Genomic DNA, 139,925 nt, shown 5'->3' with positions numbered 1-139,925 from the left:
TCTTTTAGTGAAAATCATGCAAGAGGAGTTACACAGAGGTAATCTTGATGGAGTAGTGGTTATGAAATGGGACTCATTGTCAGAAGGTTGTTGGTTCAATCCCAGCAAGGATCCTTAATTTAATTTTACCTGGCTTCAGGATGTTTGCTGGCTCTAGTAACTTAATCTTTCTTTAAAAACTGCAAAATTTAACTCATCACATGTTAAATTCAGTAGACTAGTGGTTAAGCTGCAGTCCTTACATGTATAGGGTTATGGGTTCAAAACCAGCATGGAATTTTCTCCATCTTTATCTAGTTATTCTACCTTTATCTAAACTTGAAAGAGAACACATTAATAATTCCAGTGGTGCAGTGGTAAGATCCCTGACTGGCAACCCATAGGGTTCTGGTTCAACTCCAGCAAAGGATTTTGTAGCTTTTATCTCACTCTTGCACCTTTATCTGATCTTTTACTGAAAATGTGTAATAGAATAGAACCTGTGCAAATCTTCATGGAGTAGTGGTTAAGGTGAACGCCTTATAGCCTGAAGGTTACTAGTTCAAATCCCGCAAGGATGTTGCTCAAAGTTTTAGCCGGCTCCTATGCCTTCAACTAATCTTCACTTAAAATAGTGCAAGAGAACCATAGCTGTATGAGCCATGGTGGTGCAGTGGAGTAGACACAGTACTGTCAAGCCAAATGTTCCTGGTTCAAACCCAGTATAGGGATTTTTCAAAGTTTTACCTGGCTCTTGTACCTTTACCTCTGATCTTTCACTTAAGAGCGTGCAAGAAAACAGATAAAGTAAGAACCACAGTGGCACAGTGGTTAAGAAAATGCCTCACAGTTCCAAGACTGTCAGTTCAAACCTCACCAGTGGTAAAGGTAAAGTCGAAAGATGACAGTTCCAAGACTGCGAGTTCAAACCTCACCAGTGGTGAAGGTAAAGTTCGAAAGATGGTCCAAGGGAAAATCCCGAAAGATGAAACAAGGCAAAATCGTGTAAAGAAAACCCCGAAAGATGTTATGGAAAAACCCGAAAGATGGTTCAAGGGAGAATTGTGAAATGAAAAATCGCGAAAGATGGTCCAATGCAAACCCCTGAAAGATTGTAAACATCAGAATGTACCATGTGCGACACTAACGAGATTCTGAAAGCAACTACTCAAGTTGAGTAGGCGGAGACAGAGAAGAAGGGGAAAAGCAAACGAAACAAATATTTATTTTTAATTCTTAAAATGTTAAGCCCCTCTGAGGGAGGCGGGCTAGACTCTCTTCCTATGGACAAAAGTTAAAGCTGCTACTGCCTGGATTCAAACCCCCAACATTCTGCTTACAAGTCCTGTGCTTTACCACTACACCACCTGGTCTTTCACACTGAAATAATATTTGAGGTCATATTTAAAGTCGAAGCAAGAGAAACATAAAAATATTCACATATTTAATGTTGTGTTCTGTTTTTTTCCATCATAAAGCTCATTGGAGAAAGGTGCTATATAAATGCACCTTTTACCCTTTATATATAAATAACTTGATAAGTTACCAAAAATAGAAAAGTTATTTTCTAATCAAACAGATTAGCTCTTGGGTTTTTACATACATTTTGTTGAATGCAGTTCGTCCATCACATGGCATGCATCTCCTTCCATTTGTAGCTACTTACAGGAGTTTGGAGTGGTTGTGCTCCATCACACCAGAAATAATTCTCAATCTCATCCATTCGTTTTTACATCGTAATGTGTTTCACATGATGACTCTCCCACCAAATGGTTCATGAAGATTTTGTCTCTGATTGTATCGACTTGCTTGCAGGGGAAATAATTAGAGCAACTTGCTTGCTGGGGAAATAATTAGAGCAACACAAACATGCAATGTTTCTGTCGTTTATTTTGTGTTTCTTTCATTTTACAAAAGGCAACAGTCCATGTCATTAATAATATTCTCATAGAAAAGCTATAGTAAGCAATGTCATACCATGGACAAGGTTTTACAATGCTTGGTGAGGTTTGGGTGGCTCAGTAGTACAATAATTCCTATTATGAGGCAGGTTGTGTATCTAGACAGGCAGAGGAGAGGGTGTATGCACTATATAGTGTTTGACCATGCACTCCTCACTGCAGGGAAACTACACTAAACCGGCGGCTCTCACTGAAAGCCACCGTTTCTGTGAAGCAGCTACACTCAAGCCTGATTCATACTTACAACAAAAATAGCCAATCTACAAGCTTAGAACTTCCTAGCTTGTAGGTCATCTGTTTTGGCTGTTTTCCAGCTCGCAAAAAAGTATGAATCAGGTCGAAATCCTGGGTGTCTCTCCTGGTATTCTCCTGGTATGGTGTGTGACTGTCAGCCTAGAGTGGCCCGCGCTGTCAAGTGTCTTCGTAGGTGCCTGGTGAAGTCCAGCTGAGCTCGAGGCAAGGCCTGGTTCACTATGGATTTAGGCAGCCAACCCTGAAAAAAAAAAAAAAGTCTTTTTTTGGACACCAGGAACATTTGTCTTCTTTCTTTCCTTCTCTTAGATGTGTTGTTTTCTATGTTCTTATAAAATAAAATAGAAAATATTTCTATTATTCTCCACGACTACTGCTATCCTTCATCTTCATTACTCCTACTGTGAAGGATGGAGTTGTATTTTGCTTTCGCCTGTCAGCATCCTGCAGGTAGTACTAGTATTATGTCTTACTGAGCTGTACTTCAAAGAAAATGTCATAAAATAAAAATGTGAGGGGGAAAGATAAGACGACGCCGGGAACTTTATTTATGCAAATGGTGTGACTAAATGGCACAACGTGAAAATGAATGTCAGATAGCTTCAGGCGGCCCAGCAAGCCTTTCGTGTGGAGGTTCCCTAAGAGAATAACATCCATAGACCTGCTTTGTATGAATAGAATAGCTTCACAACAGCCTTACTCTCTGTGTGTCATAATGTAATAGTTTAAAATACGTGTACATCCCTCAAGACCCACGATTTAATCGTTTTAACCTCATCTGAACCACTTTAAAGGGATAGTTCACCCAAAGACGTACTCATTTTCTATCAATTGCACACCCTACTGTATGAAGCCTTGAATGCATGGAGATTTTTAGTTTTTGTCACATTACTAAGCCAATATTTTGATAACTTATAGTCTCCGGGTGGAGACTCGATTGAGTCTCCTACTGAGTCTCCTATTGACCGATGACCCCGGTCATCATTGGCTTAGGAATGTGACAAAAACTAAAAAAGTGTAATTGATAATTGATAAGTATGTTTTTGCGTGAACTATTCTAAAGATAGTTCACTGCCAAGGAAGAAATGCCACTTCACCTTTTTTAAATCAGCCTCATGGTGGCGCTATAACAGGCAGATTCATGTTTTTACCTAGGCCTATTCACGATATTCCTGGCCATTCTATGGAGGCTGCCATTTTCTTTTACAGAGGGTGTGTGCTTAAAAAAACATCTTTTCACTTCCTCCCAAGTAAGGAAGTGACACGGAATTGTCTGTTGCCAGATTTTGCCAAAGAAATAAGCCCAACAGAAGCAACTAGGCTATACTACTTTACATTTACAATTGAAAATAGCAGATCAGCAAGCGCACAAATTGTGAGCTTGTATATTTGCTATTTAAAAAAATATTGAGGGGAAAAAAAGAAATTTGAATATTTTTGAAAGATTTTAACAACATAAATCTGTGTGGAGGTCCCTGGCACCACATATTTTCAGATGGGGGTCTGCAACTGTGGACAAATATGTTACACTGGGGTCCTTGATATGAAAAGATTTGGGAACCACTGGTTTAAAAAATATTAGAAAGTAAGCCCAATAAACAACTACACAAATTGCTTATTATAAGCAGACATGGCAACACCGGTTCATTCAGAGCCAAGAGCCCAGAGCGCCTCTACTGACACTTTAATGCAAGGACACAGGAAACCAAATGATGTTTTTTATTTTCTTTCAGGATGTGAACAGGAAGCCGGGGGCGGGGCCAGGAATAACGTGAATAACTATATCTGACCTGGCAGACACCTGTTCTCGGAAGAGTTTTCTATCGATTACTCACCTCATGGAGACTTGAATTCATGGATTTCTTTAGTTTTTAGTTTTTTGTTTTTGTCGCATTCCTCATAATAATCATTTTGATGCCCCACAGCAGTTCCCTATGGAGACACAAAGTGTTTCCTTCGTGTCTCCATAGGGAACTGCTGTTGGTCATGAAATTACTGTCTTGGGGATGCGACAAAAACTAAAAAAACTAAATCTCTGTGGGGTGAGTATCCCTTTAAGCCCTTTTTATACTCTAGTACATTGTCCCATTGTGAGGCGTTGTGAGTTTGTAGATCTGCTATTTTAAAAATATCATAAAGAAGTTCTAAGCATTTTCAAAATGGTGTGTGTTTTACTATCTGTTCAGGAAAAGAAAAAAATGCTACAGTGTGAAGAAAGAGCCCCACCTTCACATCCATGTTGAGGAGCCACGTGATTCGACTCCTGCCAGGATCCTCTGCCACGGGCTGTATAACAATGCATGTGGGCCCGTCCTCCGCTCTGTTGACACACAAGCACATTGTTTGTCATGCACACACAAGTCAAATCAATAAGCAGACGGTACAGTGGATCCTTGGAATGCTCAAATGGATTCTAGAACATTGCACAGAACACAGCACTCGTTAATACCACCAGTGTTGGGAAGAGTACTGGTGGGGTGTGTAATTGATAGAAAATAGGTAATCTTCTGCGTGAGCTAAGTGTGGGGAATGTGGGGATGGCAGATTTAGCTGTCCAAATGATGACATCCACAATGTATAACATTTATTGTTTATGAGAATGCCAAATTATAACATACCGTATAGGTACCATTTTTCACACGGGAATTGGAAAATGTGTTGCCCTGCTGTCTTTTGAAGCAGTGCTTCTCAAACTGGGGTCCGGGGACCCTGCAGGGATCCTTGAGGCATTATGGGGCCGTAACTATGAGAAGGTAGGGATGGAACCACTGGATAATTTGTCCCAGTTCCATTCTTATACAAGTGAATGATCAGGTCGGGGACCCACAAGCCCAAAAGCTCAAGGAATAAAGTTGAACCTGTGATGTTCTGCCGCACTTTTTATTTCTGTTTTATCTATTAGTTTGGTCATTAAGGTCCACACTCCACAGAATGAGAGGCCTGCTCTGCCGGAAACATCGCGAAAAGAATTATGACCATTTGCATATTCACTAGCCCAAGGAATGTTTTTCATGCAAAACAAATGCTTGCAATGGATTCAGAATCATGAAAACCCTGCAGTTTGGACCTTCACAAGCTACTTAAAGCAGATTTTTTTCTTTTTTTAAATATATTTCTTTTCCTGTGTAATGGAGTCAATGGGACAGTGAATATACAAATGGCCATAACTTTTTTTCGCGATGTTTCCGGCAGAGCAGGCCTCTCATTCTGTGGACCTTAATGACCAAACTAATAGAAAAATCACACCCGTGTGAACTGAGCGGTGGTCGTGGAGGCTGCGCAACAGCAAAACAAATATATATATATTATGTGTGTGTGTGTGTGTGTGTGTGTGTGTGTGTGTGTGGGTGGGTGTCTGGCCTGGCCTGGCCTGAACAACAGCGCCCCTCCCTTAACATGTGTGGTCACAAAAGGTACTACATACAGGCTACATACACCATACAGACAGACACGCATACAGACAGACAGACAGACAGACCCACACACACGGCCACGTATAGGAGCGTTGTGACCACCGCTCAAAAACATAAATATAAAGTGCGGCAGAACATCACAGATCCTCTACCATTTTGAGGGACTGGGTCCCCGGCTAATCTCTCATATGCCAGTGTACATGTACAAATAGCTTGTGGCTAGATTCACTACTTTCAACATAGCTTTCAAGTAGTTCATTCAGCTACCTTTTTTCACCTCGGCAGGGTACATTTTCAATGACACATTTGAATTTTGAATGCAGTCTGTTCGTCCATTACATGTCACCTCCTTCCATTTGTAGCTACTTACATCTGAGTTTGGAGTGGTTTTGCTCCATCACACCAAACGTTTTTACATCGTAATGTGTTTCACACAATGACTCAATGTCGTGATGCACTAATTCCCAACTAATGGTTCAGGAAACCAGGGACGTGCTGGGCCCCTGATTCAGCCCGGGAAAAGGAGTTGGAGAGGCCCTCATTGCGCGCTATAGAGAGAGAGATCTCTCTATAGCGCTGCTGTTACTCAAAGATTTGCCATTTCAGATCATGACAAGTGACAAGCCAGTGGGCCAATTACATGAATTAGGCCTATATTTTGTTGTTGTTGGGTGGAAACCTTGTATGTCCAAAACCGTTTGTTTTGTATTTATCATTTAAAAAATGATTTAAACTAGTGAAAACAGCCGATCTACAAGCACACAACGCCTCGCGGTGCGAGGCGTTGTGTGCTTGTAGATCTGCTGTTTTCACTACTTTTGTGCAAACAGTTTTATTTTTTCCTAATGGCCCGGCCTGGACCGTCCGAGAATGAACCGGCCGTTCGGGAGTTGTCCCGCTTTTCCCAATGGCCAGCACGTCCCTGCAGGAAACACATCATAATATCCTGTGCCCTTATCAGCCAGGTACTCAAATATAAGTGCTTTCGTTCATACAAACATAAAAACACAGAACGGATTGAAATGCATTCCTATTTTCTCAAATTCAAAATCAAAGCCTGTGCACTAAATGGACCCCCTCTCAGAGTCAGGATTTTATAGTGTAGTTATTTATGCAAATGTGTGAATGAATGTCAGATAGCTCCAGGCTAAGCTCTTTCATGTGGAGGTCCCCGAAGAGAATAACATCCAGACACGTGCTTTGTGTGAACAGCTTTATACTCGCTGTGTCATAATGTAATAGTATAAAGACATGTACATTCTTCAAGACCCACGATGTAATTGTTTTAACCTCATCTCAACCCCATTGGAGTCCCTCAGGGCTATGTATCATTTCTGTTTCTTTCAGACTATAGGGTCCCAGAGATAGAACATTATGCAGAATAGGGGTAATTTGGCCTCTCATGCATATCAAACTGAGGGTCTTTGAAAATAAAACATTTGAGAACCCCAGTTTTAAAGCCTAATTTATTCGGGTTAGGGTTAGGATGACTTTATTGCACTCTGCAAATAGCAGAGCTACAAGCACTGCTACTTTCAAGTATGCATGGGGCTTAAAGGAGTAGTTTGCCCCCAAAAACGTACTTATTTTCTATCAATTACACACCCCATGAAGCCTTGAATTCATGGAGATTTTTCTGTTTTTGTCGCATTCCTGAGCCAATACTTTGATGAACATGGCGGGTCATCGAATTGTGGATTAGGAATGCGACAAAAGCTAAACAAATGTTTAATAAAAAGAAAATACGTTTTTGGGGGGTGAACTAGGGGTGCCTTTAAGAGGCAGCTGAAAGCCTTGGATGAAGACTATTTCATACATGCGTGTTTTACAGAGTCTGACTTTTACTTTCATATCGGACTCTATAAAATACGTCTACGTTTTCTTTCACTTCAATTCGCTTTTGACAGCCAGTGGCCGTGAATGAATGTTCACGGCCACAGATGTTCAGCTTCATCTTGAAACCTGAACAGCACAATCTATTACTACTAAAGCCATGAAGATGTTCTCACCTAACGAAGCCCTTCTGAAGTGGGAAGGATTCCAGCTGTGTCGCTGCTCCTCCGAGGTATATGCAGGATTGGTGCTTGCAGCTGTGTCTGACGCTCAAGAAGTCCCTCTGGCCAATCAGATTGCCCGCCGTCTCGGCGGACACCTCGTGTGTGACAATGGTTTCTGGTCCGACGTGCTTGAGCACCTGCAAGGAAAACCGAAAGGCAGGATCCCATTTAGAGGCTGAGAGGCCATCATTGTGAGCTGCAGCAACATATGTCCTATATGGCATTATGATATGCATCTGCACGCAGGCACATGCACACATAGACATCAAAGGGGACTTGAGCACCTGCCCCTTTCCGTTACCGTCTGTAAAAAGTGCCCTCTCCAGACCATGAATGCAGTTTTTACTATGGTGAAAGACATGCAAATGCCCTCTCTCCATGCCATACCTGAAGGCAGCATTCAAAATAATTGCCTTGTCCAAACTCTCCTGATCTTGAATGCAGCATCTTATGTTGAAAGAATTGCCCTCTCTGTGTAGAAATCCATGCCGTTATGCCACATCTCCAGTATTGACTTGATTATGCTTAGTTCAGTGTGGTATCAAGCCCCGAAAATAGCCAACCTCAAAGCTCACAACGCGTCGCAGCGCGACACGTTGTGAGCTTGGAGGTCTGCTATTTTCAATATTTTCACCAAAAGGCCCTTTTAGAGAATTCAGCCCTTGCCTCTCTAACATTCTCTGCACTACCCTGCTATCAGGATCAGGATCCCATTTGATGCTGAGAGTCTAAGGCTATCAGTGTGAGCTGCAGCAATATATGTCCTTTATGGGATTATGTTATGCATCTGCACGTGCTGGGATTTTTCATCGCTGGTTGTATTTTGTGCAGGAAGAGTGGATTGTGAGCCATGCATCCAAACACACTTTGAAGCAGTTGAAGCAGTTAATATCCTTTGTTCATCTCAGCCGTGTCATTTTAGATTTTAATGTTGGCTATTCAAAAATATCAGGTGTACAAGCTCACATATTTGCTATTTTTGAACATTTTAGATTTAAAAAAAATATAATTTAGCTTCTTTTTTTTTTTTTTTACACAAATATTCTCTTCCGGGGGTCCTTCATCACACAAAACATTTTCAGATTGGTTGTCTGCGATCTTTTAAAAAAAAATTGTATATCTGCTATGTTTTGAATAGCTAAAATCTAAAATGACACAAAGATGCTTTCCCGGTTTGAATGGGTAGTAATGGGTAGAACAAAGGTGGTGTTTATGTTTCTGACATTGTAGACACACCCATGTAGTGGAGGAGAAAAAGAAACGCTTTGAGGAAAAGTGTTAGTGTGAATGCATTAGAGTTCCTCATCAACCATGTGCAGGGGCGTCACAAGGGGGAGGAAAGTGGCTCAACAGGAACACAAGTTGACTCTAAGGTCCAAGGCCACGGGATGGGGGTCCACGGCCAAATACATGTAATTTTGGGGGTCCTTGACATTACAAGCTTTGAGAACCCCTGATTTGTAAGAAGGATTTAGAAGACATTTATAGAATCAACATATTCAAAGAAGATTTTTTTCAAAAATAGCAGATCTACAAGCACTGTGATCTTGTATATCTGCGTTCCAGGTCCTAAAGCAGTGGTAGAGTGACGTACGGTGACCAGGGCATGCAGGGTTAATGGACTAAAAGCAGAGGGACGTACGGTGACCAGGGCATGCAGGGTTAATGGACTAAAAGCAGAGTGACGTACGGTGACCAGGGCATGCAGGGTTAATGGACTAAAAGCAGAGTGACGTACGGTGACCAGGGCATGCAGGGTTAATGGACTAAAAGCAGTGGTAGAGTGACGTACGGTGACCAGGGCATGCAGGGTTAATGGACTAAAAGCAGAGTGACGTACGGTGACCAGGGCATGCAGGGTTAATGGACTAAAAGCAGAGTGAAAATATTTTAAGCCAACATTTGCAACTCAAATTTTGCTTCTGGGGGGGTCCCTGGAACTAAATATTTTGAGATGGGGGTCCGTGGCCAAATACACATGAAAATGTTTGAGCACCACTGACATAGAAACATATTTTTTTTCAAAAAACCTTAGAGGGATTTGAAATATTCAAAGATTTTCAAGATTTTTCAAAAATAGCAGATCTACAAGCTCGCAGCGCGGCACTCGGTGGAGGGTTTTTCAATTGTTAAAAAGCACAGGGGCCCCACAGTGAATCCTTGTACCCAGGGCCCAGAATTTGGTGTGACGCCCCTGAGCATGTGCATGCAGCAAGTGCACTCAGCAAGAATCTGAGTGGACTTATGGACATGTTGGGATGCTGCCAGACAACCTTTTCAGGCTGCGAGTGACCCTCCAAAAATAATCATATTTAAACCGAGGTATTAAAAAGGTCTTAGAAGTCCTTGAATTCACTTCACTGTCAACACACTGAAGACCCCCCCACCCCCCCCCCCCCAGGCTGCTCCACCACTGGTCTTACTTTGATACGGTGGATGCTGGGGTTCCACGTGTGCATGTCCTCCACCCTGAGCCAGAGGGCGCCGTAGAGCTCCTCGGGACTGGCGTCGAGCACAGCCTCCAGCCGGAAGACCTTCTTGGATCCTTGCATCACTTTGCTGCGGATGACGTCACCGTTGTCCTGAAAGACCGGATGGAGAAGCAGAGGTTGGTTTGCAGCAAAAATGGTCTCTATAGGTACAAACTGAACGACGAACGGTTTATTAGCATAGATATTGCAAGTGGGCCCCCAAAATAACTGACAAAACACTACGATTTTATTGATAATATAGCTTAACGTAACTAGAAAAAGTGCTCCTCAGAGCACAGGTCTCGGCCAGGTCAGGTAGGTTATTGTGGGCCATCAATGTTCGGAATTCGCCAATCAGGATGGAATATGAAAAATCACTACTGTGGACAAAATGTCTGGTGAAAATGCAGGGCAAAGGTTTTTCCTTGGCCTCTAGGGAGTGTGCATACAATGGGTGCAGTTATAGGTAAAAACACAAATCGGCATGTTATAGCGCCACCATGAGGCTGATTTGAAAAGAATGGTTTCATTTAATGACTATAGAGATGCTGTGTACCGATTTGCGTGATATTTGGACAAAATCTGTCTAGAGTACTGTCAAAAAAATTGTTTTACAAAAATCGGGTTCCTGGTGGCGCTATAACAGGTCCATCTGAAAGATTAGGGACAGAGGTTCTGCTCTGGCATTCAGGGAGTGTGTGTGCACAGTTTCGCTGCAAACGGCCAAACGATGCGGGAGATTATCTGTTTACAGACAGACACACGGATGGACGGACAGACAGACAGGGTGCAAAACTTAATCTCGGCCATGCCTTTCGGCCTGGCGGAGACAAAAATTACAAAGTTACATACTATGCCTTTAAACACTGTGAGCAATCACAAGACAGTTACCTCTACGACTTCGGTCTTCCATCCACTGTCATCACTCAAGATATCCAGGGCTTTCCTCATTGCTTCTTGGCCTTGATTTACGTAGAACAGGTCTTTGTCCTTCAGAGGAACGGGTGTTGCATCCTCTTTTCTGGCTTCTGCGTCAGTATTTATATACAGTATATATTTTATTTAAATACAGTATCAATCATTCAGCAATCAAACCCTCAATAAATGTATATTATTAGACAGTGGTTATCAATGAATAGTTAGGAACCAAATGGACTCTTATAGGCTAGCTCTGTAGCTCAGAGAGTGTGCTAATTAATGGAACCAAATGGACCCATTTGGTAAGGGTCCAACCAAATGGGTCCATTTGGTTCCATTTGCACACTCTCTGTGTCATGGCCATGGGGGTCCGTGGCCTTACTGCATGTAATGCATGAAACGAGGTCTTTACCAGCAGTGTTTGAACGAGGTTGCAGACCCATCATGAACCGCATCCACTCTGCTGAAACCTGCCTGCGTGCCCATGGCTGCCCGTGCGATGATATCTCCTGGCCAATCACAACCACGGCTGTGCGCTGCAGTCCTGTGTGAGAGTGAACCACAAAGGACTTCAATGAGACATGAGTTAAATGAGTCGCCCTTTAAATGAGTCACACTTTAAATGAGTCACACTTTACCTGAACCTGATAACATGTGGTCCCTGTCAAGTGGAAACCTTGTATGTTATTTTAAAAAACATTCTTTTGAGTGAAAATAGCCGATCTACAAGCTCACAGCACGTAGATCTGCTGCTTTCACTATACTTTTGCGCAACACTCTTGTAAGATGAAGAAGGGTGTTCATTTACGGGAAGAAAAATTAAAACATACACAATTGAAACACGGAGTTATGAGGTTTCAATGAACAGCGACAATGTCCAATAACTCTTAGTTACGGTGCATCTAAAATGAGACGAGACATCAATTCCACCTCCAAAGTAGAGGTTATCATCAGTGCAGCTCAACATGATCTACTCACCCCAATGTTTGTTTGTTTTTTACCTGAGGGAGCTTTGGAATAGTGGCACTGGCGTTACATATAAGACAAACACACTTGGAATGGCAAGTAGTGGGGGGAAAAAGTCTTCATCCCATTCTGTATGGAAGTGGTAGGATCTTGGGTACTTTGTAATGCTACTGGTTCTTCAAAACAAAGCATTGCATTGTGGGCGTTGCCTACTTTAGAAGCCAGGAAGGCTCCCCTCATGACAGGCCCTTCTTGATGTCAATCAATCAAGTCACCTTGATTCAAGTGACAGAGCCATGTCGTCTACCTGAACAGATCTAACTTTTGGGCACCCCTGACTTACACAATCGGGGTGGTGGTTATATTTGGTCTCCATGATCTTCTATTTGAGACCCTTAGATCAGGGGTCTTCAAAGTTTTTCAGGCCCAAGGACCCCTTAGCAGAGATAGATATATATACATATTGTATAAAAGCTTTCACATATAGATTTCATAGATTGCTTTATAGACTTCATTGATGGTTTATTCATCCCAATGTATGAATGAATGAACCATTGTAAGCGCTTTGAGTTCGCAACTTGCTTAGAAAAGCGCTATAAAAATGCAATTCATTATTATTATTCTATTAATATGTTGGAATCATGTTAATGTGTGTTTTCAGACAGTTCACCTTTCAAACCCTCAGCTCAATACATAGTCAACTTGACCGTTGGCTCCTTACTTGGTCTACTCTTTTCCCCCTCTATGCCAATCCTCAGAAAATAGCCGATCTACAACCTCACAATACCTTGCGCTGCAAGGCGTTGTGAGCTTGTGGATCTGCTATTTTTGGCAAATGTTCCCCATCACAAACCGATTTGGCGGACCCCCTGTAACTATGAAGGACCTGAGGATCCCCTGACCTTGAGGACCCCCTAAGGGTCCTGGACCCCCTGTTAAAGACCCCTGCCTGAGATCTTATGTCTAGGTTAGACACAACCTTTGACACGATCATGTTTCTGGTTTGACAAAATTCAATTTCTCCCCAGAGCCAGCAGGCAGGCTCTATTGGTAAAAATAGAGCCTCTGTGGTAAATAAAACTCTAAATAAATGTCAGCACTTGTGCTGGAGATCTGGGGTACAACAGGAAAGTTACATAGTGTGGGTTTAAATAAATTATCAATAGGAACAATATAAAATAGATTGCATTAAAAAATTGACTTGAGTAAAAGTATTGGCATCAGAATCTACAAGCACAATGCGTCTTGTTGGCTCAAGTGGTTAATCGTTATCATTATGGTTATTATAACTATTATTAATGCATGTTTTGTATTAGTAATCTACAGTATTAGTATATCTATTGTAGATCTGCAATTTCCTACAGATTTTATACATTTGGAAACATGAAATGGGACATTTCTGCATAATGAGTTTCTACGTAAAATAAATTAATACATTTTGAATTCCAGACTTTTACTTGTAACAATCAAGCCTATTTCTACACTGCAGTATTGATACTTTTACTTAGGCTAAGTAAAACAAATTGAGTAATTCTCCCACCACTGTCTACATCAGTGGTTCTCAAAGAGGATTACAGGGACTCAGTGGGTTCCTTTTGGGGGGGTCTAAATTGACCCAGCTGTAACTCTGACAGCGTACAAATGGAACCAAATGAACCCTTCAGAGGGTTCATCTGGTTCCATTTTGTACACAGTCAGAGTTAAGGGGAGACATTGCAATTTGAAAGTTTGAGAAACACTGGTCTGCATGTTTGTCAATTACCTGTCATGCTCCTCAGGTGTGGGTAGGCTATTCCACAGCAGAGCTTCACAACAGCAGGCAGCATGTTGTCTGACTCTCGGCACACGACAGCAGCCTCTTGGAGCGCAGCGCTCCGCTTTATAAAAGGCCTGTGAAGGACGTCCTGAAAGATAAGAGCCTGGCAGAAAAGATAGCATCTATATTCTGAATTCTTTTCCCCCCTCAGGGCCACTTGTATAAAGCATCACATAAAACAGTGGTTGTGATTGATTGATTGAAGAATTTATTAGAAGTTTGCAATAGAAAAAAGTACAGTTTCATGACAGTACAAATCACTGGTACAAGGTCAACTAAAAGGAGATCCTAGAAAGCCGAGGCTTATTTCCACAGGAACCACACTTTAAGTATCTCATATAACATTGAAAGACAGACGGATAGAACATAGTACTTTATCTAGGATAATATCAGTTTCAAAAGCATAACATCAAATACAAAAGGCAGAATACAAAGAAAAAGGGGGGGGGAGCATGGGGGCTTAGTCTATTTACAAGTCACGGGTAGCTGCTGTCTGAAGGTGACTTTTCATACCAATTTTGAAGGAGGCTAGGGATTTGCTCTCCTTTAGGGCTTGTGGAAGGGCGTTCCACATGTTGATGGTATAGCAGGAGAACGAGTTAGCGCCTTGTTTAGTGTTAAATCTACGCTGATGATGATTAGTGGAGCTGCCTCTGGTGTTATGATCGTGAACATCCTTGACCTTTAAGAAGTAGTTTGTCAGGTACATGGGAATCAAACTTTTTATATATATCTTTTTTTGTTTTATATTCATTATGCCATGGATGGACTCCCATAACTCTGCAAGGGTCCATTTGGTTCCATTTGTACACTCTCAGAGTTAGTCCTTTTTTCTTTTTTTTCCTTTCAACAAGCATAATACAAAACAAAGATGCACATTTAAGTCAAAAGGATGTCACAAGAAAACCCAGAAGCTTATTTCCATTGTGGTCCCATAAATACAGTGCAAAATAAATGTCATGTGGTATTTAGAAAACTCTTCAGGGAGAAAACTTGTACACTGTCTAGAGTTACTGACCTGTAAGGGTCCATTTGGTTCCTTTTGAAGACTCTCAGAGATATTGTCCTGCAAGGGTCCAATGTAGTAGAAATGTATATGACAATGTCAATATGTGCTATTGTGTATCTGTCACTCTTTTCTAATGTTTAAGTTACTTTCCACAAAAAAAGACTGACTCGACAGCAGCAATCCATCCGGACAACTGCCCCATGCTTACTCCTACGTCACCAGTCCATATATGGAAGACTTCTGTAAGAATAGACACTGTCTAGTAGACTCACAGTCAGCTATTCTTGTGACACTATAAGAGGGGACTGCCCTTACAGTACAGGAGGGACACTATGCATGCGTGTCACTCGAGAGCTCTCATTCTGTTGTTAAATAAATATATTGTGTAAATATTCACTCTACCTTGTGGAAATTCAATTTTATACTATAGTGAGGTTTAAATTAATCTATTTGGTTCCTTTAGCCTACCCTAAGAGTTACGACCTGTAAGAGTACATTTGGTTCCTAACTATCAATCATTTCGCTGGGGACACCCTGGAACGCCCAGGGGAACGGTGGACATAAAAGAGAACAGATGATAGGATGGAGAAAAGGGACTAATTGAAAGTGAACGTGATGGTTTTACCCATGTGCAGGTGTAATTAAAACAGCATAGCCTATAGGATCAATCAAACTTTCGTAACTTTTGATGTAAATGCCATCGCACGAGAACAAGAACATAAAAAAATCGAACCTCTGTTCGAAGTGGAGCTGTGTGTGTGTGTGTGTGTGTGTGTGTGTGTGTGTGTGTGTGTGTGTGTGTGTGTGTGTGTGTGTATTGCAGTTGAAAACAGCGCCCCTCCCTTAACATGTGTGGTCATAAAAGGTACTTCACCACATTCTTGAGGCTACATACGGACCCACATAGACGGGGCTACATACGGACCCACATAGACGGATACACACACTGCCACGTATAGGGAGCTCCACACAGCTCCAAAAATAATGAGACACTCAGGAAAAGCATGTTTGATCTAAATGTATCATCCGAGAGAATGTTCTTGTGCCCCTGGGCAGGGGGGGAAAGGGGGGGGGGGGGGGAAAGGGGGGGGGGGGTGTCATGGGGGGGGGGGGGGGGGGGGGTGTCATGTGATGAGGAGCGTGTAACAGTTTACAGCATTCCAGACTGTTTGTCTGCTATCGTCTCTGTAACTGTTATTGTTTTTATGTGACGCTTTAGTTTACATTAGGCCTATTCCAGACTGTTTGTCTGTAACCATCTCTGTGCATAACTGCACTTCCAGTGTTCAGAAGGTGGCATACAGTAATCAGTTTCCTGTTCCAGTTCATTTTAACATCATTTCATTTGATCGGTGTGGGAGCAGTAAACACTCATGATGACACTTTCACAGACAAGTTTCCAGTTAAAACAGGAAATGGGGATGCCTCTGTTTGCCACCTTCTGGAAACTGGAACTGCAGTTATGCATGGAGCTTCCAGAATTTGCAGGAGCGGCCTCTCATGAAACGCCATATCTCAATGTCCAATCAAGCCCAAAATGTATCACATGCTGAGGGCCTCTCTATAGAGCACACTTCCAAAAGGGCTTTCACCTCTAACCATATAGGGGTCCTGGGTGCTTTCTTGAGTTTTGGCGGCTGGTAAATGGTAAATGGTGCATTTATATAACGCCTTTATCCAAGGCTCTTTACATAGATTGTGCATTACATTCACCCATGCACACACATTCATACACCGATGGCAGAGGAAACCATGCAGGGCAGGGTTAGCTCACCGGGAGCAACTAGGGGTTCAGAGTCTTGATCAAGGACTCTTCGATACTAACTCTGGGGGAGCCCGGATTCGAACTGGGAACCCTTCAGGAACAATCTGTGTTCTAACGACGGTTTCTCTACCCCTGAGCCACTGCCGCCGCGAAACCACGTCTTAAGTTGCAAAACCATGCTCTAAACCACAACTTGAAGTCGGGGCAACCACACACTTTACAATTTCTCAAAATGTTATATTTTTTGTTACTTTCATATACTGACTGATCAGATAGGCTGCTGTGCTTTGTCTGAATGCTCCGACTACTTTATTATTATTGTTTTTATTTGGACAGACATGCGTGTGACATTGTCATCTTTGGCATTCCTGGCCTGATTTGTGGTCCCAGTCTGGCCTTGTAACAAACATGATTGACGCAAGCCATATTAACAATCAGCACGCTTTTATCGTGGTTCGTCCGGGGGCCCCACGGCCCACGAGCCGCCCCGTGTGCATTTGCATACACACACGTACGCACACACACGACGCAGGGGTTGAGGCAACCGAGGGCATTCCACAGATTTCTGGCCATTTCTGCCTCGCTGGTCAGAACCCTGAAATGTGACCGTGAGGCAGAGAAAGATGACGCCAGTTTTCACTCTAGAGGGCGGCCCTGGGGGCCCTCACACCGATAGAGATAAGCCAGGTGGAGATAATGTACAGCTAGCTGGACCGCTTGCAGAGTGTGGATCACAGACCTTTTTCTTTAACCCATTAAGGCTAAAGAATTGTTTTATGCTTTAGCTATTGAAAAATAGCAGATATACAAGCTCTCAGCGTGGCACCGAGTGCCGCGCTGCGAGCTTGTAGATCTGCTATTTTTGAAAAGTCGCGAAAATGTGTGCAAATCTTTGAATATAATGCATTTTTAAAGCGAACATTTGTAACTAACATTTTGCTTCTGGTGGTCCCTGGAACTAAATATTTTGAGATGGGGGTCCGTGGCCAAATACATATCATTTTGGGGGTCCTTCACCATGAAAAGGTTTGAGCACCACTGACATAGAAACATAGTTTTTTTCAGAAACACCTAGGATTTAGGAGACATTTTGTAGAGTGAAATTTGTACAATATTGCTTATTAAGTGAATTGACAGATGACTTATTTTGCCAAGTGTACTTCAAGGACTTCTTGCCAATCTAATCCTCTCTGTAACAAAAGCCAAGTGAGTTTCCAGTTGCATAGCTATGGTCTCTGTCACGTGGAAACCTCATGTCCAAAACTGTCACTTTTCAGATAAGAGGTTTCTGCCCGACTGCAGCGCCAAAAAAAAACCTGTTGAAAAGGTACCCCAAGTTGCTTTACATAAAAAGACTAATGAGCCGTCATTGTGTTTGAAAAAAGGTCTCGGGCAATCAGAATGATCCTCCTGCTCAGCTTTCCACTTAACCCCCCATAGTGCCCTTGTTCCTGACCACGTGTGCGTACCTACTGTACCTACTGTAGCCTAGGGTGGAATTCTGTAAGGTCAAGGTGTGATGATTATGTTTCCTATGATTGCATCTCACAGTAGGCTATACGTCTCTCCCACTGTATATGTACCGTGACTACCATGCTGCCTCTGGCAACTGAATTTCCCCCGTTAAGAATGTTCTTTCTTTCTATCCATCCATCATCCATCCATCCATGGCATGTCATTACAGACGAACATTCTGCAAAAATAGGCAAACATCTGGCAAAAATACCAGATCTACGCAGTGCATTGTGAACTTGAGGATTGGCTATTTTCGTTTGACTGTTTTCGGTCATTCTGCCTATGCTATACAATGAGACAGTGAAGGATTTGTGCCGGTTTCTCTCTAAAAGACAGCACTTACATTGATAGAGATAATGTAAGGTTAGTGGGAGGTGCAGAATGGAGGTGCAGGTGGATTCATCACACAATAAATCAATTTTCATGCCACTCATGTGCCAAGTGCACTCCAAGGACTTCTGCCAATCAAGTCCTCTCTGCAAAAGAACATGGATCTTATAATTTCATTAGGTAACTTGAAAGTGACTTTCAAGTTGGGTAAGAAAAAAAAGACAGCTGTCTTCCATAAACACACATACTATGTAGCAGACTGCATTTCTGTAATAACAGCTAAATACTAATCTCTACTGTATTTCGACTATAGCAGCCAGCAAGGTAACATACAGCTATAACTGCAGGGATATTTCACTTTCAAATAAAACAAATATTAAAACAATGAAAAAATCACAGCCCCCTCAAGCATTAGAATGTCCTTCTAGGGAGCCGTGATTTTGGCATACCTTTGGGTCGTTGTCGACGCACATGCCGAGGTTGAAGTCGGCCGGTGGCGGTTGGAGGGTTCTCAAGATACAGTAGCACAGGCCTGGACTGACAGAGATTTCACACATTTATAGTTGTATTATTATTACCCTTTGTTTACCGAAGATAGGTTTGCTGCATGAGCATAAATGATCTTTTTCTGCGATTCAGTAGCCTACTTCCTACATTCGGTACATTTTGATGACACTTTACTCAAGTAAGTTTTGATTACCGGACTGGTAGGCTACTTGTAAGTTGTGACAGTGTCAGTGTCAGTTGTGTGACTTGTGACAGACTTGTGACAGTGACAGAGTCAGTTGCGGTACACCACCACTGCAGAGTTTAGAATACGATTGCCGTTCCAGACGAAATCGACTTTTGACTCCTTTCTCAACCCCCCAACAGGCTAAGAGCTAAGACACAAGGAGCTGTCGATATCTTTAAAGGTCAGTCATAATGAATGTCAGGTATTATAGGCCTAATCTTGTTCGGCTCTATACTTAACTACCCAGGCGTCCCCTATAATCTGCCCATGTCATTTCTTGTACTGAATTTTCGGATCAACAGCAGAGCTCACAACGCACCCGTTGTGAGATTGTAGATCAGAATTTATTTGCCAACTAGATTTGATGTAGAGCGTTGTTTTTCAACCCTACCCTCCTTTTCTCGATCAGGGCTCACTTGGCAGCTTACCCTCCTTTTCTCGATCAGGGCTCAGCTTACCCTCCTTTTCTCGATCAGGGCTCACTTGGCAGAGCATGTTATGATCAGATCAGATCGGGTGAGCATTTTCACTATCGATTGTGTTCCCCAGGTTTGAACCCTTTTTGTGCTTATCCCGAACAAGTTCGGCTTTTTTTCAATCCAAAACAATATTTTTTTTGCTATTTTACTTACCCTGAGCTGCTTGTAGAGATGTGGGTGGTCCTGGCTCGTCCTACGCTTTCCAACGAGTGATTCTAGATGGTCCGACGATTTATTCTATTGAAAATGGTTAAGAATAAAGTTTAGAGCCCCCCCAAAAAAACTCAATCTATACTGTCGGCGGCGCGACGTATTCCGGGGTGCCTATCCCGATCTAGTCCGGGATATTTAATAAAATGAATTAATTAATCGGAGGCCTCAACGAAGCCCCGGTCTAATTTTCCATCCATGCCCGGGGCCGCGATTCTGTTTACATCGGCCCGCAATCGGGCAACGCCGCCGCACCGCGCCGCCCACTCCAATACAAACTCACATCTTTAGAGACCTTTTTCTCTGAACTGTGTTCCCAGTGCAGCGACAAAGTTTTTTTGCGGCTAAAATAGCTTCAGATCGGACTTCTAAAAAATAAAGAAGCTAATAGCTAACTGTTAGCTAACTTCCTCCGGTCTTCATCCATAACAGTGGTTGCAGTGAAATCCCAAGCCACTACTGCCTGTGTCGACGGAAGTTAGAGCGAAGGCCTATACAGAAATGTCTGGCACTCTAGCGGCACCTTGTGGCACCTGGCATTAAATCAGTTAAAAGAATATGTCACCATGACTGTATTTTTGTTTTAAAATACAGTCATTAGAAAATAATATATTAACATTATCAATAAAGTCCAGGTGTGTTGAGATCGATATTCCATCCTGATTGGCTAAGATTGGCTTCTAAAGTTTGCTCTGTTTTGAACAAAATGCCTCAAATCATGAATGCAGCGTCCGGTTGCCGTGAAAGACCAAAGAAGACATAACACCCTTTTCACATTGGCCTAGTATAGCGCCATCAGGAGGCCAAGGAAGAGCACTGCTTCTATTTTATTATTCTTTTACTCCACTACAATTATTTGACAACTTGAATTACTATACTTTATAGATATTGATTATTATTTATGAAACGGGACATTCTGTATAACGAGTAGGACTAGCCTTTCTACACTTGGTACTTTAAGTACATTTTCCAAACAATACTTTTGTACTTTTACTAAAGTAAATTTAGAATTCTGGACCTTTACTTTTAACTTAACGACTTTTACTCAAGTCAAGAATGTGAGTAGGCCTACTACTTTTTCCACCACTGCTGTACAGAGCCCTTTGGGACCCTGGTCAAGGAAATGATAAGTGTGCATTATGTAATCTCGGGGGTCAATTCGCTGCATTTGACATTGGTGATAATATCAGCTTTGGTTGTGTGTGGTTTGACTCGCTGTGCTAAGAGTTTCTGTTTTCAGTACTGTTATTCTTTCAGAAGTATTACAACCAGGGGCGTCACAAGGGGTAGGAAAGTGGGACTGGGTTACTAGGGCCCAGGGTGGTGGAGGGGCCTTAATTATTTTATACTTTAGCTATTGAAAAATAGCAGATATACAAGCTCACAGCGCGGCACCGAGTGCCGCGCTGCGAGCTTGTAGATCTGCTATTTTTGAAAAGTTGTGAAAATGTGTGCAAATCTTTGAATATATGTATTTTTTAAGCGAACATTTGTAAGTCAAATTTTGCTTCTGGGGGGGTCCCTGGAACTAAATATTTTGAGATGGGGGTCCGTGGCCAAATACATATCATTTGGGGGTCCTTCACATGAAAAGGTTTGAGCTCCACTGACATCGAAACATAGATTTTTCAAAAAAAAACCTTAGAAGGATTTGAAATATTCAAAGATTTTCATGATAGCTTGTATATCTGCTATTTTTCAATAGTTAAAGCACAGGGGCCCCGCAGTGAATCCTTGTACCCGGGGCCCAGAATTTGGTGCGACACCCCTGATTACAACAAAAATGAAAGAGCGTAATCTAAAAGCAGGCCTATACGTGCTGCTGCAGGCATGCAGCACATTTCAGCGTGGAATTCCATGTTACCTCGTCGTTATCTCGTTAACGTTCTAATTCACATAAATACAAACAATAATATGCATGCTGCCGCGTAAGCAGAATGATAAGGCTCTCTCTCTTTCTTTTCGTTTTGAGACAACTTCCAAAACTCCCAAACTTTTAATTACTAGAACACTTTCAAAGCAACCTGATCGACCGCGAGTGCTGTGCAGAATAATTAAACGACAGTGCAAACTAAAATGGAATACAAAAAGAAAAGAAAACAGCGATACATAGAAATATAGCCAGCCACAGACATGCACTCAGAGTTGAAGGCCAATGAGTCTTAAATGATTAAATGATTTAAATGCCTCCAGTGACTGTGCACGACAAATATGAAGGGGGGGAGCTGTTCCGTAGCCTGGGGGCAGTCGCAGCAAACGGCTCATCACATAATTTTTCATTATTTATATATTTTTTATCTGACAGCAGCCTGTGCCTCCTCCAGCCTCCCTCGCGGTGCCTCTCGGCTAGCAGCGCTGGCTGACATCCAGACAACAACTGCCTCTTATCAACATGAAGCAACAGGTGGCCTCGGGAGGGGGGTTAAGGGCACGAGCATCTTCACCTGTTGACCATGCCGTTGCTTTTTATTGGGCGCTGCTATCCGCTCCAATACTCGACTTAGTTTGTAAAAGTGGGACTGAGTTACCAGGGCCCAAGGTTATTTTATGCTAGCTATTTTTGAAAAGTCGAGAAAATTAATGTGTGCAAATCTTTGAATATATGTATTTTTTAAGCGAACATTTGTACTCAAATTTTGCTTCTGGGGGGTCCCTGGAATTCAATATTTTGAGAATTTTGGGGGTCCTTCACATGAAGAAGTATGAGCACCACTGACATAGAAACTTAGGTTTTTCAAAAAACCTTAGGATTTGAAATATTCAAAGACTTGCACAAAAATAGCAGATCTACAAGCTTGCAGCCTGTGAGCTTGTACATCTGCTATTTTTCAATTGTCTAAATTGGTTAAACCCCCTCCCCCTATGAAGAACATTCATGGGAGGCCCGCAGTGAATCCTTGTACCCAGGGCCCAGAATTTGGTGCGACGCCCCTGTGTATGTCCATGTGGATAGGGGCAACAGTGCTGGAGATAAGAGTAGGGCCAAAAGTGTGAGGTGACGTGACGAACAGATGGAGGGACAGACAGCTGGTGGAGGTTTTTATAGTAACTGCGACCTGACGGTCGCAATAATACATGTTATTGGACTTTATTACCCGGCTTGTTTGAATGCTTGATTCTGATTGGTCAATCGCTGAAATCAGAGGTCTGATATTCCCTGATAACAGACCGCTCTGCTCTATAACAGACCGCTGCTAACCAAAGACTCAGAACACCTGCTGCAGTCAAGCTACACTGCGTGAATCTTGTGCTGTATCCAACATGTCAGCCATGTAAACAAACACACAGCGACATTTAGAACTAAACGTTGCTCTCAAGAATGTTTTTAAAAATATTTTAAGTGAGAAATAGACAATATAGTATCAGAAAAGGGATTCTATTTGATCAGCACTTTGTTTTCCAAGGCGACCGTGTTGCGCTGGGGGGACGCCCAGCGCAACACTTGTGGAATACATTCAGCCATCTGTAAACAAGGAAATACTTTGTTTTGTTTTTGGTTTTGAGTCAAATTATTAATTTTATTTAGTAGCCGGGGTAATAAGTGATTGTCGATACATAACATCCCTTCAGCCTGATAACTCCCCTCGGCTGTGCCTCGGGGAGTTATCAGGCAGTCGGTCTGTTATGTATCGACAATCACTGCGGAGCCATTCATTATCCCTTACCTATTGCACGGCTTGGTTGAATGCTTCAGTTGTTATTTCTTGATAATGACTGCTCAGCTCAATAACAGTCTAATCAATTAAAGGTTCCCTGAGCCCCTGGCTGCGCTGCTTGCTTGAATTTTATGCTGTATCCAACATGACAGCCATGTAAACAAACACACAATGTCATTGACAACTAAACGTTGCTCTCAAGAATGTTTTTGAAAACATTCGAAGCAAGAACTAGACGATAAAGTAACTGAAAATTGATTTCATTGTTAACATAACTGTTTTCCGAGGCGAACGTGCTGCGCTGGGCAGACGGCCAGTTCAACATTTTGACTTGGACTAATCTTTTATGATTAATGAATCAATGTTTTCGGATTTGGCACTGATATTAAGATTATTTTATGCAAACACTGCATTTAGTGCATTTTGTTTTGATGTATAATGTGTATTGTTTTGCCTCATCATCACAAAGCTTAGATCTGAACAAGAAAGATAAGGAGTCATCTCCCGTCTTATTGCTATCTGTATCTGAACTGATTTTGATATGGCTATAGGCTATACATACAGTAACAACCTTTTTTTCCTTCTTCTTCTTTAGAAATATTTTCCAATATGTAATAATTAGACTCAGAGCAATAACCCACCTATTGTATCTCCCAGGCACCCTCCCCAGTCAGAGTTAGGAGTTTGAATGAATGTAAAATTATGTGAAGGATGTAATTTGCATATAGATGTGAGTGGACTTAATTTAACTGACAAAAAAAGAAAGAAACGTGTGCCAGTGTGCCAGTGATCACCCTCACCTGTGCCAATGTTGGCTCCTGTGCCTAAGGTAAGCTTGCCCTACCCCTGTGTTACAGTATTATGCAATCGCTGAGAATCAGCTAAATCATTTTTTTAAAGAAGTGATACACTTTTGCCCAGCTTAAGGACATCTGTTAAATAAGGTTAAATACTGTCAATGGTCACAAAGTTATGGCCAGTGTAGCGCCCCTGTGTTTGCAATTCATGGACCCTCTCACAGCACAGCAGGAAAGGGCCCTGGATGGATGGAGTCTACACAAGAACATTACGAATGGCACAAGGTGTCACATGGATGGATCACATCAGAAAGATGGTCATCCACGGGTCACAGGGCAGGGCACTGTGTCAGCCACTCGGAACTAGAGGCAAGAAAACTGACACTGTGGGAACCCAGGGCAAAGCCAGGAAAAAGCAAAACGCGCACTACATACGTAGACGCACTGCGGCGCGACAGATTAGCGAACAACACTGTAGAGCTCAAGACCCTGATGTTCGATAGGAGAGTGTGGAGGGCAGCGATTCAGCAGTTAGACCAACTTGCATCGCATTCCTGCATTTTATTTTTATCTTGGAGATACTATTCTCATTGCCAGACCCCTGAACAAGTTTGGTGTGGATTGGAGCAAAGGTGCGCCTCAACAACAACCGATCTACAAGCTCCTAGCGCGTGGCATTGCAACGTGTTAGGAGCTTGTAGATCAGCTATTTTCACTAAACTTCTCTTTTGGGTCTTGAGCTAAAAGGTTTGGAAACCACTGATCTAATAGGCAAATATTTCAGATTTTATTTGCTTATTTTATTTGTAGGACAAGTGTGGCTCAATGTTTATTTGAGTGCATGCCCTCGTCAAAACAATCTAGTGACACAGACACTAAATGTAGCTCAAATAATGACGTCTAAATAATGACAGAAACCCTTTTAGATCACCTGATAGCATCTGTTTATGTCAATCAACAGCTACAAAAACAAACTCAAGAGCATGCATGTGGAAAACCACCAATTGAAGTATTAAAAGGACTACACCATGATTTCTTTTTCCTGTTTTTTGGTCTTCCCAGTGTCTCTTCCAGCCCAAGAAAATTAAAACCCAATTCATTAACTCTAAACCTTTTTTTTGCCTGATTTTCTGAATGGGAGTGTCTAAACGGTACTCTTTTGAAATTCTGCCCCATTCTATGTCACAGGGGGCTCATTTTCTATTGGGCCCACTCAAGAAGGAGGCGGTACTTTTTGGGAGGCTGTATTCTATTGAGACTATATATGAGGTGGAACCATGAGGTAAAGTGGTGCTAAAATTGGAACGATACAGAGAAGATTGCGATTGACTCTACATGGTTCTCATTGTGGTTCTCTAATATTCTCTGTATCGTTCCAATTTTAACCCAAAGACAGCGCCCCGTTGCCAACAGAGGGAATTTTGGTATTGCATCTGAAACAGCTTGGAATTAGAGACAGACAGAACATGAAATGTCATTATGCGAGTGGTTGTTTAGGCTAAAATCTGTATAAAACCGTATAATGGACCAATATTTGTATAAAATATATATTTTGAAAAGCATGGTGTGGCCCCTTTAATCACACGCCGTACACATGCTGTAATAAGGGAGTGTAAATACTGCAGCACGGCGATAAGGAGGCCTAGGGGGAACTGTCATCCCGCTGGAGGGGAACATCTTGTGGGTGATGAGGAGCTTGGGGAAGGACTTTAAGGACTTCAGCCTCTCCAATCCTCTCTGCAAGAGAAGGCTCGCGTCAGAAGTGCACACAGAACATTGTATAACACACTTATACAAAGGGACTCGGGCAGGGGCATCACAAGGGGGGAGAAAAGTGGGACTGGGTTACTAGGGCCCAAGGTGGAGAGGCCTTAAAGTTATACCATGTAACTTTTTTTATAAAACAAATCTTAAAATTGTCCTAACTGTTAAATCGCTAAAGTTTTAGAACCCCCACTCCGTTATTTTCAGCTTCTGAAGCCTTCTCTTTATATGTTTTCTACTTAGCTGTGACAGGGGCGGGATTTCCCGGCAAAATTACGTCATCACACTACCGGCCAATCACAGCGAGGGTTATAAACTGCCGGCCAATCACAGCGCATCTTGAAGTGGGGTCGCCATATTTGTAGTCGCCCGTGTGTCTATACTCAAAAGGTAATCTCGCCTACCAGGCAGGGTGAAATAGTCCGTTTCTCCGGAATGCCTGAACGCACAGGAACCAGGGACCCCTCTAAAGATAGCTCTCGGCGAGGTGGAGGCAGACGCGGGGGTGTGAAGGTACGAAAAACGTCCGAAAGACGCGGACGCGACCGCGGTTTGCTAACTGTGGTGGTGTGTGGTAGTTGAGCATCTTACACAGTATAGCTTTAATTATTTTATACTTTAGCTATTGAAAAATAGCAGATGTACTGTACAAGCTCACAGCGCGGCGCCGAGTGCTCGTAGATCTGCTATTTTTGAAAAGTCATGAAAATATATGTATTTTTTAAGAGAACATTTGACATAGAAACAGTTTTTTTTTTTCAAAAAATCTCACAAGGATTTGAAATATTCAAAGAATTTTCATGTTTTTTTCAAAAATAGCAGATCTACAAGCTCGCAGAGAACTTGTATATCTGCAATTTTTCAATAGTTACAAAATAATGCGTAATAATGCGTTCCCAGTCTAAATGGGTTAAACCCCCTCCCCCTATGAAGAACATTCATGGGGGGCCCACAGTGAATCCTTGTACCCAGGGCCCAGAATTTGGTGCGACACCCCTGGACTCAGGATCGGTTCTGGTAACAACTCTTCCTATCATTTGTATCCCTACTTAAAACCTATAAAAATCGAGCCAGTCTTCTTTAACAGTATATGCCCGTACACTACTGAAGATACATTGATTGTTCATGTGCATAGACTGGGCTCAGAGAACCAATAAACATAAATAAACCAGGGGTCTTCAACAGGGGGTCTGGGACCGCTAAGGAGGGGGGGGGGGGGGGGGGGGGGCGCCAAATCTTTGTTTGATAGTTGTTGTTTTTTTTGTTTTGTTTTTTTACATTAACCACTAGAATCCCTATTCTGAGGGGAACATTAGCCGAAAATAGCAGATCTACAAGCTTGTAGACTGTCTATTTTCTGCAAAGAGGTCTGGTGAAACGTAAATAAAGAGCAAACCAGTTCCATGTTTAATGCATACTGAGGTGGTGCAAGTGAATTTCCCTCATAATCAATAAATGCCTATTTATCCATCTATGTCCTGTCTTTTTCTTTCCGTCTTCATAGTAAAGAATTACATATAATAGCCCACATTGACAACCCATAAGGCATGCACTACTGACAGTCAAGGGGGAAAACATGAATCAATACAGTAAATGTCCTTTCACTGATTTGTTTGCCTCACCCAGAAAAGCAACGTTAAAAAAGGTCCTTTTCAAAGGGCATTGATCCCTGTCAGAGCAAGACTGTTTCATCTGAGTGCCTTTATGTTGTTAAACAAACGTGAGAGGACATAAGTGTGTGGAATAGAAGGACAAAGAACAAATAAAGATGACCTAACTTGTGCTTCTCAAAGTGGGGTCCAGGGCAGGGGTGTCGCACCAAATTCTGGGCCCTGGGTACAAGGATTCACTGCAGGCCCCCATGAATGTTCTTCATAGGGGGAGGGGGTTTAACCCATTTAGACTGGGAACGCATCATCACGCATTATTTTGTGCTTTAACTGTTGAAAAATAGCAGATATACTGTACAATCTCAAAGCGTGGCACCAAGTGCCGTGCTGCGATATTCAGTTCCAGGTACCTCCAGAAGCAAAATTTGAGTTACAAATGTCCGCTTAAAAAAGACATATACCTATTCAAAGATTTGCACACATTTTCACGACTTTTCAAAAGTAGCAGATATACAATCTCACAGCGCGGCACTCGGTGCTGCACTGTGAGCTTGCATATCTGCTATTTTTCAATAGCTAAAGTATAAAATAATTAAGGTCCCTCCACCTTGGGCCCTAGTAACTCACTTTTACCCGCCCCTGGTCCAGGGACCTTCAGATTCCTTGCGGGGGTTCTAAATGGACCCTTACAGGTCGGTAACTTTGAGAGTGTATAAATGGAACCAAATGGATATATAAGGGTAAATTTGTTTCCATGTATAAACTCTCAGAGTTCTGGGAGTCCTTGGAATTAGAAAGTTTGAGAACCACTGCATTAGAGAGTTGAAAGAAAACAGAGAGTCTTTGATGTCCAATAGCACCACCTGCCTGGGCTTCATTAGAGACTAATGAGCATGCATCAAAGCCCAATGTACCTGAATGAAATAACTTGGGTGAAATAAACAAAACTAAAGTTAATTCATGTGCAACAAGCATTAGAGAATTTCAGTACCTGGTTTGTCTTCGCAGGAAGACTTGTGCGTTCTGCCAGAGCTGTAATAAAGTAAGCAAAGCGGGTGAGAGAATGTTAGAGAGGCAGGAGTGAAACTTCTAAAAGGGCCTTTGGGGTGAATATTTACCTTCCTGAAGGATCCCTGAGGAAGTTTTGTGACCGAAACGTTGCATAACCAGTAAGACTCCCTAATCGGGAGATAAGCGACCGTGGCCAAAAGTTTGTTTTACCAATTATCAAGACATACGGGCAGTTGACCGTTTGCCATGGTTACTCATTGAAGTTGAATCTCCATATATGGAGATAACCTACGCATCACACTAAATCTGACCTCACCAGCCCATATTTGGGCATGAGCAACTTATGTCTCCATATATGGAGATATGATGACATCACACAGTCCTCAGCCGATGATGTGGCGTGATGTCATACAATACACAAACGAGCCCTACAGTATGGGGCTGTTAAGTATGACATCATTTTGTAGGCAGAGGAGAATTTCTGCCCCCAGTTTCCGTGAATCCTTTTACTATTTTTACTATTTACACATTTTTCTTCTCTTTGTTGTTGAAAGGAAAGTGTTAGAATTATACTTTAGTCGTTATTTTTGTCTCGGATCTGTTGAAATAGCGAGGGACAGAAAATGCTCTGGGGGCAGAGTTCTCCTCTGCCTACAAAATGATGTCACAGCTTAAAAGCCCCATAAAGGGGCAATTCTTGCCAGGAAAGAAGCATTTCTTCGACTCAGACCTTATCGCCAGGGTTGGCTTATAGCAGCTGTCGGTAGGACCATATATGGATTCTGTTAGTGTGGATCTCCTAACAGGGCATCATCTGGGATACCATCCCTTTTATGCCCATATATGGAGATCCCTAACAGAATCCCTTTCATGCCCATATATGGAGATCCCTAACAGAATCCCTTTTATGCCCATATATGGAGATCCCTAACAGCATCCCTTTTATGCCCATATATGGAGATCACTAACAGTTAACAGAATCCCTTTTATGCCCATATATGGAGATCCCTAACAGAATCCCTTTTATGCCCATATATGGAGATCCCTAACAGAATCCCTTTTATGCCCATATATGGAGATCCCTAACAGAATCCCTTTTATGCCCATATATGGAGATCCCTAACAGAGAATCCCTTTTATGCCCATATATGGAGATCCCTAACAGAATCCCTTGTATGCCCATATATGGAGATCCCTAACAGAATCCCTTTTATGCCCATATATGGAGATCCCTAACAGAATCCCTTTTATGCCCATATATTATGGAGAAATCCCTGCTCTGAGTATCTGACATCAGTGTGATGTCACCTGTTTATGCCCATATATGGAGATCCCTGCTCTGCGTATCTGGTTGCTATGGTAAACAGTTGGTTGCTAGGGTAAAAAAAACATGGTTGCTATGGTAAACAGTTGGTTGCTAGGGTAAACAGTTGGTTGCTAGGGTAAAACCATGGTTGCTAAGGTGGTTGCTAACGTACACTAACAAACCAGCAACAACAGACTGTTGCCACAGCAACGTACACAAAGGTTTGTGTACACATGTGGTGTGATGTCATACTGATGCGGAGATATGAGCAGGGCAAAGGTGTGACGTGTGACGTGTGACGTGTGACGGACGGACGGACGGCCGGTGGAGGTTTTCATAGTAAACTGCTCCCTAACGGTCGCAATAACAAATGTGTTCTTTTTGTGAGTGTAGATATGGTGTGCGGGTCATTATGTACATTCTGTGCATTTTTTTGAATTGTTATTATTTCAAAACGTTAAAAAAAGAGGGGAAAAATCCCCAAGATTTTCATGAATAAAATAAAATGTACAGATGTTTTTAAGTTAATTTCATTAAAGAAAAATCAAAAGAAATCCCTAAATTAGAAAACAAATGATTAAGAATTAGGCCTAGTGAAAACAGCCGATCGACAAACTCACAACGCGGTGCAAAGCAACGCGTTGTGTGCTCGCAGATTTGCTGTTTTCACTAAGTTTGGGGCCTGGGCAAACGTCTAATTTCTCTTTTTGGTCTCGAGCTGAAAAGTTTTAGGAACCACTGCTCTACTACTCTCTGACCTTGTGCTCTGTGCTTTCCTCCATGGCCGCTGACCACACGCAGGACCCCGCGCCAGCAGAGATGACGTGCACGGATGGAACGCTTGAAGATCCCCAAAGTCCTGCTCGTGGCCTGAGGCCTTGATGTCCTCCACAGCCTGCTGGATCATCCCCATCACCAGCTCTTTCTCTACGGAGGAGGAGTACGCCGTGGAAGGAGAATTCATCTCGTGAAGGTTGCTACTGTATAATTCAGTCTGTTTATGTAAGCATGGTACGTTGTATGCCATGTGACATGTAGCATGGCTTATTATGGCAGTGGTTCTCAACCTGTGGGTCAAATGTGTGTGTGTGTGTGTGTGTGTGTGTGTGTGTGTGTGTGTGTGTACAGTATGTGCCTGTCTGTCTGTCTGTCTGTCTGTCTGTCTGTCTATCTTTCTTGTAGTATTTTACCTCTTGGTCCTGAAAGTAGAAGCCAGCGCTGGACCAGAGACAAAGAATCTGTCTGCAGGATCTGACACAGCAGCTCCAGTACCTGACAGGGAAAACAGGGAAACCACATCAACTCTGTATCCTTGTTATCGGGTAGAAAGGCTTGTATGATGATGATGATGATGATGATGATGATGATGATGATGATAGACCCACATGAGGTCACAGGAGGTCAAATACTGATGACATGATATGGGAAAACACTTGGAAAACTTACGTCATCAGTATTTGATACCATGGAAAGACACACGGTCATAGACACAAAGCCACATATTGAAGCGGTTACGTGTCGTTCTATCGATCTGCGTGAGCTTGCAGATCTGCTATTTTCACTACTTTCGTGGAAGTAGGTGTCGCATTGAAGTAGGGATTTATGAAAAACATAAAAGGTTGAAATATGGAGACGGCTATGAGCCTTCTGCCCGACAGCGATGATATGCACGACACACAGGTAAATAGAGGGTATGCGCATGACATCATCATCATACCTGGAAGTTATGCGGGAACACCTAAAGTAAGTAGTAAAAAAAAACTACTTTCTGGCCTTGACAGCCCATACATCCAAACAGAAATGTCCTCGATTTGCCATTCACTTTACAGTATGTACTGTACTCTATTCCACACTGACTGCAGGAGGATCAGCAAGCCTCCATTAATACTTTATTTGTTTTTAAATCAATTGTTCTGTCCTTTAACCACATTTTGGACACCTGCAGCCATTGTTGAAGAATCTTTGAAAAGTTTCACATACCATCATGCTCAAAGCAGGCATGTCAGGCTGGGGCAATGTGGTGAAATACTTATCACAATATATAACGTACAAATACTGTAGTAGCAAACCTTTAAAACCCCATCTAAACCAGCCCTCAGACCTGTACCGATAGAATAAAAACACATACAGTACATAAACAAAATGAAAAGACAAAAACAAAGGGCGGAGGAGGAAATACTAAGGAGAAATATTATGGGGGTTACATTATCGCCTTGCATATTTTTCACGGCTGTAAGGCAAGGCTGTCAGATTGTATACAATGTCCTTATAGAATATCTTATGTCATCTTATTTGAAAGCATAATTATCCTCTTTGATCCACTTCAAAAGAATCTGTTGGCCATGGCGACTGATTCTCGATGCATCCAGAGGCCTCGATCTCGATGTATTCAAAAGACATCCATTACTTTGTTCAAAAGGGCCTCACATCACTTTAATTAACTCTGAAATTGATCAGTGTGTTTGGACTGGAGAGGTTGTTGGAGATTTCTTTTTGATATTCCATTTGGCTGACGTAATTCGAGAGATGCATTTTGATTTATTAAGAGACTTGACTTCATCTAGAAATGTTATTTCAACCCTGAATTAACATGGAAACATCAATTAGTTGAGTCAAAAATGGCAGTTCCGTGACCACGAGAGCAAAGGTCCGTTTCTCAATGGATTTGTCATCTGGGAGGGTTATTAAACAAATTTGGCCGGGGTGTCTTTTTTAAAATGGCGGGGAAAATGTAATTTTCAGTCTCATTCACTTACTATACACTACACTATAAAGGAAAAAATGACTCCCAAAATATCTGCTTTAAGTGGGATGTGAGGGGTCAAACTAGGGGTTTTTAATTATTCTGAATCCATTGCAAGCATTTGTTTTGCACGAAAAATATTCCTTGGGCAAGAAATGGACACACAAAACGATGGTTTAGTGATGAGTCATCAATTTTCACAGTCTTTTGGGGTCCGTTTTTAGCCCAAGGAATGTTTTTCATGCAAAACAAATGCTTGCAATGGATTCAGAATAATTAAAAACCCATAGTTTGACCTCTCACATCCCACTTAAAGCAGATTTTTTTGTTACGGTGTAGTGTATAGCAATTAAGTGAATGAGACTGAAAATTACCCTAGCTGTCAAACATTTTCCCCGCCATTTAAAAAAATACACCCCGGCCAGATTTGTTTAATAACCCACCTAGATGACAAATCCATTGAGAAACGGACCTTTGCTCTCCACGGTCACGGAACTGCCATTTTTGACCCAACTTTCACAAGGGACTGAAGAGGAAAGGGAGCCTAAGATCTTTTTGACAAAGATACCCAGAGACAATTCCATAACCTGAAACTTTCCACAACCCGTCAAGTTCTGTGTTGTCGTTTATGCTTCAACCAGAACCAGGGAGGGGGTGCGTGTTATTGTTCCGACACGCATTACTCCGACGGTGCGTTCGTCCGACCGTCCCCAATACTAACCCTATCTCTAACCCTAACCGCACGCGTAGCAACGTAGTCAGAGTAATGAGACATCGGACGGATGTGTGCCACTGCCCCCCCCCCCCCCAGGGAGTACTAAAAACAAGTGAAAAATAGCTGATTTCTCTGTAAAATGTTCACAGCGCGTTGCATTGTATCATTAGTCAGACTATTGTTCTTGTCCATTTTTATTCCACCTAGAGTAACCCTTTGTTCTGTAACCTTTTCTGTAACCCCAAAAGTCCATTGAGTTCAGTGGACGTTTTCTGTAACCTTTTCTGTAACCCCAAAACCCCATTGAGATCAATGTCTGCTTTTCTGATTGGACAATGACACAGGATTGGTCAAGCTTCACGTGACATCGCAATATGTAATATAAATGGTAAGCACAGCCAAGCCCCCAGAACGGCTTGTAAAATGTAAATATTGAAGCTACCAAAATACCAAAGCTGGAACTGCAGGCGGGGTGAAAAATACATGCACGAGCAAAAGAGCGCACCGCTGGGGTCTACCATGGGATTCAATGGACGTTGTTCGACGTTCGTGACGTAACAAAATTTGGCACATCCAGATGTGCCAAATTCCCCCACAATGCACCTGGATTCTGCTACTTCCGCATGCTTCAAAACGCCACTGAGCAACTTGCATTGAAATAAATAGCTGGGGCAAGGCTATCCGCTCTCTATTATATATATAATATAATATATATATATATATATAATAGTAATACTGTATATACTCTATGAGCACAGCGGATTCCTCGTGACTCGAGTCAGTGCAACTACTTGCAATTTCCCAGAATTACACCTTTCTAGTTTACCATGAGTTCCTGGTCGTAGAGGGGTTGTGGATAACACAGTATAATTTACCATGAGTTCCTGGTCGTAGAGGGGTTGTGGATAACCCAGGCGCTGAGAGTGAGATGGCCTCTGGTAAGCCTTGGTAGACGGAGGGAGGATTCGTCCAGTCTGAGTCGAGTACTGGGTCTTTCTCTGAGCACCAAGTCCTTCCTCGGGCTGCTCCTCCTGCAGGCAACATGCACAGAGGTACACACGTGTTACAATATTATGGCCTGAAGCGCATGCTATGGAATAATTCTTTGTTGAAAACAGAACTTCAATTCTACTGTGTGAAGGAGAAATATCTGGGGGTGAGATTTTGAGATGGTGGTTTTTCCTTGAAAAAGTTTGAGAACTACAGTACTGATATGGCCTCAGGTCAAGAAAACAACTTAAAAGTGGCCCTTTAATGGGTTGAGACGTACTCTAGGAACATGGACAAAGTTTGAATGTACTGGTGCTTCAGTGAAATAGAAGAAAAGAATAGATTTTTCTGTAAAATGTTCTGTAACCCCAAAGGTCCAGAGATTCTTGCCTACATACAGTAACTTACCGGTACACATTTTATGAATTTAAAACACTTACACATTTTCTGTCCTTCTTCGCTTGAGAAGACAGGCTGACTTTTGCAGCTAGTTCTTTCAGCTCGTCCTTCCAGGCTTCTGAGAGAAGAACTATCGAAAGAAAATGTGAAGAATAATTCAAATTCTTTTGCAGCTACAATAGTTCATTTAGAGGTTACTATTTCAGCTTGTCCTTCCAGGCATGTGACTGAGAGAAGGAGTATTGAATAAATGTGAAAAATAAGTAAAGTTTTTCAGTATTGTATTTGCCACTGGGACGTACGTATACCTGAAGTACCAACCTAAACTATACCTGATCTATACTCAGTAGTAGACATAGCCGAGTAATAGCCGATCTTGTATAGCTACTACGCTTGTTATTTTCAAATAAAAGAGTATATCTAAATCTATTGAACGAAGGAAATAAAGTTTAGTGGAGTAAGAAGTACAATCTTTGCAATATTGAAAATATGGGTCCTTGTGGGGGTTCCAGGGGGTCCCCAGCCAAATGTGTTAATACAGTATCACTTCACAATCATTTACACTTTGGCTATATAAAAAATAGCAGATATACAAGCTCACAGCGTGTCACTTTGTGCCACGCTGTGAGCTTGCACATCTGGCATTTTTTTACATTTTTGAAAAAGTATTGGAAAATTTGAATAATTATTATTTTAGAAAAAAAAAATTACACAAATCTTCTCTTCTGGGGGGTCTGTGGCACAAAACCAGGTGTGGACTGGGCATCTGGCATACCGGGTATATGCCCGGTGGGCTGACTATACAAGTGGGCCTGTGATTATGTATTCTTTTATTTTTTTGCCACCATGTTAGGATAGTTACAATAATGTTTGGGCGGGACTAAGTGGAGACGCCGGCCAATCCTTCAGTAGCACCGGCCCACAGATCAGAGAGACATCACATGATTGGCCCACTGGCTTGTCTATCATCTGAATACTGGCCTAGTAGCCCAATCACAGGCTACTATGTGGCCCAGGAGTTTCCCCTGAACATATAAGCCTAAAACGCGTTTTGGGTTTGTAGATTTTCTACAGTATGTCGGTTGGGTTTGCGCCAGTTGTGGTGGGCCAGTCTGGGCCAAGATGCCAGAGACAAATTTGTGTCCCAGTCCAGCCCTGCCCACAAATGGGTCCCGACCTTCTTATAACTCTATGGTCCAGACATTCGTCACAGGAGGGAGGGGAAGTGGGACTGAGTTACTAGGGCCCAAGGTGGAGGGGCCTTAATTATTTTATACTTTAGCTATTGAAAGATAGCAGATATTCAAGCTTGCAGCGCAACGAAGCTTGCAGCGCAACACTCGGTATGCTATTTTTCAATAGTTAAAGCACAAAATAATGCGTAATAATGTGTTCCCAGTCTAAATGGGTTAAACCCCTTCCACCTATGAAGAACATTCATGGGGGGCCCGCAGTGAATCCTTGTACCCCGGCCCAGAATGTGGTGCGACACCCCTGGTGGTACCGTACTGTACCTGCTCTGTCGTTACGGTCTCTTGCCAGTGGAAGAGCAGGAGGCGCGGCCGCGGCTGTGCTGAACACTTGGCTCCTGATGAGAGGATGAGGAAACAGGGCTGAGGTGACGCACCAGTCATCCTTCACCATGCACACCGGACTGCCATTGAGACCTGCAACACAATAAATTGGAGTTTTCAGATATTTAACCACTTGAACCGTCAATACATAATAAACTTGACCTTTCCGCTATGTACTTAGTGAAAGACGAGCACTAAGAGTTGAGACATTACATTTTTTATAACACAGTTCTATTGTGAAAATAGCTCACAACTGTGAGCATGTAGATCGTCTATTTTTTACAATTTGACCAATATTTAATTTGTCATTTCAGAGGTATTAAAAAGTCCTCAAATTGTCCACGTTAGAAATGTGCAGATACCCTTTAAATCTACACTTAAACTTGTTTACTATTGAGTGAGAAAACAATGTTGCACATTAAGTTAATCATCTGGGGACTACTGCACACACCCACGCTCTACCATGTGTTGTTGTTGTATCTCAGCTAGATCAGCAAGGTCGACAACTTCACAAAGTGGGCAACAACATACATAATATGTTGTTTGTGTAAGAAAATACAAAATTACCTATTTGGGTTGCATCCTAGAGGCTAATCTTTCCAGTGAAAAAATAACTACTAAGGTAATCAAAAAAATCAACCAACAAACTTGTTTCTTACAGCGGATGACCCCGCTGGTTGGGAAAAATACATTGAGGACTAACAGGAGCACTCAATGATCCCCACTTTGGGCTAAGTACGCCCAGGTCCCGAAGATGTGGGACCTCAGTTGCCTCCGGAGCCCGAGGGCTCTGGAGTTCAGGGGTGTTGGCAAGTAGTACACCCACGTCCCGAAGATGTGGGACCTCAGTTGCCTCCGGAGCCCGAGGGCTCTGGAGGTCAGTGGCATCGGCTAGTAGTACGCCCAGGTCCCGAAGATGTGGGACCTCAGTTGCCTCTGGAGCCCGGGGACTCTGGAGGTCAGAGGTGTCGGCAAGCAGTACACCCAGGTCCCGAAGATGTGGGATCTCAGTTCCCTTAGGAGCCCGAGGGCTCTGGAGGTCAGTGGCGTCGGCTAGTAGTAGCAGAGGCAAATATTGTGCTTTAACTCAACTAAAATTATTTGAAAACTTGAGTTACTAGTTACTTTGTTGATTTTGATTAGTATTACAAAACACACCTTAACCACTTCAAACCTATACATTGCTTGCGGCCATTTGAAAATAGCCCATCTACAATGCGTTGATGATTTGCATACAATTTGAAAACTTGTTAAATGGGACATTCTCTGCATATCGAGTACTTTCTACTTTTGTTACTTTAAGTACGTTTTGGTACCAGTACCAATAATAAAGTTTGAATTCCGGACTTTTGGGTAAAAACAACTAAAAAATGTTGCCAGCCTGATGCTGCGTCTGATTGGTCAGAAGTTAAATGTGATATATTTTCCACCCGATTCTGCCTGCAGCGAACACAATGAGTACGGTTTGTAAGAGCCTGCTAGCTGAGGAGGTTGGACGTATGCCTTCGCCTTGTACGGAACACGATGTGTTCATGGTCCTTAGGAGGATTAGAGTAATCCTCCTAAGGACCATGTGTTCATGAAGAATGTAGGAGGGTTAGGAAGAAAACATGTGAATATCCAGGTAATACTGCCAGATATTGATTTTTTTCACTGTGTAACAGGGAAAAAACAGCACACCACCAAGTGCCAACTCAGGTCCATTTTACTAAGTATAGAGGGTCTAAGTGGATTAGTTATCTGAGAGATGCTTCTGTTTTAGACTTGGTGGTGACTCTGCATTGTCTAATGTGCCATTAGCTTGTGCTGTTCCCCATATGTACTATCAAGGGACAGGGATCTCCATATATGGGCATAAAACGGACAAGGACGTAATTCATTTGCAAGTGTGATGCGAATGCCCATATATGGGCATGTTCTGACATCACATTGTCGACTCTATATGGGCATAAAATATATGGGCATAAAAGGGACATCAAGCCAGAGCTTGATCTATCTATTTCTCATGGTATACTGGTACCTTCGGTCGCAATGAAAGTGCCACGCTGTTCTCCTACAAGCCTACCTATACATGCATGACTCCCAAATCTGCTGAATGATCACACATGACAGCGTGTCTGGCCACTCTCCACTGGCTCCCTGTCTGTTTTACAATTAATTTTAAGATTTCATGGTTTGTTTTTCAAATCGTTAAATGGTTTGCCGTCTCATTACCTCCCCCATGTTTACACACACACACACACACACACACACACGCAGGACATTGTTATGACGATCATTAGACTCAGAGCAATAATCCTCCCTTCTCCCAGACTCCCTCCCCAGTCAGAGTTCAGAATTTTAATGAATGTTGAATTATGTGCAGGATGTAATTTGCTGTAAATTATGCGACTTCATTTAATTGACCACGTTTAAAACAATATTTGGTTTTAAAATACAAATCCTCTGTGTCGCACTTCTGCCAGTGTGCCAGCCCATCACCCTCCCCTGTGCCAAAGTTGGGACCCGTGCCTAAGGTTGTCTACGCCTGCTCTATGCCTTTATATTGCCTGTTGTTACGTCTTGTGTGTGTGTGTGTGCGTGCGTGTGTGCGTGCGTGCGTGCGTGCGTGTGTGTGTGCACACACGTGTGCGCGCGTGTGTGTGTGTGTTTTCTCTCCTCAGTTCCTGCTGCCCCCCCCCCCTCCTGTGAGAGAGCTGCAGAGTTGATTGAGCACAGCAGTGTTCAGTGCAGTGAACTCATCAGGACCGGAAGAGGAGAACAGAGAAAAGGATCGTAGAGACAGCTATTTGTGGGCGATACTTCTATTAATCTATTTGCAAAGAAAATGTGTTTATAGTATCTATGTTTGGCACAACCGAGTTTGATCTCAAATAGTAGTGTTTGTTGTGTGTGTGCATCGCATCGGTATTCGGTGAACTAGCTGTCTCTTTTCAAGGGATTGTGTTGTGTGTGTTTTATGAATACATTATTTATTTTGCAAATGTTGTCTTGAATCCAGTCCTTTCAACATGATAACGGACGAAGGTCATCGGCATCGACCCAATAAATAGATGGTCAGACAGACAGAAAAGTACAACCAAGTACATTCACATACATTCTTTTTGGTAGGATCCTATTTAAGCAATTTTATAAACTTTGCTTTATACAAAAAAAAAATATCTCCCTTTCAGAACATAACCGAGGACACAAAATGTAAATTTTGTTTTTGTTACAATTTGTGAGAGCTGTGAGGTTTAGAAATGAAAGCTATCCCTCTGGCTACTGTCACCAGTGCTCGGACTGGCTTTAATTTTTCTATGGCTCTAAGCTGATAAATATTGCCCGTCACAACAATACAGTCTTGTTTGTTATGATTCAAAGTAGTGTCCAAGATAACGGTCCCCTTTGAGTAAACAATGAACAGTTTCTAAAATAAATACAATATTTAAGGTGCTTTTAATTATTATTCTTTTAGTTATAGAGGGCAATTAATAACATAATGCTTTAAGGCGTATTAACCAAGGTCTCAAACCATGCTCACATTAAGTTGCTGCCCATTGTGGCCCAGTATTGCAAGTAAAACGATATCATTTTGTCAAAGTTGTATTATTGTTGTTACATTGTTGCATTGTAATGCATTTGAAAGTGAAAGTGAAGACTGATTTGAAAATAGTCCCTGTTATAAGCCTATATGATTATAGTAAATTTACCCCCATTGATTCTGAATGGGGACCCAAATGCATGGGCCTGGATGGGGACCCAAATAAAAGGCCCTGGATGGGGACCCAAATGCATTTGGGTGAGAATCAAATTTACTTAAATTTGATTCTGACCTGGGGGGTCAATGGGGGTCAATGGGGGTAGATTTACTATAATCAATTTTTTGTCTTAGGAATGCGACGAATACAAAAACATATTATTGAACTCAAGTCTCCATGGCATAATCAATAGAAAAAATGTTCCCAAAACTTCTACAGCTATAGAAAGAAGTGTGGTATAAGTGCGCCATTTCCTCCCATTTTTAGACACCTGACCTGAAATTTTCTGTTGTCTATTCCTGCCTCAGTCAAAAGTGTCATGTTTCAAATTCGCATAAAATAGTAAAGTTGGGATAGTTACTGAAACAAGATATAGCCCTGATTTTAGCAACCGTTCATTGGACAGGCAGTTAATTTCACAACCGAATTGAAGGTTTTGCAGTTCACTTAAGGGCATAGGGTCTATGCGTAGCATAATACTGAGGACTTTAGTGTGCATAGACTGATTAGGATTGTAGGGCGTGTTTGAAAGGTGAAACATTCACTGCAATCCTTGAATCCCAATCAGTCTATGCACTGTAAAATCTTCAGTATTAATGCAATGCAGGGAGTAAATGGTTGCACTCTCACACAGAGGCTTTTACTGTGGTCTTAAGGCGAGTCCCTATTGCCATGTAAGGTGACCCTTTGATTAGGCTCTCCTAGACTCTAGTAATAGTGAGCTACATGATTGAAACTTGACCATCCATCAGCAATAATTGTAAAATAACGTCACATAGCGGTTCTGGCTACTGGATCTTGGCAATCATGAGTCAGTCAAGGAGCAAAAAAAACATGAACATCTCAGCAGGCTTAATCACTCAAGACATCTTTTTCACTGAATGGTTTCCAAGATTGCTTCAGTCTGAATGGACAGGCGTAAGAAATGATTGTCTGAAGAATGAGAGGGGTTATTTCAGGCAATTCCCATTTAACAGACAATACTGCGTGACATTCAACAAGTCTCTTATATATTTTTTTCACTGCTAAACCCGCTAAACCCCTACTGTTTGGTCCTTGTGAAGGGTGTAGACAACCACGAGTCACCAGTCACTCCTTTTCACCTGACATGTGCAGAAGAACTAAGCTCTACTCTCTGCCTAGCTCTACTCTCCTAACACTGCTGCATCAGTACATCAGTGTGCCTATTGCCTACTGTATGTCCTAGGAATGCTTTTTACATTCCAAAATAACTTTTTTAGATTTTTGATTTTAACAAGCATTCTGATAAGCACACAACACCTCGCGGTGCGAGGCGTTGTGTGCTTGTAGATCGGCTATTTTCACTAGTTTCAATCATTGTTAAAATGATGAATACAAAACGGTTTTGGACATACAAGGTTTCCACCCGACAACAATGATATGTAAAGTGTCGTAAGACAAATTGTTTTGATTTGGCACTATAATAAAAATGTTATTGAAATTTAATTCATTGGCATAAGCGGTCAATAGAGGCATCGTGGAGGAATCAAACCCGTCTCTATGGTGGGCAGAAACCTGACCAGTGTGCCACCCATACACCCCCTATCACACAGCTATGACCGACTACTGGCAAAAAAAGGCCCTGGCAAATGGCAGTCATGATGAGTCAAGGAGTCAAAACAAAACTTGACATCTCTGCTGTCCCAATGGACAGACAAGGAGTGTCTAAAACAATACAGACAAACCAATGTCTGACCCTGAACAATGAGAGAAAGAGAGAGATAAAGAGAGGTCAATTGAAGCCATTGTCATTCAGCAGGCAATTATATTGCAGAACTTTATTCAACATGTCTCTTACAGTAAAAACAATAAGAAAGCCAGGTGCTCACCGGAGATTACAATAGTAAAAAAAAGGTTGTAAGTGGTGCTCTTGGATCAACGGGATCAATGCATAAAAAAGAGAAAGAGCCGATCCAGGCACTCAGGGTTAAAAGGAGGAATAAGCCTTTATTGCATTAAAAAGGCAAATGCCAATATGTTTCGAGATAAACGGTCATCATCAGGGCAAGGAACAAAAAATGTCTCTTACAGTATTTCATTTTGTACTCACTCACAGCGTCATTATTAATATTAACCCATTAAGACCTGAGGCCGATTGTATGTATGTCTTCTTAATCCTAACAGTTTTCTGAAAAATGTTAATCTTATTGGTGTTGCTCTAACTTTTTCATGTCAAGGACCCTAATAATTTATATAGAATGTAGCTATATATACTGTATATGCTTTCCCGGTTTTAACAGGTTCAATGCATGACCACAGGTCATCTTACCTTGGAAGTGTCTGACTCTGTGGGGATGAGGGTTGTGCCGAGAGAAGAAGGAGTGGTGGCTGAGGGCACCGAAGCGGGCACTGCTTCTGCTCATCATCCTGGTCATTTCACTGGTGAATGGCACTGGACTGCCATGGCTGGCCGTGGTGCCCTTCTCTCTGGTGGTCCTTTGAGAATCTGGGCCATGTGCCGACACTGTCCACATGTCAGGGCAGGAAAACAAGTGTCCAGAATTAATCTGAAAGGGTGAAACACGTTGTGAATAATGCAACCAGATGTCCCTTTTTGACTTTGTATCACAGAATGGCAATTTGGGATGGGAATGGAATGGAAAATCGACAAGTTTAGTAGCCTATAATCCTGTAGAATCAACAAGAAAAAGCAAGACGTCCGGGAAAGACAAGTACTAGATACTGGTACAAAGTTACTTTTTCAGTACACAAGTATATTTATAAAAGTTGATGAACAGGATTGGCAGGGTGAAAGCTAATCTATAAAGAAAACAATTTAAAGAAACACTTTAAAGAGCCACTGTACCTCAGTCAACAGCCTCCTGCTTAAACCTGCCCGTGCCTATATGTAGTGTTTCCCATGTTGCTAAGGAACCTGCACTCAACAAGACAAAAATACAATCCCCTCACAATGGACGACTTTACAAGTTAATTTCTATGCTGCTTCCCTCCGTCAATACCAATTACACACTGGGCTGTGAATAGTGTGTCTTATATAAATGTATTGGCAGGCATCTGTGTATATTGTACATAATTGGCCACCTGGTGCCAAAAGCACAATTTTAGCTTGTTTACCATTGAATATCTTAATATGTTGGAGTGGCCTACAAAGCTAAAGTGCAGTACAGTTACTGTAGCTACGTTTTTAATTTGGACCCAGTGATACTGTATACAGTACCATTAGTGAAATATCTGCCGCTAACCTGTTTGACTTCCCAAATGAAACACTTTTATCAGTTCAATTACCGTATTTTCCGGACTATAAGGCGCACTTAAAAGCCTTTCATTTTCTCAAAAAACTACAGTGCGCCTTATAGTCCAGTGCGCCTTATATATGGATCATTCATTGACATTGACATTCCCTTTAGCACAGCTCCATCTGTTGGATGCATAACGCAACGGTAGCGTCTATTATGTGCGCCTTATAGTCAGGTGCGCCTTATATATGAAAACAGTTTCAAAATAGACCATTCATTGACAGTGCGCCTTATAGTCAGGTGCGCCTTATAGTCCAGAAAATACTGTACATTCGCGTAGTTACTGCAGGTTTGACTTTGTAGGACATTTTAATTTCAAGGACCCCCAGTTTGATATGCATTAAGGCTACGGACCCCTATAGCTCTGAGAGTGTATACATGGACCTGTAAGGGTCAATTTATGTTGGTTCCATTTGTACACTCTCTGAGTTACAGACATGCAAGCTGAGGGGACTCCCAGCAACCCTTTGAGACCACTTAATTTTCAATTCAAAGGAGCTTTATTGGCATGAGAAAACATGCGTTTGCCTTGCCAAAGCAAGTGTTGAAATATAATAAAAAATAAACTGTTGAAAATGGGGAATATACATACAGTTGGAGGGGGTACAGCATTGTGTAAACAGAGCTATGTCACATTGCGTCGTTATATACATGTTGTATATACAGGGTAGGCCTATAAGGTTTTTAGAGTCACGTTGGGACAAATAGCCTTTTTCTCTCCAAACAATTTAAATAGTATACTAAAAGGTCTACTCAGTACAGATAGTGCAGGACACTCAAAGGTTTGTAGTCCTTCACAATAGATTACAATCTGTGTATGGATATGGCTGCGTGGGTTTGCTAGTGGGAGCACAGCACAGCACATGACAGCTGCTAATGCAGTGATACTGTATCTAGAGCTATAACACAACAACACATACAGTATGTGTTGTCACGCTTGCTAATTCATGCTAAGTAAGCCTGCTCTAGTCTCTTGCATGTGACACTGATTTGCGACATCTTCATCTCAGCTTGAAAACCAGTGTTGCCAGATTTTGTAAGATAAAAAAGAAAAAAAAAAAGCTGCCAGGTCTAGTAGGAAAACAAGCCCAAAAGAAGCGACGGTCGCACTTTCAACCTACTGTATGTGTTTACACACATCTGCTTTTTAAAAATAGCAGATCTACAAGCTCACAACGTGTCATCTGCTTTTCAAAGAAATCTTGAGGAAAAAAAAAGTGGAATATTTCCACACAAATCGGGTACAGGGGTCGCTGGCACAAAACATTTCCAGATGGGGGTTATGGGGACTAATATTATACATATTAATTTGGGGGTCCATGACATTGAAAATATTTGATAAAGGACCTCAATGTACAACAACAGGAGGCACTGCTCTGAAGGAAGTCAAGGACTTCAACTACTTGGGTTCATGGGTCAACTCAACAGAGCAAGTTCTTAAAGTGAGGAAGGCACTTGCATGGAACTCCAACCTCCCCCTACAAATCAATCTCAGCTTCTTCTATGCAACGGTAGACGGAGTCTGCAGTGAATGCTGGACCCTGAAGCCAACTCTGCAGAACTCTCTAGACAGATGCTACACCAGAATGTTACGTGTAGTGCTCAACATCAGCAAGAGTACACATGTTACCAACAAGAATCTGTATGCTCTGCTGGAATATTAAGGGTGAGCGATAAAATAGCAGCCAGGAGAATGAGACTTGCAGGACACTGCCAAAGACACCAGGAGCTGCCAGCCAGCAAACTGGCGTTGCATGTGGGAACCAACCAACATGGGCACCGGTCACGAGGATGTCCCACACTAACATCTGTGGATGTACTCAAGAGAGACGCAGGAGCGTAAAGCACCAATGAGCTGGCCAGGTGTATGGCCAGGATGACTGGAAGCGACGATCGTCTGAGGACGAGTGGCGACCAAGTGAAAGACTGGTCACTTATAATAACCGGATATGGCAACTCTGCATACACGCATGCATGCCTGCGAATATGTGCTTGCACTGCAGATGCAGAATCATAATCAACATTATTACACTGAGCGGAACAGAACTCATATCTAATCAAAGGCACAGCGTGGGATTTTATGTTTACCCAACTTAACAGCCACGGAAGGCTTCGCCTTAGTGATTAAACAGCCTGTCAGGGGGTTATTGTTCAACAACAATCGTCCCTTGCTTATTGTCACACGCACCACAGGTTTACAGGTGATGTAAAGGGGGAACATATGTGCAAAGTTCCTTCAAGGTCAAAGGGCCTGATATACTAATCAGTTTCTGTATCAATATCAACAAGCAACGTCAATAGTCAATATTGGTCTTTCACTTTTCTATTCAATTCAATTGTTTCACTTCTTTCACGGTCTTGATAAATGGTATGGAAAAAAAACAGCCTTCAACAAGACTGCACTCTGACGAGGAGCGAACTTGTCTGAAAAAATGTTCTATTGATTACTCACGCCATGGAGACTTAAGTTCAATAATATCCTTTTTGTATTTGTCACATTCCTAAGACAATAATTTGATTACAATAAATGTACCGCCATTGAATCCGGATGGGGACCCGAATGCATTTGGGTCTCCATCCAGAATCAATGGGGGTAAATGTATCACATTTTTGTCTTAGGAATGCGACAAATACCAAAAAATATTATTGAACTCAATTCTCCATGGCTTGAGTAATCAATAGAAATATTTTCATTTTGGGGGTGAACTACTCCTTTAAGTGTGTCTTTCTGTAAACCGTCTACCATAGGTGGTTTCACAATGTTTCAAAATCCTATTCTCCTCAATGCTATACTGGACACTTTCACAGACTGATTCACAAGCTAATCAACTTGCGGAGACTCCAGGCAAGGAGTGTTTGAAGCTCTATACAATAGGGATTCCTCTTTGGGTTACCTAACCCTAACCCTTACAGACATGCAGAACATTGTGAACCGCTTCTATGGTACATCCAGCTATGTTGATCTCACCAAGGTCTTTATCAAAGCTTTTATGTAAACTGTGAAACATTCTTTGTTGATGTAACCAGCAGTTTGTATCTCATTGGCTGTTGATGTATATATTGTGAAATGAAAAGCGTTGGGAATCACTGATCTATATTATAACATTTATTACAGGTATGGTAAGTGATTTTCTTTGATTCAAATAAGTGTTAAATAGCTCTATATTCTGATAGTATTCATTGCTACTGTATCTACTAGTGTTTGTAACAGGAGTCTCTCCAGCTCTTTATCAGACAAACTGAAAATGTAGTCTATTTTCTGTTGTTTACAGAGTTGGACAAATGTTTACAGAGTTGGATGGGGAGACCAGACCAGTGTTACTGAACAAACACTCCATCACGGCAATGATTACTATCTGAATATAGTGCTTCAATCTTTTAACCCATTTAGGTCTGACCTAAGTTTTCTGAAAAACAATATTTGCGACCGTCAGGTCGCAGTTTAGTATCAAAACCTCCACCGGCCGTCCGTCCGTCCGTCCGTCGGTCACACGTCACACCTTTGCCCTGCTCATATCTCCGCATCAGTATGACATCACACTGCTGACATCAGTATGACATCACACCGTACACAAATGACCGCAATCAGTATGACATCACACCGTACACAAATGACCCTTATATAAGACCGGCATTATCTACCGACAGATTAGTAACAAGATGTCAAAATCGATTTGTGTACGGTGTGATGTCATACTGATGTCAGCAGTGTGATGTCATACTGATGTCAGCAGCTATGTCTCTATATATGGAGTTATATGTTGTTTGTGTCCAAATATGGGGCTTGTGAGGTCAGACTTAGTGAGATTCGTCGGTTATCTCCATATATGGAGGGAGAACCAGCTTATGAGCCGATGAGTTGTGTCAGAGTCGAGATCCTGCTTGCATCTAATCTGTCGGTAGATAATGCCGGTCTTATATAAGGGTCATTTGTGTACGGTGTGATGTCATACTGATGTCAGCAGTGTGATGTCATACTGATGTCAGCAGCTATGTCTCTATATATGGAGTTATATGTTGTTCGTGTCCAAATATGGGGCTTGTGAGGTCAGACTTAGTGAGATTCGTCGGTTATCTCCATATATGGAGGGATGTGTTGGTTATCTCCATATTGTGGAGATAAGCGACCAACGGTCGCTTATCTCCCGATTAGGGAGTCTTACTGGTATTAAAAAATATATATATATATGTTGCTACATACTGTACATGTACTGTCTGTAATACACTTAGGGCTCTATTGTGATCCAGGTCTTATGCCTTAACTTCTTTGCCTTTTTTTTACTATTTTGAAAAACATTTTTAAATACTTCAAATGCTGATCTACATCTGCACGTTGTGAGCTTGCAGATCAGCTATTTGAAATATTTAAAAAAAATATGTCTATAGTAAAAAAAAAGGCAAAGAAGTTAAGGCATAAGGCATAAGACCTGGATCATAATAGAGCCCTAAAAAACACTTTTTGTCTGGACAAAAGAAAATCACTTATTTACCCTATCTTACCTTTAATTTACAAAAACGTGTCCATGATTTGTCTCACCGTTATTTTGGAAACCTGTGGCTGTGACAGGAGCCAAATGCCTTTGCTCGCTTGTCTTGACGCTGACGCAGGCTTCCATCCCTTTGTGCGCTCACTTGACAGACAGACAGACAGACAGACAGACAGACAGACAGACAGACAGACAGAGGTGTAAAGTAAGTAACTAGTACACACTTTTTAGGTATTTGTACTTTACTTAAGTATTTCCAATACTTTTACTTCTACTCCACTACATCTCAGATCCAAATATTGTACTTTGACTCCACTACATTTATTTGAAAACATTAGTTAGCTACTTTGTAGATAGAAATTATGATATTATAATATCTCACACACACACACACACACACACACACACACACACACACACACACACACACACACACACACACACACACACACACACACACACCAACAGCCAATGAGATACAAAGACTGCTGGTTACATCAGCAAAGAATGTTTCACAGTTTACATATTCAATTATTGTACTTTTGGTATTTACATTTTGATGCCAACACTTTAGTACATTTTGAATTACAGACTTGTAGCCTACTTGTAACGGAGTACGTCTTCTACATTGCAGCATTGATACATTTACTCAAGTAAAGAAATTGATTACTTTCCACCACTGCACACGGGTAGCCTACACTCTTCTTGACTGCTTGGATGGATAAAGCCAAGGAGCCGGAGCGCAGTCAGCGCACAGAACAGACGCACGGCACCACACACAGCACAGCAGCAGACGACGCGCATGTAAATGGAGAGTGGAGAGACGCACACTACTGGAGTGGAAAGCTGAAAGCACCCTCACCCTTGAGATGTGGATGTACAGACCAACACCAACCATCGATCTTGTGTTTTTAACCTGACCGAAGAAAGAAAGAAAGAGAAAGAACCATGGCAACAACAAACTCGACAGAGTCCGGCCAGGGCATCACCAAGATCACCCCGGAGATGCTGAAGGAGATGCTCCAGCTCTACAACCTGACGCGCCAGCAGTTCATCGAGTCCTACAAGATCCGTCCGCTCGTCTACATCCCCGAGCTGCCGTACAGCGCCAAGACCACCTTCGTGGTGGTCTACGCGATCATCTTTGTGCTGGCGCTGGTGGGCAACAGCCTGGTGGTCTACGTGGTGGTGAAGAAGCGCGCCATGCAGACGGCCACCAACATCTTCATCTGCTCGCTGGCCGTCAGCGACCTGCTCATCACCTTCTTCTGCGTGCCCTTCACCCTGCTGCAGAACATCTCCAAGGAGTGGCTGGGAGGTACGTTCATTTTCTTTATTAAAATACTAATAATAATACTAATAATAATACAATAATAGTAATAATAGTTTATACCAGTGTTTCTCAAACTTTCAAATTTCAATGTCTCCCTTAACTCTGACAGTGTACAAAATGGAACCAAATGAACCCTAAAGGGTCCCATTTGGTTCCATTTGTATACTGTCAGAGTTACAGACTTTATGGGTCAATTTAGACCCCCTAAAGGAAACCACATGCAGAGTCCCTGGAATCCACTTTGAGAACCACTGGTCTACACACAGCCTAAATGAGGCTGTGGTTCTTTGTAAATCAATTAAAACCCAGCAGTAGTAGTAGGCCTAGCTAATTGTTAATTATTGACCATCTGAGATGACAGATTGTTTTGGGATGGATACCCGTCCACTACCAGCAAACGATTTTAATTGTCAATTGTTTTGGGGGAAATTATTGGAAAGCAATATGCCCTATTTGAGTAGCTGACATTGTTTAAATATAGGCTATATCATATTTTCTTTGCTGTATTTTTAGCCTGAAAACATCTGCGATATGAAGTATAGCCTAATGAATGGGAGGGAAGTGACAAAACCAGTGGATATGGCAACAGGTGGCCAGCCCCAAGCATCTTAATGAGCTCATAATTAGTTCATTATACTTGGCAATGGGAACTGATCAGCAGGCCAAGTTTAAGGGTATATTTAAACACTTCTGGGGTCATTTACCCATTAAGAGCCAAGGTCGATTAAATGCCTTCTAATCAGTAGTTCTCATAAAAGAAAATAAAAAATTGCTACATCGAAAATGACACTGCTTTTATTAGTGTATACCTTTGTGTGCACCCCAGTCCCCAGACAGTTTTTAAAGTTGCTTGATTCAATATTTAGATATTCATTTTATCAGACACGCCCCCTTCCTATACAATCCCATTGTAACTTCAAACTCAACATTTCAACCATGTTATGATTCATTGAAAACACACTGGTTCTGGTGGCTGCTTGGTGACTCCCTGTCCTTCTAATGCTGTTTTTTCCTCATTTTTTTTTATAATAAAAAAAAGAAGAAAAAACACAACCCCTCACACATAGAAGAACAAGAACGTTAACTACATTGACATCTACCCTAGAGGCTCCCTATATTCTGGGGCCATCTAAAAAATAGCAGATCTACAAGCTCACGATGTGTTGCGCTGCGACATTGTGAGCTTGCATATTGGTTATTCGCGGCAAGGAGATTTGGTGTTGATGGAAAAAGGGAGCCTGCCTAGTACAGACCCATTTCCCAGAGAAGCAATCATAACGTGTCAAGCAGCACCACTTCACACTGACACCGCAGCTACACGACAGCGCTCTGTGGATTCTATAAACCGGAAGACGTGGTTTATGAGACTAGGATCCTGCCAGAGCTCTATAGATTCTATAGAGTTCTGAGACCCTAGCCTCGTAAACCACCTCTTCCGGAAACGCGATTTCCGGAAGTGGTGGTTTATGAGTCTAGGGAGACCCCGGTCAGCTATATTGCAGAGTTTAAATGGTCAATGAATTCCATTGTACAATGAACTCTCGAACCAAGGACCCCAATGTCGGTTCTGGGGATCTGGGGAAATCAGTGGTTTAACATTTTTCATAAGGTCGGCATTTGAGGCACGGACCACCATTTGATGAGATTTAGCCTCTCAGACCCAAATGTAGTATATTTTTTGTTCCATGCTGTATTGTTGTGGTACCATAGGAGAGAGAGAGAGAGCAGCAACAACAGAGCTTCCAAATACGGCACACACACACAGACCCAATCAGCGACGCGGCACATCCCCTGCAGCCTTCACTAGGCCATGTGAGTGAGTGAGTCAGTCAGTGACACAGCGTATTAGCGTGACTCATGTGTGTGACTCACGGACATGTGCTGGACGTTTTCATACTAACTGCGACCTAACGGTCGCAACTAGGAAGAATTCGCTTTTGTTGAGCTGCAAATTCAGTACCACTTAAACCCTGCAATGATTGATATAACTGACCTGTAAAGAGTGCATTTTCACACGCTCTTATTTATTTCACTCTACTCAAATCAGTCTACTCAACACACAGCTTGTAGATCTGCTATTTCTGCAGAACGTTCCCACCAGAATAGGGATGCTGGGGGTTCAAGTGGTTAAACAAAAGTGGCATTTTAAGGTTTAAGCATAATGATTATCACGGTAATATCGTCGATCGCATTAATTTTTTTTCACCACAATAATGTCATTTTCATATCGTCCAATCCACAAAACTCACTTCAAAAGGAACGGCACGCTCAATTCAAAAGATCCAACTCGAGGTGTTTTGTTGGTCCTTGAAATGAAAAAGTAAGTGAGTAAGAACTGACCCAGACAGCCTGAAGCCTGAAAGCCGTCTGGGCATTATGAGAACCTTGGAGGATAAGGATGAATGCTTCCTGTTGCCACAGACACCGGCGTTGTTGGTACTGTTAATTAACCTGTGTGCTCTCCTTTCTCCTTCAGGTGTCTTGGTGTGCAAGACGGTCCCCTTTGTGCAGACCACCGCCATTGTGACGGGCATCCTTACCATGACCTGCATTGCCATTGAGAGGTACCAGGGCATTGTCTACCCTCTGAAAATGAGACGGCAGTACACATCTAAAAGAGCTTACAAGATGCTAGGTACTGAGTGCTTTGCTTTGAATGGATGCTCGCCATAATGCATGCCTTGTATTGTATGATGAGTGGATACATCCTCACATTATGTGTAGTGCATTTGATATATATTATACAGTACTGTCTGTATGGTTGCTGTCGGGTGAAACCTGATATGTCTGACACTCTTGTATGAGTGCAAACATTGTGTAGTGAGTGCATCTGATATAAGGTAAATGGTGCATTTGTATAGCGCCTTTATCCAGGGCGCATTACATACATGGGTGAATGTAATGCACATTCACCCATTCACACACACACACATTCATACACCGATTGCGGAGGACCATGCAAGGCACCAACCAACACACCGGGAGCAACTAGGGGTTCAGAGTCTTGCTCAAGGACTCTTCGGCATGTTGACAGGAGGACCCGGGATTTGAACCGCCGACCCACAGATCATTGGCCAACCATAATATATATTATACAGTACTGTTATATGGTGGCTGTCGGGTGGAAACCTTGTATGTCCAAAACCGTGTTTTGTGCGACACTCTTGTATGATGACAAGGGAGTGAATTTATGGAGAAAAAATACATAAATAAACATAAAAAGTTGAAATGGGGCTACAAAGTTGCTGCCAGTCGGGTAGAAACATATGTTAAAAACGATTTTTTTTCTGGATTCAAATTCAGTAACAACTAAATGAGGCCATCCGCACGGTGCGGACGCGTTGGACCCGCAATATCCACTACTTTTGTGGGACTCTATAATTATGACAAAGTAGGGCATTCATTTACAAAAAAAAAAAAACTGTAACAGCAAAAATATGGAGATAAAAAGGGTTCTGCCCGACAGCACAATGAGTGAAATAACCACTGTAACATTGTATGAATGTGAAAGGGAATGGGACACATTGTGACTGGGTCTGTGTGTGTGTGTGTGTGTGTGTGTGTGTTGCATTGTGCAGGGTTGGTGTGGATTGCATCTGTGATGGTGGGATCCCCGATGCTGTTTGTTCAGCAACTGCAGGTAAGCACTGTGCTAGTGCAGCACCCGGCTGTTAATGTGTCAATGTGTTTCCAGATAAAAGCCTCGGTTTGTGTTCTCCAGCTGTCTGGGTATATGGAGTTCAGTTTATCTCCTGCAGGAATCAAATCAATTCGAGCCACAACTATCAGCTTCACTGAAATCCTGACCTGAAAAACAAACCAATTGAACGCCGCCACTTGCTCCCGGTTTGTCTCAGAAACATCCAACATCTAAGGGCCAATGCATACTCCACTTTTAGAGACACATTTATTTCGGGACGGTCGGGGAATCACAAAATCTCAGCAGCACAGAACAGCCGAATTAATGACTGTTCCCGCCCCCTGAACATCTCAATAACGTCATGTTGTAGTTTAGACAGAGCCGAACCGGAATAAATTCGGCTCCAAAAGGGGAGTAGGCCTATGCACCGGCCTTTAGAATAGCGGGATTATCAAACATTTCCATGTCAAAGACACCAAAATCGTATAAGGCTGCGTACCTCCATTTGAAAATAGTCTGTACTAATTCTGTTACCGTTGTTCCCTATTGAGCTTGGCACATTTCCTGGGGCAAGCTGCCCAGATCACACATGTCACATGTCTTCTTATTTTTTCACTCTCAAAAAGCGCCAGCAATGTAGTGCATGTAAAACTACATTGCAGTGCACATCATGGGGTGATCACTGCTTGCCTCCTGTGAATTGTTTTATTTTTGTTTATTTTCTGTTTATTTTGTTGCTGAGTGAGGTCAGCAGACAAAGTGACGTGAGTGAGATGAAAAAAACCTAATCTCAATAGGAAACAACGGTAGATTGCTAACTTTCTACTGTAGGTGGGAAGATAACAGTGGGGATCTTGAAACCTATTGAAAATCATTCCGAGCCTGGGGTCCATAGAGCCTCCCATCTAATTCTATGCTGGCAATCAATTGCTTTCTTTTATACCCTGAAACTCCTCCTCCTCCTCCGCTGCTCATGATTGTCGCCTGTGGTTCTGGGCACATTTTGGGCTCAGCATGACTGTGTGTGTGTGTGTGTGTGTGTGTGTGTGTGTGTGTATGATCACCCCCTGCCTGTGTGTGTGTGTGTGTATATTTGATCCCATGTTGCCAGATTTTGCGACAGAAATAAGCAACCAGGTCTACTAAAACTACTATATGTCACATGAGCACTTAAAACCTAGCCTACATGCATCTCATATTTGAAAATAGCCGATCTACAAGCTTAACGTGTCGCATTGTTATGTGTGGTTAGCTTGTAGATCTGCCTTTTTTGTGTGAAGAAAGGGACACATTTAGAATATTTGAACACAAATCCGGGTCTCGGGGCTCCCTAGCACTAAATATTTCGGGGTGGTCCGTGGACAAATACATATTAATTTGGGCGTCCTTGACATGAAAATGTTTGAAAACCACTGGTTTAAACAGCATGTATTGCAAGCAAGCCCAAATAAGCAGCTACACTTTAAAAACAAGACCCCCTCCAAAAAACTGCAACCGTCAACTCAATATATAAAAGCAACTTTACATAAAAACAAGCCCAAGGTCGCTTATAATAAGCAGACATGGCAACACTGATTTGACCCTCTGTTATGTCTGCCCCCCTCGTTGCAGTCGTTGCAGTCTGACCAGCATTTTAGACACATCATCAAAACAAATCCTGCTGATCAGCAGGGGAGGTGATGACTACAAATGTGGTGATTAGCTCCCCCTGTGTCTTGAATGTGAACAGCAGGTCAGTTATAGATGACTACATGCAGCAATATCCAGCAGTGGAAAGTACATTTACTCAAGTAAAACAAGTCACAGTCCAGTACTTGAGTATTTCCATTTTTCAGTACTTTATACTTTTTCACTAGAGGAAGATATGTTACTTAATTCTCCACTACACTCATTTGAAAACCCCACTACAGTCCTTTGAAAACTTACGTTACTTTGTAGAATTTGATTATTTATTACAAAACATACATGCATCACACACAGACTTATAGTACATGAGGTTAACAAACAATGCAAATTTGGTATTATATATAGTAATTGCAACTTTCAATAAAATTCCAATGTGTTCCTCACCAGTACATACACAGGAAAGGGTCCAGATATGTCTTGTCTCTCTCTCGTTGCCCAGTTTTCTGTCTTTTCAGTTCACTCTGTTTTCTGTCTTTTCAGTTCAGAACAGTGAGCTCCCTTTCACTCTGTGCCCACACTAATGTATGCACCTGTGTTAGTGTGTACCTGTGCTTTCCTATATCCTGTGCATGTCTATCAAATGCCTGCCACCCAGTGTCTGGGCATAACACTGCAAATTAACCAAAATAACACGCCAACACCAAAACATAATAGTATAGATACAGTAGATAGATATCAACGTTCTGAAATGTAACTTCGGTCGATTATTTCTCCCATAATAATACCAATTGCTATTGTATTTTATATTAAACGTTTTCCAAAATCCCTATAGGCTTCTGTTGGTAATCACACTTGTTTTGAGCAACCTGCCAGCACACACCACAGTATAGGTGTGTGACTGGCACCTGAGCATTTGTGCCACTCTCTCTCTCTCTCTCTCTGCCAGTCTCTGTCTCTGTGCACATTAAAGTTCTCATGCAGTCGCCATTTGGATACCACAGAAGCCAGCATGTCTTCTATGACAGCATGTTGTGCAGTGAAAATAGCCAATAGGCTATTTGGCTATTATTCTAAGATTATAGCAATTATGTTCAGAAGCATCTTCCATAAACCCATAACGATGTCGGATATGTCATATAAAAGCAAAGGTTAAAGCCTCCTAGCCTAGTAAACTGACTCCTCCCATCTTCTTCGAATCTGATGAGAATGAAGGCAAGAGGAAGAGTCTGGTTTACTAAAAGCCTCTATCTGTGATTTTCGTCCCCCTGGCTGGCAGTGTGATGAACAGTAGGAACAATTACTAAAACACCATCATTTTACATATCATGTTTAGGAAACCAGGGACGTGCTGGCCATTGGGAAAAGCGGGACAACTCCCGAACGGTCGGTTCATTCCAGGCCGGCCATTAGGGAAAAAAATAAATGTCGGCCTTCGTTCCATTTTGGGGGCTGGGCGGCCAACAAAGTAAATCGTCACAGAAACCTTGTATCTTCAAGTTTCAAATATGTTGTTTTCGCAGAGTAAAGCCCTGCTTCATCATACAAGGCCATCGCGGTTTTGGACATACAAGGTTTCCACCCGACAACGACAAAATATAACTCATGTAATTGGTCCACTGGCTTGTCACTTGTCATGATCTGAAATGGCAAAGTAGCAGCACCGCTATAGAGAGAGATCTCTCTCTATAGCGCGCAATGAGGGCCTCTCCAACTCTTTTCCCCGGGCTGAATCAGGGGCCAAGCATGTCCCTGTAGGAAACAACACTAGTGTGGGTGGCTCCTTTCAACTCTGTTTCACAAATCGCACATAACGAGCTGTGAGGTTTTATACAGCATTTAATCCATGTGTGTCTTCTTTATACAGGTGAAATATGACTTCTTGTACGACCACTACCACGTGTGCTGCCAGGAGAGCTGGCGCTCCCTGGGCCACCGGCAGCTGTACGCCACCTTCATCATGGTGGCGCTGTTCCTGCTGCCGCTGACCGCCATGCTCTTCCTCTACACCTGGATCGCCATCGAGCTGTGGATCCGCCGGAGGGTGGGCGACTCCTCCGTCCTCGACACCATGAACCACCGGGAGGTCAGCAAGATGTCCAGGTATAACGCTCAGAACCGCTTGTTTACTTAAAGTATCAATACTGCAATAATAGAAATACAAGTAAAAGTCTGGAATTCAAAACGAGTAAAAGTACAAAAGTGTCAGCATCAAAATGTACTTAACACTTGGGATGCCATTATTTTTGTAAGTATTTGGCTACAGAGTGCCACCATTCACTGCGCTTTATTTTGAAGAGCCCCGAAGCCACGATCGGGCCGTTTGCCGTTTTCAAATGGCTGAAATGTATATAGGACTGAAGTGGTTGATGTACAGTATGTGTTGTAATCAGGGCAGGAATTTCAGGGAGGCCATGAAGGCCATGGCCGCCATTGCCCCTCGGTTTGGCCTTGTGCCCCTCAAAACAATGGCATGACCTGAGGCCACAGTGGCCTTAAAGGACCTACACCATGCTTTTAAAACTCAATTTTTTGTATAAATATATGCTCAAAATTGAGTCTTAGACAGGTTTTAACCCTCAACAAACACTCTGACCATTCCTTTTGTTTCTTCTAGCTCTGCTATAATGATGCTCTCCAGCTGCAATACCAAAACGGCCTCTGTTTGCTCAGGGGCGCATCTAGTGGGGTTTTTCCACCCCTCCCCCTCCACCCTCCCCTCCTCTCCACTCCTCCCCGGACCCCACGTTGACAACAAATAATGTTAATATTGGGCCAATACAAAAATAGGATAATGTTGCAGCTCTGATTATAGCCTACTGTAGGCCTATGTTGTATGTTATAGGCCTACTGTCAAATGACACAGGGCGACCGTTGCTAGACCAGACATTACAGAAAGTTAATCTACATTAGACAATCAACCCCACCGCATTGTATTTATGTATAATGTATAAAAATGTATGAAATATAACAGCCCATAAACCATAAAACTGTCTCCGCGACTCACAAATGGGTCCCAACCCAGTGTTTGGGAAACAGAGGGAAGCATCCATTTCATAGTAAAGTCGACGTTCAGAATCGCTGATTGGTAGGCTATATTCTTCACTGCATACTACGTATCACTCACGGTAGAACAATGTTTATTTTGCCGATAATGAACCAAGGACATCATAGCCTAGTATAGAACAGTGGTTCCCAAAGTTTTTGACCGCGAGCTCCGGGGGCTCCGCAGCCCGAGACGGTGCACCTCCGTCGGGCTCGGAGCTCCGCACCCACCCGGCCCGCGAGCCCTGGAGCTCCGGGGCGCTCGGGGCTGGTTTGTGGTTTGTGGCAAAGGCAAAGCCAAGTTTGATCTGGGCTAGGGTTTCGTAACTGTCCAAAATTAAATGGTAGGGTTTTCTTCACAGCCACAGGACCATCGCCATTAAAAATAGTCTTTTGTTTCCTTGATAGAAGGGACGAAGCTTGGGTCCTCGCAGTCTATAACGTCACATTTATAGTGTGATCCAGGAACGTTAGACTTCTCCTTGGACATGTTGATAGCAAAAATGTTGATAGAATAAAAGAAGGAAATGACTCTGTCTACTATACAGGGTGAGCAGTAATGGCGGCCCCAGAACAGTAAGCCAGCTGCAGATGGAGGTGGAGGCTAAGCAAATTAGAAACAAATGAGGGGCTGGGTTTACAACAGTAGCTCGTCGCCCGTCGGGTTTTTACCCGACGGGCGGGGGGGACGACGACGACGCGTGTGACGCCACATGCTTCAACTCTCAGAAAACCCGTGGAAAGCTTTTCAACTCTGCCTTCCCAAAAACAGAGAAAGACACAATGTTCAGAAATAGGACTTTGTGAGGATAGAAGGTGCCAGTGGGACCCCCAAAAAAGGTTTTAAAATAGAAAAAGTGAAAATTCATGGTGTAGGTCCTTTAATGCCCCAGCTGACTGTACCACTTTCTCCTCCATCTCTTTCTTGTCAATATGTAGACACCAGTGTCTCTTTCTTGTCATGTAGACAACGGTGTCTTTTGTTGAGATTCTCAGCTATATCTTTATCCATGCATTACCCCTTATCGCTATAAACTTCTTTGCCTTTTTTCTTTTTACTATTTTGAAAAACATTTTAAATATTCAAATAGCCGATGTACATCGGCACGTTGTGAGCTTGTAGATCAGCTTTTTTAAATATAAAAAATAAATTAAATAAAATCTAGTTAAAAATGTCAAAAAGGTTTAGGGATAAGGGGTATTTCTGGAGCTCATTGGAATGATCTCCATAATGTGATTTTAACTTAACAGTTTGGTTTCTCAAATGCCCTTTGACATAGAGTAACAAAGTCATGACATCACTCACTCATCCCCTAGTTCACGGAAATAATTTCTCTATGGAGAATAACATTGAGTCATCTTAAAATCGTCTCATATAAGCATTGTGGTCCAAAAATAAACAAACTGTCTCCACGATATTGTTGGGGAGGTGGCTCTGTAGTCAGTCACTAATATGTGATACAGTCTATCTCTGGCAAAAATGTAACTAATTCAGCAACAGTAACATTAGCGTTTTCTCACCATCAGTTGTTTCTTCATATCCATATGAGTCAAACCGCTGAGATAATTTGTTTATGTTTGGAACACAGTTCTTATATGACGCGATATGAAACAAGTATATGGGAATTCAGAACGAGGGGAAAAAAACAGGAACCAGGTAGGATGTGTAAATGACGTCAAACTTCGCAGCTCTATTAACACTGACATTAACACTCTTAATAAAGAGCCCAGGTTTTTAAGCAAATTAATACTGACCGGTGGATGATGTCAATGTGACAATTCTTCTCACAGTCTCTAATTATCTTTTGTGCTTTGTAAAGTTCAAAGCCATCATTTGGAAAAAGTTCAGATGGCCATGGAAATAATAACAATAATTACACGTGACTTTTAAAGCAATTTTGGAAAATGGGTTATAAATTGCTCCATCTACGCCTTCCCTCTCAACTTTCGTACTTACTAACTATAAGTTTGATTTGTGCAGGGCTGAGATTCTTTTCACTTTAGTTAGTCTACATTTCAAAATCATCCTTCACCCTTAAATTCAATTAATTCTTCAATGAACTTTGTTTTATTTGATGGCCTTCCTGCCCTAGCATTTGGCCTTTGTGCCCTAAAGAAATTGACACCACCAAAGGCCAAATGGCCGCGCCCCTAAAACGATGAAATTCTAGGCCTGGTTGTAATAATAATCAAAATATACAAAGTAACTAGTAACTAAAGTTCTCAAATTAATGTAGTTCAGTAAAAATATAATATGTGGATCTGAGATATAGTGGAGTAGAAGTAAAATACATTTTCAAGTACTGCAAGTACAAATACTTGTACTTTACAGTACTTCAGTAAATGTACTTAGTTACTTTACACCACTGCTCAGAACCAATACCGGATGGACTTTGTTTGGATTTGTAAATGCTCTCCATTGTGTGTGGTTTTTAGGAAAGGGAGGAAGATAGAGATGGAGGAATAGCAAGGATAAAACACAGCATAGAAACGGGTCAAAGATACAGTACAGTATATGGATCCATTGTGTTGTCACCTCACTGCTTCACAGATACAAAGAAGCGGGTGAAATTAGTTTTCGCGTAAGCTCCATCATTTCTATTGTTTCCCAGAAAGAGAGAAGAAATGAAAAACGCAATAAAGCCAAATGGCTTATTTCAATTGCAGAGAGACCGAGAGAGAGAGGGAGAAAGAGAGGCATTCTCTCTCTCACACACACGCACACAATATTCCCTGCCCTGTGATAAGACGCCTTTGCTTCGCGTATTCAGATCTTATCACTGTGTCTGGGTTATATTCCTCAACAATGAGCTGCTCCCCATTCATTATCCCTTGCCTATTGTCGCCTTTTCAGTAGCGCAGCAACCACACTTGGTACATTCACACTGGAGTGTGAAATAGAACCACGCACTGTTATTACAACAGAACAATGTCAACCTGTACTGTATGTCTGGCTTGATATGTCTGGGTTGTTGTGAGCTGCTTCTCATGCTGATTGATGGGCATATGAATTTGGAGACCTCTTTCACTTAATTTGAGTCCTGCGCGTGTTTTTAGGCATAGGCCTACTGCAGTATAACATTTTAGATGTTTTATTTGTATTTAATTGTATTTGGTTATGTACTGTACTTGTTGCACACTTCTGTTATTGTCCTGTCCCTTGTTTTGCTGTTTGTATGCTGCTTTGGCCTCGTCTTGGACAGGTCTTTCAAGTCAAAGTTAAAGTTCTCAAAGCTGAATTATGTGACTCTCCTGGTTAATTATCTGACCCGAGCCATTATCGTAAATTATCGGCCTCATTATACAAGCCCATGCTCACCGGACACACCGTGGAGTCCATTTGGGTCTTATCAAGTGCCGGCTGAAACCGAACAGCCTCCACACCAGAAGGAAAGCTGTTAGATTGGCCTTTATTTCCTTTCAGAAACCATAACCTGCCTGTTTGGTGTCTTTTCACAGGAAGAAGAAAAGAGCTGTTAAAATGATGATCACTGTTGTGCTGCTCTTTACCGTCTGCTGGGCTCCGTTCCACACAGTGCACATGCTGTTTGAGTACAGTAAGTATTCTGGATACACATGCTGTTTGAGTACAGTACAGTACAGTACAGTAAGTATCAGATAAGCCAGTGAGATTCCCTGGAAATAGAAATTATTCCTATTATACAGTTGTTCTCAAAGTGGGTTCCAACCATACACAAAACATTTAAGACTGATAGTTACAGAAAACAAAGTCATCATGGTTGTGGAATCATAAACTGTAGCATGTATTAGTGTGTTGACAAGACCATCAACTCATAAACAAAACAATAGCAAACACATGAAAAGGCAGCTCATATGAAAACAAATCTCTAAAGTAGTACGACTCACTTTTAACCATTTATTTTGTTCCTCCAGCTTTAACTGTAATTATTCATAACAAGTCTCCTAGAAAACTAATTTCCTTTTCAGACAGGCTTAAAGTAAATGAGAGGAAACAGACAATGCAAATTTGATAGTGTACCAAATTAATCCTCCATATCTGAAGGAATAAAATTCACTTGTCTTGCAACTTTGATGTGGAGTTACATGAGGTGACAACAACAAAAGCATGGCATACTGAACATGTATTTGTAAGCTACAGGAACAAAAGGTTCTAAAAGATCCTAACATTCTGTTCCACCATTGGCTTGGCAAAATATTGCCTGGCTCCAGCCAATAGACCCGCCCACTCTCTGAGTGGACTGCTTCTCTTGGTCTGGAATTAGCATATGACGCGTGTCTTTCTGTCGGTGTCCTCACTGTCCTGGCCGATCTGGCGCACCAAACAATGAAATCAATGCAAGACAGAGGAGGGGTGGGTCTAACTTTTGAAAATCAACAGAAACAGCGGAGGGAGGGGTGGCTCACCAGAGTTCTTAATTGATCCCTTTGAACTTCAAAAGGGTTCTGAACTGCAGTCAGTGATTGAGCCATACAAGCTCGTTAGTGATTCTCTCTAATCAATGAAACATCAAAGACAATGCCTGTCATAGAGGGGAGGGGGAGGGGAGAATGTTTTGTGTACACAAGTCAAACACAACCCCTCCCACCAGATGTCTTGTGATTGGGAATTTCAAATTTTAAATCCCCTCCCCAATGAAATCTCTTACAATGGGGACAATGTCAGACTCAAGCTCCAGCGCAGAGTCTGAAATCAGGCTAGGCAAAATACACCTGTCTCTTTACTTCCAGGCTGTAAACCTAGATGTACAGTAGATCTTTTTATATAGTAAAAGTAGAAAACGGGTAAAATTCTGGTAATCCAAGGACTTGCTTCCACTACTCAAACGTTAGCCAGAGCATACTGCTTCACACAAACCCATACAGGTACAGAGGGAGGTTCAAAATGGACCCATATTTGTCTGTAACTCTCAGACTGGTTCCATTAGTACACCCACAGTTATGGAGGTCCTTGAAATTAACAATTTGGTAACCAGTTCTATAATAGCCATATTAACGTTATTATTCTTTTCTTTTTTTCCCTCTCACAATTGCCGCCTGCGTGCATAACACCCAGACGACCTGGAGAAGAAATACGACGAGGTCACCATCAACATGATCATCGCCGTGGTGCAGGCCATCGGCTTCTCCAACAGCTTCAACAACCCCATTGTGTACGCCTTCATGAACGAGAACTTCAAGAAGAGCTGCATGTCCACCCTCTCCCACTGCGTCAGGAAGCCCAGCCAGCGGAGGGGCGGTGCCGCCGCCGCCGCGGCGCCTCGTCTCAGCGTGCAGTTCATCAAGCCGCTGAACCGCGAGGCCTTCCTGGAGCCCCGTGAGCAGTCCGGTGCCAAGCTCCACCACGCGGCAGAGAAAGGCCCCTCGGCTTCCGGAGGAACCTCCTCCTCAGAATTCCTGGACGAGAAGATCTCCACCGTCCAAACAGAGCTCCCTGTGAGCAGCTCCTCGTGTAGGAAATGAGTCCGGAACTGGAGGAGCTGCAGGAAACGGATCCGACATTGAGGAACCCATAAGAATCGGTTGCATCACATTTTGGAACCATTTACGGAACCAGGTTTTATCACACTGACAGAGATGGTTATGTGGGCTTCACGTCTGTTGTACACTTACAATGCTGGTGTTTTTGAAACTTTCACATTTCAAGGACCACTATAATTCTGAGAGTGTACCAATGGAACCAAATGGACAGTTTTTTACAGTCTCAGAGTTACAGACCTGTATTTCGAACCCCCTATAGGAATCATACCGTTTAGAGGGAATCATCAATGTGGGGCGGCATAGCTCAGGGGTAGAGAAACCGTTATTAGAGCACGAAGGGTTCCCGAAGGGTTCCCAGTTCGAATCCGGGCTCCCCCTGAGTTAATGTCGAAGGGTCCTTGGGCAAGACTCTGAACCCCACATTGCTCCCGGTGAGCAGGTTGGTGCCTTGCATGGTTTCCTCCGCCACCAGTGTATGAATGTGTGCGTGAATGGGTGAATGTAATGCACAATCTCTGTAAAGCGCTTTGGATAAAAGCGCTATATAAATGCACCATTTACCATTTACCACTAAGGAACCGGAAACGTTAAAATCGTAAAGGATTGCTACTCTAGAAATGAGAAGGAGCCGGTTCATACAATGCTTGACTGTTGGAACTTGTGCCACTGCCACCATATTTGCAGAAGTCTCCTTGCTTAAGACACTGGGGAATTTAAGGAGCCCGTTTCTACTATCGGTCCAAATCATTAAGAAAACAGCCGTCGGCGACGGGGTCCCACCCCTTTCGCTGAACTCGTCTACGCAGCAGCCGTTGTAGACGCTAGGTGGAAAGCTAGCTCCTGCCGTAGTAGAGATGGCCGCGACGGCGGCAGGTTTATCTATCGAGCGCTGATCATTTCCGGCAACCGCTGTCATCTGCCGTAGCCGTACAAAGCTTAAATTGGCTACTGAACCCCTAACGGCTACCGATGAAGCAGGTTGGTGCCTTGCATGGCTGCCTCTAGCGCATTAAATAGCTGAGCCTGTAAATCGTCTATTTTCACAAAACGTTTGCCTATGTTATGAAGCGATTTGCAAAGCGCTTTGGTTAAGGGGTGGGTGGACATTATAGAAGATTATTTACCAGATGACTTACAGCCAACGCTGCCTCTTTCCAAGTGACTCCTGGAGTTTGTGTAAAAGTGATGGATTCCAGGGCTCCAAAGTAAAGACCAAGAAATGTATTTTTTACAACTTCAAGAACTTGAAAAAGAGGACAGCACTGATGCTCTCAAAGCTACCATTGGGAGCAATAAATAACTGTCGGACTTCAGACTTGTTACTGGTAGTGACAGTAGAGACTGAAAAAATTGCATCTTAACAGTCAGTCTATGTGGCAGCTGTCTAGAGCTTGTTTTATTTATTATTTTATGTTTACATACTGTAGAACTTTCAACATATCAGAGAACGGTAAATCAAGCAAGTAAAATGGTTCTCACTCATGACAGGAAATCATGGGCCATAATTAATAAAGCATGTTAACAGTGAAATCATCCAGGAAAGATAATGGTAACCTTAAAGGAGTAGTTCACCACTTTTCAACCTGTCTTCATATAATAGGTCCTCACTAATGTTCATGATAAAATATCACATTTTTTCCCTACTCAGTCCAAGTCTCCTAGGAGAGCTGTGGGAAGTTCAGAATCCATCGTCTTGTGACATCATTCCCCCCCCCCCCCCCCCCCCCAAAAAAAAAACAATATTTTTGAAAAAAATATTTAGATTTTTATTATCGCGAGAACAATGGCTTCCACTTTAAAATTGCAACTTTTCAGGAATAGAAAGCCTGCAGTTTCTATAAGCTGGATTGGCAATCGATGATGTCACAAGACGATGGGTTTCTGACCTGCCCACAGCCCTCCTCTGAGGAAAAAAAAAAAAAAGAAAAAAGCTATTTTTGAGTGAGGACCAATTATATGAACATAGGTTGAAAAGTGGTGGAGTGCTCCTTTAACTCATCTCCTGAAGGTTGTTGATTTCAGTTCAAGTCAACACCTATGTTGACAGGCTGAATCACTGAGAGCAAGCTTTCCAAGTTGAATGGGCTTATTATCATCACCATGGCAGCCTTGAAAACGAGGATCCGTTCTCATCCATTCATTTGCTCCCTTTTTGAGCTAGCTGAACTAGGTCCAATATCTAATTATCTAAATATTGAATCAACTGGAAAACTGTCATGGGAGCACACACAAATCTGAGTAGATGTGACAATGAACCTGGAAGTGTTTAAAGTGATAAACAGTCTAAGCCCTATATAGGCTACTGATCCATACGCTTGTAGTCACTAAAATGTCTATTCGCCATATTCTGACATGCCTAAAATAGGCACACTAGGCTTAAGAAAGTGGCTAATATATGTGTGCATGTGTTGCACTTCTGGGGTTTATTCTAACCCCAGATGCTAGAATATTTTTATGTGTTGGGTTAATTCACTGTCAACACACTTATCCAGGAATCACTTGTATCCAGGAAAATGGCCAAAACCTGATTTCTGACCGAATATTCATGCTGGTGGAGTCAACATTCCAGATGTTTTGCTGAAGCACATACTGTAGTGGGTTGTTGTTAGGACATACAATAACAATCATTTTGTGGGAACAGCTGTAAACCTTGTAATGCATATTAGGCCTGTAACACACCTTTTATAGACCTCAAACCTGTTCAAACATACTATAGCACAAATCAGTCTAAACTTAAGTAGAAGGCATTTCAATCTTTTTGTCAATGATCAATGACAATGATAAACCATTGTGGCAATGATGATTAGTTTATTTCTTGACAGCTACTGTAGTCTAACATGCACCTGTCCTGGCATATACAGTATTAAATCATGGCTGTATAGTTGAGCTTGCTTCATATACTGTAGCCTATCTTGTGGTATTAGAAGTTCAAATGCTTTTTTGTAAGTGAAAAGTGTAAAGATTCTTGGCATCGTTTACAATAAGTGACATGTTTTGTTAGTGAATACAGCAGGGAATTAATTATGTGTACAGTATGTATATCAGTTGTCTTAAAAGTTGTTGCAGTGATAATGCATTTTTAATTACCAATTACATTATATCAAGGTTGTTTGGATATTGAGATAACCCTTTTCCCCCTTCCTTTGTCTCTCACAGTAATAAAAGGTAAAGATTTACACATCTGTATGTTATACAAGAGGAATGTGAAAGTAAGGCGAGTCAAAGAGCAGAGGCCTCTCGGGTGGAGATGTGTCCTTTTAATATAGCTGTCTAAGGGAATGTTGTATCAAAACATTTCAAATAGCACAATTAAAATGCATGAATGTTTTAAGCTACAGTGCGGGACTTATTTCAATTAATAACATGTTATATTAAACAATCTGTATGGTACAACCAGCACATAGTTATATATATGAACTCTGTCAGTAAAGAGACAAAGAAAAAACAAACAAAGAATCTACAAAGAATGTAGATAAACTAATCAGCATCATGTGTATCCAAAGATACACTTGTCATCCTCCACATTAGAAAGTCACACACACACGCACGCACGCACGCACACACACACACACACACACACACACACACACACACGCACACACACACACAGCTAAGGTGTTCAATTAATACCAGTAACACTCCCTAATCGGGAGATAAGCGACCGTAGGTCCCTTATCTCCACAAATAGGGCAAAAATGTGTTTTGCCAAAATCTTCCTGATCCATGTTGATGACATGAGTGTAGACATACTGTGTAGTGATTTTCGTGATTTTAGGGCAAAATCTGTAGGAGCAGTGTCCAAAAATGTGTTTTTAAAAATCGGCCTGGAGGTGGCGCTATATGGGAGAGATTCATGTTGATGGGATGAGTGTAGACATACTGTGTACCGATTTGCGTGATTTTAGGGCAAAAATGGTAGGAGCAGTGTCCAAAAATGTGTTTTGCAAGAATCAGCCTCATGGTGGCGCTAGAAGAGGGCCATGTGAGAAATGAGGGGTGGGGTCTCCGCGCCGGCAAGGCGGACGAATAGGTACCGGCCCCGGCTGTCCCGGTCGCTCCTAGCCGGAGTTACGGCATTTTATGTGAGCTGCAGTGTAGGGGGTCCTCCACTGGGGGCGCCACCACTTTTGCATCCGTTCTGGAGCACCAGGAGTGGGTGGTCCCCGGGAATTCCCCGTGAGCAGCCCCGTGGGGGTGGTCATTTGGTCAGTTTAGCACATTTGGTCATTTTTTACATCTGGGGGTCCCCCAGGGACCTGGGGGTCCCTGGAGCTCCAGGGGTCCTTGGAGGTTGTAGTTTGGCAGGTAAGGAACGTGTGTGCAAAATTTGGCATGGATCGGGGCAACGGTTGCGGAGATATGAGCAGGGCAAGAGTGTGACATGTGAGGTGTGACAGACAGACTGACGGACTTACACTTTGTGCAGGGTTTGATAGTAAATGCGACCTACGGTCGCAACTATTCTCACCTTTAAGAGCTTCTCTGTCTCGGCTCTGGTGTGCGGTTCCTTCTCATTCTGAACCAACGTCCAGAACGCTGTGTTGTTTAGGTTATTGACCTCACCTGGAACAACACAAGCACTGTGTGAAAACAAATACATATAAAAACAAGGTTCAGTTCATTCATATCACAGTTTTGCTGTGAGTTTGGTTAAATGTATATTCAGCACATTAGGAGGGCAAATTCTAAATCGCAGCTGCAGTGTTTCACTGGCAGATTCTGAGAAAGCATTGATGTTCAATGCATTGTCTGAACTTTCCCCACATCGACAGGAGGCGCAGACAGCAAAATGTGGAGCAGCAAAGAAACGTCAGCACTGCTTACGGAAGAGTGAAAATAGTTAAATGTGCTTCATAAATAAATGGACCTGACTTACCATCTTCTTGCCTCAAGCTGACATAGTCTTTGAGGGTTTGGTTGGTGGGATAGAGGACCTCCCGTCCATCGAAGCTTGGGGGTGTAGCGAAACCCTGGTGTCCAACTGATGATTTTAGACTCTTTATTAAATCATCAGGGTAAGAGGATATTATTTGACACGCTGTCATCCTCCATATCAGAAAGTCACAGATGAACTGATTTTCTCCCCCTGGTGCGTGTCACCTCCTTCTCCTCTTTTTAAAGATTTTTAAAAATGTAATTGAGGTAATTAAAATAAGTCCTGGGCCATAGCTTTGGCCTTTGGTGTTGTCCATTTTTTGAGGGCATAAATGCCAAATGGCAGGGCAGGAAGGCCATCAAATAAAACAACGATTTTAGTCCGTTTAAATAATTAATGTAATTTAATTTAAATGTTACATTTAATATGTAGAATATCTGCTGTGAAATAAATAAATGGGTACCGGTATTTACAATCTGATACTCAAGATACTGGATTGGTTTAAAAATGGGAACTCAACAAGACACTGGTGTCTACATGACAAGAAAGACACCGGTGTCTACATGTTGGCAAGACAGAGACGGAGGAGAAAGTGGTAGTCAGCTGGGGCATTAAGGCCACTGTGGCCTCAGGGCATGCCATATTTTGGAGGGGCAACAACGGCCATGGCCTTCATGGCCTCCCTGAAATTCCTGCCCAGCCTGTATGTATTAACACTTTGACCGCCACGGAGGTCATATGACGTCACGTTTTTACCCCCCCCGCGCTGCCACCGGCGTCAGTTGACGCCGGAATGTCTTTCTTTTAATTAACACAAGATTAGGAGCATATGTATCACTGACGCTTGGATTCAGCCGTCCTGGGCCCTGGAATGACTAAAATCACCATGGTTACCATTGTGTGGCCAATCAGCTTGTGTTACCTTGTGTTACCATGGTGATTTGGTACATGACCGTCCTCCCCAGGCCTGGGATTGCTGGATGGACGGCATTCACGGCAAGGAGCAGCAGCCATGTGTTTGGGGGGGGGTTTAGTTTAGTGCTTTACTATACTACTGAGGACTACTTCTACAGCCGTTACATGTGATCTGAAAAGTTTTACTGGATCGTCATGGTTCATCGACCAGGCCACCAGGGACCACCGAGCCGCGGCGTCGCAGCGAAAAGAACTGCTATATAAAGTAAGTGGTTGTTGCTAGATTGATTGATTGATACATACAGTGGTGTATTGGCGTGTTTGGGGGGTCGCCGACGTTGCTCCGAGAGCAAGCATGAGATGAGAGATGATTATGCTCATCTCGGATCACAACAGGTGGTCCGCGCGCGGACCACCGATCGAGCAGGGCGTTTAGCTCAGCGGCGTCAGTTCAGAAAAAGCTAAGTTATGGCAACATGACTGGTGTCTTTCACGCGCGCGAGGCTCGCGTGCAAGACACCAGTCATGTTACCATACCTTTACAACAGGCACGATTACAGTACATTTTATTATATTCCCCCTGTAGCCAAGGTATGGCAGCTGCCATAGCTTGCCATACCCAATTGACGCCTCTTTAGCTTAGCTTGGTGAGAAAGGAGGACAGATGCTCCATTTAGTGCAAAACAAACACATCCCAGCAAAACAACCACTATAAGTCACTCGCAAACGTCGCAGTCTGACCAATCCAGCGAGATGGAGATCGAAAAAGAATCCCAGTGGTAATCCTCATTGTAGTTTTAAAGTTTTATCGTGTTTTATTCTAAAAGTAACCAATCGAAGTGGTGACAACGTTGTTTGCTAAGCCTGCTCAGATTTCCTCTCTCTCTTTCTCTCTCTCTCTCTCTCTCTCTCTCTCTCTCTTTTTTTTTCCGCTAGAGAACCAACCTTACAGCCATGATACAAGAGAGAAAGTTGGGGAGAGAGAGATTGATTGATTGATTGATTGATTGATTGAAGACTTTATTAGAAGTTTGCATAGGAAAGGGTACAGTTTCATGACGGTACAGTTCACTGGTACAAGGTCTACTAAAAGGAGATCATGAGATCCATGAAAAGACTAGGCTTATTTCCATAGTAAACCATTGCAGTATCTCATATAACATTGAATGACAGACGGATAGAACACAGTACTATGCAGTAGATCATAGTCAGGAAAAAAGGGGGAAATAAAAAACAGTATAAAAACATACAGTAGGTAAATACAAAGAAGGGATTGATTGATTGATTGAAGACTTTATTAGAAGTTTGCATAGGAAAAGGTACAGTTTCATGACGGTACAGTTCACTGGTACAAGGTCTACTAAAAGGAGAGCCATGAAAATACTAAGCTCATAGTGCCTTGCTGGGCTATGAGCTTGTAGATCGGCTATTAGGCATCATATGTAAATGGCAGATCTACAAGCTCATAGCGCGGTGCCGGGCTATGAGCTTGTAGATCTGCTATTTTGGAAATATATGTACCTGTGTATATAAAATGTATAGCAAATAATTATATATACCTTATGGTAATTATGTTTTTTTTTTCATAATTACTCTTACTTGCAGTTGCCTGGTCTGGATTCTAACATGGTGAAGTTTGTCGCAGTTGGCTTGACTTTGTCAATACAAACATTTCCATATGAATGTACATCAATTTTTATTGAATTTTATGTATTATGACTTTGAATTGCTCAGGGTAGTTTGACCGTTTTAGTTTGAAGTGACTAAAATGATGATTGCAATGGAACACATCTACAACTATACTGAAGTGAAACAGCAATGTAAAGTTTTTTTTTAATCTTTATCAGAGTTTTTATCTTTATTTTTGAGATGTCTGATGTCTAACTGAAGGCTTGAATAAAAAATCCCAGGTCAAAACACAGTGGATTCTACTCTGTCTCTCCTTCATCCTGGGAAGATGAAAAAAGAGCCTCTGTCAGTCTCCTGGCTTCTTCCACTTTCCTGCCTTATAACTAGACCACGGTACAACTTTTTTTAACTTTTTTTTTTACAGCATTATGGCCGGCACCCTGTTCTTCATTTAGAGGTACTGTGTGTTCTTGTACCATTTACCAATTTGTTTCTAGGGCTTCTGAAAGTTTTTTTCCTTTGACCTCAATTATCTCAGAAAGTAAATTTCTGATGCTCCTTTTTCATCTGTACAGCTTTCGCTCTCCCTCAGGTTTCTCCACAGCAGAACACCACAGCAGGACGAAATTTTTATGGTGAAAGCTAAGGTTCCGACTCTATATTCTCTGAGCTTGTAGATCGGCTATTAGGCATCATATGTAAATGGCAGATCTACAAGCTCATAGCGCGGTGCCGGGCTATGAGCTTGTAGATCTGCTATTTTGGAAATATATGTACCTGTGTATATAAAATGTATAGCAAATAATTATATATACCTTATGGTAATTATGTTTTTTTTTTTCATAATTACTCTTACTTGCAGTTGCCTGGTCTGGATTCTAACATGGTGAAGTTTGTCGCAGTTGGCTTGACTTTGTCAATACAAACATTTCCATATGAATGTACATCAATTTTTATTGAATTTTATGTATTATGACTTTGAATTGCTCAGGGTAGTTTGACCGTTTTAGTTTGAAGTGACTAAAATGATGATTGCAATGGAACACATCTACAACTATACTGAAGTGAAACAGCAATGTAAAGTTTTTTTTAAATCTTTATCAGAGTTTTTATCTTTATTTTTGAGATGTCTGATGTCTAACTGAAGGCTTGAATAAAAAATCCCAGGTCAAAACACAGTGGATTCTACTCTGTCTCTCCTTCATCCTGGGAAGATGAAAAAAGAGCCTCTGTCAGTCTCCTGGCTTCTTCCACTTTCCTGCCTTATAACTAGACCACGGTACAACTTTTTTTAACTTTTTTTTTTACAGCATTATGGCCGGCACCCTGTTCTTCATTTAGAGGTACTGTGTGTTCTTGTACCATTTACCAATTTGTTTCTAGGGCTTCTGAAAGTTTTTTTCCTTTGACCTCAATTATCTCAGAAAGTAAATTTCTGATGCTCCTTTTTCATCTGTACAGCTTTCGCTCTCCCTCAGGTTTCTCCACAGCAGAACACCACAGCAGGACGAAATTTTTATGGTGAAAGCTAAGGTTCCGACTCTATATTCTCTGAAATTTTTGTCAATTTTCGTACATCCTACCATTTTCAATTTATTCCGTCAAAAATGAATGGCCGTCTATGGTGGCAAGGGTTTTACCCTTAAAACCCTTAACATTGTGGCAGTCAAAGTGTTAACATACTCTGCCATAAAGAGTTTTTTTTTTATATATAATTGAGGTAATTAAAATAAGTCCTGGGCCATAGCTTTAAATGAACTGAAGTCAATTATGTCCCAGCTTCACTCTGCCTGTACCTTGCTCTCCTATTGAAGAGGGTGGTGCTCCTCCTGAATACAAAGCTATATTCATCACTTTGGCCGTACGCCAAGACAACGTCCTCCAGACCCTCCATGACAGATCAAGCACTCCGGCTCATGAGGCCAAAAGCCCGGTCATCATTGGGCCATTTAAAGTGCTGCTCTGCAAACCTGAACACAAGTTTCAATAACATGTATCATTAATGGTCATATTGAATAACATTTTCATATATAAATTACATTCACATGCATTTAAAAATGGACAGAATAAAAAACTCACTTGCTAAAATGGCTCCCATTTACTCACACAACAATGTAGCAATTTGGTATGCAGGGCATCTCTCTCAAACTGTTGGACGTAATCAAGCTTCCTCTTGGGCATGGTTCTGGACTGTTGCTGTTAATACCTTGCTCTCCTATTGAAGAAGGTGGTTCTCCTCCTGAATACAAAACTGTGCTCGTCACTTTGGCCGTACGCCAGGACAATGTACAAGGTTACTTTGAGAACAATTTGACCTTTCACTGCTTTCACGCCGCCTTATTTTGTGTGGTCCTGGTGTTCCATTTATTTTTATAATATTCCTGAATAGTGTGATTAGGACGGTTATTTTGATCGCTGCAAAGGAGAGTTCTCTGCGAGGAGGATTCCTGTCGACTCTACCGGTTATAGCCAATGCTTGGTGGGGCTCGTGTACAGAATTTCTTTGGACCAAAAAAACGAATATTCTAATATCAACTTTGAAAAACTTAAATAATTGCTTATCATTGAGGGTTTTGTTTTTTGCAAATACAAATGAAATCGCAAACGCACGCAGACACACAAACACCCACACACACACACACAGAAAGGCATCCGTTTTCACATATCCAGTGACTCGAAATATATTTTATTCACAGGCAAAATATACACATTAATATACATTCACACACAAAACTTGCTGCTCCATACGGTGTAGGAACTAATGAGAACGTCTTCATTTAACCATTCAAATGAAGTGCTATATGAAATCAAACATATTTCAGAAACAGAGATTTACACTTAAATGCACTGTTAAGATCTCCGAAATAAAAAAAAACTACCGTCAATCCTTTTCTTTCTTTTTGGCAATGGCAACATGCCTAGCTAGTGAACAAGCTAACCAGAAAACAAGTCTTTTGTCTGTAGATTCAGAGGCATTTTAGTGTTGTATGTTTTATACATCACCATGGACAAAGAGCCATATAAACACCATTACATCTGTTGAAAATGAAAGAAGGCATATCTTATAAGAAAAACAAACAAACAAATTAACCACAACTACTGTCTTTGCACTTACAGTACGGTCAAATCAAAAAGGCCCTACACATTTTTACGACTTTTCCAAAAATAGCAGATCTACAAGCTTGCAGCGCGGCACTCGGTGCAGCGCTGTGAGCTTGTGTATCTGCTATTTTTCAATGGCTAAAGCAGGGTTAAGGCAGATGGGGGACAGGTGAAGGAGGGTAGTTAGAGGGCTAGAGGGATGTGGAAGTCAGGCGAGTCAAAGAGAAGAGGCCTCTCGGGTGGAGAGGGGTCCTTGTCAGCCTTGTGCAGCAGCTTGAACAGACCCGTGCCGATGTTCATGGGAATGCCCATGATGATGCACTCCGACACACCTGGAACGAATGAACAAGAGGACGTGATCACTTCATATCAAGTTATGTAAATATTACATGTTACTTTCATAATGCAGCAGGGACGTGCAGAGAATGTTAGAGAGGCAGGGGCTGACATTTCTAAAAGGGCCTTCTGGTGAACATATTGAAAAAAGCAGACCTCCAAGCTCACAACGCGATGCAGCGAGCTTGGAGGTCGGCTATTTTTGGTGCTTGATATACGCCTGAACGAAGCATAATCAAGTTAAAGTTGTACTATGTAACTTTTTTTATAAAACAAATCTTAAAATTCTCCTAACTATTAAATCACAAAAGTTTTAGAAGATCCGCGCCGTGAATTTCAGCCTGTAAAGCCTTCTCTATATGTAAACTGAGATCCTTGCCGTGGACCGGATCTCGCGCCAAAATTGCGTCATCACACTACCGGCCAATCACAGCGAGGGTTATACAACTGCCGGCCAATCACAGCGCATCTTGAAGTGGGGTCGCTATGGCAGCCATATTTGTTGTCGCCCGTTTGTACCATCCCTTCTCTAGGTAATTTCGCCTACCAGGCAGGGTGAAGGAGTCCGTATCTCTGGAATTACTGAACGCACAGGAACAAGGGACCCCTTAAAAGATAGATCTCAGCGAGGTGGAGGCAGACGCGGGGGTCTGAAGGTACGAAAAACGGACGAAAGACGCGGACGCGACCGCGGTTTGCTATAGGGCTAATGACCACTAGTTGGGCAACTTACACAGTATGGCTTTAAGTCAATACTGGAGATGTGGCATAACAGCATGGATTTCTACACAGAGAGGGCAATTCTTTCAACATAAGATACTGCATTCAAGTTCAGGAGAGTTTGGATAAGGCAATTCTCTTGAATGCTGCCTTCAGGTATGGCATGGAAAGAAGGCATTTGCATTTCTTTCACCATAGTAAAAACTGCATTCATGGTCTGGAGAGGGCACATTTTACAGATGGATAAAGGGGCAGGGGCTCAAGGGGTGCATCTCTCCATTCCGACATGTCTCCTTTCCGACAGACACTAACCCTATCTCTTACCCTTACCCTGACCTTAACCTCTATGGAAGTGTTGCCACTCCGACAATAAGATGTCACTGTCGGAGTGGCGACATGTCGGAATGGAGAGAGTTGCGGCCCGGTCGGTGATTTAGCGACCCGATCGGTAGATTTAGCGACCCGGTCGCTGAAAACTACCGACCAGGTCGCAACCCGGTTGGAGGTCGCTAAATGATCTCGCCCTCTCTCCCCCCGGGCACAAGCCCCCTCTACGTGTGCACGTGCCTGTAATGCAGAATGTATATCCATCTATATATCGACTATACACACAGTATATTGTTGTTGTCGGGTAGAAACCTTGTACGTCCCAAACTTTCCTTTGTTAAAATTATTTTTAACACAAATTAAATTTGTGAAAATAGCCAATATACAAGGACACAACGTCTCGCATCTCGAGGCGTTGTGTGCTTGTAGATCTGCTATTTGCACTACTTTTGTATGATGAAGTAGGGCTTTAATTTACCAAAAAACATACACATTTGAAACTTGGAGATATAAGGTTTCTGCCACACAAAAAATGATGCTGAATTAATGTACCACAAACAGAGTCCTTCTGTCCAAAGTAAGCAGCATCAAACAGGTGATCTGCTGTTTTCTCAAAGGAGGCCAGCATGAGTACACTCTCCTTCATCTTGGCCAGGCCAAATCTGGTGATGCCCAGAATCTCCCCCTGTTGACACACAACACGTACATAAAGATAATAGAACCTACTGTAGAATACTGTAGAATCGCCTAGTGGCACACGTACAGTACATGAAGATAATAGAACCTAGAAGTGACACATGTACATGTAGATACTTAGAAGCCAATCTGGGTTTCTTCACTGTATAAAGCACTATGTAAGGATATAGAACCAAGAATCTCCTATTGATACATTAGCATAAAGATAAAGACCAAATATTTGTGACCAGGGCACAAAAAGGGCAGGTCAAAAAGTCAATGCACAGTGCGCACCTATATTCATGGCGAATATAGCTTATAGATAAAAAATAAAATAAATACATTTGTATAATATTGTTTTCGTTTTAATAAATGTAGTGTATATGGAACTGTCCTCTGTTGAAATGAATTTAATAACTTTCTGTTTAGTTTGTTTTTGTATATCTGCATACATTTCAATGATGAGTGGTTGTCATAAGATCCCAAGGCACACTTGGATTATCACAGGCAGACACACTTTGTAATTATCCTATTAATTACTGTACTACTGAACTTTTTTGATTTATCACATAATCCAGAAGCACGTTTTAATTTAGATTTCATCAAACAACACTGATCAATTTTTCACTTTTTTATTTTATTTATCTAAACCTTTGGCCTATGATGTCCTGACAGTACCTTGTAGGACATGAGGTCTCCCAGCAGCATGACATGGCGGCGGTCCACGCTCATGCCGTGGCTGCTCATGGTGTACTGGATCTCATTGATGATGGTGGTCCTGGCTGCTTCAATGCCCAGCGTCTTCTCCACCTGGAAGCACAAGGGGGGACGGTTAGCGTTCAACTGGGCTGCTTCCCATAACCCAGGGGTCTTCAACGTTTTCAGGCCAAGGACCCCTTAGTTGAGAGAGAGTCCCACAACCTTTTCATAGATTCCATATAGTTTCATCGTTTGACAGCACAATCATCTGTGTATTTTGGATTCATGTCAATGTGTGTTTTCAGATATTTAACCACTTGAACCGTCAATATTTAATAAACTTGACCTTTCATTCTGTACTTAGTCTGCTCTTTTCCCCCTCTACGCCAAACCTCTTTGCCGGAAATTAGCAGATCTACAAGCTCACAACACCTCGCGCTCGCACTGCTTGTAGATGTGCTATTTTGGGCTAAAGTTCTCAGAATATGGACGCTAGAGTTCAAGTGGTTCATATAGAAAAGGAGAGAAAAGGCTTCTATCACACAAGGATTTGGAGGACCCCCTGTAGTAACTCTGAGGACCCCCTGTTGAAGATCCTTGCAATAAATCAATGTGCCTCAGTTCAAGGAAAACTTTCAAAGGTTGACTGAAAACAACCATGAATTATTGAATGTTGAACACAAATCCCAGACACTGCTCTTGCTCAACAGAGTGTCTTGCAGACTCTTGATGAAGGTGCAGGATTTTCATTCACAAATCTTTGTTCACGATCGTTTCATTTGTCACCGTCCAACGCAGCTGCATCCGAATTAAGTGGAAGTGCAAATACTTTCTTTGTCCAGGTGTTCCACCCTCCTGATACAGTGCCAATTCTGAAGTGCCACACACAACTCCCGTCTCCCACCCACTGTCGGTGTGGACGGCACTCTCCTCTCGGCCGTTGCGTGATCTAACCTACTAGGGCTGCAACAGACTGTTGCCCAGTGGTTTGTTTTATGTTTTATATTTGTTTCAGTTTGTAATTGTTTGGCGCCACTGGGCATCTCTAGCCTGCCCTCTGTCCATCCAATGCCCATCACCCTGACTACTGCAAAGAATAACGGTTTTACTACATTCTATTGATGTACTTGGTTTAGCTTATTGTACTCTAACAGGTTAAATACTGAGAGTTCTCTGTTGGGATGTGGTGGCGGCCACCCAGGGTATAATGGTAACCCCCCTTTTCGGTATTTTGGTTTTGCTTTATTCATTTGTTATTTTGAGTGTTTTGAGTTTGCTGTGTCTTAAGTTGGGGACCACTATCCTGGGTTGGTTGGCCAGCTCAATCCTCCTTCCCTCCTAGTGTTGGCCTGTCTGTATGTATCTATATTTCTAATCTATTGGTGCTCAATGTGATGATTGACTTTTAAACCAGCGAATGCATTCCTTATTATTGTTGCTATGATGATGATTTTGATAACACTAGACTAATTAAATAAAGCTTTTGTACTTGTTGAAACCACGTTTCTGCCCAACTTTATACATTGTGAACGAACCTGGCGGGGAGTAACTATTGTACATGGTGTAGTTAAACTAGATACTTCCATAATTAGCTATTTCCTGGGGCGTAATCCCCCAGGTGGCGTTGTCTGGCAATTAATAGATACCACCCTGTTACAAATTAAATGACTGAAACTAGAATTGGAAAAACATTGTAGATACAGTATATATATAAAAAAAAACAGGCTTCACAAAAAGGCAGCGTTAACAAACTGTTCTGTGTGTTGACAATACGAATCTTTACAGATAATGGCAAGCTCAGTTTTTATCTCACCCAACACTAAAACTAATAAAAAATGACTGGACAGAAAAACGTATGGAGCAAACCCACTTCAAAAACTAATCAAAACCAAAGCGAAAATGAAAACAAAAAGGTCAAATCAAAGTGGGCATCATTTCCAGCTGGTACCTCATAAGTGTTGTTGGAGGTGGTCCTGCTGCCTTTCACCCCGTGGGTTGCCATGACAGCGCGCATGTTATCCCCCTCCACCAGCAGCTTGTACTTGTTCTTCCCACTCTGCTCGTCGATGTGGATGACCGCTCTGGACACCTCCGGGATGCCCTGCACCACCACCTGAACCAATCCACATCCAGCTTATTAACACCACGTTCCAATCAACATCCAGCTCGTTAACACCACCTTCCAATCAACATCAAGCTCATCAAGCCATTAACTCATTAAGACCAGTTTCCTGAAAAACCTTTGTTTCTATGTCAGTGGTTCTCAGAGCTTTCCATATCAAAGGACCCCCAATTATTTTTATTTATATATACATACACAGTACACACACACACATAGATATAGATATAGTTAGATATATGGCCGCCGACCCCATCTCAAAGGGACCCCCCAGATGCTTTAAAAGAATATACAGTATATTCAAAGATTTGCACAAATGTTCACAATTTGCTGTGTAGCCAAGTTGACACTTGCATAGAACAAAAAGAAAAAACGTGGGTGTCTTATTGTCTTATTATACTGTACATTTGCAGAATAAGCTTTGTTTGCCTTTGTTAGTTTGTGTGCTGAAAGGGTTACTTTGAGAGTCATTTCATTGTGCAATGTAAGATATAATTTACCAATTTGTTACATCGTGTCAAGAGTGTATCAAATGGATTTGGTTCCATTTTATACACTCTCAGAGTTACTGACCTATACAGGTCCATTTGGAACCCCCTCAAGCAACCCTGAGGGTCACTGAAAACCATTGGTCTATGGCTTTGTTCCAGTGCTCTTACATTTTCTAAAGTAGTACTCAAGTAATTTTGAGCCATGTTTCTGATGATTACAACTAAATTAATAATTTTACTTCTACTCCACTACATTTCAAAGGAAAAGCGACACGTGGTGAGACTTGTAGATCTGCTATTTTCAAAGGATCTTTATACATTTCATATAATATAGTCCGGGAAAAAAACAGTGATTTTTGGCTGAACGTGGTTTCGTCTGTAAAAGTTTTTTTCTCAACTGATTTTTGTAGCTTGGGGTCACCTCTTAAGGATTCAAGAGGATGACCAGTGATATCCATTGAGCATTTTTTATTATTAACCCCTTAATGCCTGAAACATGGGCTCCCATTGACTTTCTATACAGGAGGAAAATACCCAGAAAAATATTATTTTTCAGGGTATTTAAGGAGGATCTGAGGGGTCTATCTAGGGGTTTGTCATGATGCTGAATCCATTGCAGGCATTTGTTTTGCACAAAAAACATTCCGTGGGCTAGAAATAGCCTCAGAAAACAATACACGTATGGGTGAGTATTCATGTTAGTCGGAGGCCTTAGGGTTTTTTTTTTTCTCGTGCTAATCAGTCTAAAAGTGCAAAAATGTGCACAGATGTAGCTCAGGGCTTGCTCTAATGATTTAGCTAGGGCGCCCGAGTCTGCGACATTCGGGGTCGCCACAGCGGCCAAATCAAGTTGGGCTCCCATCGACTTTAGTGATGAAAAGTGATGAGTCATCACTTTTCAGAGTTTTGTGGGTGTTGTGGTGACCCCGAAAGGTCGCCGACCTAGCTAAATCATTAGAGCATGCCCTGAGCTACATCTGTGCAAAATTTTGCACTTTTAGACTGATTAGCACGAGAAAAAAAACCCTAGGCCTCCGACTAACATGAATACTCACCCATACGTGTATTGTTTTCTGAGGCTATTTCTAGTCCACGGAATGTTTTTTGTGCAAAACAAATGCCTGCAATGGATTCAGCATCATGACAAACCCCTAGTTAGACCCCTCAGATCCTCCTTAAATACCCCAAAAAATAATAATTTTTCTGGGTATTTTCCTCCTGTATAGAAAGTCAATGGGAGCCCATGTTTCAGGCATTAAGGGGGTTAATAATAAAAAATGCTCAATGGATATCACTGGTCATCCTCTTGAATCCTTAAGAGGTGACCCCAAGCTACAAGAATCAGTTGAGAAAAAAACTTTTACAGGCGAATCCACGTTCACCCCCATTTTTCCCGGACTAATATGAAAACTTGTGAAATGGGACCTTCTGCATAATGACTACAGTTTTACTTTAAGTATTTTCTAATGGCAATACTTTTGCACTTTGGCTCAAGTAAATCTTAAATAGCGAATGTGTGCAATAGGGCATTTATACTACTGATACTTTTATTTAAAGGTATATTCAGTGATTGTATTTCATTCAAATAAAAATATAATTGGTACATTTTCCATTCATTCTCCTCACTATAATGTGTGCTGACCATATAAGGACTTCCACCATGTTACGAGCATAGCTAGATTGGGTTTTCAGAGGTGGCCAGCCAGTCCTCGACCAATCAGGGTAGAGTATGGCCGTAGTTATGTTATGATGTTAAGTTATGATGGTCAAAATAAAAGTTTTGAGAACCACAGTCGCTCTGAATTAAGAACGTCTGCTAAATGCCTAGATTGTAAACTACTGAACTCATAAAATGCCACTGTCTCGTAGTAAATCATTATCCTGAAGCTAGAGACGTAGGCCTACCGATATTCAGTGATTGGGTCTAATAATCAAAACGAGAACATTATAATGGTGTAAAGAATCTATAAAAAAAACTAAACATTTCCACGCTGTAAGGCCAGTAAGGGACAAGATGACCCCCGGCCACTTTCATTATCAATGAATACACCTTTAAGTTAAAAAGAAGAAAAGTACTTCTTCCCATCACTGCTTCTTCTCACCTTAGGAAGGTCTTCCTTCAGAGACTGCAGGACGTAGTACATGGAGCTTTTGCTGTTTTCCCGCGGAGACACGCAGACCACCGCCTCGCCGTGTACAGCAATGTCTCCCGGCTTCACGCGCAGCTTCGACATGCAGATGGAGTAACGGACCGTTTCTGCATTCACCTGGCCATAGAAAACACCCACAGGGAAAAATACCCGTTATTACCGTAATTCTCAATGCCGGTACACACAAAATGATAACTACGCAATTTAATGCCAGTACACACAAAATGACAACATACACTTCACTGCTCCATTATCCACATACAAACAATATATTGCAAAAAACATATTTTGTCTTGGTTGCATGCTGTTGCACAAATACGTATACTCCCCGTCCTCGCCTTAGAGGAGCAATTCCTAGCTTCTTCACAGAAGCTTATTATAAGATGGCACCATTTCTGTCTACTCTCCCTGTGTCATCATCATCGATGGGGATTCCAAGCTAGTGGAAACAATATCTACAGCCTCTCTCTTCCTGGAAATAAAGTTAAGTGTGCTGAAATAGAAGCCATTGTTCTTGCTACTTTTTGGTTGGGGCAGACACCATATAGATCAGCTATCTTTGAAAATATCTGTAGATTTTTAAAATGTTAACCTATACATGGTTCCCACACATCTTTACCAATTAATTTCCAAAACTTTTCCAGAATATTTAACCCAATTTCCAGGACTATATAACAATAATTCAGCTCAATAACAGGTCGCTTACTTCTATGTGCAATGCCCAAAGACAGGTAGTGTATGCCAGTGGTTCTCAACCTTTTCAGGCCGTGACCCCTGAAATAATCATGTTTTAACTGGGGACCCCCCCCCCCCCCCACCCCACCCACCCCGACGAGCACTAAGAGTAGAGGAATTTTGTATAACACAAATTGTGAAAATGCCTCGCGTGTGAGCATGTAGATCGGCTATTTTCAAAATTTCTGCCTCTAATATTTGACAATTTGGCCAATGTTTAATTTGTTATTTCAGAGGTATTAACAAAATCAATAACCAAAGACAATGCATAGCTATTTTTTCCAGGACCTTCCTATATACCCTGCCTATAATGACATGCCCACGAGCTTGGAAGTGTTTAAGAATCTGGACACGTCTGTCTCCAAAAACATTAAATACCGGTCAATATATTGGTTCTTAAAGGGCTGTAAAGGCCACGTCAACTCAACACTGGATCAGCAAAGCAACAGGGGAGATGACGTGATGATACCTCTAGTCGCAGCAGCCTGATCCTCTCCAAGGAGAGCTTCACCAGAATGAAGCAGTCATCTGGCAGAAACACCTCCTCGATGTACTCGGAGATCTGTGCGAGAGAATTGACATTGAGTGTCTTCCGTCAAGGGCTTAAGAATTGAACAGGATCATGAAGCAGATAATCCCAGCTGGTGCACAGCTGCCTGCATGGCCTAGTAGAGTATTGTGCAAGCCGATTTCCAAGAGGAACGTGTCCTCTCGCTTTTCACATTTCATGTTGCTCTCTCTCTCTCTCTCTCTCCCGCTCGCTCTCTTCACATTCACTTCAGGGCTCTTTTAGGATCCAGGACCCTCATTCATCAGATGGTTTAGGATCTCATTCATTTAAATGAGACTTGTTCTTCATGCAGTGTTGATTTTGACAGCAAATTTTGATTTAGTTTTAGTCATAATCTTTTGAATAAAATGACATTTTAGTAATCTGAAATGTTTTAGTTTTAGTCGACTAAATACAGTTGATTTTGTCGACAAAAATAAATATTATTTTGGCAGGCCTTGAAGGCGTGGTAATGTGAGCTTGTAGATCTGCTATTTTCAGAGTGCAACACCCGAGCACAACCAAACAATTTTTTCCAACATTTCAGTCTAGAACTCTAGATTTTATTTGTTGACAAAATTGTCAGTACATTTAGTCTTAGTTTCACTTAGTTTTCGTGAGTGAAAAAAGGTAGTCGATAAACAGTTTTAGTCGCCGAAATAAACACTGTCGGCATGAACACAGGTGTGACTTAAAGGTGTGCTCTCGGTATGATTCATACTGATGACTACATATAGCACTTGGATCAGTTCTAAATGTTGTGTACGGGGTGAATTTAGAACGCTAGAGTTGAGGCAGCTACGTGGCCCTCACACGTACACCGTCCCTTAAACCAATTTTAATAGAGGATTTTCTACGCATTGTTGATGGATTAGGGCCAAGTAAATCTGGATTATACCAAGACGGCTACACGTGATTATGTCAAGTGGGTTTTGGTGCAGTACATTTCATCATTATTTATGACAGGACAGTGTAAGACAGGAACATGTGCTCAAAGCAGACAGGGGTACATATATCATCCTCTTAAAAAAAGAAGAAAAAAAATAATACAGTATGATATTTATAAAAAGGTGACGACGTGTGACGTGGAACTCCTGGCAGAATCGATGCATTATCAAGACAGCTACCAGCTCACTGCATTTTTTTCTACATTTTGACAATATTAGAGTTGGTTCATGTTCATCATATATTATATTGTAATAAGAAACATTATATAACTTTCAGATTAAACCCAGAAATGTGTTCTGTTCATTGCAGAAGGCTCTGAGCTAAATTACAGTGTTCAATTCAGTTATGCGTAAAACATGACTCAAAGAGTACACCTGAACAGATGAAATATGTGAGACCACTGACCCTCAGTCACCTCCTGTCACTGGAAATGTTAGTCTTTCATTAGGTGGCCGTGTGAGCGGAGGAGCACTTATATTTGATAACGTTGCTGTCGGCCAGAAAACTATTTTCTCCATATTCAACCTTTTTTTGTTGTAAATTAACGCCCTACTTAATCACACTACAGCGTTACACAAAACTATCCAAAATAGCAGATCGACAAGCTCGAAAACGCGGCGTGAAGCGACACGCTTTGAGCTTGTCGATCTGCTATTTTTGCCATTTCCTTAATTTGAATCCTGAAAATTAACAGTTTTGGACGTTTCTGCCCGACATAGACGATATCATTTCCAGAGTGCTAACGGGGAATGTTTCTTGATGTCTCTGACGCACAAAACCCATGAATCATTGCTGTGCTCCGATGTCTGCGTCATTATAGCACAAATAGCCCTAACTGTGACAATGGTAAACATGGATCTTTTTCCGGGGTTGTCAGACACAGACAGGAGGAAAGAAATTAGCGGCGCTAAGTGAAACAAATGTTGCTCAGGTCACTCTGCCCGTCCAAAATGCTGGATGCGGAGAGAGTGCTGGAGGTGAATTGAATTAGCCTTTAGTGTCTCCGAGGAGAAATTTGTCCTTGGCAATAAGAAGAAACAGCGTCATACAAAAATACAAAAAATACAAAAATACATTATACTGTACATAAAGGTAAAATTCATACAGCACTTATCATGAACACCCCACTGTGCAAATATCAAGAGCCTTCAGTCCAGTATCACAGTATTGCACTCTACCAGCTTATACAGTATGTGTTTCCCATTCCCCCCAGTAATTAATTATCTGTTATTGAGTGCTTTGATTGACAGTGGAACAAAGGAGAACTTATATCTGTTGCGCTTACATTTTGATAACCTGTTACGTCTACCGGACGGCAACAACAAGAGAACAAGAAGAAGGGCTGCATGTCAATCATTTTACCAGCCCTCTTAGAGTGTAATGCTCTGGTCTGGGAAGAGGAAGTGCTGCAGTGAACCTTCCCCTCTCATCTGTCACCAACCTTGGTATTAAAATGGACCCCTAACTCAAGTTACTCAACTATGAGACCCACATCAAACACCTCTGCAAAACATCCTTCTTCCATCTCAGAAATAATCGCCAAACTCCGCCCCACCCTCACTCAGCCTGATGCTGAAAAATTAATCCATGTCTTTATCTCCTCCAGGTTGGATCACTGTAATGCACTTCTCATCGGGATCCCTAGCAAGAGCCTTCAAAAGCTCCAACAGCGCTGCTAGGGTACTGATGTGAGTGCGCAAATATGATCACATCACTCCCATTCTCCACTCCCTGCACTGGCTTCCCATCTCCTCCCGGACTGAATACAAAATCACCCTGCTAACCCACCAATGCATCTACGGCAATTATTATTATTATTGCAGGGTGTCCTTTACCATAGAAATGAAAGACAGTCAGACAGACAGACAGGCACAGGCAGCTAATAAAAATGGCTATTGTGGACAAGGCTCCTTCTTCTGCATTACCAGTACAACTGCTAATAGAATGCAGGTTCTAAATGTACAGTACTGTACTGTACATAGCAAAAAAGGGAGTAAAAAAAAAAGAAAATGACAGGAAATGTACCTCTCCAAGAAGAGTTTTCTCAATCCTTCCCTTCACCAGGCGACCAAAGTCAGCGTCGTCCTCGGTGTCCAGATGGGCGCTGATGATTGGCGTGCTGAGAGGCATTTACAGTAGAGTGTGTTTATTTAGGCATTTGACTCTGTTGTTGTGCTCTCCACTCATATTAAAGGTTATTTCAATTGTCTAAGGCAGGGGTCTTCAACGTTTTCAGGCCAAGGACCCCTTAGTTGAGAGATGAAGCAGGGACCCCCACAAACTTTTCATAGATTCCATATACTGTAGTTTCATTGCTTGACAACACGCTCATCAGTGTATTTTGGATTCTTGTCAATTAGTGTTTTCAGATATTTAACCACTTGAACCGTCATAAACTTGACCTTTCACTCTGTATTTAGTCCCTTCTACACCCTCTACACCAAACCTCTTTGCCGAAAATAGCTGAAAATGCTATTTTTGGCTAAAGTACTAAAGTACTAAATATGGACGCTAGGGTTCAAATGGTTCATATAAAAAAGTAGAAAAAAAATTCTACCACACAAAGATTTGGAAGACCCCCTGTAGTAACTCTGAGGACCCCCTAGGGGTCCCGGACCCCCTGTTGAAGACCTCTGGTCTAATGTAATCCTGGGCGCTACACTCCCTCTGCCAACCTGGGGAGAGCAACGGACTGACCTCATGCTACCTTCAATGCATGAGGAGTCCAAGCCAATTCTTTTCACCTGACAGGGGGGAGTTTCCCCGGTTGGACGTAGTGTGTGGAAGGAACGCGTTATTCCAACCAGTTCCTTATTCCCCTCCATAACGCGCCCTGGCTGGCCAGGGGGAGGCATAGAAACCAGGATTACTGCATGTTTTTGTAAAAAAAAGAATAAAAAAAAAAAAGTAGATTTCTCATTTCAAAATATTTCCAGGAATTTCATGACCGTGGGGACCCTGAGGCAAACAAGTGATTGTGAAGGCGTGTGGCATTTAGTGTACTGTACGTGCAAAGTGATGAGCAGAGGCTCTTTCCAGCTGTGATGGTGTGTCGGCACGTGTCAAACTGCAGAATTGCTCTCATTCGAAGGAGACAGTAGTCACTAGTCGATAGCAATTTTTCTTTCAATTTGTCAGAAAAAGCTTTTAACCTCCCCGCCCCCTCCCAGACACACGCGCACAAAAGAAAAAAATGAGTCTTCCTAGAAAAGATTAAGTCGGACTGCACAATGGAAGAGACGGCTCCAAATGTAGTTTTTCTTTGTCGGCATGTGACCAGAGAGAGAGTCACGTCTCCCATTATTTTTTGCCAAAGCCTCGAAGCCCCTTACCTGATGTTCCTGGAGGCGTTGATGATCTCCTTGATGCGGGGCACCCCCAGGGTGATGTTCATGGATGCCACTCCAGCAAAGTGGAACGTTTTCAGGGTCATCTGGGTGCCGGGCTCCCCGATGCTCTGGGCACACAGAGCCCCCACGGCTGAACCTGGCTCCATCTGCGCTCTGAGTGCACACAGACGGTGGTGGAATAAAGTACTCACATTTTTTTTTTTACTTAAGTTAAAGTATCAATAACTGCAGTATGTAGAAATACTATGTTACAAGTTAAAGTCTGGAATTCGAAATGTACTTGAGAAAAAGCAAAAAGGTACGGGCATCAAAATGTAGTTACCAAAAGTAAAAATAGCAGATTTAGAGCTTGTAGAAGGGCCATTTTCAAAATGTATATACAGTAGGTAGGTTGAAGTGTTTCATGTAATGTAGTGGAGTAAAAAAGAAAAAAAAAGTAAAGTAACATCAAAATGTTACAGTACTTAAAGGAGTAGTTCACCCCCAAAATGACTTTTTTTCTATTGATTAGTCACGCCATGGAGAGTAGAGTTCAATAATATTTTTTTGTTTTTTGTCACATTCCTAAGACAAAAATTTGATTCGAGTAAATTTACCCCCATTCATTCCGGATGGGGACCCGCTTCGAAACGGGTCCCCATCCGGAATGAATGGGGGTAAATTTATTGTTATCACATTTTTGTCTTAGGAATGTGACAAAAAAATTAAAATATTATTGAACTCTAGTCTCCATGGCGTGACTAATCAATAGAAAAAAAGGCATTTTGGGGGTGAACTACTCCTTTAAGTAAAAGTACTTAATTTACACCATTGTACAGAGAGAGAGAGTACAACTCACTGCATCACGTCAACTAGCGCTCTTACTGCTGCACTTATAAATGTTTCCTTTCGGGGATGTTAACTCATGTTTCTAACATTTCTCCTCCTCATGCAGAAAAGCCATTTCCTCAAAAAGTACCTCATATATTTGTCCCTGCACGTTTCCAGGAACTTCTCCAGTTGCGTCGGGGTAATCCGGTCCAGCTGATAGAGGACCTTGGGCTGCAAAACAAAGACGACAATAAAAAGCTTTTAGTTGGAACTGGACATGTTGCTGCGACTGATATACAATGAAGACAATATAAAGGAAGCTTTTAGTTGGAACTGGACAAATACTGTGCGAGGATTCCAGAAATAACCCATGGCTTGTGGGTGCTGGCTTGGCCTGTCACAATTATTACATAATCGTCTAATCGCAATTATCTGACATAATCGCAATTATTTTGTCATAATCATTTCCATGTTGGAAAAAAAACATATATATTCAAACATTTTCAAAAATAGTGAAAATAGCCGATCTACAAGCTCACAACACGTCGCGTTGTAAGCTTGTAGATCGGCTATTTCCACTATCAATGTTCTTTTGTAAGTATAAAGTCAAATATGTCAGGCATTTCTTTGTACATTTAGGTTATGTGTCATATCTGCCATGTGCAAATTCAAAGCCTAAAAAGCCAAACCGAAATGTAAACTGTCAACTACAAAAATAATTAAATCGCTAATTGCAATTATTTGAGTGACAATCGTCATGTAAAATGTCATAATCGTGACAGCCCTAGTGCTGGCTTTAGTGGCTACCTCTGTGCTGCCGTTGTCGTTGATGCCGTACTTGTCTCTGGTTTTCTTGATCCTCTCGGACATGCTCTTGACGAACTTCCGTATCCCCTGTAGGGATGGGACGATATGAAAATGTCATATCATGATGATTGTCTCAAAAGAAATCGTGATTTACGATATTATCGCGATAATCAAAATCCATTATCCTGGGGCGGAACATTGTCAAAAAATAGCAGATCTACAAGCTCACAGCGTTATGAGCTTGTAGATTTGCTATTTTTTGGGGCAAAGACATTTAATAGAGTGAAAAAAAAACCTGTATCAAGTACGCATATTATAAGTACATTTTACCAATTATAGAGGGTTTAAGTGGTACCGGATATATGCAGCTCCGCAAATAAAAGGTGAATTGATCTCAGTGCATGACGGAGGACGACATCACGATAAATTAAATCTCCACGATACGATTATCGTTGAGTGTTTTTTATCACGATAAACGATAATATCGCTTATCGTCCCATCCCTAATCCCCTGTGGTCGAGAGGCGGTGGGGTGGGGGGGGATACAGAGCAGAATCCAAACACAAACACAGATCACTGAAGTTTTCTCTACAAGTGGCATAAAGAAAGGCTCATTAGTTCTCTCCAGCCATGAGTCATGCTGTTATTTCACATCACAGGTGAGCAGAACTATTCAGAGAACAAATAAATCCAAACTCTTGTTTACGGGGCATTCTCGTTAAATCCCACGCACAGCTGTGCACACTTAGTCGAGTCGATTATTTGAGCGAGCGAGTTAGAGGCTTGTTATGCAACCTGTATTCAAATATATCCCACTGGGGACTGGGGAGGCATCGGAAGAACTCAAGTTTGCTTTCAGTCTTGATGTTTCTATCACTCTGTCTGCATTGTGATCAGAGCCCAGGGATGGCATGTTCCTAAACCCGGCAACAGAACTAGGGTTGCTCTACAGATCCATCTCAGAAAGTTTGAATATTGTGTAAAAAAGCATTGCAGATCCCCTAGCACCCCAAATCATAACTGACTGCGGAAACTTCCCACTGGACTTCAAGCAACTCTGACTTCAGAAGGTTGAAATTTCTCTATTATAAATCCTTAATCCTTAATATTTTGAAATATGGACTTTTGAATATTCATGAGCTGTATGCCCTAGTTTCAAAAAATATATGAACATTTCAAGAAAGTTTACTTTTATACAATATTCTAATTTTACAACTTGCACTCCGATCACAGTGCGTCCTGGGTGCATTTACATCATGCATTAAAGAGGGTCTTAAGTTGTGTTTTTGTACACACACACACACCCACACACACAAAGTTTAAATGTTACTGGTTCTATACCGAGCATCGTTGCTATAATGTGTTTGTTCTCCAACCTTTTAATAAACAGAGAATTGCAGGTCGGGATTTATCCAATCAGGTAGACAACTCTACAAAGGTAACTTGTCAGCTTCAACTCCTTAGTGTTCTAGTTACAATTTTGTCTGTTCCTTCTTTTTTTTTATGTCACTTTCACTTGTTTATCCTCCTGTAAGAGTTCTCTCTCCCGATTGGACAACATCGGTATCCTGTCCGGAAAATGTATACTTTGTTTACTAAAGAGCTGGAGATACTACAGTATTAATGAACAAGCTATTTACCATTAAACTATTAACTATTAAACCAGGGGTCTTCAACGTTTTCAGGCCAAGGACCCCTTAGTTTAGAGAGAGATGAAGCGGGGACCCCCACACCTTATCATAGATTCCACATAGTTTCATCGTTTGACAGTTTGACAGCACAATCATCAGTTTATTTTGGATTCATGTCAATTTGTGTTTTCAGATATTTAACCACTTGAACCGTCAATACTTAAACTTGACCTTTGACTCTATACTCATCTGCTCATTTTCCCCTCTACAACAAAGCTCTTTGCCGAAAATAGACGATCTACAAGCTCACAACGTTGCGAGGCGTTGTGAGCTTGTAGATCTGCTATTTTGGGCAGAATATGGACACTAGGGTTCAAATGGGTCAAAAAACTTTCTATCGCTCAAAGATTTGGAGGACCCCCTGTAGTAACTCTGAGAACCCCCTAGGGGTCCCAGAACCCCTGTTGAAGACCACTGATCTAAACATATATATCACTCTTTTAACATGCGGTCTCCCTTGTCCAGAGAACATCTCAAGATACAGCTCACTTGTTAATACGGAACGTACATTGAGCCGTGGAGAACGGCTGTTTTGCAACAGAGAAACAATTAGTTTTAATGCTGAATAAATGCTTTCCACACATCTATTCACATGCTCATTATCAACTCTACCTCCAGGTACTTCTCTGAGCCTGTGTCTGTTAACTCCTTCACAAAATGGGGAAGAAAGGTTGGTAAGGTTACTTACTACAATAAACCACTCTGTGATGGTTAAAATCACGTACTGTATGCCACATTTAATACTTCACCGTACAGCAGTGCAACGTGAAAATAGATGATCTACAAGCTCCAACTCGTGAGCGATACGTCTGTCTTTTACAAAGGATTGCGGTTGGAAATAACAGATGGATATTTTTCTATACAATCGCAAAGCTCCTTTGATGGCGTTATAAGACCTCCATAGATCCTTATAAATGGCAGTAAAAGAGTTCATAGCTTTTTGCTAGTTAACATGTATATTTTTTCTATTACTCCTACCGATTTTGTCCAAACAATACAAATCGGTACACGTTATTTCTATAGTCAAGATGGAAGTTTGCAGGAGAGGCTTAAACTCAAATCATGAACGCAGCGTCCGACTGCTCTGAAACTTCACCTTGGCCTGTTACAGCGCCACCAGGTGGACCTTGGCTAAGATTGACTTCTACTACCTGGCCTGGCTGAGACTGGGGCTTCTGTAATATAACATGTCATCTCTTTATCCAAAAGGTTGCTGAACCTTTCCTGCCAAAGCCATACTGGTGCAACTCTATCTATGTCAACTGATTTTAGCATTTATCCTTCAAATGTCTTAGCATGTATCCTATCAATATCTTACAGTGCTTAGTATGTATCCTACCAAGACAAACACATTCCTGTACATGTGTTGTCTGGCGTTGCCAGCCTCTATCACACACTTCGTTTTGGGAAGAGAGTCTGGGATTTCAGGAAGAGCTTTCATTTCTGGGGGGCGGGCTAAAGCCTAGAGACATGAGCCCCAAACCACATGCCCCAAGCATACAACCCTGATTGGCCAACCCTTGAAGCTGGTTGAGGAAATAGAATCTCAATGGATCGGTTCCAGACTACTACAACACCACTACCGCCAGGGGGTGTTGTTGTGTTCGGTCTGATTTATTAACCAGGCAAGTACATGTGTTGTGCTTGGCCTTTTTTATTTTTTTATTATGAATGATTCCATTTGTCTGGACTTGTTTTCCTGGAGAAATTATAAATATATTTCCCTATTCCTTGTGGAGCTCTTGAGATAATATGGCTAATAACCAAGGCTCACTTACTGTGGTTATGTGCATCGAGTCATGCACCAATGGTTGAAACAGTTGATATTCTCTATAATGAGTCCGGCATACAAACAATGAACGGACGAGCACTCCTACTGTGCGTTCTCATGCTTGTGTGCATGTGTAGAATTGGCAGCAAATTGCAGATGATTTGTTTCCTAATTTCTACCCTGTGTTTAGTCTATTTGTGAAAGAGGAGGACGTGTGCTGGCTTGCGTAACATAATGGCTTCTAATGGCAATTATCGTTGTTTCGGTAGGTGTCACGTATTGCCATGTCCTCATCATCATCATCATTTATTTAACTTACGACCATGATCACATGGTATGGAGCACAGCTTCTATAAATATGACAGTATACAATACACCAGTAAAACTCAGGAGATAAGCGACCGTCAGGTCGCATGTATACACAAATTGGCCTGTAAGTGGCATTGGGTCCTGCTGTGCGTGATTTTTAGGCAACATCTGTAGGAGCAGATACAAATATTCAAACGGACGTACAGTAGCAAAAAGGGCATGGCATATTTTGAACATGGGGCTGAACATTCTTTAGGAAAGTACCCAATTTACAAATGACTTTTGCCTTGTCGGTTTGTAATAATAAAAGTAAATTTCCACATAGATGGTTGGGTTATGTAGTACTTTGGCAAGTATTTTTGTCTGAAATTCATAATACTGGAGTTCTTGCACTCAAACTGGACATGGAACTCATCCCCAACTCTGTTGTCATTGCATAGATTACAAAACCTCTGGCTTCTTTCCAACCCTTTATATCTGCCAGTAGTAGAAGTATTTCTAATGTAAACTCTTGTTTAAACTCCACATAAATGTCACAAGATGTCATGCAATTAAATTCGCTTTTCCATTTTTGCAAAAAAACAAACTTTCAGCCTTCGTTCGACAGTTCGTTTCAGCCAGTCAACATTGCATTTTTGAGTCAGCCCGTGACAATACACAGAAATGTGTGTGGGGAGGAATTATGGTAATTGGCATAATGACTAATTAAAATACAGTAAGAAACACAATAGGAAATACATAATGGGTCTGGCATTTCTAGTTACCTCCAGGAAGCTGTCTCTGCAGCACAGGAAGTCGGCCCTCTTCATAATGGAGTCTGCAGTGAGGACCAGCTCGTTCTTGCTGAGAGCAGGCTCCTGTTGACATGTGTAGACGGCCTGGACACACACATACAGAAGGTAGATGAATTAGGTGGTGCAATGTCATTTTTCCGACCACCCAATTTACCGACCACCTAACATACAGTAACCTTAACCCTAATCTTGTGAGCTTGTAGATCGGCTATTTTTGGCAAAGAGGTTTGGTGTAGAGGGGAAAAGGAGCAGACTAAGTACAGAGTCAAAGCTCAAGTTTATTAATTATTGACGGTTCAAGTGGTTAAATATCTGAAAACACAAATTCATATGAATCCAAAATACACTGATGATCGTCCAGTCAAACAATGAAACTATATGGAATCTATGAAAAAGTTGTGGGGGTCCCTGCTTCATCTCCCTCTCAACTAAGGGGTCCTTCATTGGCCTGAAAACGTTGAAGACCCCTGGATTAGAGAATTATGTGATAATCGTGACAGGCCTACCCGGATGTTGTCCAGCACTCTCTTGAACTCCAGCGGCTCGTCCTTGCCCTCCATGTCGGCGGGGTCCAGGCCGTCTCCTCCGTAGATGAACTGGATGATGTCCCCCGTGGAGCTGCGGACCGTCAGGTCGTACTGGGAGCACAGGTCCTCCAGGGACTTCACCAGACGCCTCTGTTCCCAGAAACACAGGATATTACTTAAAGCCATTAAAGCTGATTCTATAAATGCCCTCTAGACCAGTGGTTCTCAACCTTTTTCAGGCCGCGACGTCGCCAAGAAAGATAATCATATTTGAACTGGGGACCCACCAAAATAATCATAATATTTGAACTGGGGACCCCCCCCAAAATAATCATATTTGAGTTGAGGCAATACGTTATTTATTTTTTTCTTCCAATTTGACTCGGTTCCACAGATAAATATTGTGAAAACAGCCAATCTACAAGCCTCGAGGCGTTGTGAGCTTGTATATCAGCTATTTTCAAATTTTCTGTCATTATTTGACATTTTGGCCAATATTTGACCAATTTTTATAGTATAGTTTGTTGATTACTTTTGATGCAGCCATGGTCTTTTTGTCTTTTGTAAATGTTTTCTCCTTTTTTTAAAAGGTATTAAAAAGGTCTTAACAGTCCTTAAATTGTCACTTCACTATCATCTGGGGACCCCGACCCACAGGTTGAGAACCACTCTATACCAGTAGTTCTTACAAGGTTTTTCAAAAATGTAAAAAAGAAAAAAAACACTCCCTGCTGACAGGTGCCAACCCAGCCCATAGGATTATGTGCAGTGACATTCATCAGCCTCCCCATCCGGCTTCCATCTCCCGAACACGGTGACGGGCCAATTGTGTTCACGTCGTAGACACTCAAGAATGTTGTTGACACGTTGAACAACAGAATGACTTGATAGCGTATGCAGCGGCCAACCCACGTTTTAGTCCTTTCCATCCACATAAAAGAAAACTCATTTCACACATGACAACTCTAAATAATGAAGTGGGGGTACAGATGGGGTTTCTCATGCAAATTTCATCTGTTTTCATCAGTTAATATTTTATTTCACCGCTGTAGGGCAGAAATCCAAAATATCTTTTCAAGGGAAAAACTAGAAATGACAAAAGTCATTATACAGTATATCAGGTCGTCCTTGTCGTTTTCTGTAGCATAACAACGATAACTAGAACTACACTCTGTTGAGGTGCCAACTTGCAACTTGTGCACAAGTGCTGGCGCACAAGAAATTTTAATTTAAAATTCTAATTTTCACAATTTTTCAAAAATAGCAGATCTACAAGCTTGCAGCGCGGCACTCGGTGCCGCGCTGTGAGCTTGTATATCTGCTGTTTTTCAATAGTTAAAGCATAAAATAATAATATACTATAATGTATACCCGTTCTAAATGGGTTAATGATGACGTTACCAGAAACGCTCTGCTGGCGCAAGTAATAAATGACACCTTTTCTCTCCTTCATAGCGGGACAGTACATGACTCAGAGATCCAGAGAAAACATTGCATTTTATAGTTCATACCTGGAGTGTGTTATCTCCGCTGTGCACAAAGGGGATCTTTAGTTATAAAGTAAGAAAGGGTGCTCACATGGTCCTTTTCAGACGTGGCGCAAAAGGACATGTGTGTTTGTTTGATCCTTTGTGTGTGTGTGTGGCCACTGTCTTCAGAATCAGATGACACACACACACACACACACACACACACACACAGTAATATCATCGACATTCCAGCACAATTACACATTTACACCGATTCAGTTTTTACGCACGACCCGCTGCGTGCTGTCTGCAGAGACATCGCAAGCCTGTTGGTGAAGCAGTGACTGGGCCGGGTCACTGATGGGGTCACGATCTACAAGCTCACAACACGGGTAACATGTCCTTGGTTCGAACTAGGGATGTTAATTGACACATTATTTGCGAATCGACGCGTCGAGGCCAAAAATCGACACGTCGATCGACTTTTTTCACCTTTTTTTTTTTTCGCTAAGCAGCATCTGAGAGGAGAGCACAACGGCGCATTACTTTAAGCAACACAACTTATGCAGCTGCACCCATCAGAACTTGCATCAAAAGCCCTAATAATAATTATAATAAATAATTGCTCTTCCTTGCGTTAGCAACGTTCCATGGACAAAGTCCATGGAACGTAGTGGGAGCGCTCTGGCTGGCAGTGGCACCCCAGGCTAGTGTATCAAAGGTGGAGCCTTGGTCTGCCTCGCTCTCCCTCCCCGACCGCGTCCACGGGTGTGTCGCATTAACGACGAGTAGTGTATTTTGTGATCATCACACACGACGGCGACGCTGCCATTAACAAGCGAGCTTTCGTGTCAAGCATGCATATGCAGAGGCAGGAGGTAAACAAAACGTATCCTGTCAGTCAGGCAAGTCAGTGCGCACTGCTATGACGGCGTGCATCAGAGACCAGTCCAGCAGTGTTTCTCAAACAGTAGTCCGCGGACCTGATAGCGCCGCATCGCATGCATGCATGCACAACACAGACATGCACTCGTCCCCGACAAAGACACACACACACCGGTCCTCTCACATTTGGAAAACATTAACGCTTATAACGTTTTTGAACAAACGATTAAAACATTTTTGGGGAAAAAACTTTAGAAAAATAAAAAATATATATATTTTTCGATTCATACTTTTTGAGTCGCGGTGAGCATGAGTCGATTTTCTAGTCGATTTCCACATCCCTAGTTCGAACTCCCTTTGGTCCGACCAACTAAACCTAACCTTAACCCTATCCTCAGTAAAACTATGCCTAAACCTAACCTTAACCCTAACCCCAGTAAAACTAATGTTGGTGAACGCTAACCTGGTGAATTTTAACCTGTTCGGACCAACGGCAGTTCCCCACAACGCGCCGCATCACACCGCGTCCTGAGCTTGTAGAGATAGGCTATTTTCAAATAGCTGGTGTTAAAAAAAAAAAAAAAAAAGAGGAGAATCTGGCAGATATAGATAGAGGATGGAGCATGGAGCAGAAAGAAAGCCTGTTTGCAGAGTGATAGACATCAGCTCGGCAGTCTCAGGAGATATTACTCCACCGTGGTGTATCTTTGCCCCAATGAAAAAACATAAATTCCCCCCGCGGCTCTGATAGAAAGACACAGATAGTGGCAAGGAGAAAGGGAGAGAGGCTGTCAGAGAGACTGCCTGTGACAGACTGACAGACAAAAGATGGCTGGGGGACTAGTCAATCTATACAGTATCTATTAGGGGTGGGTGATATGGAAAAGACAGAGAGAGAGAGAGAGAGAGAGAGAGAGAGAGAGAGAGAGAGAGCGCGAGCGAGAGAGAGAGAGAAAGCCCGTGTGTCGGTCTTGCAAAAATAAATAAATAAATGACTCACGGAGTTGCAAGAATCCACACCAGGAGCTCATTAAGTAGTTTCCAGTCCCAACAAAATACTCTGTGATTGTTGATAACAGCTCTTCTTGCAATCATTATAAGCATAGCATCCTTAAAGGAAAATTCCAGAATAAAACATAATACCACTTAATCAGCCTTTTATCACGTATGTACATACCTGGTATGATGGATTTTTATTATAGTCCTTCCAGTTTTTACTTCTCAGATCTCTCTCCCACAGCCAAAACGGCGGTCAATTGAGGTCCTCCAAAAGCGCTAATTTTCACCGCTCCAAAGTCACTTTTTCCAACATAAATCTTTTATTTATAGTTCCTAGAGACGATATAGTCCGCAGTTAATGCCCAAACAGCATGCATTTCCTGAAACGGATCAATATTTACCTCAACTCCTCAAGAGAAGAAGAATGAAGTCTCGCGTCTCGCGTGATTACCGCGTCCCTTTTAGCTTTTTCTTTAGCGCAAATGAAAGCTTTCTCCTGGAGTTATTACAGCCAGTATGTACACAACAAGGCATCGCATAAAAAATAAGAAAGCAGAAGAATATAATCTAGTTAGTCTGTTGATCGCTAGAATCTAGTAATATGACTGAGAAGGATTCACAACAAAGCATAATAACGGACTTCCTGTGGTCATAAGGTAATTCTATTACCTTATTTATTTTTATTTTCCTCAATACATTTCTTCGATTTTATTTATTATTTATTAATGGAATTACTTACAAAATAACTTTGACATGTATTATTATTTGTAAACAATGTAGGCTACAATATAAACACAAAATCATCGTATTTTCCTCAAGACATTCTGCAATGCCTCACCAAATAAACTTTAGGTAAAAATTACCTCATGACCACAGAAACGTGTCTTTTTATTTTTCTTCTCAGTCATATTACTAGATTCTAGCGATCAACAGACTAACTAGATTATATTCTTCTGCTTTCTTATTTTTTATATATATACCACGATGCCTTGTTGTGTACATACTGGCTGTAATAACTCCTGGAGAAAGCTTTCATTTGGCCTAAAGAAAAAGCTAAAAGGGACGCGGTAATCACGCGAGACGCGAGACTTCATTCTTCTTCTCTTGAGGAGTTGAGGTAAATATTGATCCGTTTCAGGAAATGCATGCTGTTTGGGCATTAACTGCGGACTATATCGTCTCTAGGAACTATAAATAAAAGATTTATGATGGAAAAAGTGACTTTGGAGTGGTGAAAATTAGCGCTTTTGGAGGACCTCAATTGAATGCCGTTTTGGCTGTGGGAGAGAGATCTGAGGAGTCCAGGAGAAGTAAAAACTGGAAGGACTATAATAAAAATCCATCATACCAGGTATGTACATACGTGATAAAAGGCTGATTAAGTGGTATTATGTTTTATTCTGGAATTTGCCTTTAAATCCTTATGCAGAGATTACATGTCGATGTATAACTGCCTAAACCTTTGTTTAGTTTAGTTTTCTTTGCGACAGATCTCCCCTCCTCTCTGTCAAGCAAAATGACATGAGGTGTTTTTTCCCCCTTGAGAATAATAATGGAAGGCATCAAAAAAGCGATATAAGGTATTTTTTTTCCTTGAAAAGAATGAAAGGCAGAAAATACTGTAATGTGTCTGAATCGGTTTTTTGAGCGGTGCAAACCGCTCCTATATTTCACTTTCGGTTTATCTAGTTAAAACATATTAGCACGGGGCGATTCTTTCATTCTTCATCGATTGGCTAGTTGAGTAACTAAACATTAGAATCGACCAATCAGAAACCGTTCTACTCATGACGACATGTGTTAGCCAAACAGAACAGACCAATCAAATGCTGTGTTGTTCATGTTAATTTAGATCTGTCTTGGCCATTACACTTGCACTTGAGACCGGTTTAAAGTTCATGAAGGGTCCAGGCGTAATGGCCAGGTTTGCTAGGACCTCTCCTAAACCTTAAACTAACAGATTGAACACCACACAGGATTCGAAACAGCAACCACGCTACATTACCCTTGCAGGCTATGATTACTGTTTTGAATCCTGTGTGTTGTTCAATCTGCCAGTTTAAAGTTTAGGAAAGATTTGTGCCGGTTTAAAGTTCAGGAAAGGTCCTTCCATCTTTCTGTCTGTCTGATCCCTCTCCGTTCTGCCCTCTGTCTGTTTTGTTTGAGCTTCTGGTCTGGACTGCATATTATTTTTCTCTTCTATTCACTCTTTGACTGCCACCAAGCTGTTAATGGCCAGGCTGTTTGTCTGTTCTCCCTCTGTCTCCCTCTTGCTTTATAACCCACAAGAAGCTCTATTTGGCTCTATCTGTTTTCAGACAGCGACATTTAAGAGTTTCTCCTGCATCTCTGCATCTGGAACTTTCTGGCGCAAATCGACCCCCACCCAAGATTCAAGACAGCGACCACGCTACATTAAACCCTGTAGTCTATGGTTGCTGTTTCGAATCCTGGTTGGTGTTCGTTTTGAGCTGGTGTAAAGGTCAGGACACACGAAAACCTTATATAGTCTGAGCAGACCTCCAGACTGACATCATACACAACAAAAAGAATATTGCCATGCATGCCTATCAACACTGATTCGCGCAGGTGCCCTTGCAGGAATTAGTTTGCACCGCTCACTTCGCACGGGTGCGATTTTTTAACTCTAATTTACTTTAAAAAATACTTATATTTACTTACTTATACTAGTAAGACACCTGAGGGTGATATGCGACCTCAGGGTGACATGCAACCTCGCCCTAAAGGGCGAGGTCGGGCCAATTCTTGACCATCTGGCCAACCACAGCGTTTCTCTGATGATTCTAGTTGTTGTCATTCTGGGGGGAGTTTGTTCATGTTTTTGTGAGGATATCAACCCTAGGAGACACGGGGAGAACACGCCAACCCAACCTAGGGTGTGAGCGATAGGGCCTTTTGTGTGGAGTTTGCCTAAACATGGAGATGTGGTACAGAATGACTCATATATGGGCATAAAAAGTATGTCATGTGATATCACTTCCTGTACAGACAGACAGTCAGACAGACAGACAGACAGACAGACAGACAGACAGGAATTGACTCCGGCCTAACAATGGCTACTGTCTATGATGGTAGTCCCATATGACATGATGGACTAGACTATCTCCATATATAGTGTTATCCACATCTCCATGTTTAGGCCAAACAGATTCGCTCCATCTCTCCATGTATATATAGGTCCAAATGCCCAACGTTGAGCTTGACAACGAAACGTTCTTAACACAGCCGCCCCCATATTTACTTTAGAAAATAGGTGGCTCCCACTTTGAGACCCACTGGTGTAGCAGAGTGTTTCCAATGAGCCAAAATGCATAATATCAGCACCCTGACTCTGTTTGACCAGAATGGAACAGAGCCTTCATTGGTATTATTGGTGAAGGAACCTGTGAAGGAAGTGAGAAGGGACCCCGACTTCTCTCCAAAATGGGCTGCTGTACATAATAGCCAAAAAGGCAAAAAGTACAATTTTGATCATAGTTTCCAAGTTCTAAGTCAAAGGAACAGTGGTTACCCTAATGAACAAATATGTCAGAGGGGATTGAATAATTTCGAGCACAACTGTAGCCTATTACAGGTTGAGATAATAGCCATTTTGGTTAGAACTGACTGAAAATAACTTTGTACTTCAAGTTTAAAATGATACTGAATGTTTCTTCAAGTGTCCAAATAAATTCCATTTATTATCACATTATCCCCTGGCACCCCTGGACTGCCCACTTTGAAAACCCCTGGCCTATTAGACGGCCGGCTGGAGAAACTGAACCGGGAGGACTTGCCCCGACCCCCGATAGGAATCATTTAGACGGCGAGCAGCACAAACGCCTCCAGCATTCACCTGCATGTATCCCGTCTCTGCGGTCTTGACAGCCGTGTCCACCAGACCCTCGCGGCCAGCCATGGTGTGGAAAAAGAACTCGGTGGGTGTCAGGCCAGAATAGAAGCTGTCGGCCACAAAGCCTTTGGCAGCGGGCAGCTGTGAAAAGAAAAAGGCAGGGAGTTTAGTTGATGTTAAGTGGGTTCCCTGCTATGCCACAGCAAAAAGGAGACATGTGGAGTAAATTGCAGTTATAAAAACATAAATCTAGCCAGACAGAAATGTCTGATTAAAAAGCAACACTAAAAGGCCTTTTCACATATTATGAGCTCTCTAAGGTAGTCTGGACATTGTGTGTGGCATTGGCCTTTCACACATGCAGCAACACGACAACAGGAGAATGTGCGTTTCAGATGCGCTCACACACATAACTGTAATAGTCAGTTTGATTAGGCAACGGGCTCTGGGTAGATGCTACTCCCACTCAACCCATTAAAAAGCTTTCAATATATATTTTTAAAGACAACATTTTTGGTAGGGTACAGTAAGTAATTTCATTTAATTCAAATAACAACAAAATGGGTCTATGTTCTGATGGTACCAGTTACTATAGATCAGGGGTCTTCAACAGGGAGTCCAGGACCCCTAGGTGGTGCTCAGAGTTACTACAGGGGGTCCTCCAAATCTTTGTGTGATAGAAACTTTTTTTTCTCCTTTTTTATATTAACCACTTGAACCCTAACGTCCATATTCTGAGAACTTAAGCCCAAAATAGCAGATCTACAAGCTCACAACGCCTCGCAGCGTGAGGCGTTGTGAGCTTGTAGATCGGCTATTTTTGGCAAAGACGTTTGTTGTAGATGGGGAAAAGAGCACGCTAAGTACAGAGTGAAAGGTCAAGTTTATTACGTATTAACGGTTCAAGTGGTTAAATATCTGAAAACACAAATTCTCTATAGCAGGGGTCTTCAACGTTTTCAGGCCAAGGAAGGGGTCCTTGTCCTGAAAATGTTGAAGACCCCTGCTATAGAGTGTCCATATTAGGACTTGTCGAAAAGAAAATCGCTCTCCAAAGACCTCGGGGGGGGGGGAGGAGAAGCCCCTGTATCCTTAACAACAGAAGTGCCATCACCAACACGCCCACTCGCTCATGCAATAAATATCAGCACATAATTCACACATCCAACGGCTTGGGTTGAATCAGGACATTAGCATGACACCGCACCTGTTTCTCAAAAAACTAAATATGTAAAAGTAGTGATACTTGTGATCTTTTTCAAACAGAGATACTTGCAAGTAGATAAACAAGAAAGAACCACACATTTCTTCACTCTGAGGTTCGTAGCACCCAAACCTCTTGTTTTAAGATGTATTATTAGACAATAATACGATACGTTTAATAATGGTTACAAATATTGTTCCCTTTTTTTTTACGACATCTGTATGCTGCTGATGTGTCCCGATTATTCTTTTTACTTCTTTCAGCATGGCGTCCATATTTTATAATATAGGTTAAGGATGTATTTTTTTTCTTTTCTTTTTTTTATAGTTTTTCAAATGTATAATACAAAATATCGGTCAAAACTGGTCATCAGTGGACAGGGTTCCCACACATTTTTACCAATGAATTTCCAAAACTTTTCCAGAATAATTAACTCACTTACTGCCAATTAAAAATGCCCTCGAGTGGCATTAGTGCCAGCCCTCTCCATAGACTTCCATGTAATTTGTAGTGCACAGATCATGCACACCCATGCACAGATCATGCACCATGTTCGTGCAGGCTGTTCACAGCTTTCAAACAAAAAAAAAAGATTGGAAATCCGTTCAGGCATTCTTGAGATAATAGCCATTATGTTTTACATGTTATGTAAACAAAGATGGCTGCCCTGTATAAAGATGGGGTTGTATGGGGGTGGAACATGCAAAATCACGATTTAAATCATGTTTACTAGATTTAATGGGGTCCAAAAAGATTAAAAAAAAAAAAAAGTCGCTTGGCAGGGGAAGCCCATAGTGAGAAAGTTGCTCTAAAAGTCGCCTGGCACTGTATGAGTTAAGACAATTTCCAGGACTACATAACAATAATTCAGCGCAATAACGAGTCACTTACTCCTATGTGCAATGCCCAAAGACAGGCAGCGTAGCAAAAATAAAGAGTGCACGCTGCGAACGGGCCGTGGCGTGCGTGCAAGCGGATTGTGCACGATGGATACGCACACGCCCACGTCAAAAGGTACGAAAATCGTGGCAGGGAACCCTCAAAGTCGATTTATGGTGGCAGTAAATGAGTTAACAAAATCAATAACCAAAAACAATGCACAGCTATTTTTTCCACGACCTTCCAGGACCCTTGATCAATTCCAAAACTTTTCCAGTACTGGAAAAATATTTTTCTAATTTCAAAATATTTCCAGGAATTTCATGACCGTGGGAACCCTGAGTGGAGGACTTGTATTATCAATTTTCTGCGAATGTTCGCTCCCCGGAATAAGAATGCTAGGGTCCATGTGGTTGATAATGGGCACAGTGGGGGCAGGCACAATAGGTGAGCTTTAGAGTTACTGCAGAAGATGTGTTTTTTTTTCTCAGAAGATGTTTTTATCTTTTGACAATAAGCAGCTTCTTGGAAATTCCTTGTGCTCAGCTCTTTCTTTGTAAGTTCAGATGGAACGCCGACGTGAGGTGCATATCTAAAGCACAACATCGTCTCTGTTGGCTGGAAACCTCACGTGTTCAAAAATGGTACTTTACTTATTAACCCTCAAATATCTGGAACGCGCCCGAGTCGTGTTAGATTTTAACCACTTTAACCATTATTTTATGCTTTAACTATTGAAAAATAGCAGATATACAAGCTCACAGCGCTGCACCGAGTGCCGCGCTGCGAGCTTGTAGATCTGCTGTTTTTGAAAAATCTTGAAAATGTGTGCAAGTCTTTGAATATCTTTGACCAGACTTCTAAATCCTTCCTCTAAATCAGTGGTTCTCAAACTTCTTCATATCAAGGACTCCCAAAATTACATTTATTTGGCCGCAGACCCCCCCCCCATCTCAAAATATGTTGTTCCAGGGACCCCCCCAGAAGCTGAGATTTGAGTTACAAAAGTCTGCTTTGAAAAATATATATTGAAAAACTTTTCACGATTTAAAAAAAAAATAGCAGATCTAAAAGCTCACTGTGAGCTTGTATATCTGCTATTTTTCAATAGCTAAAGCATTAAATAATTCTAGGCCTAAATGGCTTAATGGAGATGAATAAGGTCTTACTTTGGAGTGCTTGTCGAAGTGAGGCAGGGAGCGATTCTCAAAGCCGTCGGGCACTCGAGAGCCACTTATGGCTTGCTGACCCACACAGGCAATCATCTGGGAGATGTTGATGAAAGAGCCTGTGTGTGAGACATGGACGCAGCGGGGATACAGAGAGGAGATACACCGTCATTACACATACAAAAACATCAAGAAGAATGCATGGATTAGAGCAGGGGTCTTCAACAGGGGGTCGGGGGCCCCTATGGGCGTCCTCAGAGTTACTACAGGGGGTCCTCCAAATCTTCCAATCCTTTTTATATTAACAACTTGAACCCTAGAGTCCATATTCTGAGAACTGTAGCCAAAAATAGCAGATCTACAAGCTCGTAGATCTTGTAGATCGTCTATTTTCGGCAAAGAGGTTTGGTGTCAAAGTTTTCAGGCCAAAGATCCCTTAGTTGAGAGAGAGAGATGAAGCAGGGACCCCCACAACCTGTTCATAGATTCCATATAGTTTTCCATATCGTCTAACAGCACAATCATCAGTGTATTTTGGATTCATGTCAATTTGTGTTTTCAGATATGTAACCACTTGAACCGTCAATACTTAACTCATTGAGTGCCTATCCCGAACTAGTTCGGCTTTATTATCGCATCCCAGAGTGCCAATCCCGAACTAGTTCGGCTTTTTAATAAAAAAAAAAAAAAAAAATTGTCCTCTGTTTACAGAGGACGATATTTGCCGATATTTGCTGATATTTACCATCCACTCCAATGCAATCCAGGATCTTTAGAGCTCATTTTCTCTGTTTTTTCTCCCATGCATGAGGTGTGCAAGGTTTAATCATGGCTAAGTTGACGAAAATCTAAATCTAAAATGCTTGGTAGCCAATAGCTAACTTCAAGCTAACTTCATCCTCTTCCTGTACATGCACAAAGGAAAGTGTTCTGGCAAGTCATGGCTCCAGGGCTTGGGCATGCATTACCAGCATATCTCTATTATTCTCTGGTCACTGGGCGCCCTCTAGTGGTGATAGGCTGGCATTAAATGAGTTAATAAACTTGACATTTCACTCTGTACTTGGTCTGCTCAATTTCCCCTCTACACCAAAGCTCTTTGCCGAAAATAGCCGATCTACAAGCTCACAACACCTCACAGCGTGAGGCGTTGTGGGCTTGTAGATCTGCTATTTTTGGCTAAAGTTCTCAGAATATGGACACAAGGGTGGTTAATATAAAAAAGTTTCTATCACACAAAGATTTGGAGGACCACCCTGTAGTAACTCTGGGGACCCCCTATGGGTCCCGGACCCCCTGTTGAAGACACTTGTCCTAAACAATTAACACATTGGCCCGCCAATGAATCCCCCAGCTAAATGAGTGATAGTTAGGAACCAAATGAACCCTTACAGCTCTGTTATGGTGGTCCGTGGCCTAATGGGTAGTGAACTGGGGAGGTCCTTGAAATGTAAACGTTTGGGACCATTTAGACCTGAGGCCGATTCGAAAAACGCCTTCTAAATCCTGACCAAGATTTTCAAATTTGTATTCAAAAAATTTAAACATGATAATAATGTTGCTTTTTACAATAGGAACAACTACACACAGATGTGTTCCATAGGTGTTCTATAGGTGTTACATTGTGCCGCTTTAAGATCACAATCGTCATTTCTATGATCTATTAATCGATTAGCGCCAGCTGCATGTTTTGCTCCGTCACGTGAGCCACGGCCCCCGGCATAAAAAGGTCACTTAAGCCGCATAGTGTTTTGTCTGGGCGGTTGTTGTCATGGTGAATCACTGAGGAGGGGATAATGGTGGCATCACGCCGGGCAGCCTCATTACGGCTCACATTGTGTGAAAGGCTTTACCTCTGGAGCCACAAAGGGCCGTGATCAGCTTTACCTTTGGAGCCACAAAGGGCCATGATCAGTGGGCTGTTGCTCTTGTCCAGCTCCCTGAGGCAGGCGCTGCCAGCATGATCTCTGATGACGGACAACTCTTTCAGAATGAGAGCCTGTTGGACACACACACACACACACACACACACACACACACACACACACACACACACACACACACACACACACACACACACACACACACACACACACACACACACACACACACACACACACACACACACACACACACACACACACACACACACACACACACACACACACACACACAATATCGTTGCTGTCGGGGCGGAAACCTCGTATCTCCATGACTCAACTTGGCGTGCAACACGTTGAGAGCTTGTACATCTGGCTGTTTTTGACATTTTCATTCGGTGAAAGGAAGCAATTAAGATGGGGTAACCATGTATTCAGCAGCTCAAAACGAGACCCTTAAAGCAACGCTCACGTGCGTCCGTGCACGCGTGTGCCCATTCTCAAACGTTCATGCCCGCGCACATGTATACACACCGACCGTACGCATAAGTACGCATTCATACAGGCAGCGACTGATTGACAAACAGCCTCAGCGTTGAATTCAAACACACAATGCATTCGTTTATGCTTTCTGAATGGTTAGGTGAGCAAGTTTACATGAAAAGAACATGATAAACATCTATGCAACCACTGAAAACAGCTACTATTATTGTAATTCTGGCAAAACGCAGCTTGGAACCGAGACAATCCCGGCCAAACTGGGACTTCTGGTCTGGTCACCCTACATTAAGAAACCATTCTACAAATGCCTTCTAAAATCTGTACTTTTAGTAGAACCCCAAATTGATATATAAAGTAATATATATAGCTGCGGTCCCCCCCTCTGAAAATGGTTTGTGCCAGGGACTCCCAGAAGAGAAGTCTTTTCCACAACATTTTTGCTATTTTTCAAAAATGTAAAAAAGATAGCAGATGTACAAGCTGGAAGCGCAGCACGATGTTATTTAATTTCAAATGCATTTAGTTAATAGTCGGGGACCCACAAGCCCAAAAGCTCAAGAAATAGGGTTGAACCTGTGATGTTCTGCCGTACTTTTTATTTCTATTTTATCTGTTAGTTTGGTCATTAAGGTCCACAGAATGAGAGGCCTGCTCTGCCAGAAACATCACAAAAAGAATTACAGTAGTATTGATTTCAGCTGTTCCAATTCCAAACATGCATCAGTATTCTGATATTAACCTGCAATTTAGACCCCCATAAAGGAACCCACAGAGTCCCTGGAATCCACTTTGAGAAACACTGTTCTAAACCAATGTTAGTAAATATTAAGTAACACAAAAAAAACGTATAGCTAAAATAGAAAAATGACACAAATGCTTTTTTCACGGTTTCAACGGGTCAAGTCAGTCTGTTCAGTTTTATAAATATAGAACCATTCCCAAAAGTACCAACAAAAGCTTGCGCGTGACTAAATAACAACTACGCATTTCCTGAAACGTAACGTTTTCTGGACGTACAAGGTTTCTACCCGACAGCGTGCCGTCCTTGCCGTGGGTCACGGCTGATGACAAAGCAGTAATTTAACGGATAAGAGGACATCAACCAAGTGGGGAACAAAGGCCCTGATGAGATGGGATGATGGGATAATTGTGTGAGTGTGGGTAGTAATTGGTGTGATATGAGTGTGTGATATTTTTTACTTGTTTACTGCCATGTGACGAGTTTGACAAGTGATTCCCAATTCACCCTTTGTCAAGTCCCGCCCGTTGTCCCGCCCCTCTTCACACCGATTGGTTGCTGTGTCTTGGTGGGACACTCGGTGGGAAACTCCATCCACTACAATTTTAATTCAGTTGCTTCGTATTGTTATTCTGTGTGTTCAATTCTAAATTCAAACTTGGTTTCAGTAAAATGGAGCTGCTCAGTGGCAGTAGTGACATGTTTTTAAATGTTTTTATTTCTCCAAAAGTTATGTTTTAGCAAATTCAACAAGGCGGAAGCAGGGCAGGACAAGGCAGATAGAGCCTGCTGGTTGGTCAGTTAGGGACCAACCAGAAGGCTAATGGTGAATTGTCCAGGACGCCACCAGTTGCTTTTTTGTTTTTTTACTCTGGATGGCGCTGTTCGCTAGCTAGTGTGTGTGTGTGTGTGTGTGTGTGTGTGTGTGTGTGTGTGTGTGTGTGTGTGTGTGTGTGTGTGTGTGTGTGTGTGTGTGTGTGTGTGTGTCAGTAGTGGCTCAGTGCCTACTATCTACCCCGGCAGGCCTACAGGGAATTCCCTTTAGTCTAGTGGATAAGATGTTGGCTTTCCACACAGGAGACCCAGGTTTGAATCCCGGGCATTACTGTACATGCTTGAGTGTGTGAGTGTGTCTTCCTGACCTCCAGGGTCTCCTCTGCGGTGCAGCCTGGCTGCTGCTGCAGCTTGCCGGTCTTCAGGGCATCGATGTACTCGTCACACTTCCTGTAGCCGCCGTCCAGCAGGTCCTGCTTGGCCTTCAGCAGGCCCTGGCCTGGCGTCACGTCACCGATACCGATGGAGAAGCCACGGTTGGCTGCAAGAGTGGGACCAAAGATTACACCTTTTTTAGCCAGGGTTTGGTAGAAATTAAGAGTTTGCCACCCTACTGCCCCCCTTGACGACCTTATAAATCAGAGGTGGGCAACTTTGATGATGGAGAGGGCCACTATATTTCCACCTTCACTCCAGAGGGCCACATTGAATATTGCTACGACCAACTTTGTCATTCTAGTATCTCATACAAAAAAAGCAAAAATAGCCGATCTACAAGCTCAAAACGCATCGCAGTGTAGATCGGCTATTTTTTTATTGGAATCCTGGAATTATTTGTTGTTATTTTTTAATTGGAATACTGAAATGTAACATTTTGATTTCATTTCAGACGCATTTAGTTATATACTCATGTTAACTTTATGAACCTAAATACAAATACATTGGACATAAAAAATACATTTTTAATACTACTATACTAGTCATTAAGCTACTAATATAGACTGATGGAATTAAAGCAGGTCATGTTTGGAATTGTCACAGCTGAAATCAATAATATATCAGTATTCCTAATTCCCGGTATTAACCTGTGGGCCGCATTAAGTGAAGGTTGGGGCCCCCAGGCCGCCGCCATGTTATAAATGGTAAATGGTGCATTTAAATAGTCCCTTTATCCAAGGCGTTTTACAGAGATTGTGCATTACCTTCGCCCATTCAAACACACACACACACACACACACACACACACACACACACACACACACACACACACACACACACACACACACACACACACACACACACACACACACACACACACACACATATACCGATGGCGGAGGAATCCATGCAAGGCACCAACCATTTCTATACCTGCAGTAATTCTAATGAAAATGTCTCTGGGGTTTTCTCTTTTCACAAAGGCTGAAAATTGCTTGCCATTTCTATAGGTATAGAACTTATAGAAATCAGATATTATTTCCACACCTTGATGACCACAAAGATGACCCTTTAAAGCCATTTCGCTTTAGGCAACCGAGAACCTAAAAACCGACCCAAATTAGCTTCCATATATGTCTATACATTTCACACAAACATTCATGCATCGATGGCAGATCAAACCATGCAAGGCACCAACCTGCTCACCGGGATTAACTAGGGGTTCAGAGTCTCGCTCAAGGACTCTTTGACATTAACTCTGGGGGAGCCCGGGATCAAACTCCTGATTGCAGGCTTATATAAAGGCTAAAATGTAATTTAGACTAGAGGTTCGCGGCCCTTCGGGCCGCTCACATCTAGAGTCCACGCCCGCTTCTTTACTAAAAAACTTTTTTTTTCAAAAAAAAAAAAATAATAAATAAAAAATAAAAAAATAAAAAAAATAAAAATAAAAAAATTTGGGGGGGGAACTATTGTGGCGGAACTATTGTGGCGGAACTATTGTGGCGGAACTATTGTGGCGGAACTATTGTGGCGCAGCGCACGTTTCCGGTCGGACATATTTGACCGCCGGACGCACTTCCGGTTAAGAACTCTGTGTGCCACGTGATCAGTCCTAGCCAACCTCCCTCTGTTGTAATTCGATACACTGCTCCGCTCAGCTCCACTTCTCTCTCTCTCGCTTGCCCGCCCCCCCTCCCCTGTTGCCTCCTCTCTCTCGTGCTTAGCGAATGAGCGGACGGCATAGGGTTATGGGCGGTATTAGAGTTCTACCGACATACATCTGATCTAGCTACATCTGATCTAGCTATGAGTTGAAGTCGACGTGAAGTGGGCGTGAATGGGCTTGGAAGTGGGATGCGGCTCTTAAAGGAATGTATATATAAGATAGCATGTTATGAGACCAGTTCATTTGTAGTTTTTATTTTACTGTTTAGACTGATGATTTACCTACGATCCTAGATTACCATTGCTATGAATTTGATGTATTACTTTGTGTTTCCTTGCTTACTGTCAATGGCTCTGGATTAAGAGCGTCTGCTATTTACATTGTAAACTGTAAATGTGACGACTCGGGTCAGTCGACTGAAGTTCTTCTCTCAAGTAGACTGACAGAACCATTCCTCAGCATCATTGTCATTAGGTAAAACAAAGCAGGATGACAGCTTATGCTACAAAGAATTACAATTCTAGTCTTGTCTCATAAAATAGTCAAAAATATTAAAATGATAATGTACTGTATACGACGATAGCCTTCTACAGGTACAGTATATACAGTAGATGCAACAATGTTAAGTTGCTGCTCCGGGGGCACTTTGCCAATGCTGCTCTCAGAGCAGCTTAAATGATATCATCCCTGCTCCCCGGGACACCCTGTCCACTGCACTGGCCAACATCAAGGAAGAGGTGATGGATGTCTCTGGAACAGCAGTGTCGATTTCGTCGTTTTTTTTCACTGACGAAAACTAAATAAAAACTAAGCTGTGATGACTAAGACTAAATTTATTGACAACTTCGTCAACAAAATAAAAACTAGACTAAATATTGGGGAGGGACTGGTGGAGAAGAGAGTAATTTTATGTTTGGTTGCTCTCCGGTGTTGCGTGCTGAAAATAGCCCATCTACAAGCTCACAACGCGTTGCGCACAACCAAGTGTAAAATCAGTCACGCCAAAATACATTTTAGTCGACAAAATCAACTGTAGATTTAGTCGCCTAAAATCTTATATTATTTAGTCAACTAAAACTCGACTAAAACAAAAACTTTTCAGGAGACTTACAGGATAAATCTTGACTCAAACTAAATAAAATTTGCTGTAAAAAACAACACTGCAGAACAGCCCTGCTGCTGTAGAGGAGATCGCTGTCAGTTTCTTCAACTTGTTTGAGAGCCTCTTGAAAGCAGAATTCCTGGCTGGCACTTCAATGTTAGAGGAGAGAGTTCAAGTATAGAACAGTGTTAAATTGTTTACATTGCTTGTACAACAGCCATTTCTGCTATTTTTTACTGCATTGTGGCCCTCTGGAGTTAATGTGGAAATATTGTGGCCCTCTTCATCATCAAAGTTGCCCACACCTGCCATAAGGCCTGTTATATCACAGTGAACTTCTCTGGTTATTTAACCCATTTAGGCCTAGAATTATTGAATGCCCAGTGAAAAATAGCAGATATACAAGCTCACAGCGCGGCACCGAGTGCCGCGCTGCGAGCTTGTAGATCTGCTATTTTTGAAAAAGTCGTGAAAATGTGTGCAAATCTTTGAATATATGTATTTTCAAAGCGAATGTTTGTAACTCAAATTTAGCTTCTGGGGGGTCCCTGGAACTAAATATTTTGAGATGGGGGTCCGTGGCCAAATAAATATCATTTTGGGGGTCCTTCACATGAAAAGGTTTGAGAACCACTGACATAGTAGTCTCTCAAGAACAGACTAACTTAGCTCCAGTTAAGTGAAAAGGACCTTTTCTTTGACAAGGGCTGGCCAGATTGCTGACATAGAAACATAGGTTTTTCAAAAAAATCTTAGAAGGATTCAAAAGACACTTATAGAATCGGGTCAAAATTCTAATTTTCACGATTTTTCAAAAATAGCAGATCTACAAGCTTGCAGCGCGGCACTCGGTGCCGCGCTGTGAGCTTGTATATCTGCTATTTTTCAATAGTTAAAGCATAAAATAATGTTACACAATAATGTGTACCCGTTCTAAATGCGTCTGCTAAAGGCCTAAACTGTAAACTGTAAATGGGTTTTAAGCATAGAAGGTTGAGGCCATCAACACATCTTCTCATCACAGGTAAAAGGAAAGCAGGAATGAATGTGTGTGTGCCTGAATGAATTTTATGCTTTGGGGCAGTATGAACGGGTTCAGCAGGTCTGCTTTCAAGCTGTGCACACACAGACTGAGAGCGAGAGAGCGGAAGACAAGTGAGAGTCTACGGAGTAGGACCTTGGCCTTTCCTTACCCAACACACTCACTGCCATTATGAAAAAATATATATAATTTTTTATCATTTCTAAACCTATAGAAATAGCAAATAGCACACTCAATGCCATACATACATGTTGAAAACATGTGGAAGTAATATATAATTTCTATACCTATAGAATTTTCAGCCTTGTGAAAAGAGAAATCCCCAGGGACATTTTCATTGGAATTACTGCATTAGAAAGGGGGGGGGGGGGGGTTGTTCCCATCAAGTCTTAGGCTCAATGTAAAATTGTGGAGAGCATTTACATGGAAGTTACAATCATACAGTATATAGTGATGCCAGTGTAGCACTGTAAAATCCGTTCACTGCCTGCCATACATACCCACTCCCTACCACTAATTCACGCTGAGCCTCATGGGGGCACTACGGTTGTGTGGGCACCTGGAAAACTGGGCACTAGGGACGTGGGCACTTGGAGAAGTGGCCACCTGAACAACTGGCCACCAAAACCATCTAGGCACTAGGGACTAGGGAGTAGGGACATGTGGGCACTTGGGCACAAGGGACATGTGGGAACTTGGAGAGGTCTGGCTGACAGATACAGATCTCCATATACAGTATGGCCACATCAGTTGGATCACTGCGGCAACATAGCTGTGAGGTCTCTAGATGTTCTAGTCTTGGGAATTGACATGATTTGTTCAACGCTGTGTCCTCAATGATTCTTTCTTATCGTTTTTTTACGACAGCCTTCATCAGTTCCTTAAAAGGTGACACCTTAAAGCCATTTCACTTTAGTCAACCGAGAACCTAAAAACCTACCCAAATTAGCTCCCATATTTCTATACAACTAGACCTTACCCGTTCGAAGATATGTGCTCCAAAATATGTCAAACGCACCCGGTGAAAGTGTGTGAGAGAGAGAGAGAAACATTCCTAACTGTGAGAGAAAGGGGTGTGTGTGTGTGTGTGGGGCTACAGATCCCATGGCCTGGAGGAACGGACCGTAACCCTGGCAACAGACAGCAGAGTTCAACAGAAGTGGTTAAGAAAACGCTAAAAAAACTGCTTTAATTTGGGAGAAATGAAATTCGGGCTCCGTCAGTGTTGGTATAATGCTAATGGCCAATACCATGTGAACTTTGGGATCAGTTGCTGAAGCGAGTGAATAGATAAACGTAGATAAGCGTGAGCGTTAGAGCGTGAGTGAGTTGAGCGTTAGAGCGTTAGAGCGTGAGTGAGTTTGGAAAATTATGTTTGATAATCTATGTTCTAATACAGTGGTTCCTAAACGTTTTAGCACGAGACCCAAAAGAGAAATTTGATGTCTCCCCCGGGATCTTTTGAAATAATAATTAAAAACAAAATGTATATAATTTTATAATAATAATAAATCATTTTGTGGGTTATTTACTCATAACCCACAAAATCGTCCTCATATCTTCAAGTTTCAAATTTCAGCCTGGCTAGACGGGACGTGTGTGTGGTAGGGCATTCACCAAATATTCAAATATTCGAATATCAAAGTCACTATTCGACGTTTTTCACCAAAGTTGAATATTTGCTTTTTTATTTTTTTATTGTTTTCTCTTTAAAAATATATATATAGTTTATAAAGCTTGGCTAGATAGGAAGTCATAAGAATGAGTCGTCAATGCCCCTGGTGGATGAATTTGTTAATGCTCTATACCAGGGGTTCTCAAACCTTTTTTGGCCGTGACCCCCAAAATAAACATAATTATTTGAACTGGGGACTCCCACCCTGACAAGCACTTGGAATTGTAGGTATTACAATTAATGTGACTCGGTTCTGCAGAAAAATATTGTGAAAATAGCAGATCTACAAGCTCACAACGAGGCGTTGTTAGCATGTAGATCGGCTATTTTCACAATGTTCGCCTCTTGCTTACTTAATATTTGACAGTTTGGCCAGTCCTGTCGAATATTCGACTATTAGAATACTTTGAGGTAGAATAATTCGAATACTAAAAATCACTATTCGTGAATGCCCTAGTGTGCAGGGACCTACAGAGGTAGCAAGGACATGTGTGTGGTGTTGGGAACTTGGGAGTGTGTGCACTGTGCAGGGACCTACAAAGGTAGCAGGGGGCCAGCCTGGCCAGGCGGGACATGGCGTTGGCGGCCTCCAGCTGTCCCCAGTCCCTCAGGAGGATGTAGAAGATGTTCTTCTTGGAGCCAGAGCCCAGCGTGCCCTTGTCCATGGTCCCACACATCAGCTCACTGTTCTGGATCACCACGACTGTGGATAGTGTGACAAATGAATGGAGCGAGTGCGTTAAGTGGTTACGTTTTTGTTTGTTTTTGTAAATAATTTCAGGGCACATTTTCAACAGCACACAACCAAGGAACTCACATGAGTCGTTGTAGCAGAGGTCTTCTCCGCTGCCACAGTACTGCTTGCCCTTGGTGCGGAGGTTGGCCTTGACCGGACATTCCTTACTGGGCTTCAGGATGAGGCTGAAGATCTGCTTGCCTGTCCACAGAGCCATGGGCTGCCAATGACAACATGTTCATCTGTCAGCAACTAGCATCGGAAACCCAGGCTTCATTAGGTCAGCAACAGTGGAGGACCAAGTACCCCAAACTCACTACTTGAGTCAAAGTACACTGTAGAGCAAGGGTCTTCAACAGGGGGTCCTCAGAGTTACTACAGGGGGTCTTCTAAATCTTTGTGTGATAGAAACCTTTTTTATAATAACCACTTGAACCCTAGCGTCCATATTCTGAGAACTTTAGCCAAAAATAGCAAATCTACAAGCTCACAATAGATTGTAGATTGTCTATTTTCGGAAAAGAGGTTTGGTGTAGAGGGTAAAAAGAACAGACTAAGTACAAGTGAAAGGTCAAGTTTATTAAGTATTGACGGTTCAAGTGGTTAAATATCTGAAAACAAATTGACATGAATCCAAAATACACTGATGATTGTGCTGTCAAGCACATAGGCGGACTTTGCCATTTGCCCTAGGGGGGGCAGGCTTGAGCAGCAACATGCCAATTGTCAACCAACCCCTCAACACTAACTTATCACACTGTCCAACTACTGTTATTCATTGTGTCCACGAGACCACTAGTGTACCAAATAAAACACAAGTACAATTACGTATGTGTGGTTAGAGCAGTGTCATTTTACAAATTGTGTTCATTATTAACTCATTCAGAGCCCCAGACATTAACGGATTATAATGTCCAAAGTGCCTCCTTCAGGTCCCATTCACTTGCGTTGTCTTATTTTGAAGGCCAGAAGTCCACCGCGCAATCACTTCCGGTCTGACGTCATCGGATCGTGCGCCGGAACCGATCCGTGTCCACGTGGAGTTGTGTAATGGCCGACCGGGAGCTTTTATAACTGTGTAACATAAGCGAGCATCTGCCTCCATCCTAGCTTCTAAAGTGTAGTTTTGAGATAATGGACATTAAAGATGAGATCCCCCGTCCACCTCAATGTTATGGATGGGACTATTTTGTGCTCGTGGAGCCGTGATGATACGAAATCAGCGACGGATTTCGTCTCCGGACCTCCGGCGATTCTTCTCGGTAATGTACTCGCCGTTACAGTAATCTATTACTTTTCCCGAGATATCCCGTGAATGGCACTACAGATACTCGAGTACATTTTTCGCGAGACATCTCGCGAATGGCACTAGATGAGTTAACTAATTTAGTGCCTTTCCCGAGATATCTCGCGAAATTCCCTTTGATGTTCGCAGTGCCATTCGCGAGATGTCTCGCGAAAAGTAATATATTACTGTAACGGCGGTTATCCTACCGGGTACAATGGCGGAAGGTCCCGAGACGATCTCCCTCGCTGATTTATCATCATCACGGATCCACGAGCACAAAATAGTAATCCCATAACATTGAGGCAGACGGGGAATCTCATCTTTAATGTCCATTATCTCCAAACAACACTTTCAAATGGGAGGATGGCAATAGATGCTCGCTAATAAAACGAGAGACAGCCGTGGACTCTCTGCGTCCACGTCTGAGACGCGTCTGATGACGCGTTTGATGACGCGTCCGTGCTTAAATAGCCTTCAAGACGCAGCTTTGTGTCCAGGACGGAGCTCCCGCGGCTCAAGACGTGAAACCGCGGCTCAAGACGCGATTCGAGTCAAAGGACGGGGCTTTGACACTACAATCGCGTCTTTTCGCGTCTTTTCGCCAAAAGACGCGGCTTGGATCGCGTCTTTGAGCCCAAAGACGGAGCTGGGACACTACAATCGCGTCTTCCGTCTCATGACGCGTCCGTGCTTAAATAGTGGTCAAGACGCAGCTTTGCGTCCCTGCACGGAGCTTGCGTCTTCTAGACGGCTCAAGACGCGATTCGAGCCGAAAGACGGGGCTTGGACACTACAATCGCGTCTTTGATCCCAAAGACGTGGCTTGGAGGCTACCGCGTCTGGCTGGAACTCGGAGCGGAGTCAAGTTCATTGAAAATAACGGGGCCGTATGTTTTGACGCGGCGCCTCCGTGAGGCCGATGAGGCTAGTGTGTGTTCCCCTTCAGACGTCTGCTGTCTGCTCTCCGTGGGAAAAAAAAAAAAAAAAGGGTGTCTATTGTATGTATTTTTTGATGGAGAATTCAAATATGACCTTCTTTTTTGCATAGGACAACTCTAACCTGCATCAATTGGTATTTTATGATTGCCAATTGTACCCTATCCATCTAAAAAAACAAATTGGATCTCTATTGTATGTATTTTTTGATGGAAAATTCAAATATTACCTTCTTTTTTAGATAGGACAACTCTAACCTGCATCAATTGGTATTTTATAATTGCCAATAGTACCCTATCAATCTAAAAAAACAAATTGGATCTCTATTGTATGTATTCTTTGATGGAAAATTCATATATTGCCTTCTTTTTTAGATAGGACAACTCTAACCTGCATCAATTGGTATTTTATAATTGCCAATAGTACCCTATCAATCTAAAAAAACAAATTGGATCTCTATTGTATGTATTTTTTGATGGAAAATTCAAATATTACCTTCTTTTTTAGATAGGACAACTCTAACCTGCATCAATTGGTGCATCTTCTCTCTATCTATCTATCTATCTATCTATCTATCTATTTATACTTCACCTTTAGTCAAGAAGAGAGTTCAGCCTCAGGAACTTGCACACCTGGAACTGTGTCATGACTGTGTCATGGAGCTAAGCAGAACTATGTGAAATACTCACAATGAGTCTGATGGACCAATCAGAGTGGTGGTGGGGGGAGGGATCAACAATAGACAGAAACTGGATAATGCTTTGTTAACTGTCCCACCTAAGTCCCTGCTAGTCTGAACAAATCACCTTCCCTCTCATAACACTACTACTACTACTACTACTACTACTACTACTACTACTACTACTACTACTACTACTACTACTACTACTACTACTACTACATTTATATAAAGCTGCTCTTGCATTTGAATTCAAGTCTGACACAAGTTAAGGTTAACTTAGGTAGTAGTTCATTTTGCTGGCTTTTGTGTGTGAGTGTGTAGGCCCACAAATTATTATAATTGTCTGTCATTAAGTGACTCAAAGGGAGACGTCTAATGGGTGTTTATTATTTTAATATTAACTGTGGGAAGATTATATATATTTTATTTTGCACTTAAAGTGTTGTGATATTATTCCTGAAGGAAGAGGGGTATTTTCACAGCCCAGGCTTTGAACCTAAATGCTGTTTACATGCTCTATAAATATTTATTTCTATATAAAACTCAGTTGTGTGGAGTTATTGTGTGCCTTTTCTTGTAGCTAAAGAGTCCATTTGTTCACTAGACATTAAGTCAAGGTTACTATTTTGAGTTGAAGCCAAGTGTTTTATTACTTTGTGGTTTAACATTATTTAAAAGGCAAATTCATTGTTATGGTTACTTTAGAAGACTGCTTTTGCATTCATGAGTTATAAAGAGAGCCAAGCTAATTCAAAGAGTTAAGTTAAAGGAACACAAAACGTGACTTAACTCACAGCTGCCATTGGACAGACAGTTATAACATACTCTTATCTTTCACAGAACAGACAATTATCATTTAGTTTATCTATTTGAGACATGTAGCTGCTCTAGGGGAAATAGAGCATTAATTTGGGATCAGCCTATTCAATTGATAATGACCAATGGGTGCCAGTTTCTAAGTAGTTAAGCATATTACCATAACAATATATGTGGCCTAGACATGGATATTGCCCACTCAACTCGTAATCTACAGAAATGTCCACCACATCACACAGTATAAAACCTAGTAGAGAAATCTGCCTTCTCCTGTATTGTATTAGTGACATTCATTAATAAATAGTAAAATAACAGGACAGAGCAGAACAGGCCTCTGCTGTGTCTTTATTATGGGTGCATTCCAATGCAAATGGATACTCTGGAACAATCTGAAACAATGTATCTTTCCTGTGGCTGTTATAATGAACACAAACAGATCAGAACGTAATTTAACATTAACCAGTTACATTTATCATACAACAATGTAAGGGATGGATTCCTTTCTATTGTGTGAGTTACTTAAATGCTGATCAATATGTGAATCTGGCTCTTATCAGGTGGGTGTTTTCTCTCCCTGGCCTGTGCTGTCCTCAGTTAAACCAAGACAGTGCTGTTGTCACCAATGTGGAAAAAGCTTCAGCTCAATTTATTATCTCAAAGTAGACCAGAAAATACACACAGGAGAGAAACCATACGGCTGTGTCCAATGTGGGGAAAAGTTCAGTTTAATGGCTGCTCCGAAAGTGCACCAGAGATTTCACACCGAAGAAAAGCCTTACTGCTGTGAACACTGTGGCAAACGTTTCACTGTAAAATCTAGCCTCGTACAACACAAGAAGATTCACACTGGAGAGAGACCTTACTGCTGTCACCAATGTGGGAAAAGGTTCACTCTGAAGACGGCTCTGAAAAGACACCTGAAAATCCACACTGGTGAGAAGCCATATACTGCTGTCTCCAGTGTGCGAAAATGTTCAGTGATATGCATCATCTTCGGTGTGAAATCTCTGGTGCACTTTCGGACTATCTTTTCACCACATTGGACACAGCCGTATGGTTTCTCTCCTGTGTGAATTCGTTCATGTATTTTGAGATAAGACAATCGAATAAAGCTTTTCCCACACTGGTCACAGCAATAGGGCTTCTCTCTAGTGTGAATTCTCTGGTGTTCTTTTAAAATCCCCTTTTGAACAAATCTTTTCCCACACTGGTCACAACAATAAGGTTTCTCTCCAGTATGTGAACGCTTGTGATCTTTTAGCAAAATACTTCCCACAATGTTCACAGCTGAATGGCTTCTCTCCTGTGTGTATTTTCTGGTCTACTTTGAGATAATAAATTGAGCTGAAGCTTTTTCCACATTGGTGACAACAGCACTGTCTTGGTTTAACTGAGGACAGCACAGGCCAGGGAGAGAAAACACCCACCTGATAAGAGCCAGATTCACATATTGATCAGCATTTAAGTAACTCACACAATAGAAAGGAATCCATCCCTTACATTGTTGTATGATAAATGTAACTGGTTAATGTTAAATTACGTTCTGATCTGTTTGTGTTCATTATAACAGCCACAGGAAAGATACATTGTTTCAGATTGTTCCAGAGTATCCATTTGCATTGGAATGCACCCATAATAAAGACACAGCAGAGGCCTGTTCTGCTCTGTCCTGTTATTTTACTATTTATTAATGAATGTCACTAATACAATACAGGAGAAGGCAGATTTCTCTACTAGGTTTTATACTGTGTGATGTGGTGGACATTTCTGTAGATTACGAGTTGAGTGGGCAATATCCATGTCTAGGCCACATATATTGTTATGGTAATATGCTTAACTACTTAGAAACTGGCACCCATTGGTCATTATCAATTGAATAGGCTGATCCCAAATTAATGCTCTATTTCCCCTAGAGCAGCTACATGTCTCAAATAGATAAACTAAATGATAATTGTCTGTTCTGTGAAAGATAAGAGTATGTTATAACTGTCTGTCCAATGGCAGCTGTGAGTTAAGTCACGTTTTGTGTTCCTTTAACTTAACTCTTTGAATTAGCTTGGCTCTCTTTATAACTCATGAATGCAAAAGCAGTCTTCTAAAGTAACCATAACAATGAATTTGCCTTTTAAATAATGTTAAACCACAAAGTAATAAAACACTTGGCTTCAACTCAAAATAGTAACCTTGACTTAATGTCTAGTGAACAAATGGACTCTTTAGCTACAAGAAAAGGCACACAATAACTCCACATAACTGAGTTTTATATAGAAATAAATATTTATAGAGCATGTAAACAGCATTTAGGTTCAAAGCCTGGGCTGTGAAAATACCCCTCTTCCTTCAGGAATAATATCACAACACTTTAAGTGCAAAATAAAATATATATAATCTTCCCACAGTTAATATTAAAATAATAAACACCCATTAGACGTCTCCCTTTGAGTCACTTAATGACAGACAATTATAATAATTTGTGGGCCTACACACTCACACACAAAAGCCAGCAAAATGAACTACTACCTAAGTTAACCTTAACTTGTGTCAGACTTGAATTCAAATGCAAGAGCAGCTTTATATAAATGTAGTAGTAGTAGTAGTAGTAGTAGTAGTAGTAGTAGTAGTAGTAGTAGTAGTAGTGTTATGAGAGGGAAGGTGATTTGTTCAGACTAGCAGGGACTTAGGTGGGACAGTTAACAAAGCATTATCCAGTTTCTGTCTATTGTTGATCCCTCCCCCCACCACCACTCTGATTGGTCCATCAGACTCATTGTGAGTATTTCACATAGTTCTGCTTAGCTCCATGACACAGTCATGACACAGTTCCAGGTGTGCAAGTTCCTGAGGCTGAACTCTCTTCTTGACTAAAGGTGAAGTATAAATAGATAGATAGATAGATAGATAGATAGATAGATAGATAGATAGATAGATAGATAGATAGATAGATAGAGAGAAGATGCACCAATTGATGCAGGTTAGAGTTGTCCTATCTAAAAAAGAAGGTAATATTTGAATTTTCCATCAAAAAATACATACAATAGAGATCCAATTTGTTTTTTTAGATTGATAGGGTACTATTGGCAATTATAAAATACCAATTGATGCAGGTTAGAGTTGTCCTATCTAAAAAAGAAGGCAATATTTGAATTTTCCATCAAAGAATACATACAATAGAGATCCAATTTGTTTTTTTAGATTGATAGGGTACTATTGGCAATTATAAAATACCAATTGATGCAGGTTAGAGTTGTCCTATCTAAAAAAGAAGGTAATATTTGAATTTTCCATCAAAAAATACATACAATAGAGATCCAATTTGTTTTTTTAGATGGATAGGGTACAATTGGCAATCATAAAATACCAATTGATGCAGGTTAGAGTTGTCCTATGCAAAAAAGAAGGTCATATTTGAATTCTCCATCAAAAAATACATACAATAGACACCCTTTTTTTTTCCCCACGGAGAGCAGACAGCAGACGTCTGAAGGGGAACACACACTAGCCTCATCGGCCTCACGGAGGCGCCGCGTCAAAACATACGGCCCGTTATTTTCAATGAACTTGACTCCGCTCCGAGTTCCAGCCAGACGCGGTAGCCTCCAAGCCATGTCTTTGGGATCAAAGACGCGATTGTAGTGTCCAAGCCCCGTCTTTCGGCTCGAATCGCGTCTTGAGCCGTCTAGAAGACGCAAGCTCCGTGCAGGGACGCAAAGCTGCGTCTTGACCACTATTTAAGCACGGACGCGTCATGAGACGGAAGACGCGATTGTAGTGTCCCAGCTCCGTCTTTGGGCTCAAAGACGCGATCCAAGCCGCGTCTTTTGGCGAAAAGACGCGAAAAGACGCGATTGTAGTGTCAAAGCCCCGTCCTTTGACTCGAATCGCGTCTTGAGCCGCGGTTTCACGTCTTGAGCCGCGGGAGCTCCGTCCTGGACACAAAGCTGCGTCTTGAAGGCTATTTAAGCACGGACGCGTCATCAAACGCGTCATCAGACGCGTCTCAGACGTGGACGCAGAGAGTCCACGGTTCTTGCTGAATAAAACACATGTTGAAAAGCTCTGTTCCGCCATTACACAACACCACGTAAACAATGATCGATTCCGGTGAAGGACGCGATGACGTCAGACCGAAAGTGTTTAAGCTATGGACTTCTGGCCTTCAAAATAAGAGACTGGCCGTTTATGGAGCCAGCGAATGCCTGGGGGGTGCAGTGCACCCCCTGCACCCCCATAAAGTCCGCCCATGGTCAAGCAATGAAACTATATGGAATCTATGAAAAGGTTCTCATCTCTCTCTCTCAAGCAAGGGGTTCTTGGTCTGAAAACGCTGAAGACTCCTGCTGTAGAGATACTCCTGGTCAAACAATGTTACACAATCACAAGCTGCTCAGTCAAATTTGTACTTTCATTAAGGTGCTGGAGTGCTTGTTTTTTTTACTGAGTAAGAATTCAAAAGTCCATGCTTTTTAAAATACTTAAAAGGGATATTTCACTTTCAAACAACGTTTGAAATATCAGAGGAAATAATACCTGGGCACTTCAGAAAAACTACCCAAATAAAAATACTGGAGCACTCGACTAGCCTCCACGTTCTTTATTTTGCAAGGGGTGACCGACGTTGTCTTGGTATAGTGGCCAGGTGGTTAGAAAGTGTAGCTCTGTTTTCACCACTACACAGGTATATCCTTGCCTGATTTCAGACTCAGCTAAAGCTTGAGTCTGACATTGTGCCCTGTTTGAGCGATTTCTGGAGGGGAGGGACTTTGCCCGCACGGATTGGTTATTTGTTAAACCCACCCCCACCCCCTGCACTAATTGGAGGAGCCGTCATTTTGGCTCCAGAAATCACTTATTATGAACACAATTCCAGACCAGAGAAACAGTCCACTCTGAGAGTGGGCGGGTCTATGGGCTGGAACCAGGCTAGGTATATCCACCAATTTCAATGCATTGCTGTATTGAAATTTAGAACATTTCCCCAAACATGCAAATACATTTAAGACATTTATTTTTGAAATGATAGTCCACTGAGTATCCAAAATGTTATTTTATTTCACTTTCAAATAAAATAAACATAAAAAACACGCATTAGGACATTCTAATGCCTGAGGGTCCGTGATTTTTCCATTATTCTTTACACATTTTATATACTTTTCAATGTTTATTTTATTTAAAAGTGAAATATCCCTTTTAGTACAGTACTCAAGTGAATGTAATTTCAGGGGTTGACACTAAGTTCTCAGAGGCTCTTGCCCGTCGGGCAAGTACAGGTCATGTTCTGCTTGCCCAAAGGTCATGCCTACTTAATCGAAAAGTAAATCGGCCACTATAAAATGATAGCAAGATTTAAATTTCTTTTTTTTTTAAATTAATTTTGTTTTCAATAAATAAAAATAGCCGCTCTACATATAAATTCATAGGCTATTATATGTATTTTGTCATTTCCAATATATTAGCGGTCTCTAATCTCCTAATCCAGGGGTCTTCAACAGGGGGTCCGGGACCCCTAGGGGGTCCTCAGAGTTACAACAGGGGGTCCTCCAAATCTTTGAGTGATAGAACTTGTTTTTTCCCCCTTTTTTATATTAACCACTTGAACCCTAGCCTCCATATTCCGAGAACTTTAGCCAAAAATAGCAGATCTACAAGCTCACAACGCCTCGCGCTGTGAGCTTGTAGATCGGCTATTTTCGGCAAAGAGCTTTGGTGTTGAGGGGAAAAAGAGCAGACTAAGACTAAGACTAAGACTACAGAGTGAAAGGTCAAGTTTATTAAGTATTGACGGTTCAAGTGGTTAAATATCTGAAAAGACAAATTGACATGAATCCAAAATACACTGATGATTGTGCTGTCAAACAATGAAACTATATGGAATCTATGAACAGGTTGTGGGGGTCCCTGCTTCATCTCTCTCTCAACTAAGGGGTCCTTGGCCTGAAAACGTTGAAGACCCCTGTCCTAATCTATGGGCCCCCCTCACAGCAGTACAGGGCCCTTTTGATCTGAAAACCCATGCGGAATAAGGTCTAATTTCGCCCCTGGCCTTAGTGTCAATGCCTGAACAATGTACTTCCAACCACCACTGGTCAGCAATCAAACAGTCTCTCAAGGGCTCCCCACGGAACAACACCTTAAGATGAAGGTACCTTCAGTATCGCTGGGTGGGGGAGAGCAATCTTCACTTTCTCATCCTTCCCCACCAGGATGGAAGCCACGATCTGACAGGCATAGGATCTGTCAAAGAAGGTGTCTTTCAGGGTCAACAGATAGGCTCCTAGGAGGCAACAACACACAGTATGTAAGGCCCAAGTGCTCCCCCTTCAGGCAGAGAACAGAAAATGCTTTCAGTCAACAATCAATGAATATTCTTTTAAATGAAATGCAGCACTGTGGCTTTGGGACTTGTCTTTCATTTGTACTTTCAAAGCACACAGTGGGAGCTGCTGGGTGCACATTAGTCTGCTTTGGTCTGACTGGCTGCGGAACGCCGCTGTGCCACATAATTCCTACCTGTCAAGAAGTCCTGAATGGCAGCAATAAGAGGCTCGCCATTTCTTGGAGTCACAAGGTTGGCTTTTGTCTGGGGAGAAAAAGGTTCCATGTCAGAACAGCTGTCGATGCTGCTAAGATAATAACACTTAGCAATTTCATTGGCGATTAAGTGAGCTTTGAGATCTTACAATGTGTCACGACACGGTTTGTGAGCTTGTCTATTTCCAACGAAGATATTTAATGTACATGTAGACTAGAGCAAAAACACAAAAGTTATCGGTACTGTATAGAGCAGTGGCTCTCAACCTGTGGGTCGGGACCCCCAAATTATTTTGGGGGGTACCAAGATGTTTTGCTAGATGTCAACATTGTGTTCTCACTCAACAGTAAAGGCCAACATACAGTATAAGTGTATACAGTGTATTTTCTGCACATTTCTAAAGTGTCAATTTAAGGACTTTAAAGACCTTTTTAGTACCTCTGGTCAAACATTGGTAAAATTGTCAAATATTAGAGGCAGAAATTGTAAAAATAGTGTGAGCATGTAGATCTGCTATTTTCACAATGGAATAGACAGTCCAACTAAATGTAATGCCAACTCCTACAATTCCATGTGCTTGTACAGGGTTGCAGTTGGTGTGCAGTTCAAATATGATTATTTTGGGAGTTGCAGCCTGAGCAGGGGGCTCTTCAACAGGGGGTTCGGGGCCCATAACGTACCCCCATCAGCACCAGGGCCTCGGCCTTGGCCTCCTCCGTCTGAGGCAGGTGGAGGTTCATCTCGTCGCCGTCAAAGTCAGCGTTGTACGGCGTGCACACGCACTCGTTGAAGCGGAAGGTCCTGTGAGGCTTCACTACGGCCTGTGGATTTGTGGCACACAGCAATGAACAGCCAGCCAGTCAGTGGTTCTAAGTGGAATAAACTCAATAAAGCTAAATAAAACAACAGAGAATGGGATGATGACATAATATCATTACTTACACCAGCAGAGCGCGCAAGTACTGCATTCGGCTGCGGATGCATGTCGTTGTCTGTATTTGTTTAAAGGGGCACTCCACCACTTTTTAACCTATCTTCATATAATAGGTCCTCACTAATGTTCATGATAAAATATCACAATTTTTTCTACTCAGTTTGGGTCTCATAGGAGAGCTGTGGGTGGGTCAAATCCTTCTACCGGTGACATCATCAATGGGAAATGCAAGCTAATAGAAACTGCAGGCTTTCTATTCCTGAAAAAGTTGCAATGTTAAAGTGGAAGCCATTGTTCTCGTGATAATAAAAATCGAAATATTTTTTTTCAAAAATATATATATATTTTTTTTGTCAAACGATGATGTCACCGGTAGAAGGATTTGACAGCTCTCCTATAAGACCCAGACTGAATAGAAAATCACACTCGTGTGAACTGAGCGGTGGTGTGTGTGTGTGTGTGTGTGTGTGTGTGTGTGTGTGTGTGTGTGTGTGTGTGTGTGTGTGTGTGTGCAACAGCGCCCCTCCCTTAACATGTGTGGTCAGAAAAGGTTACTGCAGGGCCAGGCTACGGACACGGAGACATACATACAGACAGACAAACAGACAAACAGACAGACAGACAGACCCACACACACGGCCACGTATAGGAGCGTTGTGACCACCGCTCAAAAAAATTGTGTTATTTTATTATGAACATTAGTGAGGACCTATATGAAGACAGGTTGAAAAGTGGTGAACTACTCCTTTAAGCCCGTGGCCCAATCAGGGACCAGCATTTCTGGCAACGTCATCATTAACAGCCAATGAGGGACCAGCATTCCTGGTGATGCCAGTGGTGATGTCACTGGCATCGCCAGTGCTGATGCCAGTGGTGAGCGCACCTCATGGCACGCTCTGCTGGCAGACAAGTAGGCCAAAATCACAGATTGAGGCTTTAACCTTTGACTTTTGTGACAATTCTGAGACCGTTCATGTTCATGGGAGATGCTGCTGAACCTGTATGCTAGTGTGACCACTTCAAATACTTAAAAAACATAACAGATAACCGCAAAGAGCTCATAGAAGCTATTTTCCATGTGCGATTCAATAGAAGACATGCAAATAACAAATCAGTCCTTGCGAATGAGAACTTTAATCCATGGGTTCTCAAACTTTCATTTGAAAGATCCCCATTACAGACCTGCAAGGGTCTATTTTCAAAAAAGATATTCCCAAAAAAGCAAGCATTTTCATGAATTAAAGATATTCCATATATTTCCATAACCAGTGCTTATCAAGAAGTAGTGAAAATAGCAGATCTACAAGCTCACGTGGCGCAAAGTGACACGTTGTGAGCTTGTAGATCTGCTATTTTCACTAGTTTGGGTCGCGGGCAAATGTCTAATCTCTCTTTTGGGGTCACGACTTGAAAGTTTGGGAACCAGTGCACTACAGCAAGGAGCTTACGATGTGGGCCATGATGCTGAGCTTGTGCAGAGACGGCTGTCGGTTGAACAGCACGATGTCTCCGTCGATCATGTGTCGCTCGACCACGTCACCAAACCTCAGCTCCTGGGCCATCTTCTCACGGTTGCCGTATTTCAGAAACCTAATGAAAAGACGAGTCCATATTTATTGGTAAAGATTACGTTAAAGAGAAGTGATTATATAAACATAACTAGAAATACTGTTCCTTCGAAACAGTGTGGGCTCGATTCCAACCCAACAAATAGGATACTTTAAGGTACTGTAAGGTACAGTACCCTACAGTATTGTACTGTACCTTACTATACTGTACTGCACCTTACTGTACTGTACTGTACTGTACTGTAACTTACTGTACTTTACTGTACTCTACTGTACTTTACCTTACTGTACTTTACTGTACTCTACTGTAACTTACTGTACTTTACTGTACTCTACTGTACCTTACTGTACTGTACTTTACTGTACTCTACTGTACCTTACTGTACTGTACCTTACTGTACTGTACCTTACTGTACTGTACTTAACTGTACTCTACTGTACCTTACTGTACTATACTGTACTGTACTCTACTATGCCGTACTGTAACTTACTGTACTGTACTCTACTGTACCTTACTATACTGTACTTTACTGTACTCTACTGTACCTTACTGTACTCTACTGTACTTTACTGTACTCGACTGTACCTTACTGTACTGTATTGTACTTTACTGTACTGTACTTTACTGTACACTACTGTATCTTGCTGTACCTTACTGTGCTGTACGTTACTGTACTTTACTGTACTTTACTGTACACTACTGTACTGTACTGTACCTTACAGTACTGTACTTTACTGTACTCTGCTGTACCTTACTGTACTTTACTGTACTCTACTGTAACTTACTGTACCTTACTGTACTGTACTTTACTCTACTCTACTGTACTGTACCTTACTGTACTTTACTGTACTCTACTGTACCTTACTGTACTGTACTTTACTGTACTCTACTGTACCTTACTGTACTATACTGTACTGTACTCTACTGTGCCGTACTGTACCTTACTGTACTGTACTCTACTGTACCTTACTATACTGTACTTTACTGTACTCTACTGTACCTTACTGTACTCTACTGTACTTTACTGTACTCTACTGTACCTTACTGTACTGTATTGTACTTTACTGTACCTTACTGTACTGTACTCTACTGTACCTTTCTGTACTGTACCTTTCTGTACCTTACTGTACTTTACTGTACTCTACTGAACCTTACTGTACTTTTACTGTACTCTACTGAACCTTACTGTACTGTACATATTCTATGTGTTCTAGATCTACATTTTTGATTCTGTGTTTGGGAACCAGCAACTGTCAAATGGACTCCAACTGTAGTGGAGTATATTGAGTGCATATACATATTGGCTAACAATCCCAGATCACATCTGTCCTCCACTATGTCTATAACCAAGGCGTTCTTCTATGTGGCCACTCCAGACTGAGGAGTGGAGCATGGCTTTTATTGTGTTTGTGGATCTGACTTGGAAATGCATTGGTTTTGATATCTCCCTGACAACCAACAACAACCACTAATATGGCTGACTGTCCCTGCGGGCTCTAGGATATATGGCTATGGGATTTACATCCCATCGCCCGGACTTGATTCTTGATCACAGCTGTGTAATCAGTAGAGTGGAGAGGGACATTTATTTATAGTTTTAACTATAACTATAGTTTTATACATCACACAGCTTAGATATTTGGATCAAATCAGAGAGCAGACCTGTGTGAACGCATTGATATAAATAGCATATCTGAAGTGTGAATATTGCAGCCACAGCGCCTTAATATAAACATGGGTCCCTTTCCTCACTAAACCCATTGGAAATGCATTGGGTGCTTAAAGTTAAACATTTTTATTTTTTTATAATTATACTACAAAACATTTCAAAAAGAAAAATACACGCACACTTGTCCTCAGTAAGCTGAACACATAAAAATTTGAATGGTGTTGAAAGGTGTAAGCGTTTAAGAGATGAAGCGCGCCAAAGTTTTGAGGATACTGACTAGTATAGAAATAAATAATGAAGATAACATACGTGTGCTCGCCTTCCAGGCGAGCCCACAATTATGCAATGTTTCAGGAAAAGAACACTTTCATCATTTGACAAAAGGCTCACCGTTTCATTTGTGTGAAGCGCTGCTGGATGAAGTTGGCTCCAGGGTGGAGGTCAGGACCGTTACGGACCAGTTTCCTCAACATTTCCAGATTTGCTTTATTCACCTGGAAGAGCAGTACTGTAAGTCAGGAGTCTTCAACAAGGGGTCTCCAGAGTTACTACAGGGGGGCCTCCACATCTTTGTGTGATAGAAACCTGTTTTTAAATATATTAACCACTTGAACCCTAGTGTCCATATTCGGAGAACTTTAGCCAAAAATAGCAGATCTACAAGCTCACAACGCCTGCGAGGCATTGTGAGCTTGTAGATCGTCTATTTTCGGTTTGGTGTAGATGGGAAAAAGAGCACACTAAGTACAGAGTGAAAGGTCAAGATTATTATGTATTGACACTTCAAGTGGTTAAATATCTGAAAACACAAATTGACATGAATCCAAAATACACTGACGATTGAGCTGTCAAACGATGAAACTATATGGAATCTCTGAAAAGGTTGTGGGGGTCCCTGCTTCATCTCTCTCTCAACTAAGGGGTCCTTGGCCTGAAAACGTTGAAGACCCCTGCTGTAGGTTTTAGCACAGATTCTAGTATATTCTAGGTCCTCCAATACAATTCTGTGTACAATGTGCATGCAACAGCCTTGTTTATTTCAGACCCAGGGAGATCCATATCACAGTTACAATGCAATAAAACAGCAATACAAAAATATAAATATATACAAAAATAAAAGCTAAATGTACCGAGAACAGCAGCACGCTCTTTTAGATTGCATTCATTTAGTGTGTTGGGCAATATGTTCCTCAAACAACAAAATACTTACTTTCTCTGGATAAGTCAGGATTTTGGCTACATGCACAGGCACAGCCACCTCATCGATCCTCAGGTTTGGGTCTGGAGAGATCACCGTTCTCCCAGAGAAGTCCACTCTCTTTCCCGAGAGGTTTCCTCTGAATCGCCCTGCCAAAATGTAATTGTCAATATATCAAACTATAATCTTTATTATATAGCTCATTCTTTTATTAATATCTAAAATAAAAGAGCAGTGATGCGATCGGACACCCAAAGAACCATACCTTTGGACATATATCTCTAAATAATCACTTAATGCCCATTTTATACTTCCGTCACACAAGGATGTTCTTTGGTGAAAATAGCCGCTCCCGACACATTGTGAGCTTGTAAATTGGCTTGTATTATTTTACGCCTGTAATGACAGTTGCACCTTGTTTTCCCTTCAGTCTCTGGACGAAGCCCCGGGTCCACTTCTTGGGAGCCATGTTGAGGGGGATTCCAGAGAGCTCACTGTTGATGTAGAGAGCACACTGCAGCTGCAGGAAGTCCCAGTCCTCCATGATCATCTGGGTCTTTGCTCCTGTCATACGATGCTACGTGAGGATAGAGGCATTAGCATAATAATAATAATAATAATATCTCCAATGTATTATCGCTTTTCTGAGTACCCAGAGAATAAAACAACTTCATTAGGGGTAAAACACCAAGACTAAGGAATAAAACAATAATGTGCAATATTGCATAAATGGTTATTATCATTGTATTGACAGGGTCAAAATCAGAGAGGTCTCCATCGAGGGGACTTGATAGCCAAGTGGTTAAGATACACACCAGCTGGATCATTACATTTTAATAACTTGTAACACATTAACAATTATTAATGGAATTCCCCATTACTCAGAGTGTAAAAATACAGGTCCATTTGGTTCCATTTGTACACTCTGAGTTACAGACCTGTGAGAGTCAATTTGGAAGGAACCCCCTCAAGTCCCTGGACCCCACTTTGAGAGTCACTGCCCCAGATTTGTTTGTGTGCAGATTGGTATAGGGGGAAGGAAGAAACGGCATAGGTTCATCTCTATCAGACACCAACCTTCTTGATGACATCGTTGAGGAAGATGATCTCGGTGAGCTTCATGGTGAGGTCGTCCTCGTTGGTGCCCGACTTGAGGTCACTGATGACGGAGGGGCGGATGCAGAGCGGCGGCACCAGGAGGCGTGTGAGGATCAGGTCGGCGGGCTTCCCCGCCTCGGGGTTCATCAGCAGCAGAGGGATGTCCTCTGCGGGGATCCTCTTGAACATGTTCAGCACTATCAGAGGGCTCAGGTTCTCCTGGAGAAGGAACCAACAAGATGAATGTTTTTCTGGAGGTCCCGTGGCAACAAGTGGAATCTCTAGCCACGTTTGGAGGCATGGAAGGCTAAAGTCTATCATATCTATAGTCTATAACAGGTTTCCCCAATTAGTTTTCCCCAAGGGCCGAATTATGTCTAGGGTACCAAGCCGAGGGCCACAACATTGCAGGGGGCGACGGTGGCGTTCCCGCTACTCCAACTATCGTCGTTGTCGGGTGAAAATCTTTTATGTCCAAAACCGTTGATGATTCAAACTAGTGAAAACAGCCGATCTACAAGCACACCGCAAGGCGTTGTGTGCTCGTAGATCTGCTGTTTTCACTACTTGTGAGACGGCCTTGTATGATGAAGCAGGGCTTTACTTTGCTAAAGAACGTACAAATTTGGAGATACAAGGTTTCCACCCGACAACGACGATATACTAGTGTTGTTGCTGCTCTTATACCACCATTATTACTGAGGTTGGTGGGGGCCAGACAGTAGCCCCCCGTGGGCCGCAAATGGCCCACGGGCCGCCTATTGGGGAACCCTGGTCTATAATAAAATAAAATTCAGAGTATAAATAATCAGGTGAGGTCTCAGGTTCAATCCCCTCTAGTCTACAACCTACAGATCAATCTCAGAAAATGTGAATATTTTGTATAAAAAAGCATTGCAGATGCCATAGCACCCCAAATCATAACTGACTTCGGAAACTTCCCACTGGACTTCAAGCTACTCTGACTTCAGAGAAGGTTGACAGACATTTCTCTAGTATAAATCCTTGTTTTGAGTGGTCTCGTGTAATATTGTAATATTTTGAAATGTGGACTTTTGATATTCATGAGCTGTATGCCATTAAAAAAAAATCAAAATTTTATATATAAAAAAAAAAATGCAATGTATCTAGAATATATGAAAGTTTCAAGAAATATATGAACGTTTCAAGAATATTTACTTTTACAAAATATTCTAATTTTCTTGATTTATCTGTATATAGCCACCCTTGAGCAACACACACAAACCGGGGACATGTCTCACCGCTAACAGTGGCAACACTTCCATAGAGGTAGGGTAAGAGATAGGGTTAGTGTCGAAATGGAGACGTGTCGGAATGCAGACATGTAACCACAAAAGCCCTACCCGTTCATGCCATGTGAGGTGCTCTAAATGCCTAAAGTATGAACCAACTTAATCGTCCTATTATAGGTTGATTACAAAGAATCATGGGTTTACTTTAAATAACATGACACAGCTCAGAATGAATGCATGTAGTTAGTTTACCTGTGCCTTGGTGAGCAAACCCTCCACTTCCTTGTTGTGCTCTATGGCGATGTCAAATGACTGGATGAAATCCGACACAAACGGATCCACCACCTTCTTGGTGGTTTTATACTTCTCGTGGAGGATCTTTAACAAGCCACACTTTTTCACCGGTCCTAAACACATTAATTAAAGGGAAGATGACTCAGACATTTGGGCAATCCAATTAGACAGCAAAATGTCAGTGTGAAATCTTCAAATGCCAAAAAGTTGTTTACCATTGAAAGCGTTGCAGTTTAGACAGATTGTCCTTTTGCGGCATTTGTCAGAGATCTTTTTCTTCATGCCTCGCTTTTGGAGGTAGGCCAGGTTGGGCCTTTTCAAGACATCCATGAATTGGAGTTTTTCAGGCGTTGTCAGCATGATGTGGGAACATGTCTTACAGATCATCTAGAGAAGATAACAGGGAGGTTTGAATTAGAGTGGCACAAGTAATGGATTTAATTGTAACGATTATTATGTACAATGTCAATTGTCTAGAATTGTCTTCAAAACAAACATCTGCAAATTCCATCAAATAGTCATGCATATAAAATGTATAAATAAATACACTATAATCAGAACAAATCAAACAATTAACATAAACAATAACAACAACAAAACATTGGGCGTTATACTTGCCTGTAGGATTCCTATGATGGCTTTGAAATAGCCCACATGGAAGCATGGCAGCTCCAGGTCCAGGTAGCCATAATGTCCTAAACAATCTGCCAGATTCTTGAAACACGTCTCACAGGGACGGTCTTTCTCACTGGTGCCCTACAGGAACATACATGGAAGTTTAAGTCACAATCCTTGTGTTCAGAACTGGTTCTGTAGTAGTGTAGATAGAACATCACCATTTACAGACAACTCATGTGGCTTTCATTACAGTAGATAATGCTACGGTCACTTGGAGCTTGACAATGCAATGTATAAGTATAAGTACAGTATAAGTAAATAAGGTCAGAAATGCTTATTGTCAGTATCCCTGTTTCACAATGCGCTAGACTCCTGAGAAATGGCTTGCTGAGGTGGAGCGCAACACCTACCATCAGCTCCCAGTACTGACCGCACAACTTATACCCAAGCCGTGCTACTCAGGGATTGATTGAATCGATTGATTGATTAAAGACTTTATTAGAAGTTGCTAGAAATGGCAAAAATACGCAGATATAAAAATAAAAATACGCTCATATTGTATGCTGAGTTGACGGTGCACAGGATCTAACCTATGACCTTGCATGTTTGCAATGTATATAAGCTAGCTTCTTGGTAGTACAGTGTGATTGAATTACCTGTATGCTCAATACAAGGGCTATTACAGTATGTACTATGTAGTCTATATTTATTCTAACTCTGAGACAGCCTGTTTATCGCATTTTGGCCAATACTTGCTCATGACATCTCTTGCTCTCAGCTGACCACAAAAGGTGTGTGTGTGTGTGTGTGTGTGTGTGTGTGTGTGTGTGTGTGTGTGTGTGTGTGCGTGCGTGCGTGCGTGCGTGCGTGCGTGCGTGCGTAGATGTATAGACATAAACCATATCCGACCATGCGGTGGTGGTGGTCCAACACCCCATAGGGCAGTGGGGTGTGTATATTATATTACCATGCGGTGGTCCAGCACCCCATAGGGCAGTGGGGTGTGTATATATATGTTACAGTATGTTCAAGAAACCAGTAAAAGTTGTCAAGGAGCACTCGTTTTGACGTTCACCACACACTAATCACCACCAGATGGCGACGTCAGCCACTGGATAAGAGAGTTACGTCACGCTTTGAACTCGCCGCAGACCGGAAGTGTTTACTCTTTATTTACTAGCCTAGCCTAGCCTAGCCTAGCCTAGCCTAGCCTAGCCTAGCCTAGCCATTAGCTCCATTGTAGTCACTTGGACAGGGCGTTTAACGTGCGCTTGCCCAGGCCTTACGGCCTGGGCATAAATATAACGATTGCATTCACCACGGCTTCGTAACTCGCGCGGCGCTCCGCCGGCCGCGCGGCCCTGGCCGTGACCAAGGTCCGCTGGCCTTCGCGCCGCTTGGGGCTTCGTGGACCCAGGGGGGCCTCGTAACTCGTTTGGGCTTCGTGGATACAGGGGGGCTTCGGTAGCCGCTCGCAGTGTCGTGGACAATAGAGCGGCGCACCGCCTGGAATACGTTGTTGTGGCGACCGCTTGCTCCGCCCCGTGCCGCATCACGAGTGCTCCGCGTCTCGAATGTGCTGGTTCTCTTATATCCGGTGACATATATATGTACTGTATGTATAGATATTACCATGCGGTGGTCCAGCACCCCATAGGGCAGTGGGGTGTGTCTGGTGTCCTGGCTGTACAGGTTCTTGCTGACCACCTGGATGTGAGCCTGCTGCCGCATCTGCTCTGCAGACTTCATCCCAAAGCAGATGTGGCTTCTGTGGTAGGGAGGGAGAGGACACACAGATAATGGGATTAACCAAAAAAAAACACTGTATGTTTCTATGATCAGTGGTGCTCAAACTTTTGTCATGTCAAGGACCCCTATAATTATGTATTTGACTGCAGACACCCATCTCAAAATATTTAGTTCCAGGGACCCCAGAAGCAAAAATAGCAGATCAGATCTATAAGCTCGCAGCGTGGCACTCGTGCCGTGCTGTGAGGTTGTATATCTGCCATTTTAAGTATAAAATAATTTCCCCCCACCATCTCAAAATATTGTTCCAGGTACCAAGAGAAAGAAAGATTTTAGTAAATGGAAACAAGCGATCTGGGCTTTTTTGGGTTATCCTTTTTAGCTTTGTTGCAACTATACCTCTGTACATTTTTCAAACTGTTAAAGATGGGTTGTCATGATTTTGTTTCCCCCTAAAACATGATGATCAGGTATTATGATTATACGAGGAAGAAGGTTTTTTCCAAAAAAAGTGTACAGAAAGTGTACAGCTACACACCAGTTCATTAGGTATGCCTGGTTGTCAGGTGGGTGGTGACCCAGCTGAAGTTAGCCACACCCACATACAGTGTTGGGTGTATGGTAAAAGGGGAGGGGTTGATTTTATGATGTCATTAACTCAGTGTTTTTCAGTTGGGCCTTTTAACTGAGGCTTTCAGGAAGTAACCAAATATACACAGGGAAGGCAAATTTGCACATTATAACTCCACCCCGTGGTCTATTAGAGTAATGTTAACTTCATAGACACACACAAAACCAAAAAAGTACAAAACTATGGCACCACCTCTCAAAATGAGGGGTGTTTCCAAATGGACACCTACACAGGTCTGTACCTGAATAATACATTTCCCAACACTGGTTACAGGTACGTCTATAACTCTTGAAATTAAAAAGGTTTGAGAAGCGCCACTGGGATTAAGAATGCGTGGGATTATTTTAGCCATGGATGAAGACTGTTATAGGTGTATTTGATCAATTCTGATATTTGCATATAGATGTGCAAATATCAAAATCAATAGTCAGGTGGGTTAGTGCCCACGTCTCTGGTGCCCAGTTGTCTAGGTGCCCACATGTCCCTAGTGCCCCGTTGTCCAGGTGCCCGCAGTTGTCCAGGTGCCCACATGTCACTAGTGCAGCCCCACTGTCTAGAAGACAATGGGTTCACTAGGTACCATCCCGAGTGCTCCGTTGTCCAGATGCCCACATCTATGGTTCCCATTTGTTCAGAGGTGCCCACATGTCCCTAGTGCCCACATGTCTCTATAGTGCCCAGATGGTTTGTTTGGTGCCCAGATATCTCTTGTGCCAAGTTGGTTTTGGTGCCCTGGCCTGTGCCCACCTGACCCGTTACCCTATGGAATGTCTTTATCCAAAGTTGCATCATGCAAGGGTTATCTGAACCAAACGTGGGACGTTCTTTGATGATGTAAATGCTCCTCCAATCCATTGCATGACGGTTGCCGACAAGAACAGATCAACAATCCCGCGTTGTTGACTTGTTCTTGTTGGCAAGCGCATTTGTTAAACCAACCAAGCAAGCTAATGTTGTTGGCTTATTTATCTAGTTATCCATCCTCTCATTGCTGCTGTGATGTTTTTTTACTCACATTTTCTTCGCCACGTCTGTCTCTCTGAACTGCTCCTTCACCATGTTTGCAGTGTGGCTTTGACACTAAACAGAGAAACCACTGTTGTATTTTATTTGTATTTGTTTGAGGAAAACCCTGTCACATTTTAAACGTTTTATTAATGCCACACGCTGCTAGAACGCCGCTACGCCAGCAGCCATACTGTGTGTTGTTGATGATGATGATAGACACGTGTGATGATCAGACCAACGACAACAACAAAGAGTGCACCCAGGAGCGCTGGCTCGACCCTTGTCGATTCAGTGCTGCCACCTAGCGAATAGGCTCTGTGCACATGGCTATGGTCACTGGCCAGTAACAGAGTTGTAAAGTAACTATGTACTTACTGTAAGTACAATTTTGAGTATTTGTGTACAACTTGAGTATTTCGAATCTCCAATACTTTTATTGATGTTCCACTAAGTAACATCTCAGATCCAAATACATGTGTGAAGTGTCACTTATGAGCGTTGAATGTTTCTTGGTCACTTTATCTTCTTTCTTTTTATGACAGCTTTTTTGACACTTATGTTATGTTTATATTCTTCTTTTTTGTGCCTTGCTTTTTTACTGTACACAACAGTAGCAAGAGCTGCTATTTTTATACATTTGAAAACTTGAAATGGGACATTCTGCATAATGAGACACACACACACACACACACACACACACACACCAAACACACTTTTGGGGCGGCTTGCACCAACACGGTTTAAGCCTTAAACTGGTTTAAATCAAGGTTAAGGTACCTTAAACCTAGTTTTCATTAATCAGGTTTAGTTTTAAACCATCCTTTTAATCTTCGTTTTACTTTTCATTCTAAACCTGGATTAATGTTAATCCTCTTGCACCACTACTTTAAACTTCGATTTAAACATCAATAAGGGATTAATTTTAAAATTGCTGTAGAGGTGGTTTAAATGCAAACATGCCATTGACATGAATGGGGGTCCCCCTTCTGCGAGGGAAGCCTCACAGGCAAGCTGAAGCTGCAGACAGCGTTTACTGGAGTGAAGCCATCCGACTTTGCAAAACGGGAGGTGAAGTGAGCCGACGATCAAAGTTCGCTGCGCATCATGTAGTGTAATTACCGTAGGAGCTCGCTGGGGCTGTGACGAAAGCAGGCAATGGTCCTGAAAGATACATAATGTATCTTTTGAGTGTTTTATCAACACAAAGCAGCTCTACGGTTTACCCTATAACTCTATGGGTTTACCCAGAGGAAAGTAACTAATTATTTACTCAAGTACTTTTAATTTACCAGAGTATTTTTTTTTCTCAGCTTGTAGATCTGCTATTTTCAAACATTAGTAGGCCTATTTTTACTTTTTCTACTTTTACTTTTATTCCAATACTTTTGTACTTTTACTCAAGTACATTTTGATTTTTTACTTGTAACAGAGTATTTCTATATTGCAGTATTTATACTTTTACTCAAGTAATGAATGTGAGTACCACTGGTTTTACCTCATACTATAATCCAACAATAATAGTAGGCCTAATAATAATAATAATAATAATAATTAATTGGCTAATCATTGACAGCAACTTAAGAAAAAAAGAAAAAAAGAAATCAGTGACCTCATTTTGATTGAATAGTCATGATATTTGAATATTCATGATATTTGACATCTATCTATCTATCTATCTATCTATCTATCTATCTATCTATCTATCTATCTATCTAACCATTACGGCCAAGACCCTTGCAAATTAATGCTGTCCTTTGCCGCAGCGTGATTCACACTTGCAAGGGAATTCCGTCCTTGTCCCTCTTTTATGCACATATATGAAGTACCCTGGTGTCATAAATATTAAGCCCAAATCTGGGAATGCCCATATATGGACTTATTGTGTCAATCTCATGTGGTCTATGACATCAGACATCTATGATGTGAGACATCAGTCATCTCCATATTTAGGAAAATATGGCCAGATTTTGGCCAACTTAAACAACCAACCAGGCATTGGCTGTCTGTCTGTCTGTCTGTCTGTCTGTCTGTCTGTCTGTCTGTCTGTCTGTCTGTCTGTCTGTCTGTCATATATTACTTAGACAATTTATCTGAAAATAAAATAAAAAAAGACTCCACAATAGGTTTGTTCACAATTCCAATTGGAATCAACTCACATTATCCAACTGTACATGTGATAACAATTTTTTAAGGTTTTATTGTAGAAAGTGCCTACAGGTAATATAGTAATAATATAGTAATATAGACTTTCTATGGAAAACTTCCTTCATAGGTTTGTTCACCATTCCAATGGGAATCAACTAACAAAGTCCCAATATACCTCTGATAATAGTTTTGTAAGGTTTTACAGTGGAAATGTGGAGTAATATAGCTCCAAAGTGGCCTACAAGTACATATTTTAGACGATTTCTCTAGACTTTGAGCATTAACCAAAAAACCTCCTTCATAGGTTTGTTCACCATTCCAATTGGAATCAACTAACAATGTCCCACTGTACCTCTGATAATAGTTTTGTAAGGTTTTACAGTAGAAATGTGGAGTAATATAGCTTCAAAGTGGCCTACAACTACTATAGTAACCAGTAAGGCTCCCTAATCGGGAGATAAGCGACCGTAGGTCACTTATCTCCACAAATAGGGCAAAAATGTGTTTTGCCAAAATGTTCCTGATCCATGTTGATGACATGAGTGTAGACATACTGTGTAGTGATTTTCGTGATTTTAGGGCAAAATCTGTAGGAGCAGTGTCCAAAAATGTGTTTTTAAAAATCGGCCTGGAGGTGGCGCTATATGGGACAGATTCATGTTGATGGGATGAGTGTAGACATACTGTGTACCGATTTGCGTGATTTTAGGGCGAAAATTGTAGGAGCAGTGTCCAAAAATGTGTTTTGCAAGAATTGGCCTCATGGTGGCGCTAGAAGAGGGCCATGTGAGAAATGAGGGGTGGGGTCTCCGCGCCGGCAAGGCGGACGAATAGGTACCGGGCCCGGCTGTCCCGGTGGCTCCTAGCCGGAGTTACGGCATTTTATGTGAGCTGCAGTGTAGGGGGTCCTCCACTGGGGGCGCCACCACTTTGGCATCCGTTGTGGAGCAGCAGGAGTTGGTGGTCCAAGTAGTTTGGCAGGCAAGGAACGTGTGTGCCAAATTTGGCATGGATCGGGGCAACGGTTGCGGAGATATGAGCAGGGCAAGAGTGTGACGTGTGAGGTGTGACAGACAGACGGAGGGAGTTACACTTTGTGGTGGTTTTGATAGTAAAGTG

At 42.0% G+C, this 139,925-nt stretch overlaps 4 protein-coding genes across 4 annotated transcripts; 1 reads left to right on the top strand and 3 right to left on the bottom strand.

The window, feature by feature from the left end:
• Window positions 1-2,328: 2,328 nt before the first annotated feature.
• On the bottom strand, window positions 2,329-13,843 carry star2 (steroidogenic acute regulatory protein 2; the record flags this gene model as incomplete). The annotated part of the gene is made up of 7 exons (XM_080747283.1): window positions 2,329-2,433; window positions 4,419-4,512; window positions 7,615-7,799; window positions 10,086-10,244; window positions 11,025-11,161; window positions 11,464-11,595; window positions 13,780-13,843. The coding sequence occupies 7 exons, from the start codon at window positions 13,841-13,843 to the stop codon at window positions 2,329-2,331; spliced, it is 876 nt and encodes a 291-aa protein (XP_080603409.1).
• Window positions 13,844-25,969: 12,126 nt separating this feature from the next.
• tbata (thymus, brain and testes associated) lies at window positions 25,970-42,674 on the bottom strand (the record flags this gene model as incomplete). The annotated part of the gene is made up of 8 exons (XM_080747281.1): window positions 25,970-26,064; window positions 28,693-28,733; window positions 30,777-30,945; window positions 31,209-31,290; window positions 34,352-34,507; window positions 34,910-34,995; window positions 36,380-36,532; window positions 42,470-42,674. 8 exons carry the CDS (start codon window positions 42,672-42,674, stop codon window positions 25,970-25,972), a joined length of 987 nt encoding a protein of 328 aa, XP_080603407.1.
• Window positions 42,675-48,892: 6,218 nt separating this feature from the next.
• Window positions 48,893-63,027, top strand: qrfprb (pyroglutamylated RFamide peptide receptor b; the record flags this gene model as incomplete). The annotated part of the gene is made up of 6 exons (XM_080747280.1): window positions 48,893-49,262; window positions 51,754-51,912; window positions 52,856-52,917; window positions 56,408-56,643; window positions 61,045-61,142; window positions 62,621-63,027. The coding sequence occupies 6 exons, from the start codon at window positions 48,893-48,895 to the stop codon at window positions 63,025-63,027; spliced, it is 1,332 nt and encodes a 443-aa protein (XP_080603406.1).
• Window positions 63,028-73,130: 10,103 nt separating this feature from the next.
• polr3a (polymerase (RNA) III (DNA directed) polypeptide A) lies at window positions 73,131-136,809 on the bottom strand. Its single transcript, XM_080748037.1, has 31 exons — window positions 136,669-136,809; window positions 134,906-135,041; window positions 133,274-133,411; window positions 132,871-133,042; window positions 132,614-132,768; window positions 131,088-131,327; window positions 130,425-130,587; window positions 130,023-130,159; window positions 129,203-129,306; window positions 127,023-127,164; window positions 125,321-125,461; window positions 124,619-124,688; window positions 124,255-124,382; window positions 114,471-114,609; window positions 114,192-114,356; window positions 108,096-108,268; window positions 105,721-105,832; window positions 103,834-103,952; window positions 100,585-100,722; window positions 93,355-93,525; window positions 92,819-92,932; window positions 88,285-88,371; window positions 87,626-87,708; window positions 86,650-86,820; window positions 85,343-85,436; window positions 82,289-82,381; window positions 81,037-81,201; window positions 78,273-78,437; window positions 76,304-76,435; window positions 75,503-75,635; window positions 73,131-73,899 (listed from the first exon to the last, which is right to left on the bottom strand). The coding sequence occupies exons 1-31, from the start codon at window positions 136,710-136,712 to the stop codon at window positions 73,751-73,753; spliced, it is 4,173 nt and encodes a 1,390-aa protein (XP_080604163.1). The 5' UTR covers window positions 136,713-136,809; the 3' UTR covers window positions 73,131-73,750.
• Window positions 136,810-139,925: the final 3,116 nt, after the last annotated feature.

Source organism: Nannobrachium achirus (genome assembly GCF_963921795.1).
Source record: "Nannobrachium achirus genome assembly, chromosome: 18".
Lineage (NCBI taxonomy): Eukaryota > Metazoa > Chordata > Actinopteri > Myctophiformes > Myctophidae > Nannobrachium > Nannobrachium achirus.
The sequence above is the reverse complement of the archived record's forward strand: the minus strand, read 5'-3'. Positions and strand labels throughout refer to the sequence as shown.

Excerpts from the sequence above, each read along its gene's own strand:
- polr3a (XM_080748037.1), bottom strand. The coding sequence starts at position 136,712 with ATGGTGAAGGAGCAGTTCAGAGAGACAGACGTGGCGAAGAAAAT. Across the intron at positions 135,042-136,668 it reads ACAGACGTGGCGAAGAAAAT|AAGCCACATCTGCTTTGGGA; the intron begins GTGAGTAAAAAA and ends TCCCTACCACAG. Across the intron at positions 75,636-76,303 it reads GAGACCTCATGTCCTACAAG|GGGGAGATTCTGGGCATCAC; the intron begins GTACTGTCAGGA and ends GTGTGTCAACAG.